A 126,500-nucleotide genomic window follows, 5' to 3' on the forward strand; every position below is an offset into this window, starting at 1 on the left:
TTTTCTAATATCTAATATCTAATTTTCTAATATCTAATATCTTGAGACAAATGAAAACAAAAGCACTAACTACCAAAACTTGTGAGATGCAGCAGAAGCAATAATAAGAGTAGACAGTAAATGTCTATATTAAAAAGATTCAAATCAACAACTGAACCTCATACCTGAAAGAACTAGAAGAGAAGAACTAAACCCATAGGTACTAGAAGGAAAGAAACAATAAAAATGCGAGTAGAAAAATAAAATAGAGGATAGAAAAACAGGAGGGACAATTAAGTAAACAGAGAGGAAATTAATGAAACTAAGAGTTGTTTCTCCAAAAAGGTCAACACGTTGACAAATCATTAGGTAGGCTGACTAAAAGGAGAGAAGACTCAAATAACTACATTAGAAATGAAATATATGGAGGTTCCTCAGAATGTTAAAAATAGAACTCTGGAAAACAGTATGGAGTTTCCTCAAGATGTTAAAAAGAGAGCTACCCTATGACCCAGCAATTGCACTACTGGGTATTTACCTCAAAGATACAGATGTAGTGAAAAGAAGGGGCACATGAACCCCAATGTTCATAGCAGCAATGTCCACAATAGCCAAACTGTGGAAGGAGCTGAGATGTCCTTCAAGGGATGAATGGATAAAGATGTGGATCATATATACAATGGAATATTACTCAGCACCAAAGGATGAGTACCTACCATTTGCGTTGACATGGATGGAACTGGAGGGGATTATGCTAAGTGAAATAAGCAGAGAAAGACAATTACCATATGGTTTCACTCATATGTTGAATATAAAAAATAGCACAGAGGACCACAGGGGAAGGGAGGGAAAATTGGGTGGGAAGAAATCAGAGAGGGAGACAAACCATGAGAGACTCTTGACTCTGGGGAACCCACTGAGGGTTACAGAGGAGAGGGGCATAGGGGGATGGGGTAACTGGTAATGAGTATTAAGGAGGGCATGTGATGTGATGAGCACTGGGTGTTATACGCAACTAATGAATCATTGAACACTGCATCAAAAACAAATGGCTAATGAACATAATTAAAATAACTTAATAGTATATGATAAAAATTTTCGATATTTATAGTACATTCTTATAAGTAGTTATAAAAATAGGGACATTCTTTTTTTTTAAGATTTTATTTATTTATTTGGCAGACAGAGATCACAAGTAGGCAGAGAGGCAGGCAGAGAGAGAGAGGAGAAAGCAGGCTCCCTTGCTAAGCAGAGAGCCCAGTGCGGGGCTTGATCCCAGGACTCTGGGATCATGACCTGAGCCGAAGGCAGAGGTTTTAACCCACTGAGCCACACAGGCACCCCAGAATAGGGACACTCTTATAGTAAAACTTGCTAATTGTTTATCTGAAATACAAAAATTAAAATACAGATTTGAAGGGATACATGCACCCTGATTTTATAGCAGCATTATCAACAATAGCCAAACTATGGAGAAACCTAAGTGTGCATTGACTGACAAATGGATAAAGAAGATATGGTGTGTATGTATATATGTGTATATACATATATAGGTATATATGATGAGCACTGGGTGTTGTATGAAAGTAATGAACCATCGAATTCTACTCCAGAAACCAATATTGCACTGCATATTAAATAGCTAAAATATAAATTAAAAAATAATTTAAAAAATAAATAAAAATTTTAAAAGAGAAATGAAAGAAGTAATATTACCAAGTTTATAGGAGAGTACTATGAACAATTTGTGCCAGCAAACTGGATAGCCTAGATGAAATGGACAAATCGCTAGAAACACAACCTTATAATACTGAATCATGAAGAAATAGAAAATCTAAATATACTTAAAACGAGAAAGGAGATTGAATCAGCATCCCAGTACCTTCCAACAAAGAAAAGCTTGGGATCAAACAGCCTCACTGGTAAATTCTTCCAAATGATTTTAGATCTTAATTCTTTCATGGTACCATAGGCATGTATGTAAGATATGAATTTCCCACTAAAAACATCCTTAACTGCATCCCATACATTTTGATAGGCTTTGTTTTTATTCTCCTTCAGTTCAAAATACTTTCTAATTTCTCATAATTTTCTTGAATCCTAGAGTATTTAGAAATGTGTTGATTAAAATATTTTTGGATCCCAAATTTCCTTAGTTATTGATTTCTGATTTATTTCCATTGTAGGCAGAGAACATACTTAGCATGATTTCATTTTTTAAAAAATTTATTAAGATGCTTTATGGTCTAGCATATTACTTAGCCTGGAGAGACTAATAGGGCATGCTGCCTTAAAAAGAGTGTGTATTCTTCTCTTGGTAGAGTGCTCAATAAATATCAGCTTAGTCAAATTGTTTGCTAATATTATTTAAGTTTTCTGTATTCCTGCTGATTTTCTGCTGGATTGTTATATCAATTATTGAGAGTATATTGTTTAACTTCCCAACTTCTATGAATGAATTGTCTATGTCTCCGTTCAATTTTGTCAGTTTTTATTTTGTATAACTGTGGGTTCTGTTGTTAGGGGCATACATATTCATAATTGTTATATTTTCTTGAGGAAATTATATAAAAGTATATAAAAATATATAAATACAAATAATTACAGTTTGGCAAAGATTCTGAATGACTATTCCACCAAGGACAATATACAAATGGCCAGCAAGCACTCGAAAAGATAGTCAACATTATTAACCAGCAGGGAAACGCAAATTGAAATCACACTGAGTTACAATTTCATACCCATTAAGGTGACTAGAATTTTAAAAAAGAGATAATAGGGGTGCCTGGGTGGCTCCGTGGGTTAAGCCTCTGCCTTCAGCTCAGGTCATGATATCAAGGTCCTGGGATGGACCCCTGCATCAGGCTCTCTGCTCAGCGGGGAGCCTGCTTCCCCCCTCTCTCTGCCTGCTCCTCTGCCTACTTGTGATCTCTCTCTCTCTCTCTCTCTGGCAAATAAATAAATAAAAACTTTTAAAAAAAGAAAGAGAGATAATAGGTGTTGGTGAAGATATAGAGAAATTGGAATTCTCAGACACTGCTGGTGGGAGTGTAAAATGGTGCAGTTACATGGGTTAACAGGCTAGCGGTTCCTTAAATGATTAAACATAGTGTTCCCATATCACCCAGCAATTCTACTTCTGGGTATGTACCCAAGAGAAATAAAAAACATGTTCACACAAAAACTTGTAAATGGAGGAGTACCTTTGATGGGTGGGGAGGGCCAATCTGTGTAGCTCTCCACTCATACTGTAGGAAGATGGCTCAAAGACTTCTCCTGATGAGGTGGGCACCCCTTACCTCCAGGGCTCTGAAGAACCCACAGTACAGTCCTGGAGGCCTGACATGAACAATATACTCTCACCAGAGTCTCTACAGTGACCTTTAAGATCTGGGTGGACCTGACTTTCAAGACGGAGTTGTCAACATTGAGACACCAGTGCTTGTGGGTTCCCATGCACAGTGGTGTGCCCCCTGCAGTTTTTTCTCTCGGGCCAAGGCTAGAGAAGATGGTGGCCGAACAACATGGAAAGGTGGTAATGACCAAGGTGGACATTAATGACCACACATTATGAGTATGAGATATCAGCTGTTCCCCAATGTGCTGGCCATCAAGGAAGGGACATGGGGCACAAGTTTGTAGGTATCAGGGACCAGTTGGAAAGCCTAAAGAAACCAATCGACTGACAAACAGGAAAGAGTCCTGTTTCCCCTTATCCCCTGGATCCCCATGGTCCCAGGGAAGGACTCTGGTAGAACTCACAGCACTTCTGTGCCTTCCCTTCCCACTTCTTCCCTTTGTCTGACCCCCATGGGCCCATGCTTTGGAGACCGGGCCTCCAGACATAGGGACCTCTAATATTTTCAACCCAGTTGACTGCCCATGGTGGCCACCAGAGGAACAGTACTGCTGCTAGTCTGGGGACTGCCATCTTCCCACCTTTGTCTTTCCTTCTAGGGCTTGCTGCCATTCTCCCAAGATCCCTGGAGAGAGCCCTGGGGCCAGCCATAGTGTTACTGCTCCAGGAGTAACAGCCTGGTTCTCATCTCCCTGGTCCCTTCTGATCTGAACCCAGGTTTCTGGCTCATTTGCTTCTTGTATTTTTCTTTCCTGCTGTTTTTGTTTTGGTTTGGTTTTTTGTTTTTGTTTTGTTTTGGTGAAAAAAATTTAAGAAACCCCCCCCAAAAGTAAGAATAATATATAATTCTCTCATTTATTATAAGTTTATAATAAAACTTTATGTAGGGGCGCCTGGGTGGCTCAGTGGATTAAGCCTCTGCCTTCGACTCAGGTCATGATCCCAGGGTCCTGGGATCAAGCCCGGCATCGGCATCATCGGGCTCTCTGCTCAGCAGGGAGCCTGCTTCGCAGCACCCCCTACCTCTGCCTGCCTCTCTGCCTATTTGTGATCTCTGTCAAAAAAACAAACAAACAAACAAACAAAAAAACCTTTATGTGATTACTACCTCCTGCTGTGAAGAACAGACCCTGGGCTTTACAATAAAATTATCCCATAGCTGCCTCTCACTCCCCCACCCAAAGAGGCTCTTTCCTTTTTTCCTCCTAGGCACAAGGGCAGAGAATAGCTTTGGGCTGGGGGAGCCCTGAAAACCCATGACTCTGGAAGGCTGGGGACACTGTCTTCCCTCACCATCAGCTGGCCCTTTGGTTCTCTGAGCAGGATGCTTAACTGTGAACAAACCAGACCAATCAAACTAGAGTTCGAATTCCCCCGCCAAAAGATAGTTAAACTTGTAAATGGATTTTTACAACAGCATTATCCACAAAATGTGGAAGTAAGTGGAAGTAAGTGTATGTCCATCAACAGGTGGAGAAGCAAAATGTGGCTGTTGTGGGATGAATTTGTCTCCCCAAAATTCATATATTGAAGTCCTAGCACCAAGTACCTCAGAAGGTGATTTGGAGATTGGGTCTTGAAAGAAGTAATTAAGGTTTAGTGAAGTCATGAAGGTGGGCCCTAGTGCAATGACTAGTGTCTTTATAAAAAGCGATTAGGGGGCACCTGAGTGGCTCAGTGGGTTAAGCCTCTGCCTTTGGCTCAGGTCATGGTCTCAGGCTCCTGGGATGGAGCCCTGCATCAGGCTCTCTGCTCAGCGGGGAGCCTGCTTCCCTTCCTCTCGCTCTGCCTGCCTCTCTGCCTACTTGTGATCTCTGTCAAATAAATTTTTAAAAAATCTTAAAAAAAAGAAATAAAAAGAGATTAGGACACAAAAGGACACTGCCCATACAGAAGGAAGACCATGTAAAGACACAGGGAGAAGAAACAACCCTGCTGACACATTCATGTTGGACATTGAGCCTGTACAAATACAAGGAAACACCTTTCTGTTATTGAAGCCACCACCCTGTGGTACTTTGTCACAGCAGTCCTTGCAATCAAATCCAGTGGATCAAACACAAGGAATGAGGTAGTAATTTATACTATAACTGGGATGAACCTTGAAAAACATTCTGCTAAGTGAAAACAAACAAACAAACATAACATAACCCAGTCACAAAAGACCACACATGTTCTATGATCACATTCAGATGAAATTCCAGAATAGGGAAATTCAGAGATGAAAGTAGATTAGTGGTTGCTTATGGCTTCAAGGACTTGGGGGTGAGGGGTGGTCTTTTTTAATTGAGTTGTGCCTATGTGTAAAATTGCTGTTAACATTCCTGAACAAGTTTCCTGTAGGTATATATTTCTAATTCTCTCGCATAGATGCCCAGGAGTGAAATTACTAGATCATAGTATAGATCTGTGTTTAATTTTACAAGAAATGCCAAATTGCTTTATATAGTAGTTGTGCTAGCTTATACTCTCAAAAGTGATACATGACAGTTCCAGTTTCTCCACAGCCTTGTTAACGTTTGACATTGTCTGTCTTTCACATTTTAATCATTTTGGTAGTACGTTGTACTTGCTATTGTGACTGCTTTGTGTTTTTCTTGGTGACTTGAGGGCTCATGATAATACCGTTTTTACAAACAGGTAATCCCCAAATACTTTTAGACCCTGGCTAGAAGTCAGTCAGTTGCTCTTCTTGAGCTGCTGGTTAAGCGCACACCCGAACTACCTCTCTCGTTGGGCAGTCACACTCTGTACAGGACACTGTACACGCACCCTAATTGCCCCAGCACCAGGTACCAACCAGGGACAGCCCCTCTTCCCCAGAGCCTGCTGAAATTATTCAGTCGCAGTCCTAAGCCTGCTTACCTTGCCTCTTTCATTTCTTCCCACAGAAAAAGCAGTAAAAGTGCTTGCCCATTGTTCTCTTCGCTCCCGTGGCCTTGTGTGTGACACTGGCACTTCCCCAGAGCAACCCCATGTGGCATGCTGTGTTCTCCCCTGGGAACTGTGAGTATAATAAATTATAAAATTCTCCACTCTCTTTCTTGATCTGCATTGCCATACCTTACCCAAAGTAATATGGTTTAAATACTCATGATGTGAAATTTTTCCTTTTTCTTTTGGTGTTTTTTTTTTTTGGCCATTTGTCTATCTTTTGTGAAGTGTCTGTTCATATTTTTTGCCCATTTTTTGGTTTTGATTTTCATCCTATCAAGTTGTCTGAGTTCTTTAGATATGCTAAAGAGAACCCCTTTTTGGATGTATGTATTATAAATATTTCGTGTTAGCCCATAACTAAATTTTTCATTTTTGGGAAGTTCAATTGATATATATATATATATATATATATATATATATATATATATATTTTAAGTTAGGGCTTTTGCTTGCTCCAAGGCCATAAGGATATTCTACCATATTTAATTTTAGAAACTTCATAGTTCTTTTATGTCTTTGATTCACCTCAATTTAATTTGGGGGGATGGTGTTAGACATAGGTTGAGGTTAATTTTCCCAAGTTTATCCCATTATTTCAGCACCATTTTTTGAAAGAACTGTCCTTTCTTGCATTGAACCACCTTAGAGTTTTTAAGGACAATTAAATGACTGTATGGATATAGATCTATTTCTTGATCTTCTATTTTGTTCCACTTATCAATTTATCATTATACCAATACCACATTGCCTTGATTTTAGCTTCAGAGTAAATTAGCTTGAGTTCCGGTAGTATAAATCCCCCAGCTTTGTTCTTCTTTTAAAATACCCTGAAGTATTCTAAGTCCTTTGCATGTCCACACGTTTACAATCAACCCAGCAACTTCTGAAGTGCCTGTTGGGATTTTAGTTCACTTCCATTAAACATACAGTTCAATTTGAGGAAGATGGATTTCTAAACTCAGCCATGATTATGGCACATCTTTCCATTTATTTAGGTATTCTCTAGCTTTTCACAGCAAAATTGTGTAATTTTCAGGTGTGTGTTTTGTTAAATTTATTCCTAGTATTTTATGTTCTCTAAAAATGGAACTTTTTTCTTTTAAATTTAATTTTCATTTCTCTGCTGTAATATAAAACTTCAAATTGGAGACATATATCATCCTTGAAACTATAAATCTTTCCCACAAAGAAAACTCCAGGTTCAGATGACTTTAATGTCAACTGGACCCAAGATTTAAGAAAGAAATAATACAACACCAGTATCACTTTCAGAAAATAGAGAAAGAAGGAACATTTCCCATTTCAACTTAATACTGATCTAAAATCTGAGAAAGATATTATGAGGGAAAAAAATCGTAAACCAAGATCAGTAATAAGCATAGACACAGGGGCACCTGGGTGGCTCAGTGGGTTAAAGCCTCTGCCTCTGGCTTGGGTCATGATCCCAGGGTTCTGGGATTGAGACCGGAATCAGGCGCCCTGCTCGGTGGGGAGCCTGCTTCCTCCTTTCTCTGCCTGCCTCTCTGCCTACTTTTTGTGATCTCTGTCTGTCAAATAAATAAATAAAAATTTGTAAGCATACACATAAAAATCTCCAAACCTTCCCCCCACCACAAACCCACAATTAGCGAACGGAATTCAGCAGTATATATAAAGGATAATACATCATGACCAGGTGGGGCCTAACCTAGGAATTCAAGGCTGGTATGACATTCTAAAATTAATCAAAGTAATTCACTATCTTAAGAAGGAAAGAAACCAAAAGATCGTGTCAGTAATTGCTTTTTATGTATTTGACAACACTCGATACGATTCATGATGACTCTCGATAAGCTACGAATGAAACAAAACTCTCCGTTTGAGAAGGGATGTGTACGAAAATGAACATCTAACAGACACCTTGTGATAAAATATTCACTGATTTTTCCCTACGGTCAGAAACAAGGTGCTGCCATTCAACACTGTCCTGTTATGTGTATACGTATAGTATATAGCAAAACAACAGCATTCCCATCACACCCTCACCCCTCCGTATTTCCAGTCTACTCCAAGAGTCAACTACTTCCCATCCTGTTTGTTTTGAAATTCACTTCCGTCTTTCCAAAGTCTATGCTTTTGTTAATTCGTCAGTTTTAGGTATTAGCTGCTACTGAGTGGGAAAGATGAGGGTTTAATGTGTCTGAACAACCCCTCCTCTTTTCTTTCTCTCATGCTGCTCAGTTTCCTGATAGAATCCTTCAGTTGCCTGCCTGGGGCTCTCACTTAAGCTTGTCTTTGGCACACGCGCCCTCTCTTATACCTGCTTCAGGCCTGACAGCCCAGGGACCCAAGGTCCATCCTTTCCTGGAGTAAACCTCCAGCCAGGCTGGAGAAGGGGCTTGGAGCCTGGAATAACAACCGTTCATTCTTTCACTGCAGGCCAGGTTCAAATCCCACTTGGTGTCTGAATTCTGATTTTTGTGTAGCCGTTCTGGTAGTCCATGTTTCCAGCCCTCCCCTTCAGAACGGGGCACCTGTGATCTCTCAAGTGTGAGAATCTGTTTGGGCTCCCCTGTAGCTCAGGCTCAGTTGGATTGATGAGTAGTTATCAGCCTCTCCCCAAAACTGTGTTGCTCCTGTGTCCTCTCTCCTCCTGTGTTCTTGTGAATGTCCATCTTGCTCTTCTCTCCTTACTCTTACTTTAGCGAGTTCCGGGGGGCGGGGGGGGAAGAAAGGGTAACGTCTCCACTCAACCCGTCATGCTCCTCTGCAGAAGAATCACCCCTATCTCCTCAAGGACCTGTGACTACTGTTTTTCCATATACTTTCTTCCTAGCTCACCTTCAAATACATAGTGACATTCATGTATTTGTTCAAGAAATATTAAGTGAAAGTCTACCATGTGTAGGCACTGGGACTTGAATTGTGATCAGGTCACAATCCCTTGCCTATAGGAGGTTCCATTTGGAGGAGGGACAGGCAAGCACGTGACAAAGTCTAAGGGGGCGTAAGTGCCAAGTAGAGCAGGTACATGGGGTCGTGTGCACAGAAGGGTTCCTTCCTAACTTGGGGCATTAGGGAAGGCTGCCCAGAGGGAGAACCCTCAAGAGAGAGTGGGCATTGGTCCAACCAAACACATTTGTGCCCCAACAAGACCATATGGAGGAGAGCCAGAGATAATCACAAAACCCAGGCATCCCACCTCCTCTCCACAACCCTCATCCCTACTCTTGGGGACTCTGCAGGGCTATCTCCTCATCCTTGATACTCCCTCTGAGTGTGAGGAAGGCAGGAATCACCAAAGACACAAATGGTCTTCTACCTACTCTAGGAAATGTGGGTGACGAAACGTGCGGGGGCTTTATTATGTGGTCAAGGGCCAGTCTGCGATTCGGTTTCCGTTCTTTCCCCCAAATTTCTAAAGTCATCTGATCTGAATTCTTTGCTTCTCTCTCAAACTGTAACCCAGGCCTGTACCTCACCCATTCGTCTGTCAGAAGAGCAGGACGGACAGAATATCCTATTCATGGCCCAGTTTTCTCCAAAGGAGTGAAACTTTTAGGAAGAAACAGAACAGATTTAATCTTGTATATTTATTGAGTAAACCAATCCTGGGTAGAGAAAAAAGAACACTAGGTTTGGGGACAGAAGTTGGGAGGTGAGAGAAGTCCCTCCTCTCCCCTCCCCTTCCCCCACAGGGGCTGGGTCACTTATAAAACTCATGCTCCTGCTCATCCTTCTTGATGACGGTCTTGTATGCTTTCTCGAAGTCCTTTGCCAGAACAATGTAGCGGTTCTCACGGACTGCCAACATTCCACTCTGTTGAGGGATGACAGTTAAAATCTATTCCCCAGCCCTAGTGATGGTGGGGGAAGAGACCAGGCCCCAAGCCCCAGGGAGACAACATGGGGCACGAGGATGGCGGCAGAGTGGTCTCAAAAAGGAAGGGTCTCCATATACCCCTGCCTCCAAAAGAGAAACCCTCACTCACCTCCTGACAGATGGAGTTGATATCAGCTCCCGAAATCTTATCTGGTCGGGCCACATCTGTGGCAGGTGAGTTAAGGAACCATTCCCTGCACAAGAGGGTAGGAGCCTAGAACCAGAAGTCATCCTCCAGCTGTCTTTGTCACCACCCCCATTGTTGGACCCTGGTGTCCCACCCTGCACAAGGTGGGTCGCGGTGAAGGCAGAGGTGGTGATGAAGATCCAGTCCCTGCTCCCAACCGGGACCCTCCCCTCCCTTCTAGAGCAGGATACAGTCTTCCAAGTCAACCTCCTCAGAGAGATTCATCTTGCTGGTGATAGTGGAGAAAATCAATCTCTTCTGGCGGCGGTCAGGGAGTGGAAATTCGATTTTACGGTCAAGGCGTCCTGGCCGCAGCAGGGCAGGATCCAGAGTGTCTGCTCTGTTTGTGGCCATGATCACCTGGCATTGGGGACAGGCCAGCTCAGACCTCGGTGCCCCCCCACACCCTCCTTCCTGTCATGATACCTGCCCCCATACATGCCAACCTCCACCTTTCCCTAATTCCCATACCACACCTCCCCCTGTCCACCCTGAACCCCAAACCTTGACGTTAACGTTCTGGTCAAATCCATCCATTTGATTCAGCAACTCCAGCAGGATTCTCTGAACCTCCCTGTCAGCTAGAGAGCACAACACAGTCAGTCCTAGACATCCCGTACAAGCCTGCCCAAGACCCCAGGCCCTGCTGAGGCATCACTCACCCCCCGTCTGGGCGTCAAATCTCTTGGTGGCAATGGCATCGATCTCATCGATGAAGATGATGGCAGGTGCGTTCTCCTTGGCCAGGCGGAACACGTCCCGGACCATACGGGGGCCCTCGCCCAGGTACTTCTGTACAAACTCTGAGCCCACGACCCGGATAAATGCAGCTGATGGCGGGATGACAAGGGTTAGATGAGGAAGGGCCTCCCACGGGGCCATGCTGCTTTACTGAAACTGAGAATCCCCTGAAGACACCTCTTTCTTTGACACCCACTCCAAGTAACCCAGCCATTCTCTCATTCCCTGGGGCTGCATCCCAGATCCTGCTGGGAGAACCAGCCATCTGCCAGCTCCCCACAGCAACCCAGCAGCCCAAATCACGAATCCTACCACAGATGTGTTGTTTTTGGCACAACATGTAAATACCAGGACATCATCTCAAAAAAAAAAAAAAAAAAAAAGCAGCTGTGCTTCAAAAGCCCATATGGAGGAAAACAGAGACATCTGGGGAATCTAAGACAGAAAAAACAAACCCCTGGATCTCCACATGTTGAAAAAATCAGTAAGAGACAAAAGAGATCTGTGGGGCACCTGGATGGCTCGGTTGTTAGGCATCTGCTCACATTATACTTCGGCTCACGTCATGATCCCAGGCTCATGGGATTGGGCCCCACATCAGGCTCCCTAATTGGGGAAGCCTGCATCTCCCTCTCTCACTCCCCCTGCTTGTGTTCCCTCTCCTGTGTCTCTCTCTCTGTCAAATAAATAGAATCATTACAAAAAAAAAAAAAAAAAGGAGATGCTGTCCATACACTACGGTATAATACCACCTCACTGAGAGCTTGGAGTTCCGTGGAAAAGGACCCACTTTTGAATATCATGCAAGAATCCGGGACCCCAAGCACATATTCTGATTAACCAGCAAGTGGCAATGTGGTTGAAGACAGGCTTGTTCTGGGCCTCTCCTTTTGAACGTATTTGTTAACGACTAGATGTGGCTCTGCGAGGCATGGATCAACCCCCACAACCCTCCTTTCAGCCACCGCAGGGAAGGGAGTCACACTGTCCACGATGCAGCCCTGTGGTCTTCTGTCCTAACCTGGAGCCGTGCACTTGGCTGGCCCGGCCTGCCATGCCCTAACATCCAGCATCCACACGTGGCTCAAGGTGTCCCTCCTCTGCGATACCTTCATTACGTGCGGGCTTGCTCACTGGCCAACCTCAGGGTATCTAAACACATCCCAGGGTCTGCTTCCGCCACACATTTCTGTGGCTGCTCTGCAGGTGTCCATGCTGTTAACTGTGAAATCCCAACTTCTGAGCTCCCCGTATCTGACTTGGATCTTGGTCTGTCTGCCTTCCCCACACTCAGTTGCTGCAGTGCCCCGTCCCCCTGCCTCCCCTTTCTCATCCTCCCAATCTCTTGTACTGTGTTTCAGTGAAAATCTCCAGGTCACTGAATTATAGCGCGTCCCACATTCACTCCGTCTTCCCCTGAGCCAGTCCTGTGAAGGTCACCATTACCCATCCGCCCATGACCCAAGGGAGGAAATGGAAGTTGCTCCTCACCCCTCCCACTTGCCAACCCCTTCTAGTCAGTCAGTAAATCCGGTCACTTCTGCCCCTTGATTCTACCTTCTCTCTCCAACCACCTCCAAGGCCTTTGCCCAAGGCTACAACAGTCCTCCTGATCACTCCAAAGTCTTCTGATTGGCTATCAGATTTCTCCTCCCTCCAGTTCACTACCAGCTGCCAGGATCATCTTTCAAAAAGCTAATCTGATCATACCACTTCTCTAATGGGGTGGCCACTGGCTACATGTGGCTGCTAGGGAAACGGAAATGTGGCTGGTCCAAAATGAGATAGGCTGTCACTGTGAAATACTCATTGGACTTCCAGAGACTTAGCATAAACAAGTGTAAAATATCTTCATAGATGTCCACATAAAGAAAACAGGGTACATACATACAGTGGAATATTATCTGGCCTTAAAAAGGAATTCTGTTTGACACCTGCTTCAGCATGGATGAGCCCTGAAGACGAGGTTAAATGAAAAAGCCCGTCACGAAAAAACAAACATTGTACAAATCATCAACTTCTATGAGATACTCATATATGACAGCCCAATTTATCGCCGCTGAATGCAGAATAGAGGTTATCAGGTTTGGGGGCGAAGGAGTCTGGAGAAAAACGGAGTTAGCGTCTAATGGATACAAGTTTCAGTCTGGGATGACGAACAAGTTCTGGAAATGGGACAGTGGCAGAGGTTGTGCAGCACTGTGAATGTTTTTAATACCACTGAACTATATACTTAAAAACTGGTCAGGGGCACCTGGGTGGCTCAGTTGGTTAAGCAACTGCCTTCAGCTCAGGTCATGATCCTGGAGTCCCACAATCGAGTCCCACATCAGGCTACCTGCTGGGCTGGGAGTCTGCTTCTCCCTCTGATCTCTCCCCTCTCATGGTCTCTCTCTCAAATGAATAAATAAAACCTTTTAAAAAAATGGCTAAAATGGTAATTTTTGTTACATATATTTTATTAAAGAAAGTAATAGGGGGTGCCTGGGTGGCTCAGTGGGTTAAAGCCTCTGCCTTCGGCTCGGGTCATGATCCCAGGGTCCTGGGATTGAGCCCCACATTGGGCTCTCTGCTCAGTGGGGACCCTGCTTCTTCCTCTCTCTCTGCCTGCCTCTCTGCCTACTTGTGACCTCTGTCTGCCAAATAAATAAATTAAATCTTTAAGGGACGCCTGGGTGGCTCAGTTGGTTAAGCGGCTGCCTTCGGCTCAGGTCATGATCCCAGCGTCCTGGGATGGAGTCCCACATCGGGCTCCTTGCTCCGCAGGGAGCCTGCTTCTCCCTGACTCTGCCTTCCACTCTGTCTGCCTGTGCTTGCTCTCGCTCGCTCTCTCTCTGACAAATAAATAAATAAAATCTAAAAAAAAAAAAAAAACATAAAAAAAAAAAAAAAAAGAAAGTAAAAGGAAAAAATCTCAAATTTTCTATCTGCTACCTGTTCAAATAATGATATTTAGAGGATACTTGTTATATAAGATTTAATAGGTTCACCTATTTCTTCTAACTTATTTTTTTAAATGGGTACTTAAAATTTTTAAATTCTAGATGCGGCTTGTGCTGTATTTCTATTGAACCCTGCCTGTCTAAAGCCACCGCGCTCTCAGGACAATGTGCAAAATCTGAGATTCACGCTGAGACTATATTTACAACCTTTCTGAGTTCCCCAGTCTCACCGCTGGGGTCCTGCCCAGCACAGCCCTCCTTCAGCCAGGCCCCCAACATTGGCTGACCAAGTACCACAGTGAGATTACTGAGCAGGCGCTGGAAAAATGGGAAAGAACCAATGCCCTTGTGGAGTTCAGTCATGGTCTACTCACGATTCACTAAATCAAAGTTCTTTCCCACCCCGGGCCTTTGCACATACTACTCTGGGATCCTCCCTCCCAGCTGCATGCCCAACAAATCGCTCATGCCTCGCTTCCTCTGGGAAGCCCCACCTGAGAGGCACAGGCAGAATGGACCGACTCGCCCTCCTGTAAGGGCAATCCCATTTCTCTCCCTGCTTCTCCAGGGCATCTGCTGCTTGGCAGACTGCTCCCACTCAACCTCCCCTGTAACTGTGAGCCCCCTGTTCACTCCTTTCGACTATAGGGCCTCCCTATTATTCCTGGGACACTAAGCATGTTCCAGCCTCCCCCAGACATCCTCAGGACTCACTCCTGCACGTATTTTAGGTCTTTATGTAAATGTTGCTTCATAAACGTCTTCCGAGACCACCCCCCAGTTCTGCCATGCAAAGTGGCAGCCATACTATTCTCTATCCCCTGGTCCTGCTTCCTCTCATCGCACATTCGGTACCATGTGATCTCTAATCTGTTCACCTGTTTATCTGTTCAAGTACATCCCCAACTAAGATATCACCTCCACAAAGAAAGAAAACTTCGTTCTGTTCACTGCCACCTCTCCAGCACCTAAAACACGGCTTGGCACACATCAGGTATTCAATAAATAGTAACTGAATTCTAAGTGTTTCTTTTCCTTTTTCCCCAGTCACACTGGGAGATTCTCCACCACAGGGGACACATCTGAGCTCAGCTCCAGGCCTGGGAGAGCAGAAGTCCCAGGAACCTCTAAGCAAATGAACGTTCGTGACAATGGCTGACATTTCTTGTCCACTCTCTACGTGTCAGGTATGGTTCTAGCTTTATATTGATTTAATCCTCTGAGTAATCAGAAACAGAAAACAGGAGTCAGAGAGAGACTAACTTACTGAGTAGTGACATCATACACGAGCTTACATAAATGGTTGTAGGGGAGGCAGACCTCAAACCCACTCAGCCTGGCCCAGAAAACCCACTGCTTAACCACTGCCTCCTACTGCCCCCCAGCTCGCATGTTAGGATTTTAAGATGTGCTGAGCTTATCCTCAGCCTTTACAAACAGTAATATAGCGACCTTCAGACATTTTTGTCTGGAACCTATGATAAGAAATACATAAGAATAACATGTATAAGAAAAAGAGGGTGGCTCAGTGGGTTAAGCCTCTGCCTTCAGCTCAGGTCATGATCTCAGGGTGCTGGGATCAAGCCCATATCGGGCTCTCTGCTCAGCGGGGAGCCTGCTTCCCTTCCTCTCTGCCTGCTTGTGATCTCTGTCAAATAAATAAATAAAATCTTAAAAAAAAAAAAAAAAGAAAAAAATAGATACATAAACAACCACAAGCGTGTGTGTATGCAACAGGTTTCTACAAAGTCATATGAGCTCCTACTATGTGGGATGGACTCTGATGTTTCCGATTTCATTTTCTTAAATGCTGGTTGCAACCCATGAATTTGAACTCACGGTTACTGGTGGGTGACAACCCACTGAGAGGCAAGTCTTCTGTGAGACGAGGGAACTGAAGCACAAGGCAGTGAAGCCACCTCCCCAAGACGGCACAGCCAGTAAGAGTCACCCTGGGGCTTTGACCCCACAGCCCCCGTTCTTAATCACCACACCTCGTCATTTCCTGGGGAACATGAGAAAGCAGGGGGCAAGGTCCCGAGCCCAGAAGGCCAGAGCTCCAGGGAGTGGCTCACCTGTTGTGTGATGAGCCACGGCCTTTGCCAACATGGTCTTCCCACAGCCGGGTGGGCCGTACATGAGGACACCTCGGGGAGGGTCGATGCCGATCTGAAACGCGGAGGTAAGGGAGAATGAGACAGGGAGTCCAACCGCCAACTCGAGGCCCAGGGCGGGGGGCCCCTCCCAGCCCCTCACCTGCTTATAGAGCTCAAAGTGTGTAAGCGGGAGCTCCACGGCCTCCCGCACCTCCTGCTTCTGGATGTCCATGCCCCCGATGTCTGCATACATCACGTCTGGCTTCTGGTCTGGTGGAAGAGCAGAGCGGGGGCTCCCAGCCTGGCCTCAAGGTCCCCTCAGGCCCACCGGCCCCAGGCTCCCACTCCCACCTGAGGTGAGCATCATGATGCTGCTGTCGGCCTCGGGTGGCAGCACGTCTACCAGGGCATTGCTGTGTTTGTGGAGGGCCACCGAGGCGTTTGGCTTGAGCAGCTCCCGGTCAATAGTGCTCAGGATGCGCACATAGTAGTTGGAGCCTTTGGGAGATTGGGGGGGGGGGGTCAGAAGTGCCAGAACCTCAGAACCATCTCCTCCCCCAAACCCTGCAGTCGTAGTAGCTGCCAGGCCACCAGTATATTTCACTCAGACCCAGAATGACCCTCCTGGCCTCTAGTCTTGCATTCCCCTGGCCATCCCCACGTTCATGATGACAGTTTCCTTGTCCATTTCCAGCTCCAACAGTCTCGCGAGCTCCAGTCCTAGCTGAACAGCAGCCTCCTGGACTGCGTCCCCTCACATGTCCCCAGGGTCTTCCTCACTCACTGCGTTCCAATATGGTCTCAGTATCTTCTCTCAAACTGTGCTGCTCCTCCTGGGTCCCTGTCTCAGCGAGGCCCGTGGTCCCTAGTCACCAGCCAAAGTCCCAAGCCTCATTCTGGACCTTTCTCCCCTGCCCTCCACAACCCATCAGTCCCTACGCAACTCCCCTCAGCCTCCTGAATATCTCCAACCAACCTCCTCTGCTTCCTCACAGAAGCCCCCTGATTCAGCCTTCTGCTCCCACCTAAGTCTCCACACCAGACTCCTCCCTGCTTGCCCAGGCCCCATCGACCTGCTCTTATGGCAGTGATACACACCTCTGTCCAGCATCAGTCTCTCTCCTGACCTTCAGACCTGGCTGTCTAGCAGCCTCACAGACCCCTCCCTGTGAAGTCCAAAACTGCCCACACTGCCTCCCTCCAAACCTACTCTTCTGCCCATGTCAGCATCTCAGGGACAGCCCCATTGTCCCCCTAAGTCGTACAGGTCCAAGTCATAAGCCTCATTTCAGGTTATCTCCCTCCATTCACCACCTCACCTCCAGCCCAACAGTCCAATTCCAGGCCCAGTTATATACCTTTCCCCACCCTTCCAGAACATGCTTGGTCCACAGGAGTAGAGGCCAAAGCAGGAAATGACAGATAACACACAGAAATAACACCCATCATGAGGGCAGGGCCTGAGCCCGTGTTAACAACAGCAACTACCACATACTGAGTCTGACTGGGGCCCAATCCCTTCACACTTCACCCATGGTTTCAAATTGCAGGTCCCAATTCAGTAACTGTCACATGAAATCAATTTAGAGGATCACATCCCGAACACGGCTTAAGACAAAACCAGACTAGAATGGAACAGGAAACATCAGAGTATGTGACACACAGTAAGGCTAAATATCATTTGATGAGACTTCCAGTGTGTATACGTATGCCACTGACCCTTGAACACTGCAGGGGTTAGCAGCGCAGAACCCCCCAAGCAATTGAAAATCCATACATAACTTGACTCCCTCAAAACTCAACTACTAATAGCCGTTGACCAGAAGCCTTACCAATACCATACACAGTCAATTAACACGTGTTTTGTATGTTTTACCTATTACGTACTATATCCTTATGGTAAAATAAGGCAGAAAAAATGTTACTGAGTGATTCGTAAGAATCAGTAGTGTACAGTACTGTACAGTATTTATCCAAAAATCCGTGTATAAGACCCACACAGTTCAAACCTGTGTTGTTCAAAGGTCAGCTGTACACGTGGGTATATACATATACACGAACACACACAAAACATACACACACATAGAGAGAGAATGTGAAATATACGTCTACTCTTATATCAAAGTTAGAAAAACATCATTACGTCGCTTTGCCTTGTTCGCTCTTCTAAGACTCCAGCACACTTCCTGGTCCGTGACCAGAAAGAGTTAACCGACAATGAACGAACAGATGAGCAAATGAGGTGCCCCCACCCACCCACCCTCCTGTGCACCTGTGGTGGAGCCCACAATGGCTGTGTTCTGATCCACAGCCTCCAGAAACTGTCCGATGACCAGTGGGATGCTCTGGATCCGCTTCACCTCCTCCTGGGCATGGAGGAATTCCTTCTTCAAATTCTTCTGCTCATCCTTGATGTACTCCTCCTGCACCTCGAGGAACTCCAGCTCTTGCTGTAGCTTCTGTGAGTGGAGAGGGGTAAGGCAGACGGCTGGCTCTGGCCCAGCTGAGCCAGGCGGGAGTGGAAGGTGTCGGGAAGTATGGGGTGCTGGGCTCTGTGCAGGGTCCAAACTGGGGGTGACGGTACCTTGTAGCGGCTGTACAGGTCCTCCAGGTCCTCAGGCTCAGGCCCCAGGAAGGAAAGGCCAGTCTGGGGCCGTGACACAGACAGTGCTGGGATCTCATCCTAGAACAAGGGAGAAAACTCAGGCTGGAAGAGCATCCCCTCGTGAAAGGATCTAGAGCATCCTCCCCCTCCGCCATGAACCACTTGAGGCTCCTGACATCATTCAGCCCCTCTAAATAGACCCTACAAGCCTCTCAGCCCCCTAAATGGGCTCCTGATGTTACCCATCCCCAGGGTCACCAGACTCCCAACGAGGGCCTAAAGGTCACATCAACTCCTTACCGGACTCCAAGGCCTCTTAACCCCTCAACAAGATCCTACTATCATACGGCTATCTCACTAGAGGCTGTTAAAGTCACCTTCGAACATTCCAACAATACCCAGTTTTCCCCAAAACATCCCTCATGTCACAAAACCCAAACTCACATGAGGTTCTTATGTCATCCAGTTCCCTAGGTCGGCCGCAAACATCACGCGGCCAGACCACTGATATTACGCAGCCCCCCAACACCAGCCAAGTCCCGAACGTCAGTCAGCTCTCCCGCCCACAGTAAGACATCATTCGGCCCACGGCCAAGGCCCTATCACTCACACCCCGACATATCCGCAGCCCCGCCGGGCCACCGATGTCACTAAGCACTCCTGGCTAGGCCCCGAAATCATTCCGTGCCAAAGAATCCGGAACGTCACTCATTCCTGCAGCCGCGCGTTCTGAGCCTTACTGCCCTCCTAACATCATTCAGCCACCGAGCCAGGCCTCGGGGCGGCACAGAGCTCTCCACCGCGGCCTCCAAAGCCAGCCAGACTTGGGCCGGAATTCCCGCAGCCACTCAGCACCCCGCTCAGGTCGGCCTCGCCCTCTCCCCGCGAGCCTGGCCCCACCGGACCTGTGCTTTCTCCACCAAGATGCCTATTTCCTCCATAGTGACCAAGCCGGCCTCTGTGTGGCCCAGCCAGATCTAGTCACTGCTTCCGCCGACGCTACCGGAAGACTAGGGCCTCAGTCGGTTCTGGGAAACGTAGTTTAAAATGTCGCTAGAACAGGCTGGGTTGGGCCGCAAAGGATGGAGGGAAGGGAAGCCTTCGTCCTCGACTCCGCCCCCAAGACTCGCCTACGCGCCCTCCTTACCCGGGCTTGGGATAGTGCGCTTGCGCAGTAGTGCGTGGAGGCAGGGCGTCCAGAGGCGTCTGCGCGGGTTTTTTCTCGCCAGCAGGAGGCTCTGCCTCGTTGCTATTTCAATTGAGGAACTCGCAGATCCGTCTCCGAGAGCTTCGTGGCCAAGTGCTGGTGGCTCTCCAGCCCCATTTACTGGCGGGGCTGGAGATGCTCTGGGCGAGGTTCCCCAGAGGGGTTCCTTTAGGAGATATAAATGAGGGCTGCGTCCGAGGATTGCCCGCCGCGTGGGGGCAGGAAGCACCGGGCGCCACCCTGGGGGTTGATGTGCTGTGGGCCAGGGGCTAATGCTGGAGAGAGAATTCTTGAGACGTTTTTGGTGGAAGAAGGTGCTTTATTATAGTAGGGGGACAGGACCCGTGAGCAGGAAAAGCTGCACTTGTGTTTGTGGGGAGTGGCGATTAAATACCTTCTAGTGACGATTAAATACCTTCTAGTTTGGGGTGGGGGCGGGCTAGAGTAAGTCTCTAAGGAATTTGGAAGTAAAGATTTCAGGACCTTGAGGGGCTAGCTGCTGCTAAGATAACATTATTTACTAATATCTAGTAAAACATCAGTCTTGAGGCTCTTCAGATGTGTATCAGTGGGCCCTATGCTCAGAAGGTCATTGTAAATACATCTTGGGGAGTGGTTATAGCGATCAGAAAATGTGACACTAACAGGAGCAAAACTATGGTGGTAAAGCAATAGAGAGCTTGAGAGGAATTCCACCCCAGGAATTCAAGACTCAGCAGTGTGGCCTTAGGTTTCTTTTTCTCCTCCCATCAAGGGTGAGAAGCCCCGAGCCTATGTTACAGATTAGCAGTGAATCAGGTAGAAACACCGTCAGGGCTGGAGAAAATGAGGCAGCCGTGCCAGGCGTTGGGTTGAGAGGGAGACCTGCAGACCTATCCACCCCAGGCCCTGCCTAAGTCATAGGTACCTCAACTCACTGAATCTTGACAGCATCTTCCCTTTGACAGAGAAGGGAGTAGGCTCAGAGCTTTGAAGCTACTTGTCTGTCACAACACTCAGATCGTGGAGCCCCGGATCTGTCTGTCCCCACAGCCCAGGCAGGCCCCTGGCCCCGGGGGATACACGGCTCAGTGTTTGATAAGTAAACATTTTATTGAAGTATAAATACAGAGAAGTCTACACATCATTAGTGTGCCATTCAATGGCTTTACACAAAGTGAACACACCAGTATACCCAATACCCAGATCAAGATACCAAACATTAGGTGCCCCCAGGTCCCCCCCACAGGCTCTTTTCCTGCCACGCCATCGCCTCTGAAAGTTTTTCCTTTTCTGACCTCTGGCCGCCTGGATTACTTTTGTCCGTTTCCATTCATGCGGCACGTACTGTGTATTTGGCTTCTTTTTTTACCTAAGTCACGTTTGTGACGTCCAAATTGCACAGAGGAATAGTTCCTTCATTTTCATTTATGTCTGCTTTCTATTTTGTGATTATGCCTCAAACTGAGTATTTTCCTGCTTGGGGTTATTCACATGCTGTGAGCATTCTCATCCATTTCTTCCATAGACATTTGGGTATATCCAAAGGAGTAGAATTGCTGGTCAAAAGGTGGTTGTGTGTTTGGTTTTAGTGGAAGACACTGTCAGACTCTACTAACTTGCACTCCCACCACTTGTGCACACACTTGATACTCTCTTTCAATTTTTTTTCCATTCTGGTGGGTGTGCTGAGGGTTGTCACACTAGACACCGTTTGTGCACTTTTCGCTGGCACTTTCCAAACTCAGAATCCTTACAACACCCTCAGAGGTGGATTTGCTATTCCTCATTTTACAGATGAGGCAAGAGGCTCAGACAGGGGAAAGTCACAGAGAGAATTAGTGGCACCTGCTCGGTGCCAGCCCTGTGCTAGGGGGACCCAGAAATCAATCAGATCTGGCCCCTGTCTTCTTTCTTTCAAGTCCCAGGACTTTTATTTCCATTTAAAAAAATGGAAACAACGATGACAGCTAATCTTCTGTTCTTTCTCTGCATTGACAACCCTTAGTTTTGTCTTCCATATTTCCGTCTCCTCCAAAAGATATCCCAATTTCTGCTTGAGTCTTAGAATCTATCTTCAAACAAGCACTCATCATCTCCGTCCTTGCCTCTTGTTCCCTCGCTTCCCAGTTTCCAGACTTCAGACTCAAATCTATGTGAGAGCCTTGCTTTTACTCCCCCAAGTCCTGTCAAACCGTCACCAAGCTCTCTCTGCCATCTTTGGCAATGATAAGTCAATGAATCCCTTTGGAGTTTTATGGATAATAATTATAAGTAACTATTTCCTGAACACAGACTAGGTACCTGGCTCTTCGCTAAAACATTTTATTGTATTATCTCATTCAATCCTCACAACCTTATGAAGAAGGTAGTAAAAGTGACCAACATTTATACAGACTCTTTACTTTTACTACCTGCTTCATAAGGTTGTGAGGATTGAATGAGATAATACAATAAAGTGTTTTATACACATCATCTGATTTAATGTCCTATTAAAGTGGGATTTGAAATGGAAACTGTTGTCTTACTTCCTACTTCCTCATTTCTGATACAAGATACCAGACTCAGGGAGGTGAAGTCACTTGGCCAAGGTCACACAGCATGGAAATAGTAGAGCTGGTATTCAAATCAGAACCTGGGCTCTTAACCTGACATGATAGTTATTGTTTGGATTTGCAGATGATCTTCAACAAGCAAGGTAGTCATTTTAGGGAGTAAAGCTAGACCCACCTTTACCTTATTTTAACATTATGACCCTTCCTCCCATCTTCCAGTGAAGAACTACCCATCTAGATCATTTAACAGATGGGTAAACTAGAACAAGGATCAGGCCAACTTACTAAAATTTCTTCCTCCTGGGTCAAGTTCAGGGCTTTCTTTCTCTAAGCTACACTGCCTTCTGACACAGGCCCTGGGCAGCTCTTGTGTTTAGTGAGGGCATTCCCAGATCTGGGTCTTCAGAGCCCTGTGTGAGGCTGGGTGCATACGGGAGCTAGCAGACAAGTAAGTAAAGACAGCAGGGCTGGCAGAGAACTTCCTCATTTATAGAGGTCAGCTGAACTCCAGCCATGACAGCTGTGCCAAAATGTGGGCCCACGGTTGCCAGATCTGATGTTTTAAGAAAGTCAAGAAGAGAGATTTTCAAGTGAAATCTTCTAATTTTAAAATCTTGACAATAGGAACGCCTGGGTGGCTCCGTTGGTTGGACGACTGCTTTCGGCTCAGGTCATGATCCTGGAGTCCCGGGATCGAGTCCCGCATCGGGCTCCCAGCTCCACCGGGAGTCTGCTTCTCCCTCTGACCTTCTCCTCGCTCATGCTCTCTCTCACTGCCTCTCTTTCAAATAAATAAATAAAATCTTAAAAAAAAAATCTTGACAATAACTTCAAACACTTAAAAACACCATGCCACAGGGTGCCTGAGTGGCTTGGTCAGGTAAGCGGCCAGCTCTTGATCTCAGCTCAGGTCTTGATCTCACGGTTGTGAGTTCAAGCCCCATGTTGGGCTCCATGCTGGTTCTGGAGCCTACTTAAAACAAAAACAACCACGCACCATGCCGGTCAAAGTGGGCTTCATACAACAGATAGATGACCCCTGGTCTAGGTTCATCCTGTCCCCAGCATTGCCATCAAAGGCCCAGGAATGAAAGGTTTTATTTAGTCCCAGGGTGGAAGTGGAGGGAGAGTCTGAAACATTGAGAAGGCAGCAAGAATAGGAGGTAAAGGATGAATAAGGATGAAACTCAGGGAAAAGCAAGTGTAAATCTCTAGCAATAGCTGATTTGTTAAATAAACTGACCATCTTTTGTTATGGACTCGGTTTTTAAAAGTGGTGTAGAATATTTAACGGTATACCATGTGGTCACAAAATATGTAATACCTAAAAGAAAAAAGAGATGACACACCAATAAGTATAAACCCCTTAAAAATCTTTCTATTTGGGGACACCGTGGTCGCTCAATTGTTAAGTGTCTGCCTTCGGCTCAGGTTATGATCCCAGGGTCCTGAGATCGAAACCCACGTCGGGCTCCCTGCTCAGTGGGAAGCCTGCTTCTCCTTCCCCCACTCCCCCCTGCTTGTGTTCCCTCTCTCACTGCCTCTCTCTCCCTGTCAATTAAGTAAAATCTTTTTTAAAAAGTACATACCTTAATTTAAAAATACTTTATCGCCGAAAAATGTTAATTATCATCTGAGCTTTCCATTAGTCATAGCCCTTTTTGCTGGTGGAGGGTCTTGCCTTGATGTTGAGGGCTGCTGACTGATCAGGGTGGTGATTGCTAAAGGTTGGGGTAGCATGGCAATTTTAAAATAAGACAGCATTGGGACACCTGGGTGGCTCAGTTGGTTAGGCCACTGCCTTCAGCTTGGGTCATAATCCCAGGGTCCTGAGATCGAGTACCAAATCGGACTCCTTGCTCAGCGGGGAGCCTGCTTCTCTCTCTGCTTCTGCCTGCCACTCTGCCTGTTTGTGTGCACGCGTGCTCTCTCTCTCTCTGACAAATAAATAAATAAAATGGTTTTTATAAATAAATAAATAAATAAATAAATAAATAAATAAATAAATAGGATAGAATAAAACAGCATGGAAGTTTGCTGCATCAATTGACTCTTTTAGAAACAGTTTCTCTGTAGCATGTGAGGCTGTTTGATAACATTCACACGCAGTAGAACTTTCAAAACTGAAGTCAGTCCTCTCAAATTCTGCTGCTGTTTTATCAACTACGTTCAGGTAACATCCTAAATCCTGTCATTTCAACAATCTGCACACCATCTTCACCAAGAATAGGTTCCATCACAAGACACCATTTTCTTTGCTCATTTCCAAGAATCAGCTCCTCGTCTGTAAAACTTTGATCATGAGATCACAGTAATCCAGTCCTATTCTCAGGATCCACTTCTAATTGCAGTTCTCTTGCTGTTTCCAGAACATCTGCGGTGACTTCCCCCACTGCAGTCTTGGATTTCTCAAACTCATCCATAAAGATTGGAATCAACTTCTTGCAAACTCCTGTTCATGTTGCTATTTTTACTTCTCCCCAGGAATCACAGATGTTCCTGATGGCATCTAGAATGATGAATCCTTTCCAGAAAGTTTTCAGCTTGCAGAGCTAACCTTATGAAATGTTTTTCTTAAATAACAAGACTTGAAAGAAAAATGACTCCTGATCCATGAGCTGCAGAATGGATGTGGTGTCAGCAAGTACGAAAACAACATAAATCCCACTGTCCGTCTCCTTCAGAGCTCTTGGGAGACCAGATGCATAGTCTGTAAGCAGTGGTATTTGGAAAGGAATCTTCTTCTTCTTCTTCTTCTTCTTCTTCTTCTTCTTCTTCTTCTTCTTCTTCTTCTTCTTCTTCTTTTGGCTGAGCAGCAGGTCTCAGCAGTGGGTTTAAACCATTCTGCAGACCGTGCTGTAAACAGATGTGCGGCCATCCGGGCTTGGCTGTTCCAGGTACAGAGCACAGGCAGAGTAAGATGGGGCATAACTCGTCCCGGCCTTGGGATCTTCAGAATGAACGGTCCGGGAGCACGGGCTTCCACCGAAGTCACCAGCTGCATTCCCCCTACTGGGCGAGTCAGCCTGTCCTTGGAAGCTTGAAAGCCAGGCATTGACTTCACCTTCCTCCAATAAAAGGCTGTCTTTGTCTATATTGAGAATTCGTTTGTGATAGCCACCTTTGTTAATGGTTTTTGCTAGATCAGGGTAATTGGCGGTGGCTTCTATACCAACCCCTGCTGGTTCACCTTGCACTTCTTCGTCATGGAGATGGCTTCTTTCCTTGAACTTCAGGAGCCAGCCTCTGCTGGCGTCAAACTTCTCTTCTGCAGCTGCCCTACCTCTCTCAGCCTTCATGGAACTGAAGAGTCCTGAGGCTTAGCTCTGGATTAGGCTTTGACTTAAGGGAATGTTGTGGCTCATCTGATCCTTGAGCCGAATCCCTAAGACTTCCTCCATATCAGCAATAAAGCTGTTTTGCTTTCTTAGAATTCTTCTGTTCACTGGAGTAGCGCTTTTAATTTCCCTCAAGAGCTTTTTCTTTGCATTTACAACTTGGCTAACTGTTTGGCTCAAGAGACTGAGCTTTTGGGTTATGTTGGTTTTCGACATGCCTTCCTTACTAAGCTTAATTATTTCTAGCTTGGCATTTAAAGTGAGAGATGCAGGACTCTTCACTTGAACCCCTAGAGGCCATCGTAGGATGCGTCACTGTTCTGTGTGGGCAGGGTTGGTGGTAACCCCAAACAATTTTATTTATTTTTATTATTTTTTAAATATTTTATGTATATATTTGACACAGAGATAGTGTAAGTAGGCAGAGCAGGAGGCAGAAGGAGAGGGAGAAGCAGGCCCTCTGCTGAGCAGGGAGCCCAACGCAGGGCTTGACCCCAGGATCCTCGAATCATGACCTGAGCCAAAGGCAGCTGCTTAACCAACTGAGCTACGCAGGTGCCCCGAAACAATTTTAAGAGTAACGTCAAAGGTCACTGATCAGAGATCACCATAACAGATATAATAATGAAAAATTTTTAGGGGCGCCTGGGTGGCTCAGTGGGTTAAGCCTCTGCCTTCAGCTCAGGTCATGGTCCCAGGGTTTGGGGATCGAGCCCCACGTTGGGCTCTCTGCTCAGCAAGGAGCCTGCTTCCCCCTCTCTCTCTCTGCCTGCCTCTCTGCCTACTTGTGATCTCTCTCTGTGTCAAATGAATAAATAAAATCTTTTAAAAAAAGAAAAAAATTTAAATATTGTAAGGATTACCCAAATATGACACAGAGACATGAAATGAGCAAGTGTTTTGGGAAAACAGTGGTGGTAGATTTATTCAGTGCAGGGTTGCCCCAAACCTTCAGCCTGTAAAATCACAGTATTTGCAAAGCACAATAAAGCAAATGCAATAAAACAGGGTATGCCCTTGCCCATTTCATTTTTTCTAGCTATTTAAAATAGTATCTCAGGATGCCTGGGAGGCTCAGTCAGTTAAGCGTCTGCCTTCGGCTCAGGTCATGATCTCAGGGTTCTGGGTTTGAGTCCCACATCCAGCTCTCTGCTCAACTTGGGAGCCTGCTTCTCCCTCTCCCTCTGCTGCTCCACCTGCTTGTGCTCTCTCTCTCTCTGTCAAATAAATAAATAAAATCTTTTAAAAAGAATAAAAATAAAACAGTATCTATAAAAACAGGTGTAATTGAGGGGGTGCCTGGGTGGCTCAGTGGGTTAAAGCCTCTGCCTTCAGCTCAGGTCATGATCCCAGGGTCCTGGGATTGAGCCCCACATCAGGCTCTCTGCTCAGCGGGGAGCCTGCTTCTCCTTCTCTGCCTGCCTCTCTGACTACTTGTGATCTCTCTCTGTCAAATAAATAAAATAAAATAAACAGATATAATTGATATATAATAAATTGCATGTATTTAAAGTATACAACTTACTAAGTTCGGGTACACGTACACACACACGGAACCATCTTTAGAATCAAGATGATGAAACAATCTATTACCTTCAAAAGTTCTTTCAGGTCCTTTTCTCTACTCTTCTTGTCTCCATTCTGGAGAACTCTAATTTTTTGACATTTTTTAGAATTTTATGTAAATGGAATCAGACAGCACATACTCTTTCATTCCATATAAATATCCTGAGAGTTATGCATGTCACTGTGTGTGTCACAGTTCGTTCCTTTGCACTGCTGAGTACCCACGGTATTGAGTATCAGCCTTTGGCTATTATAAGTGCCGTTGCTATGAATGTACAAGCTGGACATGTCCTTTTATTTCTCTTGGATAAACACCGAGGAGTGGAGTGACTGGGTCCTAGGGTAGGTGTATGTTTAACATTAAAAAAACAAAACCAAAAAACCACCACACCGATCCCCAGCATGGTTTTACCGTTTCACATCCCTGTCAGTGATACGGGAGTTCCAACTACTCCATAGTCTCACCAAATGCTCCTGGACTTTGAAATCGATCTCTCCATTTCAGACATTCTGATAGGTATGATTTTAGCTTGAATTTACCTAATGACTAATCATGTTGACCCTTTTATCACATGCTTATTTACCACCCACATATTTTCTTGGGTGGGGTGTCTGTTTAAATCTTTTGCCCATTTTTCATTGTGTTGCTTTCTCATTATTGAGTTTCAACAGTTATTTATTTATCCTGGTGTCTCAATATGCTTGGGCCACCATAACAAAATATTGAGCAGCCCAAGCAAAAGGAATCTATTGCTCACAGTTCTGAAGGCTGGGAAGTTCAAGATCAAGGTGCTGGCTGTTTGGGGTCTTGATGAGGGTTCTCTTCCTAGCTGATAGATGGTTGCCTTTTCACTGTGTCCTTACATAATGGAGAAAGAGAGACATCTTTTCCTCTTGTAATAAGGATAATGTGTCTATAGGATCAGGACCCCATGCTTTAGGAGCTCATGAAACCTCTACCACCTTCTCACAGGCTCTATTTCACTGATACAGTAACAGTGGGAGTTAGGGTACCAACCTATGAATTTTGAGGAAACACATTCAGTCCATAAAACTTATACTAGTCCTCAATCATATATGTTATTTAGAAATGCCTTTTTAATATGTGGCTTGCCTTTCCATTCTCTTAATGGCTGGTGTCTTTTAAGAGGAGAAATTCTTAATTTTAAGTCAGAGTTATCAATTTTTAAAGAAATGGATCATTCTGTCAGTGTTATTATCTAAAAAATCTTTGAATAATGGAAATTCACATTTTATTTTAAAAAGTTTTATAATTTCATATTTTACATTTAGATCTATAATTCATTTTGAAGTTTGGGGGGTTTTGTTTGTTTTCTGGGTTTTTATTTTGTGTGTGTATGGTACAAAGTATTGATCAAAGTTTATCTTAAAAAAAAAAGAAAAAGTTTTTTTTTTTTTTTTGCCTATGGATACCCAGTTTTTCCAGCACCATTTTTGAAAACACTATCTTTCCCCCTGAATTGTCTTGCAGCTTTGTCAAAACTCAATTTACTATACATGTATGGACCTATTTCTTTTTCTTGCTTACTTGCATTGGCCAAAACTGAGTACAATACTGACTAGAAGGTGGTGAAAGCAAATATTATTTTTTTTCTTCCAGTCTTTCTTTAAAAGATTTTATTTATTTATTTGATATAGAGAGAGAGAGAGATCAGAAGTAGGCAGAGAGGCAGGCGGGGGGCAGGGAGCAGGCTCCCAACTGAGCAGGGAGGCCATGCGGGGCTCAATCCCAGGACCCTGAGATCATGACCTGCACTGAAGACAGAGGCTTAATCCACTGAGCCACCCAGGAGCCCCTGTTTGTTTGTTTGTTTGTTTGTTTTAAGATTTTATTTATTTATTTATTTGAGAGAGAGAAAGCATGAGCAGAGGAGGGGCAGAGGGAGAAGCAGACTCCCCACAAGCAGGGAACCCGATGTGGGGTTCAATCCTGGGACTCCAGGATCATGATCTGAGCAGAAGGCAGAAGCTTAACTGACTGAGCCACCCAGACGCCCCAAGTATTCAGACTTTTAATGTTATCTTTCTAAATGCGCTTTGGCAAGTTCAAGAAGTTTCTATGATTCTTTCTATTCCTTGGTTCCTGAGTTTTGTTTTGTTTGTTACTCTGACTGGATGTTCAATTTTGTTGAAATTTTTTTAATTTTTAATTAACATATAATATATTATTAGCCCCAGGGTTATGGGTCTGTAAATCGTCAGGCTTATACACTTCACAGCACTCACCATAGCACATACCCTCCCCAACGTCCATAACCCAACCACCCTCTCCCTAACCCCCCTCCACCCAGAAACTCTCAGTTTGTTTTGTGAGATTAAGAGTCTCTTATGGTTTGTCTCCCTCCCGATCCCATCTTGTTTCATTTTTTCCTTCCCTGCCACCAAGTCCCCCCCAATTGCCTCTCAAATTCTTCGTATCAGAAAGATCATATGATAATTGTCTTTCTCTGATTGACTTATTTCACTCCGCACAATACCCTCTAGTTCCATCCATGTCATTGCAAAAGGCAAGATTTCATTTCTTTTGATGGCTGCATAGTATTCCATTATATATATACCACATGTTCTTTATCCATTCATCTGTTGACGGACATCCAGTTTATCTCCATAGTCTGGCTATTTGTTGAATTTTTTTTTTTTTTATCTATTGAGATGATAGTGCAGTGTCCATCTTTAGTTCGTTAATATGATGACTTTCATTGATTGCTTTTTAAAAATTTATTTGTTTGTTTGTTTGTTTAAAAGAGAGAGATTGATCCAGGGAAGGGAAGGGCAGAGGGAGAAGTAGAAGCAGGCTCCCCACTGAGAAGGGAGCCCAATCTGGGGCTGGATCCCGGGACCCTAAGATCATGACCCAAGCTGAAGGCAGTTGCTTAACCAACTGAGCCACTCAGGCACCCCTCATTGATTACTTTTTGAATGTTTAATGAATCTTGTATTCCCAGAATAAGCCCTACTTGGCCTTTTTATATATAATCACTTTAATGTGTTGATGGATTCAATTTACTAACACTTTTGTTGAGGATTATTGTGTATGTTCATGGGGGATATTGATTTATAGTAAATGTCTTTGGTCTCTGGTATCAAGATAATGTTAGTATCATAAAATTAGTTGGGAAAAAAAATAAAATTAGTTGGAATGTGTTCCTTCCTCTTCTGTTTTCTGGGGGAGTTTTTTAGAATTCATGTTACTTCTTTAAATATTTAATAAATTTTTCCAGTAAAATCATTGGCCTAGAGATTTATGTTTCAACAGATATTTAACTATAAAATCAATTTTTTAATAGTTGTAGGACTTCCCAGTTAATTTTTTTCATCTTTGGTGAATTTGCAGTAGGTGACCCTACTGAATTATATTTAAAGTGAGTTTCTTAGGGTAACTGGGTGGCTCAGTCAGTTAAGCCTCTACCTTCAGCTCAGGTTATAATCTCAGGGTCCTGGGATGGAGCCCTACATTGGGCTCCCTGCACAGCAGGGAGTCTGCTTCTTCTTCTCCCTCTGCCCCTTCCTCCTACTCATGCTTTCTCTCTCAAATAAATAAATAAAATCTTTTTAAAAATAGAGTTCCTTCTCTCTGTCAAATAAATAAATAAAATCTTTTAAAAAGGGGTCCCTGGGTGGCTCAGTGGGTTAAGCCTCTGCCTTCGGCTCAAGTCATGGTCTCAGAGTCCTGGGATCGAGCCCCACTTTGAGCTCTCTCCTCGGCGGGGAGCCTGCTTCCTCCTGTCTGCCTGCCTCTCTGCCTACTTGTGCTCTCTCCCTCTCTGTGTGTCAAATAAATAAATAAATAATTTTTTTAAAAGAGAAAAAAAATAAAAATAGAGTTCCTTTTAGATAGCATGTGGTTTAAATCTAATCTGACAATCTCTGTCTTTTATTTGTATACTTAGATCATTTATGTTAATATAATTACTGATAAATTATATTTAGGCCTATAATTTTATTGTTTTGCTTGTTCTCTTCGTGTTTTTTTCTCTTTCCCCTTTCTGCCTTCTTTAGGATTTGAGATTTTTTTCATTTAATTTTTCCATTGGTTCCCTACTTTGTTCCCAAATACTTTCTATTTATATGTGATCCCTCCCCAGTTCTCTGGCCAGAAAGAGAGTATTTCTCAGAATTTTTCTGTCTGTATCTGCTGCCCAGGTCTGATATTTGGGTCACCCACTGGTTAAAGTAGGGAGGTACCGGAGGAGAAAAATACCCACAGAAACCTCATCACCATATCAGTCATTTTTCAAATTTTGACTTCATTGAATTTTTTGAAATTTTTCATTGAATTCATTGAAAATTAAAATTTTTTAAGTTTTACCTACCTACTCTCAATTACTTTTTAGTGTCCTCAGGTTGTTGCTTTATGTATTCTGGCAAGAGCTTTTAGTTGTAATCAGTGAGAGATTACATATAGTAGGCTTAATCAACCTTAATGGGAAACATAAGTACACATGCACAAAAGCCTTTTGATAAGAGTGACATTGTTTTGAGTTTTTGCAAATCTTGTTAATGTCCAGCTGAATAGAAAACAACTAGATTCTGATATCAGTTTCTACATTCAATGTATTGTAATATGTTGTTCTGATGGAAGTACATGAAGAAAATCTGGCCTCACACATAGAAATAATTTTGATTTAGAAGTGTATTTAATAATCTTTTCAGATAAATGTGTATCTTCTTTAATACTACACCAAAACTACAATGGTTTTTCCTAAAAATTCATTGCAGTGTAGAGCCTGAAACTCGATCAACAAACTTTAAAATCCATCAGTCCATCTTGAACGTGGAATGGATTTTTGACCTATTCATACTTTTATAACAACATGCATCAGGCATTTGGAAAATATTGGCTTACTGAGTTATTCAGCTTTCCATATGTTGACATAATATCCATACTGATTTCACCAGAAAAACTGTGTTTGGAACACTATTAAGCTCAGATATGGTTTTTTTCCCTTGAAAGACTCAGATTTTATCATTTGTAACAAATTCATCAGTTATTTTCCTTAAAGGGACAGGCTCTGTTCATGTTTTAGAAAATATCAGCCAGATACACAAATCTGTATAGCTATAGGGTTTTTTTTTTCTGTTAAAAAATTTTATATGAAAAAAGCTACTAGTACGGTTCATAATTCAAATGATCAAATACTTTTTTTGAGACAATTCATCATATATCAATGTGTAGCTTTAAACATATACCTTGCATTGTGTTACAGAGAATATTAAGATGACTTGTACTCAAGGATAGAGATTTAATTAAATTAATAATTTTTACTGTTTCATCAAGGACATTGTTTTGGGGTTTTTTTTTTTGAAAGATTTTATTTATTTACTTGAGAGAGAGAGAGTGAAAGAGGGCAAGCAGGAGAGGGGGAAGGTCAGAGGGTGAAGCTGATCCCCCACTGAGTAGAGAGCCCAATGCAGGATTTGATCCTGGGGCTCCAGGATCATGACCTGAGCTGAAGGCAGTCACTCAACCAACTGAGCCACCCAGGTGCCCCTATCAAGGATATTGTTAGGTGAAACCGGTTTTTGTTGTTTTGGGTTTTTTTGTTTCTTTCGTTTTGTGTGTTTTTTTTTTTTTTTTTTTTTTTTGCTGTGAATGAGTGGTTGTGGAGAATACAACAACTTCTAAACATTTGGTGTCACCGCCTCGATTTGAGACAAGGGCCAGCAATTTTATCCACCATTGTTTTTGCACCATCAGTGCAAATTTCAACACAATGAAAATTCTGAATAACATCTTAGTTATATTATGAAAATAATTTTGACCTCAGGGACTCTCTAAAAAGCTCAGGGACATGAAGGAATCTGAGAGCTACTCTACTAGGGTTAAGGATTAAGGAAGTGTACAGGGTTCTCCTATGAAAATAAAAATAATGGCACTTAGACCAGCCAGGAAACTATAGCCAAAGAGACATGAATAACAGTAGGAATTAGTTGGATTAGGGAAGGAGAAGGGCACTCCAGACTAAAAGAAGAAGCAGGACAAGTGAGTATATGTGTGGGAGACATGTAGGCTGAGACCAAGAGTGAGGTTGAGATAGAGCTGGAGTCATATTACGGGAAGTATGGAATGTCATCTTCTAAGGAGTTTAAAATTGACCCTAAGGGTAAAGGACAACCACTAAAGGGTCTTAAGCAGGAGAATGACTTGACAGAATTTTGTGTTTGTTAGGATGATCACTCCTACTGCAGTGACGGTATGGACTCGAAGGCAATAAGACCTTTGAGCAAAAAAATCCCAGAAAGCTGTTGCATTAATCCAGGTGAGAGATAGCTACCTGAATCCATCAATAAAATGACAGTGGACTTGGAAATAAATAGATTAATTGGAGAGATATAAAGGAAGTATACGTAATAAGATTAAGTGACTAAATAGAAATGAGAATGAAAGGAACAGAGAAGAACCAAGTATAACACTCCTAGCTTGGGCTGCTGGGTGATGGCATATTCCCTGAGAAGACGTGGGAGAGGGGCGGATTTAGAAGGAGGGTCATGATGTTGAGTAAAGGTGCCTGTGAGACATCCCAATGGAAATATCCTATAGTCAGATGGGTATATGGGACTGTCCGATTCCAGTTATAAGACATTCTTGAAAAAGACAAAACTACAGGAATGTAGAACAGATAGATTGGTGGTTGCCAGGGCCTAGGGGGAGAGGAAAGGTGTGACAGAAAAGATAGCACTAGGGAGGGTTTCAGATGATGGAACAATTCTGCATCCTGATTGTGGTAGTGGTAACGTAAATCCACACATCAACTGTACTGTGTGTTGATTTAAAACATAAAATAGGTGGGGCGCCTGGGTGGCTCAGTGGGTTAAAGCCTCTGCCTTCAGCTCAGGTCATGATCCCAGGGTCCTGGGATCGAACCCCGCATCGGGCTGTCTGCTCCGTGGAGAGCCTGCTTCCTCCTCTCTCTCTCTCTGCCTGCCTCTCTGCCTGCTTGTGATCTCTGTCTGTCAAATAAATAAATAAAATCTTTAAAAAAAAACATAAAATAGGCAAATGACTCTCTGGCTTGCAGAAGTAGTGCCAATGGCGGCATCATTTTCTGAGATTCAGAACAAGAAAGGAGCTGAGGTAGGTGGTGGGAGACAATGAGATTTGGGATATACTGAGATTGAAGTGACTTTGAGACATTCAGTAGGTATCAAGTAGGTAGTGAGACACACTGTCTGGAACTCAAAAGAAGAGCTGTATCTGTTCTTAAAATTTCCAAATTCCTCACTTGGTATAAAATCATGATTTTCAGGGTGGCTGGGTGGCTCAGTCAGTTAAGTGTCTGCCTTTGGCTCAGGTCATGATCTCAGGGTCCTGGGATCAAGCCCCACATCAGGCTCCCAGAGGGAGCCTGCTTCTCCCCCTCCCTCTGCTTGCTGCTCCTCCTGCTTGTTCTCTCTCTCTCTCTCTGCCAAATAAATAAAATTAAAAAAAAAATAATCATGCTTTTCTTCTGAACTTCTACATGAGCTATCAAGAGTCACTATTTCATGTTCCCTATCACTGGTGTTTACATTGGCCTGACACGGGCCAACTTAATCCTTTCATCTCAACCATAACATGATGGTAAATAATTAATTTTGGTAATTTCTGCTTGTGTGCTTGGGGTGGCAGGATGTCTTGTTTACAATATAACAAAGGCAGGGGCATCTGGGTGGCTCAGTTAGTTGGACATCTGCCTTCAGCTCAGCAAATGATCCTGGAATCCTGGAATCCTGGAATCAAGCTCCACATTGGGATCCCCACTCAGCAGGGAGTTTGCTTCTCCCTCTGCTCCTCACCCTGCTCCTCTCTATCTCAAATAAATAAATAAAACTTTTTTTTATAAAGCAATATAACAAAGACAGAAGGTCACTTAGAACCAACATGGGGCATGAGTCACCATGGGTCAGTGGTATCTGAAGCCAGGAAAGGGTTTGAGAAGGCTTAGAAAGACTGTAGAATGTCAGAAGAGGCTTGAAAATGAGAAGTGACAGAGGATAAGGAGTTTGAAAGTTGCAGGGGGAGGTGTTGGTGGGAGACCAGGGGTGTGTGTGGGTGGGTGCTTTCTTGTGTGTGCGGTGTGTGGTGTGGACGTCAGTATGTGATGCCAGAAAAGCCAATGGAAGGAGAACATTAAAAAAGAAGTGCTTATTCTCTGAGACCAGGAAATGTTCTCAGGTCTTAATTACAAGGAGGTTATTGGCAGCCTTGGTTGGCTTCAACTCAGACCAGTGGTGGGGTAGAAGCTAGACTACAGTGGGGGAAGGATATAGAAAGAAAGTGGAAGACAGGAACTGTACTGAGAAGAACAGTATTCTGATGGGGATGCCCCTATCTTCAGTCTCTGTCACTTTGTGTTGGGGCCACGAGCCAACACCAGTTAGAGACAAGAGAATCGGAAACTATCTTTATTTGATGAGAATATATTCAATAATCAATGGAAAAGCAACTACAAATAAGAGAATTTAGTTAAGTAGCATGACATAAAATGAATATACAGAAATCAACAGCCTTCAACTGTTTCCAGTTAGAAGAAAAAACAGAAAGGCAGACCTTGTTCCTAAGAGCAAAAAGAATAACAATAGAATATCTAGGCATACGCTTGACACAAAATCTGCAAAATGGTTAAGAAGAAAACTATAAATACTCCTGAAAGACACAAAAGTAAACATGAACAAATGGAAGGGCAACATTTTTGGGCAGAAGACTCCCAGAATAAAGGCATCAATTCTTTCAAAGTTAATTTACAAATGTAGTACAATCTTCCCCCAAAGTGCCATCAAGCTTTTATCAGGAACTAGAAAAAGGTTGATGACAAAACTTATTTGAAAGAATAAACAGACAAGGACAGTCAGGAAAACTCTGAGATAGACCGTGGTAGGAGGGCAGGATTGGCCCTACCAGATAGGAAAACATATGATAAAACCCCTATAATTACAACAATGTGGTATCAGCACATGTGTGGATACGCCAAAAGAGCAGGATAGAAAATCCAGGAAGCGATCCAAATGCGTATAGAAATTTAGTACATGTCTCAAACCTCTGGAGAAAAGGATTTTTTGAATAAGTGGTACTAGAGTAAGTGGGTAACTATGTGGGAAAAGTTCAAATGAGATCTGTTCCTCACAACACACATCAGGATAAATTTTTAGTGAGATCTAAATTTTTTAAAGTGAAAACTGTACAATTACTAAGAGAAACATGATGAATTCCTTTATAAACTTGAAGCAGGCAAAATGGTGCTAACACTGATTCAAAATGTAGAAGTAGCACAAGAAAAGCTTGACACATCTGGATGAGGAGAACAAAAGCAAAAGAAATGTAGATAAAATTAAATTTCCTTACTTTTTTTTTTTTAAAGATTGTATTTATTTATTTGACAGAGGGAGAGACAGTGAGAGAGGGAACAAGCAGGGGGAGTAGGAGAGGGAGAAGCAGGCTTCCTGCCAAGCAGGGAGCCTGATGCAGGGCTCGCTCCCAAGAACGTGAGATCATGACCTGAGCCAAAGGCAGATGCTTAATGACTGAGCCACGCAGGCGCCCCAAAATTTCCTTACAACTTGCAGCCCACTGGCAGATATTGAGACAGGAAGAATATGGCAATCCTCAAGGAGTTCACAACTGCCTTAATGTTGATGCTTTGTTAGGAAAAGAAGCAACCTTAGACTGGTAATAGCCAGACCTCCAAGTTCCTCTAAGTCTTCTTTAACAGATGAAAATCCTTTGGGAAGCTTCCTTATTTCTAACCCACCCCCAACTTAAAAGTATAAATCAATCGCTCCTCACAAGCCCAGCTCAGGTCTTCCTACTCATGGGTCCTGTCCCTGTGCTTTAATTTAAAAAATAATAAAATAAAAATAAGTTTTTTAAAAACCCAAAACAAAAAACAACCTTCTTGCACTTGAAGACATCTCAAGAATTCTTCCTTGACTGTTGCTTCTAGGCCCCTCACATCATTTTGGCACCCAACATGGGGTCTGAGTCCAGACGTGGAAACTTGGTATAAATCTGGTGAGTACTTGCGCTTCTCTTCTTTTACTTTCATTTCAAGGGCTTTTCAAAGAGTTCGGTCTTATTAAAATACTTTGATGTTGTGGGGTGCCTGGGTGGCTCAGTGGGTTGGGCCACTGCCTTCGACTCAGGTCAAGATCTCAGGGTCCTGGGACTAAGTCCTGCATCAGGCTCTCTGCTCAGCGGGAAGCCTGCTTCCCTCTCTCTCTCTCTCTCTGCCTCTCTGACTCTGATCTCTCTTTTTTTTTTTTTTTTAAGATTTTATTTATTTATTTGTCAGGCATAGAGGGAGAGCGAGCGAGTGAGCACAGGCAGACAGAGAGGCAGGCAGAGGCAGAGGGAGAAGCAGGCTCCCCGCCAAGCAAGGAGCCCGATGTGGGACTCGATCCCAGGATGCTGGGATCATGACCCGAGCCGAAGGCAGCCGCTTAACCAACTGAGCCACCCAGGCGTCCCTCTCTCTCTGTCAAATAAATAAATAAAATCTTTAAAAAAAATACTTTGATGTTGGTTGTTCAGGCTACAATCCTCCAGCCCATAGCTACTCAATGGGGAAGAGAAAGCCTGCCTTCGGCTGGAAGTTAGTACTCTGGCTCTAATGGTAAAAAGATCCAGAAATTTGATGCCCTCTCTTTATTCCTATTCTTATACAAAGTTGTCTGTCTTGGGCATGGGACAGCCGCCTAAGTCATTAAGATAGTTGCCAACTTTAAGACTCCTGCGTGAGGTTTCCTCCTCATTGGCTTAATGTGATCCCCTCCATATCTCAGATCGAGCTGCTTCTGGCCAGGTAGACCTCTGCTTGGAGCTAGCCAACACTACCCAACTGAATTAAAACCTCAACCTGGACGGTTTCCTAGGGAAGTCAGGTGTAGGGATTACATGTGTTGGCTTGTCACTTAGATCATGATGAATTTCTATCTTTACTGTTTTCCATCTACTAGTTAGTAATGTCCTCTACTAACTACTTAAATTACAAAATTGGGTGATTTCCCCTTATAAAACTTTTCTAGTGTTTTCCATGGATTAAAAATGAAAGGTTCTTCACAGCCTTCAAGGCATGGCACAGTACTTTTGTTCATTCACTGGCATTCATTTGTAGCCTAGGATGCCATGGGGAAGTCAGGATGGGAGGGGACACTGGCATCCCTCCTACAGGGCAGTGCATGGTGGTAATCATAGTGATTCCATTTGAGGGCTGCCTCCATGGGATGCTGCGTGGAATTGGGGGGGTGGTTCTTAGTAATGCATCTTCTCTACTTTTCTAGGAGCATGAGATCTTCTTCAGTTCCCAAGGACTCTCCCTTGGGATGCCTTTTAATCCACTGAAAACAATTCAGACTGTAAGATTTCAGGGGGACGGGGATTGAAACCAGGACTTGACCTAAGGGCCTCTGGCAAAATATTTGGCCACTAACCAGGCTAATAGACCCCCTCCCACCATATTGCATGATGATTATCCAAGTAGGTCTCCTCCTAATAGATGCAGGTTGCTGGAGGAAACACAGGCCATTCCTGACAAAGGGAGACATTAATTCTTACTTTTCCTCTTCGCAGTTGGTCCCCCTCTTGTAGGGGGATTCTCCCTCATTCATTTCCCATTTCCCTCATTAAGACAGTTGGAGCTTTCTAGAAGAAAGTCACACATAATGCAGCCAGGAGCAGGTGGGGGAGGTTGTAGGATGCCAGCTTAGTCTTGCTTTAGCTAGCCTTCTGCTCCCTCAACAATCTGATACCTTTAAAATCATAAAACTAAAATGGGTAAAAATTTATGAAACTAACTTCAAAAAGCTGCTTTCAAACTGAACAAGAATTAGTAAATGGGGCTAAATGAACCTAGGAAGATGATTATAACTTTTGTGACTCTTGTTTGAAACATTGCTGGTTTTCTAACGTTTGCTCTTCCAGATTAAGGAAACTTTCTCTTAAGATATCTCTGACTTACAGAAATAAGATAAAATAGTCTTTTGTGAACAAATTGAAGCCTTTAATTTTTCTCTCTACCTGAACCCTTGGAAATTCAAAAGGTCTCTGTAGGTATTCTTTCTTCTATGGCAATCACAGTTATTTGCATGAGTTCAATAAGAATCTGTTCTTCTCTTGACAGGACAACATTGGAAACATTGGTTATTTTACCAAGGCTTCGACTGGAATGACTTATTTGAGAAAGACATGCATAGAGTCAGATATGACCAAACAGCTTTAAGGAACTAAAGTTGACTTTATGAAACATGGAGCCATAAAGCCCCTTGGAAATGTTGGCCTGACATCTTGCTTACAGAGTTCCCAGTAGCTGTACCAGGTGAGTAAGAAATGTCATTTCTGGAAGGTGCAGGAAACTCAGGATATTTTGGGGACCTCGAGAAGAGGAACTCACATAAATCTGCATGTATTGAAGGCATGTCTGATGGCAAATATTTGGCTTGGCTTCTTACCTTGGGGTTACTAAAAGTTCAATCTAGAGATTCCTTATAAAAGTTGTGACAAGCAGATTTTGAAAGATCTATATGATCGATCGCTATTCTTGCTGAGCTTATGTAAATGATTACATCGTTTGTTAAAATTGAAATTGTTTTTCAAATAAATTAGTGTTGGCTTGGCTATCTTTGATAAAAAATGAGGGCGATTATAGAGAAAATACGTTTCAATAACACATCTTTGTAGGTATTAGATTTTAGGCATTGAGACCCAAGAAAATTGGTTTCTTTTCCTGGTAGCATGTCTCAAAATGAGAATTGTCCGTGAAACCGACAAGATTAAGTCCCACTGAGTTACTATTTAGAAAACCTTTCCTCACTGTAGACTTATCAATAGATGGAGACTATAATAGTCTGTTAAATTATTCACTTGAGCCTGAGTTAATTAATAAATCTCTAAACAAATACACAGACCATATTGATGTGGAGAACAAAGGCAGAAGGAAATGTAGATAAAATGAAATTTCCTTATACCCTGCAGCTCATTGACTAATACTTGAGGCAGAGTGTAATGTTCCTCCAGGAAACTCCCAGCTGCCTTAAGATTAATGCTTTGAAAAAAAAAAAAAAAAGATTAATGCTTTGCTAGAAGGAAAAACAACCTTAGCTCCACAATAACCGGGTCTACAGGATCCTCTGAGTCTTCTTTATTGTATGGAAGTCTTTTTGAAAACTCCCCTTTGTCTTTACCTCCCCTAACTCCAAAGTATATAATCAGCCATTCTTTACAACCCTAATGCAGCCCTTTTATGCCCATGGGTCCTGTCCCCTTGCTATAATAAAACTACCTTTTTGCACCAAAGAGTCTCAAGGATTCTTTCTTGGCCATCAGCTCTGGACCCCAACATTTCCACATCAGTATCCTCCCTGAACCTGACCTGATAGTCATTAGCAACCCACCCCATATAAGCCGAGGAGACATGGTTTATTTAAAGGATTGGAAGTCTCACACAGCAGGGGATTTAACTACAAAATAGAAGGGCCCCTACTGGGTTATCATGTATTCCCGTGACCATAAAATTTGAAGGACGTTCCTCCTGGACTCCTATTGTTATGGTTTTGGAATGTTAGTGAGGTTGGGAGCCAATGACCAAGAAAGAATTCTTGACATTTCTTTAGTGTAAAAAGGTGATTTTTACACTAAACACACTAAACACTAAACACTAAACACAATGAGCTGTTGCCTGTTGCTACCTGCTGCCCCCAGGATTGTGAGGGGCAACTGATTATATACTTCGGGATGTATAAGTAAAGGTAAGAGAAGGACCCTGAAGGTCTTGCTATTGTCAAACCCAGGTTGGTTTTCCCTCTACCAAGGCATTAATATTAACACAGTTGGGAGCTTCCTGGAGGAACATTACACACTGCCTGCCTCTAGTGTTTGTCAACGAGCTGCAGGTTATAAGGAAATTTAATTTTATCTGCATTTCCTTCTGCCTTTGTTCCCCATATCATTATCAAGAATTAAGCCTGGACCTTCCCCACAGGAACCCACTGTGCCAGCTAACAACACACCTTCTCACTCCTGCGGCAGACCTAAACTTCTCTTCAAACCACAGTGAAAGCTGTACCTCTTTTTCATTCTCTTTTCCCCTGATTTCTACTGACAATTCCTTCTTACAATGGACACAGCATTATGCTGAACTTCAAACTCAAACAGCTTGCTCGAGATGTGGAATTCTGCCAATATAAAGCACATTGGGTCTGCCTTGGTGGGTCTCCCCACTTCAGGGCACAAACTGGCATTGCTTCTATAACTATGTCTTAGGTATGATCCCTGACCCATACTGCTATATTTCGTGATAGGGTTAGAACAACACACGGCCATGAATAGCACACTACAGTTATGACGGCTGCCATCAAAAATATGCTCGCAAATCATTGTTCTTCTGGCCGCCATTTAGTTTGCTACTGACTGGACAAGGAGGCCCAGAGTTAGATGGCTGGTTCCTAATGGGGCCCAATGGCTGTGCAGCTCTACCGTGTGGCCATGGCTTCCCCCAAGCTGGATAGCCTGCTGTACTCTGGATATTGCTTGGATGCACAGATGCATTTTTAAAACCATTACCGACCCAGCCAACCTTCCACATTTAAAACAACCATGGATATGTTCTGTGTTTCATGGGTATGACCACCTAGCTTCCATCTTTACTCCCTCTTTAGGACTGAGGGCTATCGCTCGGTACATGGAAGGTCTTACTAAGTTCACAGAGCTGTAAATCTTGAAATAGCATTTCCTTATTACATACTGAAGTAACACAATTGTGTAAGACAGTTTTATAAAATAGAATGGTATGCGCAAGGTAGATCCTATGCTGTCATAAAATCAACACTGTGTACGCATTCTGGATTACCACAGAACTATTTTTGGGCTTCTAATTGACATGAACACTCAAATTGGTCCTTGAGACAGGCAGTGTATGACAATCTTCAAGGAGTTCACAACTGTGTTAATGTTGATGCTTTGCTAGAGACAAAAAGGAGCCTTAGCTTCCCACAATGGAAAGACCTCTGGGATGCTGTAAATCTTCTTCTTTTTTTTTTTTTTTAAGATCTTTATTTATTTATTTGACAGACAGAGATCACAAGGAGGCAAGAGACAGGCGGGGGGTGGGGGGCAGCAGGCTCCCTGCTGAGCAGAGAGCCCAATGTGGGGCTCTATCCAAGGACCCTGAGATCATGACCTGAGCCTAAGGCAGAGGCTTAACCTACTGAGCCACCAGGCACCCCTGTAAGTAAATCTTCTTTAACATATGACAATTCTTTTGGAAACTTCCTTTATTTCTACCCTCCCACTTAAACGTATATAATCAGTCACTCCTCACAATCCTAGTGCAGCTCTTCCTTCCTACGGGGCCTGTTCCCTTGCTTTAATAAAAGTAACTTTTGCCCTGAAAACATCTTAAGAATCTTTCTTGACTGTTCGTCCTGGCCCACATCACATCAATAGGGATCCAGGCTCTTTGAGAAATGGCTGATTCTGGATCTGGTCAGGAAATGTACAAAGATGAGCCTGGAACATCTTGTCATGCCATGATGGTGAAGGAGCAATGGGTTGAAACACCAAATATGTAAAATCTATGCATTCATAGTATCAAACACATACACACCATGTTTGTTTATCTTCAGAGAGAACCATCTAAATCTGAAAATGGAAGCATTTAAGTTGCTTTTTCTGTATTAACTGCAACTTAGGGTACCCAAAGAATTAATGTGGGAATGTTTCTCTGCATAGTACAGAAGTATACAGATGTTCCTCTGATAGTAGCTAATTAATGAAGAAAAGACAATAAATTAGAAATTCATGTTTTTGCAAAGCCCCTAGTGAAATAATGGCTGTAGGCAGTTTGCCAGAATTAGCAAATAAATTGCATGTGGCATACAAAGTTATAAAAGATTGTATGGAACATACTTACACTGAAAATTAATTTATCTGAAATTCCGATGTAACTGGATGATCAGTAATTAGATAATGATTAGTTAATGATCAACAATGGATATTAACATCACTGAGCTAGATGAAGAAAAATCATTTAATAAAGCTATACATTAGGGCGCCTGGGTGGCTCAGTTGCTAAGCGTCTGCCTTCGGCTCAGGTCATGATCCCAGGATCCTGGGATCGAGCCCCACGTTGGGTTTCCTGCTTGGTGGGAAGCCTGCTTCTCTCTCTCCCACTCCCCCTGCTTCTGTTCCTTCTCTCACTGTGTCTCTCTCTATCAAATAAATAAAATCATTTTTTTAAAAAGCTATACATCCATTTGTGTTGAAGCTAAAAATTGAAGAAAATGTCTTTAAGACAATAATGTGTACTTACTAAAATCCTATGCAAGCATCATACCTTAATAACAAAATGTTGAAAGCTTTTGTTTTGTGTTCAGGTGTAAGACCAGAATGCCCCCCAACATGTCTTTTATTCCATGTATTGGGAAGCCCAAAGAAAAGACATAGAGATGAGAAAGAAAGGAGTTAAACTCATTCTCTTTAAATAATGTGGTTATGTATGTAAATAATCCAAAAGGACCTACAAATAAATTACTAGAATAAGAAGTGGTGACCTCTGGTTCCAGACAAGATGGTAGAAACTCATTTCTCCATACTCATCTCTAAGTACAACAAAACAGTTATGGCATGGTCTGATGTGGTGCTCGATGTAGATGGAGGAAATACTTAAAACAATTGTATTTTTTTAAGTGAGGAAAGTAAATGGATGTACAGAGAAGCAAAGCTTCAGCACTTCAAAGTGGTAAAATATTGATGTTAGATTGACATATGTTGCATATTCGTATTGTAATACCTAGATCAAATGGTAAGACAATTGTCCAAAAGAATACACTCAAAAGGAATAGAAATCAAAATAGAACTCTAAAAAATGCTCATGTAACCCACAGAAATGTAAAAACAAAAAGATAGAGGAATGAGAAGCAGAAGGAACAAATGGAAAATGACTAATAAAATGTCAAACTTGAGACCAAGCATCAATAATCAGTTTAGAGGTAAATTATCAATTACACATAATCAAAAACAGAGATTGGTGGAGGGAATTTAAAAAACATAATTCAACTATAAACTATTTCCAAAACTCACTTGAAATGCAACAATATTGGCAGAATAAAGGTAAAAGGATGGGAAAAGACATGTTATGAAAATATTAACTTTAGGAAGCCAAAAAGGGGTGCCTGTGTGGCTCACTGGTTTAAAGCCTCTACCTTCAGCTCAGGACATGATCTCAGGGTCCTGGGATTGAGCCCCACATTGGGCTCTCTGATCAACAGGGAGCCTGCTTCCCTCTCTCTCTCTGCCTGCCTCTGCCTACTTGTGATCTCTCTCTCTCTGTGTCAAATAAATAAATAAAATCTTAAAAAAAAGAAGCCAAAAGTTACTACATTAATATCAAATTAAGTAGACTTCAGAGCAAAGAAAAATTACTAAGAACAAGGCAGGACATTACATGATGATAAAAGCCTTTTTCTATCAGAGAGACATTGCAATCCTAAATCCATATTCATCAAACAATAGGATTCAAAATACACAAAACAAAAACTAATAGAACAGAAAGGCCAGGGTCACCTGGGTGGCTCAGTCAGTTAAACGTCCAACTATTAATTTCCACTCAGGTCATGATCTCAGGGTTGTGAACGTGAACCCCACATGGGGGCTCTGAGCTCAGTGAGGAGTCTGCCCGAAATTCTTGCTCTCTCTTTCTCCCCCACTTGGAGTGCTCTAAATAAATAAATAAATAAATAAACAAAATCATTAAAAGAAAAGAACTGAAAGGCAAAATAAACAAATCTGCAATCATAGGGAATTCAAAACCTTACTCTTGTTAATTCATAGAACTACTATAAAGAATATAAGCAAATATACAGAAGAACTGAATAACACCACAATCAATGGGATCTGATTGCCACTTGTAGACCACCCCACCCAACATAGCAGTATGCACATTCTTTCCAAGAACCCATGGAACATTTACCAAAAGGAAATATAGATTGGGTAATAATGCAAAGTATTTGCATTATTGGGTAATAGTACAAAACAAGGACAAAATGAAAAGAATTGATTATACAAGAGTATGTTCTCTGACTGTAATAGAATCAGCTAGAAATCAACAACAGAGAAAGAAGAGAAAAGCCTCCAGCCACATGGATATTAAACAACTTACTTCTAAATAACCCATGGTCAAATAGGAAGTCTCAAGAAAAAAATTTTTTTCTTGAACATATCAACTCATGGGATGCAGCTAAAGCAGTGCTGGAGAGCATATTTATAGCACTAAAATGCTTACCTCAGAAAAATAGGAAAGTTGTGGTACCTGGGTGGCTCAGTGGGGTAAGCCTCTGCCTTCAGCTCAGGTCATGATTTCAGGATCCTAGATCCAGCTGGTATTCTTGTTCCCTGCTCAGTGGAGAGTCTGCTTCTTCCTCTCTCTCTCTGCCCCTCCCCCTGCTTGTGCATGCACGCTCACGCTCTCTCTCTCTCTCTCTGTGTCAAATGAATAAATAAAATATTTTTTTTAGGGACACCTGGGTGGCTCAGTGGGTTAAAGCCTCTGCCTTTGGCTCAGGTCATGATCCCGGGGTCCTGGGATTGAGCCCCGCATCGGGCTCTCTGCTCGGCGGGGAGCCTGCTTCCCTCCCTTCCCTTTTTTAAAAAAAAGATATATTTTTTAAGATTTTATTTGATCATTTGACAGACAGAGATCAAAAGTAGGCAGAGAGGCAGGCAGAGAGAGAGGAAGGGAAGCAGGCTCCCCACTGAGCAGAGAGACCTACATGGGGCTCAATCCCAGGACCCTGGGATCATGACCTGAGCCGAAGGCAGAGGCTTTAACCCACTGAGCACCCAGGCGCCCTAAAATATTTTTTTTAAGATTTTATTTATTTATTTGACAGACAGAGACCACAAGTAGGCAGAGAGGCAGGCAGAGAGAGAGAGGATAAAGCAGGCTCCCTGCAGAGCAGAGAGCCTGATGCGGGGCTCCATCCCAGGACCCCTGGGATCACAACCTGAGCCGAAGGCAGAGGCCCTAACCCACTGAGCCACCCAGGCGCCCCAGCCCTAAAATATTTTTTTAAAAAAGGAAAAATAAGAATGTCTCAGACCAATAATCTAAACTCCTACCCAAAAAACCAAAGACCAAAATAAACACAAATCAATCAGAAGGAGAGAAACAATAAAGAATAGAAATTAATAAAATTGAGAAGAGGATCATAAGAAAGTCAATGAAACAAAAATCTGGTTACTTGAGAAGATCAATAAAATTAATAAACATCTAGCAAGGTTGACAAACATAACAGAGAAACCCCAAACTACTAATATCAAGAATGAAAGATGATATATATCAACACAAACCCTACAACCATTAAAAGGATGCAAGAGTAATACGAACAATTCTACAGTCACAAATTTCATAGTTTACACGAAATGGATCAATTCTGCAGAAACCACAAAACTGGTAACCAATGAATGATTTGTATCCAGAATATACAAAAACCTCACACAACCAAAAGAAAAACTGGCAAGCGACTTGAATAAGCACATGACTGAAATCACAAATCATAACAAGATATCCAAATGGCCAATAAATCTATCAAAAAGCACTCAGCCTCCTTGATAATCTAGGAAATGCAAAATAAAACCACAACTAGACACCACATCGCTTCTAGCATGGCTAACACGACTTTGTTACAGACTCTCACAAGACCAAGTATTGCAGTGGAGCCAGCACCATAGTCATGACCATGGGAATTGAAATTGCAGCACATTTGGGAACATCTACTAAAGCCAAGCCCAGTGATCTAACCATTCTACCCTTAGAAACCCCACAGCATACCCCAACAGAAATGATGTGCACATGAGCACCGAAAGATAGGATCTATCAGCCCAAGCGGGAAACAGTCCGAATGTCCATCAACAGTAGAATGGGTAAGTATTGGGGGATCTTATATGAGTTCCATATGGCAGTGAAAATGAGCTATGGTTTTGTGCTCAAGGTTAGCACCCAGTGGAGGAAGTGAGTCACAAAGAAACACATATGGTTCTATTTAGGTAAAAAAATTTTTAAAAGATTTTATTTATTTATTTGACAGACAGAGATCACAAGCAAGCAGAGAGGCAGGCAGAGAAAGAGGAAGGGAAGAAGGCTCCCTGCTGAGCAGAGAGCCTAATGCGGGACTCGATCCCAAGACCCTGAGATCATAACCTGAGCCAAAGGCAGAGGTGTTAACCCACTGAGCCACCCAGGTGCCCCTAAAATTTTATTTTTTTAAAGTATCTTATTTATCTGGCAGAGAGAGAGAGTGCGCGCACTAGCAGGGGGGGAGAACAGATAGAGGGAGAATCAGACTCCCCGCTAATCAAGGAGCCGATGTGGGGCTCGAGCCCAGGACCCCGGGATCATGACCTGAGCCAAAGACAGACACCTAACTGACTGGGCCACCCAGGCATCCCTCTATTTAGGTAAGATTTTAAAGCAAACTAAATAATCGGTTATGTTAGAAGCCAAAATAGTGGCTCTCTGGGGGAAGGAAGGAATGGGTGGTAATTAGGGAAAACCATGAAAAGAGTCTCTGGGATGCTAGGAATGTTCTCTTTCTTGACCTGGGTGAAGGTATGAGGTTGTATTCATTCTGAGATAATTCAATGAATTGTATACATTTATTATTCGTGCACTGTAGTGTATAGCTGGAGGTTTCCATGATTTTTCCTGCTTAACCCACCACTCTTGGCCCACAAGTACAGGACTCCTGCTGCATGAGTGACCTTGGGAGCAATGATTTGTTGACATTAGCTGGGCCTCCAGGGCAGAAGTGACCCTTCTGCCTGGACACCTAGAGCTATAAATTGTGCCCTGTATCCCCTCTGGCTCCAGGCTGGACTGGCCCCCCAAGAATGGAATCCAGGAGGGGAGGCAAACACACTTAGCCCAGCCTCCTAGAATATGTAAAGACATGATTACACAGAAATGCAGCTGACTTCAAACTGCACTTAGGCAAATGAATGTTTAAGTAGGTAAACAAATGTTTAACTTTAGACCCCATTATTTGCCCTATAAATATAGCCCTAATGGGGATGGTCAGTTGGAAGTCTCACATGAGGGGAGGTTGATCTGCCCAAGCTTCTCCATCAGGATGCCAACCTGGCATCCTGATGGAGGTTGGATGTTTTAAGTCCCTGCGTTGATGAAACTATCTTATTCTCCTTCAATGCTTACAATAGCCCCCACCTATACACAGATTTCCCTTCTTTCTGTTTCTGTTAGATTTTTTACAATATCAATAAAGTGTTTGGTGTGCCTGGGTAGCTCAGTGAGTTAAGCCTCTGCCTTCGGCTCAGGTCATGATCTCACGGTCCTGGGATCGAGCCCCGCATTGGGCTCTCTGCTCAGCAGAGAGCCTGCTTCCCTGCTCTCTCTCTCTCTCTCTCTCTCTCTGCCTGTGTCTCTGCTAATTGTGATCTCTGTCTGTCAAATAAATAAACAAAGTCTTTAAAAAAATAAAATAAAAATAAATAAAGTGTTCCTCTCAGAAATTGAGAGTTCAGCCATGGACCTTTTGTTTAGAATGTGAACTTATTTTTTTTTTAAGATTTATTTATTTATTTATTTATTTATTTGACAGACAGAGATCACAAGCAGGCAGACAGACAGGCAGAGAGAGAGAGGAGGAAGCAGGCTCCCTGCTGAGCAGAGAGCCTGACTCAGGGCTCCATCTCAGGACCCTGGGATCATGACCTGAGCCGAAGGCAGAGGCTTTAACCCACTGAGCCACCCAGGAGCCCCTAGAATATGAACTTATTAATACACCTACTTTATTTCATTGAGACATTATGAACCATTCCCATGAGTCACATTAGAATGGTTGTCTACAAGGGGGCAGTAGGAATGGAAAACGGGTGTAAAAGAAAATAACTATGTGGGTAGATGAGCGATGGACGGATAGGCAGTGAGGTAGCTGGATGAAATGGGGCCTGGGCTAACCGCAGCTCTAGAGCTTTGTCCTTGTCCAACATAGACACAAATTACAGGTGGTCATTTGAATTAAAATTTAAATTGATTAAAATTAAATTAATGGGAGCGCCTGGTTGACTCAGTCGGTTAAGTATCTGACTCTTGATCTCAGCTCAGGTCTTGATCTCAGGGTGGTAACGTCAAGCCCCATGTTGGGCAGGGAGCCTACTTAAAAAAAATTCAGTCCCGCCTGGTGTCAGTCACATTTCAAGAGCTCAGTAGCCATATGTAGTTCTTGCCTACCGTACGGGACGGGGTCAGATATGGCACATTTTCATCATCACAGAAAGTTCTATTAGACAGCATGGGTAGACACGGGTAAGATCTCCTAGAGAGAAGAGGTAGTTGAGAAAGAGAATCTAGAACCACCCATGTCAAAAGAGTCATTGTAAGGAAAAAAACAAGTAACAAGATCAGCAAGAAAGTGGTATCATGGAAACAGAGGCATTCGAAATTTTTTTTATTTTTAATTTTTATTTCTTTCTTTATTTGACACACAGAGAGAGATCACAAGTAGGCAGAGAGGCAGGCAGAAAGAGAGGGGGAAGCAGGCTCCCCGCTGAGCAGAGAGCCCGATGCGGGGCTCCATCCCAGGACCCTGAGATCATGACCTGAGCCAAAGGCAGAGACTTAACCCACTGAGCCACCCAGGTTTTCCTAGAAATTTTTTTTTTAAAGATTTTATTTATTTATTTATTTGTCAGAGAGCACAAACATGGGGAATGGCTAGCAGAGAGAGAAGCAGACTCCCCACTGAGCAGGGAGCCAGATGCCAGACTCCATCCCAGGACCCTGGGATCGTGACCTGAGCTGAAGGCAGATGCTTGACCGACTGAGCCGCCCAGGCGCCCCACTAAAGATTTTATTTTTAAGTCCCCTAATGTGGGACTTGAACCCACAAGCCCGAGGTCAAGAGTCACATTCTCCATCAACTGAGCCAGCCAGGTCCCAGGCCTTAGACGTTGTCCAGGAAAAATGTGTCAAATGTAATAGAAGGAGCAGGAACCAAGTGGCAAATAAGAGGGCTCAACAAGAACAGTTTTGGTGAGAACGGAGGTCGGACCGTGGCAGGTGGAAGAGAGATTGGTGGGGAGGCAGGGAGCTGTGGATGCAGTAAGAGTCTGAATTTCAAGAGTGGAGAAAAGCGGGGCGGGGAGGGGGGATCTCCATTAAGCAAGGGAGCAAGCAGTCAGTGTCGATTAGCCTTACGTTGGGTTCTTGGGAAATAAAGTGAGGTCTGGACTCCAGACACAGAGTCAGCAAGCAAAGTATCAAGGAGGGGGCTCCGAGAAGGAAGAAAAGCACAGGCGGTGCCCAAGTGGCAGGTGCAGGGCATGGAGATAATCCTGCCAGGAGCGTGGGCTTTCGTTCACAGGGACAGGGAAGCATGGAAGGGTATTGAGCAGAGGAGGAATGAGATCAAGGGAGATCAGTGGAAGTTTATGGGAGATGGAAGAATTCCTGCGGGGGCAGGAATCCTGTGGGACCCAGGTTTGAAGGAATGATGTTAGAAATTGCCAGCAAATCTGCATTGATCAGGGCACCTGGGTGGGTCAGTTGGTTAAGGGGCTGCCTTCAGCTCAGGTCAGGATCCCCAGGTCCCGGAATCAAGGCCCGGCTTCGGGCTCCCTGCTCACCAAGGAGCCTGCCTCTCCCTCTCCTACTGCCTGCCTCTCCCCTGCTTTTGTTCTCTCTTTCTAATATACACATAAAATCTTTTTTTTTTTTAATCTGCATTTAGCTACAGAGAGTAACTTCTCTCCTGCAGCGCCCTTGGTTTGTAAAGCCCAGACAAGTCTGAGGGTCCCAGGGCTCTCCAGCTGAGTAACGAGTGCAGAGCTGCCCCCTGCCAATCCCGCTGCAGGGAGAGGCCAGAAGGCTCAGGTTCAAAAAGACCCCTGTTTGGGCTCTGAGTGAGGATTCGAGGGGTGGGATGGATGTGTCTTTCTGACCATAAAGAAGTGTCCATGCATGTTCTCTCCTGTAGGATTTCCAAGAATAGATAAGGGTGTCCTGAGAGTTGATATGATAGAGTAAGACACAGCTTGTGTCAACACACACACACACACACACACACACACTTGGGCCCTGAAAGGAGTAAGAAGAAGGTCCCACGCAGTGTCAAATCCAAAATATGAATCCAAAATATGAGATTTCCCACAACCACCCCATATCTAGGGCCTCTGACTGCAGAGGACAACAGTGGATTTTGTGGAGGCAAAGACTTTTCTCTGGGGTCAGCCAAGGGGACACCTCACGGCTTAGAAGAGATTGAAGGGGCACGATCACCCCTGAGGTTCACCCTAATTCTCTGCCCCCTCACCCCTCATTTCTCTGTCTCAGACCACAGTGGGGTATCCAGTTTAGAAAATTTTGCCACGTTTGCCATAGCTGCTTCCTTCCTAGGACTCCCAGGCACGGCTCCCCACAAAGCTCCTACTCCTGTAAGCCGCCCCTCACCCCACACCTGCTTCTTGACATCCCTGGCTTTCATCCAGCCTCCTGTTTGCTCACTTCATTTTCCTGGTTGACTTTGGGTCCCATTCAACTCTCAGGCTTTATCTCTCCCTCTGGGAACCTGACCTGAGTGGGGGATGCCAGAGCCCCTACCCACCTTGGCCACCCACAGGCCTGGGTGATAAGAGAGGGAGCGCTGGGGGCAGCAGCTGCTGGGGTGTTGTCCGAGAGGGCGCCCAGGCCTTGCAGCTGCTGGGGAAACTCCCCAACAAACAATGAGTCCTAACACTGGGTACGAGGAGACCGGGGCATGGGTCAGGCCAGCACCTCTGCAGGAAGATCCCAGAGCCCACACCACCTCGAGGCAGTCTTGACCTCGGCTCCCCATGTGACACTTAAGCTCCCAATCCCACTAGATTCGGGGGTGATGGGAGGCCCAGAGTTCCCCAAACCCTGTTCATCCAGTCCCTTCTTTTCTTTTCTTCTTTTTTTTTTTTTTTTTGCATCTTCTTTTCTTTTCTTTCTTTTTTGATTTTTATTTATTTATTTGAGAGAAGAGAGAAAGTGAGCATGAGCAGGGAGAAGGGCAGAAGGAGAGGGAGACGCAGACTCCCCGTTGAGCAGGGAGCCCTGGGGCTTGATCCCAGGACCCTGAGATCATGACCTGAGCTGAAGTCAGGCGCTTAAATGACAACTCCCCAGGTGCCCCCAGCCAGTCCCTTCTTGGGTCAAAAAGACCTCCCAGAAAACAAATAATCTTCCAGGAAGTAGAACCCAGTGTCTGCGTGGAACCAGGAAACAGAGGCCTCCATCCTTCTTCACACTCTGCTCCAGCCCCGAGTTCCTGCCCTGCTCTCCACAGGGGCACAACCAGAAGGTCCCCACCAGAAGAGCCTGCCTCCCACCTCCAGTCCCCAGTAAGGCTAATCTTGATGTTCACGTTTTTCAGACAAGGTTCCCAGCAGGTCCTGCTGAACTGAGGGTGGACATATTGTGTCCCACTGGCCTAGGTCAGCTGCTCAGATGCTACCCACCCCAGACACTACAGTGGGGCCCGGACACAGGATGTGGATGGCTGGGGAGCAGGAGGAATCAGCTTGTGGGGACTAGGGAGCAGCCAGGACCCGGATATGGGTCTTTTGCTATTGTTCCTGGCAGGAGGCAAAGGAAGACATCCAACCATCGAACCAGCAAGCAAGACCAAATACCACACTCCGCCCCTACCCCACACCCCACCCGCCGGGTACCCAGGCTCCCAGCACCCGCTCCCCAGCTGTTCCCCTCAGGGACACCACCCTTCCAGTTCTGAAGTTTCTAGCAGGCTCCCAGGCCACAGCCACCAGCTGTTCTCACACCCCTCTAAGGACCCAGGTGTCCAGGCTTGTCCTCCACCCTTCCCAGGCATTCAAGGTCCCCATTCCACCTGCCCTGGGATGACCAGCCTCCTCCAGGAAGTTGGCACCATCTTCTTGGCAGGTGGCCCGGGGTGTGGCCTGAGGAGCCACGAAACTCCACTATATAGCCCAGCCCAGGGGCTAGCCCTACACCTCCAGGGACCTGCAGGTGAGAGAGGCCCGGGTCCCCTATAGAAGTGGGACATGAGGTCCCCTGCTCTAGCCCCTTGTTCTAGGTTTCCCCACTCCAAACCCACTGGACCCACTGGACACCTAACTCCCCATCCTTGCCTTGTCCTGCCCTCCCTGCCCCTCACCAGACCCACTGGACATGTAAATCCCCTATACACACGCACACTGGCCCTTGGATCCAGCCCACCCCCCTTTGTGCCCAGGTGGCCCCCGTCCTCTCTGGAACAGTGCCCAGCCAGAGGGACAGACTAACCTTCCTTGACCCCTTCTCTTTCCCCACGGCAGATATGGGTTCCCTGTGGAGCTGGTGGACACTCTGGACGGGAACAACCCTCCTGTGTGGTAAGTCAGGCTGAGACCCCATCCTCGTCTTTGCTCTCGTCTGGGGGACTCTGCCTGCTGCGGTCAGCACCCTCTGTCCATATGTCCTCCACAACCCCAGCTCCCAGTACCACCCCGGGCTAGCTGAGATGGGAGTGAGTCCCCTTAGGGTCTGCAGAGAAGTGTGGTGGGACCCTCCCATTCTTTCTCTGTCCTAGAAGGAAGCAGATAAAATCCACGGTCCCCCAATTTAAGTCTTCAAGAAGTACTTACTTCTTGATTTTCTGTAACTTTCTCGATTTTCTGTAACTCAGCTGAAGTTCTGACTCTGAGTCTCCTGCTGAGATGATGGAAAATTTCACTCAAGTTATTCTTGGGGGGCTTGGTGCCCGATTCCCCAGGCTTATGCCCTGGACTGCAATCTCAGGTGAAGCCAGGGTACTAAGGAAGGTTGGGGCCTCAGAGCCTTCTAGTCGTCAATCAGCATCTGCTTCGTCCCTTTTGAAACCTTCATTGTTCCTGATGCTCTGGCCCCATAGGACACTGGGACATCCTTCCAGGCTCCCCTAATTCAGTAGACAGTCCTTCTATAACCCCATATTCTCTCCAAGACCCTGTAGATCTCCTCCCCTGCCCTCTCTCTTTCCCCAACTCCCTCTCTCTCCCTCCTTCTCTTCCCGGCCCTGGAGAATCTCTTCCTAGTTGGGGGTGTTGAAAAGCACCCAGTCCTCTCTTTCTGGGAGACATATTGTCCACACCCCCATACCCTCCTTCTTCCTTTAACCCCCTTTACATCCCCATGTTTTTATTAAGACCAAAGTCATAAACCAGCACCTAAATCCAGCCCGTTGGAGCCCCATAGCACTTAAAACAATTTGGGGTTGGAGATTTCACATGGAAATTCAAATAGCCAGTTTCTCCTGAAAAATGGTTAAGATCTGGCATAAAAAAGGGGAGGGGAAGAGCCCACAAATCATCATAATAACAGGCTAACCCTACCCACTTTCCTTGGCATATGAACACTCTAGTTTGCACACCGGCCACCCAGACGGTTTCCCACATTCTTATTACTTGCCTGGACCATCAGGTCCGAAGTGTTCAGGCTTTTGTTTTACTTACTTACTTACCTACCTACTTACTTATTTATTTAGAGAGAGAGAGTGCACAGAGAAGAGGGAGAGGGAGAAGCAGACTCTCCACTAAGCAGGGAGCCCGATGCAGGACTTGCTCCCACAACTCTGAGATCATGACCTGAGCCTCCCAGGTGCTCCCTGTTCAGGCTTTTAGAACACAAAAGCCAGAAGGGCTGGTAGGCGAATAAGAAGAAAGGAAAGCAAGAGGAGAAAAAGCTCGAGTCAGTATTTCAATGTGGTATCTAGGCTCAGTGCAAGGCCTTCCTTCTCTGCTGGAGAGGACTAGGTGAGTAGACCTGCAACTGTGTTCTCTCCCCTTCCACCCCACTCCCAGGGTTGACCCAAGGGACCTCAGTGGACTTCCTTGCGGCCTTCCTGCAGAACTACCTGCCTAACTACCACCGGGCCTCCCTCCAACTCCTCCTCTCCAGTCTGTCGGACCACTCTGCCTCGGTCTCCATTCACTGCCACGCAGATGGCACTGAGCAGAATGTCACAGTGAACCCGGGACAGTCAGTCCTGGTCAGCGTCAGTTCCAAGGCCGAGATGTTCGGCAGTAAGGTCTTCCAACACGCGGTGACCATCCACTCTGACCGCGAGATCTCTGCGCAGGCCATAAACACAAAGCCTAACACAGCAGAGCTGACCCGGCTGTGGCCTGTCCGGGTTTTGGGCACTGAGTACTTTGCAGTCACACCTCCTGGCGTCTCATCCAAGAATGTCAAGGAGTTCGCCGTGGTGGGGGGGGCAGCGGGGGCCTCGGTCACTATGAAGCTAAAGGGGTCCGCGACATTCCAGAACAAGTTCTACCCAGCGGGCAGTATCATAACCTTGACCCTGCAGCCATACCAGGTGGCCCAGGTACAGAGCACATCTGAGCTCTCGGGGTCGAGGATCACAGCCAACAGCCCCGTGGCTGTGTTCTCCGGCCACAGCTGTGCCCAGAAACACACGAACTGCAACCACGTGGTGGAGCAGCTGCTCCCCACGTCCGCCTGGGGCACCCGCTACGTGGTGGCCTCGCTGTCCTCCCAGGCCCGCTACGATCTGGTCTATGTCGTAGCCAGCAAGACCACGAAGCTGAGCTACAATCAGGGGGGCACCACTGGCTCCCGTGGGCTCCAGGAGGGCGATGTGACCGAGTTTGAGACCCGGCAATCGCAGCCACTCTACCTGTCCGCAGATGTGGGCATCCAGGTCCTGCAGTTTGGCACAGGGGCCACAAGGGATGGAATAACCTATGACCCCTACCTGGCCTTGGTCCCAGACGTGGCAGCCTACTGCCCAGCCTATGTGGTGAAGAGCTTGCCAGGCACTGAGGGCGTGGCTCTGGTGGTAACACAGACAAAGGCGGTTAACGAGCTGACCCTGGAAGGGCAGAAGATGGGGGCCAAGCTCTCCTGGACAGCTGTGCCCGGCAGTGAGTTCTCCTATGCCGAGGTGGACCTTGGCCACACTGACGAGATCCACATGATTGAGGCCACTACAAACTTCGGGCTGCTCACCTTTGGGCTGCTCCAGGCCGCAAGCTATGGGACAGCAGGTGCCTGTGGCCGAAGTGAGTGATGGGAATGCCCACCCCCTCCCCCACCACCAGCCCTGTCTAACCCATGACCCCTTGGCTGGCTCTCTCGCCCTCTCCTTTTTCCCACCAACTGCTCCCCTGTGGCTGTCCCCACCTCACCTCCATCCTCTCTGCCATCCTCCCCCTCCCTAAGGCTTCCCAGCTCCTCCCTACCCAGCCCCCTCCAGGAACCACTAAATCTTTAGCAACCAGTGTGATCCAAGGTCCCCAGCAGTCAGAAACAATGCCCGCCAGAGCACGGCAGCAGGGTCCTATGTGGAGGCCCCCACAGTGTCTGACATGTGTCTGGCCTCAGCCCTCTGTCTCTTTTTTGTTTTGTTTTGTTTTTTTAAGATTTTATTTATTTATTTGGCAGAGAAACAGAGATCACAAGTAGGCCGAGAGGCAGGCAGAGAGAGAGCCGGGGAGGGGGCGGAGCAGGCTCCCCGCTGAGCAGAGAGCCCGATGTGGCTAGATCCCAGGACTCTGGGATCCTGACCTGAGCCAAAGGCAGAGGCTTTAACCCACTGAGCCACCCAGGTGCCCCTCTGTCTGTTGTTTTTTTGCAGGGGGAGGGGAGTTAGGGATAGAGTCCTAGGAAAGAGCCAAGGTGCCTAGAGGAAGGGATCTTTGTGGGGAGGAGTGGGCTCAGGTCAGCTGATTCTTAGCAAACAGTTTGAAAGTATTTTGATATTTTATTTGTTTTTTTGAAATATGTTGCTATTTTAGCAACCATACAAGTGGCGAACTACCACTCCCCACATCCTGTAGGAATGTTTATGTCCCAACGTAAGAGGTCTAAAAGTATGATAACTAATAATGGCTGCCATGTGGGGGCGGGGTTTTCTCAATATACAAGAGACCATTCTAGTTGTGTGTGTGTGTTAACATAGTTAGTCTCTAGGACCTGGCCCTGTGTGTAACCTTAGGCTCAGTGCATCTGAGGAACTGCCCTCAGGCTGTGTAATGTGGTGTTTGAGGACACAGATGCTAAAGCCAGACTTCCCAGTTTCAAATCTCACCTCTGCTTGTGTGACCTTGGCCATGTGACCTTGCCTTTGTGGGCCTCAGTTTCCCCATCTATAAAATAGGGATAATAGCCGTATCCCTTCACAGGACTGGAGTGAGGGAGTAATAAGTGTTGTAAAGCTCTTAGGGGGTATCTGGCAAGTTATTAAGAGCAGGCAGAAAGCAAGAGGTTTTATTTATTTTTTTAAAGATTTTATTTATTTGAGAGAGAGAGAGAGAGCATGAGCGGGGGGAGGGGAAGAGGGAGAAGCAGACCCCCTGCTGAGCAGGGAGCTGGATGCGGGACTCCATCCCGGGCTCCAGGATCATGACTTGAGCTAAAGGCAGTCGCTTAACCAACTGAGCTACCCAGGCACCCCAAGCAAGAGGTTTTTGTTGTTGTTGTTGTTGTTGTTTTAAAGATTTTATTTATTTGACAGACAGAGGTTACAAGTAGGCAGAGAGGCAGTCAGAGAGAGGAGGAAGCAGGCTCCCCGCTGAGCAGAGAGCCCGATGTGGGGCTCGATCCCAGGACCCTGGGATCAGGACCTGAGCTGAAGGCAGAGGCTTTAACCCACTGAGCCACCCACGCGACCCCAAGCAAGAGGTTTTTAACCCTGGGAGGCAGGGGAGGAAGAGCTATTTCTTCCTATGTGGACCCCTTGCTTCAAGGGATCCCCTAGACATTAGAGTCCCCAGCACTGGCAAAAAATGCTCCCTCCAACCACGAGCATGCAAGCCACCTACCCTCCAAGAGCTACTTCCGGCTTGAATAGTAGAACAGGAGAAGGGGTAGGGGATTCATTATAGCAGGTAACACTCACCACCTGGGCCAAACCCTACTTATGTTTTAGCTTCGTTAAGTCTGACAATGCCCTCCTCCCAAATATCCCTGTGAAGAATGTACTGTTATCACCCCCTTGTTGCAAACGGGGAAACTGAGGCATAGAAGGCTTAAAATCACTTGTCCAGTGCCACCCAGTGGACCGGCAGAGCCAGGATTCTAACCTAGGCAGCCTGATCCAGGAAGGCAGAGAGTTCCAAGAGTTCCATTTTCTGTCCTTAAAAAAGATACCTTAGCCTTCTGATCCAAGTGGGAATGCACGGGAAGGGGACACGGAGAGAGAAAAACCACAGATCAGCATTTCCACAGTGATCCCTGTCTGGCTTTCTTCACTACCTTCCAGTTCTTCTGGGCTGGGCCATGTCAAACCAGGGAATTAGATACCTGGGGTTGGGTCACGCCTGGGCAGCCATCTCCTCAGGGGGGGGCCTCCAGACCTCAGTTTCCCCACTTCTCCACTAGGTAGTTGTGAGCCCACTGCCCCAGCTCCGCACAGCAGGAGAGCTCCAAGATTTCCACTTGTGAGGATACCCCTGACTCATTCTCTGTTGCCGCCCCCTCCCTCCCCTCTGCAGCCGTGTTATCCCAGAAACCCTCCTGTCAAGACCTGCAGTGCAGTCCCCAGCAGAAATGCCAGGTGGTGGATCAACAGGCCAAGTGTGTGGCGGTCCCCGTGGCCACCTGCCGCGCCCAAGGTGACCCCCATTACACCACCTTTGACGGCAGGCGCTACGACATGATGGGCACGTGCCTTTACTTGATGGCGGAGCTGTGCGGCAACGACCAGACCCTGCCTGCTTTCAGCGTGGAAGCCAAGAACGAGCATCGCGGCAGCCGCCGGGTATCCTATGTGGGCTTGGTCAATGTGCGTGCCTACAGCCACACAGTCTCTCTGGCCCGAGGGGAAGTTGGCTTCGCTCGGGTAAGTGTCCACAGGGTTCGGACTTAATATCTATGAGTCTCTAGTCGGAAGGAGGAGGCAAAGCCTGGGGGTCGGGCCCCAAACCCAAGCCCTTGGCTGTGAAGTGAGGCGTACAAAGGAGGGGCGTGGCCACGGGAGTGGGGACTGGGGAGGGGGAATTGGAAAATCAGTGGCAGAGCCTGCCATCTCTTTCGTCCAGCAGCTCCACTTTTAGAAATTTCAGGGATACTCAGAGATATGGTTAGGGGAAGAAAAGCTTATGCCAACGTGGTTTGTGATAGCAAAAGGAGGGGAAAAAAAAAAAGGAAACAAACTGTCCAACAATGGGGAATGTCTTCAGTGACCAAACGCTAAATTTAGGGAACATTTCCTATGTGCTAGACTTGTTTCTTAGTGCTTTCCATGTATTAATGCATGGAATGCTCACAGCAGTCTACAGGGGGAGACGTTATTATTATTAACACTTTCAGGTGAGGAGACTGAGGTCCAGAGAGATGAGCGACTTACCAAGGGCTCTGAGCCAGTAAGAGATGTAGCTGGGAACACAGGCAGGCTGACTCCTGAGTCACTATTCTTAACCTCTTTGCCATCCTGCCTCATATCATATATTTACACTCTTTTGTTTATTTTGGATATCAAATGTACACATAATAAAACCCATAAATCTTAAGGTCATGGAGTTTTGACAAATATGCAATTAAGATAAGAATGTACTCGTTATTCCAGAACATTCTCTCATGCCCCTTCCCAGACGATCCCAGCCTGCTTCTAGAGGCAACCATAGTTCTAATTTTTTTCCCCCATGGATTAGTGTTGCCTGTTTAAGAACTTCATGTTAATGGAATCACACAGTGGAAGAAGCCATTTGCGGGAAGATTCTTTTGCTCTCCACAGTCCTTGTGCATTTCTTCCATGTTGCTGCAATTCTTTTTTCTTTTTTTTTTTTTTTAAGAGGTAAAGCATCAGCAGAGCTCAAAACAAACAGGGCATGTCCTGGAAAAAGGTCTGGCTGTCACTCCTGTCTTCACCGGCTTTCTCTCTCTTCCCGACCCCTCCCCCACTCCCCAGTTTTCCTGATTTCTTCAGGTTCCACCTAGGGTTTCTTTATGCCAATACAAGCAAGGGAAACCTACGTTCTTCCCTCTCCCCTTTCTTAGCAAAGAGTACTATACTATCTGCTCTGTTCGGCACTTTGCTTTTTACTCTGTATGGTAGCTTCTGGAGCCGTTTCCATATCAACATAAAGGGAGCCTCTGCTTGCTTTCTTGTTGTTCTTTAAATCTGTGTGGCTCTGCTTTGCATGGATGCCCCGTGATTCAGTGAGCTCGATCTCCCATGGATGGATGCTTTGTTCACAATGGCAGATATGATAGCACAGCACTGAGCATTCTTGTACCCCCTGGCCATGCGGGGGTGCGGGTGGGTCTGTGAGATTCATAAGCAAGTGGATTAAAGTAAGTGTTCTAGAAATCTAGAGGGACTGAGCACCAGTTCAGAGGGACTTCAAATCCCCCAAAATTACGTGCAGAATTTTGCCCCTGCTGTGAGAGAGCCGGGTATGGTTACTTTTGTCAGATCCTTACAGAGGTCAGTGACTTGACAGGGGTTTAGAGCTCTTGAGAGAATCATGATAGGCTGTCCCCAAGGACTCCTGGAGTCACCCAGCCAGGACCAGGCCGAGAGGGAATGCCGGGTGAATGTTTATCTAACACATCAGCACTTTTGCTCACTCACTGAGAACTTGCAATTCTACCAGGCACCTTTCTAGGCATTGGAGGTGAAGCCACAAGCAGAGCAGACAAAAATCCCTGTCTTTGTGGGGCTGCCGGTCTCTGGAGTGAGGCAGAGGATAAACATGAGACATTTGCAAATGATATGTTAGAAACTTAGAAGCTACAGGAAAGCAAAATAGACCAGGGAGAGGGCATAGGGAGTAGGGACGGGTTTGCCACATAGAATAGAGTGGTCAGGAGTGGCCTCACTGCCATGGTGACAACCAAGCAAAGCCTTTGTAAGAGGACAGAGGTCAGGGAATGAGCCACGGGTGCATCCAGGGGAAGAACATTTCAGGGCACAGGGAGGTGAGGGCAAAGTGGCAGCAACAGGAAGAAGGAATCCCAGGGTAGCCGGGGCAGGGGGAGGCGAGTGCGGAGGGTTTGAGGGGTGAGGACCAGACCACGCAGGATCTGACAGCTCATCCTCCCCACCCCCACCCCCTGCAGATTGACAACCAGCGCTCGCGCCTGCCCATCTCCCTGGCCGAGGGCCGCCTGCGCGTGTACCAGAGTGGGACCCGGGCCATAGTGGAGCTGAACTTCGGGCTGGTGGTCACCTATGACTGGGACTGCCAGCTGGCCCTGAGCCTGCCCGAGCGCTTCCAAAACCAGGTGTGTGGACTGTGTGGCAACTACAACAACAATCCCGATGATGACTTCCTCACCTACGACTCAGAGATGGCAGCTGACCCCGTGGAGTTTGCCAATAGCTGGAAGCTGGATGACGAGGACTACCTGTGCGAAGACGGCTGCCAGAACAACTGTCCCTCCTGCACCCCAGGCCAGGCCCAGCACTATGAGGGCAACCCTCTCTGCGGCATGCTGACCCAGGCCAATGGCCCCTTTGCAGCCTGCCACAGTGCCCTGCCCCCCCGGCCCTTCCTGGAGGAGTGCGTGTACGACCTGTGCGTGGTCAACGGGGACCGGGCCAGCCTGTGCCGCAGCCTCAGCGCCTATGCCCAGGCCTGCCAGGAGCTTGGCATCTCTGTCGGGAACTGGAGGCCGCTGGCCCACTGTCGTGAGTGATGCCCTTGGCATGTGGTGTGGGAGGCAGGGGACTCCTCGCATCTGCCCCACATCTGAGCTCTTCTTGGGGTTCAGCCTGAAGCTGGACCGTGCAGGAGACACAGGGAGGGCCGAGATAGTGAGACTGTACCCACAGTGAGCCTAAGGTTGGGTCAGATACACCCTAGACAGTGACCACGAGGGTGGTCCCTGCTGGGCTCCTTCAGCATAGGCAGAAGGGACAGGGACAGGAGGAGGGAAGTCTAGGGGCTATGGGCAACCAGGAGAACTTTTCGACTCAGCCTGGGGGTCGAGGAGGGTTTCCTAGAGAAAGGGATGCCCAATATGAAACCTGTAAGAGGAACTGAAACAAGACAGAAAAGCGGGGGAGCGGGACGTGGGTTCCAGGCTGGGAGAGGAGCATAGGTAAAAGCTGGCACGAGAGGTAGTCCTCCAAGTCCCAAAGCAGAAATGGGAGCATCCCCTGGTTCACAGCCCTTCCATGACTCCTCGAAGCCCTCTGGATGAAGTCCAAGCTCCTTAGTCAGGTGTCCGTCCACTTAATCATTCATTCATTCATTTATTCATTCATTCTACCAGCATTCCCCGAGCCCCTATCGGGCCCCATCCCTCTGCTGATGATGGACACCGTGGGGGTCCAGCACACACCTGTCCCTGCCCTTGAGAGGCTCCCCAAAAAATTTTTAGGAGACAGAAATTCCAGTGCACAGGGAGGAGGAGGTGTCCAGGTTCAGGCCTAGGGCTTGAGATGGGGATTCCAGAGGGGGAGTAGGTCTGGGGGAGATGCTTGGCTTAGTCACTCCTCTGTCCTCACTTCCCAGTAAACACCCACCCTCCCGAGTTCCCCCAATGCCTGGTGCGAAGGAGGAACTGGTGAGTCCTTTCATCCACTCTGCATTTCTGAAATAAGCATCTCCATGGGCCAGACACTGTCCGTTGGTGCTGGCAGTTCAGTGGGGGATTGAGGCTGACCAGACCCCCACCCTCACAGAATTTATACCCTAGCGGGGGAGAAAGACAGTGAACAGCAAACCATGAAATATCTTTAAAGAGCAAAAGAAATGAAGTTCATGGATAACAGCAAGCAGGAGTCTCCTGAAGAGGGTGCTCGGGCATGGTCTTTCTGGGGAAGTGACAAGGGAGTTGAGAGCAGGATGACACTGGAGTCAGCTAAGTAGTAATGATACTATGGGCTGTTTCTGCATGGATGAACTCATTGACTCCTCAGAACTCTGTGAGGTCAGTACTATTATTATCTCATGTTACTGATGAGGAAACCGAGGCACAGGGTGATTGGAGTCATTTGCTCACAATCACACAGCAAAAAAGGGAGACTGGTGTTTAAACCCAGGCTATCTGGGCTCCAGTAGCTTTCTTTTAACCATATGCTGCACTGCCTTCTGAGGAACAACCAGTGCAGACCCTGGGAACAGCCAGTGCAAAGGCCCTGAGGTGGGAGCGTGAGGACCCATGAGGAAGCCTGTGTGGCTAGGACAAAGTGAACCAAAGGGAGAGTAAGAGGAGATGAAGAGAGACACGATGGGTGCAGATGATGGGGAGCTTGGTGGGCCACCAAGAGGACTCAGCTTTTCCCCTGAGATGGCACGACAAGAGGGCTCTGAGCAAGAGAGGGACATCACTGGTGCTCACAGGGCCCCTCTGGCTGCACGTGAGGAAAAGCCTGTGAGGGTCAAATGGGAGATATGGGGGAGAGACCAGGCAGAAGGCTGCTTTGGGGGCACGTGATGGGGGGGACGATGACGTGAGAAGGGGGCAGATGCTGGATAGATTTTGACTGTGAGCTCACAGGATTTACTGACAGGTTGTCGGTGAAAATGAAGGAGGAAAGGAGTCAACAATTGTCTCTGAGATTTGGGGCCCCAGCACCTGGAGGGATGGAAGCGCTGGGCAGAGCTCCAGGGCGAAGTAGGGTGTGGGGAGGGAAGTCCTGTTGAGCGCTGGCCTGACCCCCCCTCCCCGTCTCTCTCCTCCCTGTCTCTCCTGCAGCCCTGTCCTGCCCTGCCAACAGCCGCTATGAGCAGTGCGCCCCTGCCTGCCTCCCCACCTGCAACTCCCAGGCGGTGCCGTCCAACTGCTCCGGGCGCCCGTGCGCTGAGGGTTGCGTGTGCCTCCCAGGCTTCGTGGCCAGCGGTGGTGCCTGCGTGGAGGCCTCGTCGTGCGGCTGCACCTTCGAGGGCCGCCCGCTCGCTCCGGGCCAGCAGGTGTGGGCGGACGATCAGTGCCAGCGGCAGTGCACTTGCAATGGCGCCACCCAGCAGGTGAGCTGCAAAGACACTCAGGGCTGCCCCACGGGCGAGCACTGCGACATCCAGAACGGCCTCCTGGGTTGCTACCCCGACAGCTTCGGGAGCTGCCAGGCATCCGGGGACCCGCACTACGTGAGCTTCGACGGCCGGCGCTTTGACTTCATGGGCACCTGCACCTACCTGCTGGTCGGCTCGTGCGGCCAGGCCGCCGCGCTGCCCACCTTCCGGGTGCTGGTGGAAAACGAGCACCGGGGCAGCCAGACCGTGAGCTACACGCGCGCCGTCCGTGTGGAGGCCCGTGGTGTGAAAGTGACCGTGCGCCGGGAGTCCCCTGGCCAAGTGCTGGTGAGTGAACGGGGGGGCGGGTGGAGGAGCAGGAAATCTCCCTTAGAGAGGAGGCGCTCTGAACCCCGGGTGGGTTAGAAGACCTTGTGGTCAATGCTTAAGCCCCGGGCCCCCAAGCGGGGTGGTGCTGCATCTCCTTGGCTGTGTGACTGTCTCTCCAGGCTTTCGTTTTGTCTTTTGGGTGCACCACCCAGCAGAAGTCAAGAACCACTGATTTTTCTCTGTTTAAAAAAAAAAAAAAAAAAAAAGATTAAAATCGAGAGGTGGGGTTGTAAGATTCACAGCTCTAGTAAGTGATCACTGAGATGTTTGGGACAGAGGCCCATGTCCTGGGGAGGAAGAGGATGGATTGGAAATGAAAAATAAAGGAAATTTCCATGGCCAAGCACCACAGCTAAACCCTTTACAAGCCTTAGGTCAGAATCTTCAGAATGACCCTGGAGTAAAGGAAATTTTGCCCATAAATCTGAGTGTCTAGCATAGAGAAACTTCTAGATAAACAGAGGGCATAATGATTCATTTTTAAATTCCCACCTCTCTGAGATGACATTTAAACTGAGTCTGGAATAGCCATCGCCAATACATACTAAGTTACTTCTACGTGTTAAATGCTTGACATAGAGTAACTCAATCTCTAAAACTCTGTGAAATAGCTGATCTTGTTAGGTGAGAAACTGAGGTATGCAATGGCCAAATTATCTATTCATGGTCACACAGCTAGTGAGTGATAGAGCTACGACTTGAAGCCAGCTCATTTGGCTCCTGAGCCCATACTTTCTTAACCACTACACCCTGCTGCCTCTTCTGCGTAGAGAGATGGAATAGGCAGAGACAGAAGTGGATGGAAGAGTATTCCAAGCAGAAGGAATAGCGAGTGCAAAGGCCCTGAGGCAGGAACAAACAAGAGGGGCAGAGGAACAGCCTGGGGGCCCCAGGGGCTGGAATGGAGGGAGGGGATGATGGAGGGGTTGACTGTGACAGAGGTCTTGATTTCACCCCAAATCTGAAAGACAAGGGAGAGACTACCAGGCAAAGAGGGGTGGTTCCTAGGTGCAGGGAGCAGCAGGTGCAAAAGGTGGACTGAACTGAGCTTGAACACTATAGAAGAGCATGGAACCAGTGCAGCTATACTTGAGAATGAGGCTGGGGGGATGGGATAGAGAGGATGGTAGGAGAGGAGGTCAGAAAAGTGGGGACAAGCAGGGCCTGGTGGGGGGAGGGGTTCTATTTTAAGCTGAGACACAAAGGATGATGGGGAGTCAACCAGGCAAAGAATAGGGATGTGGAGAAGGGTATCACTGTCTAGCAGAAGGCACAGTGAAGGCTCTGAGACCAGGCTGAGCTCGCTGGGTCCAGGAGAAGGTAAGAATACCCGGAGGGAGTTGTGGGGGTGGGGATGGACAGTATTGGAGAATGAAGTTGGAGAGCAGTGAGGCTCAGATCACCTAGGGCCACCAGAAGGGGTTTGGCTCAAAGCTAACACCCAACAACTGAAGTAGCATTAGCCAACTAAAGAGTGCTGTGTAGGGTCCTAGGAGGAGGGCATGGCACGTGCAAAGGCCATGAGGTGGGAGCGCACTTGGTGTGCTGCATGCTCAGGGAGACAACAAGGAGACTGAGTGAGTGATGTGGCAGGTGCTGCAGGCACCAAGGTGGACAGAGCCAAAGTGAAGCGAGTCCTCATAGGGAAGGGGCCTGGCTTTGCGCCGTGTCCTGAAGGATGAAGGGGAAGCAGCCAGGAGGGAAGTGTTGAGTGATATTCTTGGCAAAATGAAAAGGCCATAGAGGTGGACGAAACTGAGAGAAGTAGAAGAATAACAAGAAAGCCAGTGTGGCTGGAACAGACTGGGTGAGGCAGGGGGAGTGGGAGGTGGTAAGGTCAGGGAGGTAATGGGGAGACAGATCCTGTAGGTCATGAGTTAAGGATTTGGGTTTAAGCTGATAGCTGGAGGTTGGAGGCAGGTAGCTGGTGTGTCAGACAGGAGAAGAGCAAGTGCAAAGGTCCTGAGGTGGAGCCAAGCATCATGTGCTCAAGAGAACAACAAGGGGTTCAGAATAGTTGGAGCCAAGTGAGTAAAGGGCGGGACACCCAGCTGTGCATACCCTGACCCCTTGGACCTCCTTCATCTCTGTCCAGGTGGATGGCATCCTTCATCACCTGCCTTTCCAGGCAGCAGACGGGCAGGTGCAGGTCTTCCGCCAGGGCCAAGATGCCGTTGTGCGCACAGACTTTGGCCTGACTGTCACCTACGACTGGAACCACCGAGTGATTGCCAAGGTGCCCAGCAGCTATGCTGGGGCCCTGTGTGGGCTCTGCGGGAACTTCAATGGGGACCCCAATGATGACCTGGCTCTGCGGGGTGGAGGCCAAGCTGCCAATGCCCTGGCCTTTGGAAACAGCTGGCAGGAGGAGACGAGGCCAGGGTGCGGAGCAACTGAGCCAGGGAACTGTCCAAACCTGGACTCCCTGGTGGCCCAGCAGCTGCAGAGCAAGAAGGAATGTGGGATCCTTGCGGACCCCAAGGGGCCATTCCGTGAGTGCCACAGCAAGCTGGACCCGCAGGGTGCTCTGCGTGACTGCGTCTATGACCGCTGCCTGCTGCCAGGCCAGTCTGGGCCATTATGTGAGGCACTGGCCACCTACACTGCTGCATGCCAGGCTGCCGGGGCCACTGTGCACCCCTGGAGGAGTGAGACGTTTTGCCGTGAGTACCGGGACTGACAACAGGGGGGCTCGGCCTCATGAATATTCATTAACATATAAATAGCATTAATTCATGTAATTCTTAGAAAAGTGTTTCTGAGGTAGAGACTGTGGTTGTACCCATTTAACAGGTGAGGAAACAGAGGCTTAGGAAGATTCAGTTACATGCCTGGGAAGTCACAGATGCAGGAAATATTTGTAAGATGACCAGAAATATCTGGTGGCCCCAGGTCTAATTCCTCTGTGGCAGCTGTCATTCAGAGATGAGTAGCATTGCTGCCTCTAGAAGAAGACTCGTCCCTTTCCAGTGTTTTTGGTCCCCAGCTGGCCAACTCCACTCATTTACAGCACCTGCCTGCGTGGTATGCATCACTGTCCATTGAAATACACATGATAAATACATACATGTCACACCATTACTTCTTCTCCTTCAGCTTATATTCATTCATCCATTCAACAAATATTTATTGAACACCTACTATATCCCAGGCACTGAGGATATAATGGGGAAGAAAACAGGAAAAAAATTTGTTTCCTCTCCTGAACTGACTTTCTAGTGGTTTATAGTTCCAGCAGCATCTAACCTAACTTAATATACTGACAGATGTGAAAGTCTCTTTTCTCATCATGGCACCAGTTAGTTCTTGCTGTGTAACAAACATCCCCAAAGCGAAAAGTGGATTAAAACAACATACAGTTATTATTTCTCATGATTCTGCGGGCTGCTTGGCTCATCTCCTAGTCTAGGCCAGCGGGGTTTTTCTCTGCAGGCTTGCTGGTGGTTCTGTGAGGGCTGGAGGGTCCAGAATGGCTTGACCTTACACATCTGCTGGTTGTCAGGCTGGTTGCTTTGGGCATCTTCACCGGGACTCCTTGTCCCTGCTGACTTGGTCTTATCTTCCAGCTGACTGGCACAGACTTCTTCGTATAGTGGTCTCAAGGTTCCAAAGAGCGGTGTGCATGGGCAGACCCCAGTAGGCAAGCACACTTAGGGCCTTTGCTTGGCATCCCATTTGCTATCATCCCATGAGCCAAAGCCAGGACCACGGCCACGCCCGGAAGAAGGGGTGGCCGTCATCAGTCTGTCCCAATCCCCACCATACTTCTTCACCACAAATATAAGATCCCTGTGAACAGCATTTCATTATCTTCAGAAATTCCCAAGACCATCAGACTCTAAGTGTTAAAAAAAAAAAAAAAAACGGTTGGAGTGACTTCTCATTGCAAGTATCATTAGTACACAACTGATAAAAAATATTCAACATGAAGAGTAGAATATCCTGGAAAAGCATCTCTTAGTGAGACGGATGAAACTTCCCCCCCAAAGAGTTCACATCTGCTGCTGAGTGAGACCAGGTTCAACCTCAATTCTGGTTTTGATTTTCTTTATTTTATTTTTTTTTGTAAAGATTTTATTTATTTATTTGACAGACAGAGATCACAAGCAGGCAGAAAGGCAGGCAAAGAGAGAGGAGGAAGCGGGCTCCCTGCTGAGCAGAGTGCCCGATGCCATAAAACTTAACTCCTCCTGTCCTCCGAGAAGCTGGCTCCATCAGACCCTCCTTCTTTCTTGTCAAGAGTGACGTTGGTCCCGATCCCTTATCAGGGAGGACTCATCCTCCCCATACTTCACAGCATGGTCCCCATACTTCACAGCAGTATTCGAAAGTGTCCCTTTGTGTCCCCAGATGTTTCCATGCCCCTGGGGGGCATACTGTGTTGATTCGGGATGGTAGGGAGTGCACAGTTGTCCTCCATAAAGTGGGAGATGCACGCTCCCCAAAGGAACAATGGGAAGGGAGATGCATCTCGGTCTGAGGCAGGTCCTCAGCCCGGTCATCTTAAGAAAGGTTTCTATTGCTATGGGTAACACTCGGGCGGCACACTTTCCATGGCGCAGCTCCCATTCTGAGGGCTTCTAAGGCTTCTTCTCATTGCCTCCTGACCGCCACCCTAGATGGTGGGATCTTTCCTATCCATAGTTTACAAAGTGAGCAGCTGAAACCAGAGAGATAAGAAATCATCCGCCTGAGGTCACACAGCAGGGGGGCGTGACCTGCATTCAGGCAGGTTGGCTCCTCAACTTGTACCATTAATTGCTTCATTCTGTAGCCTTTGTGGAAACTGAGGATCTCTTATTTCATTAAGACCACTCTTGGGGCACCTGGGTGGCTCAGCAGTTGGACCTCTGCCTTCAGCTCAGGTCATGATCCCAGGGTCCTGGGATCGAGCCCCGCATCGGGCTCTCTGCTCAGCAGGGAGCCTGCTCCCCCCCCCACTTCTGTCTGCCTGCCTCTCTGCCTACTTGTGATCTCTCTCTGTCAAATAAATAAATAAAATCTAAAACAAAAAAACAAAAACAAAACAAAACAAAAAAAGACCACTCTTGTGCTTATACCACGTGGGGCGGTTTTAGAAGACTGGGTCGTGAGGACGCAGACATCCGGCAGGGGGCACCTAGGGTGGGCCTTACCCCGTGCACCCATACCCAGCTCTGATGACTGTGCGTGTTGTGCCGTTCTCAGTTCCTTTGGTTTTTGTTTTGGTTTTTTTTTTTAATTTTGCTGAAATATTTTATTTTTTAAAGATTTTATTTATTTATTATTTACTTATTTGAGAGAGAACACAAAAGAGAGCACAAGTCGTGGGGAGGGGCAGAGGGAAAATGGGATCCTGGGATCATGGCCTGAGCCAAAGGCAGATGCTTAACCCACTGAGCCACCCAGGCGCCCCAATTTTGCTGAAATATTTTCAAGCAAATTCTAGACATATGAGTTTTCCCATAAATACTTTAGTAAACATCTCCAACAGAGAAAACTTTTTTTTTAAGATTTTATTTATTTATTTGACAGACAGAGATCACAAGTAGGCAGAGAGGCAGGCAGAGAGAGAGGGGGAAGCAGGCTTGGCGCTGAGTAGAGGGTCTGATGTGGGGCTGGATCCCAGGACCCTGAGAGCATGACCTGAGCCAAAGGCAGAGGCTTAACCCACTGAGCCACCCAAGCACCCCCAGACAGAGCTTTTAAGAAACATGACCAAAGTGCTGTTCTTACCAGTAACAAAAATAACACTGACATCATTTAAACCCAACCTAGGTTCAAATTTCCCCAATTCCCCAAAAGTGAATTTTTTCCCCTAGTTTGTTAGAATCCAAATCCAGACCAGATCCACACAAGGCACTGAGTTGATTTTTCTTGAATATCTTTCATCCTGCAATAGCCCCTTTCCTCACCTCCCCTTACACATTATTATGAAAATGTTCAAATGTATAGAAAAATGGAAGGGATTTTACAATGAATACCCATATACTTACTGTCTAGATTCTTCAGTCTACACTTTGCTATGTTTACTTTATCTCATATCTGCCCCCCTATCCATTTTGTTCGGGCCAGTTATTTGTTGGGAAAAAAATCAAGTCATTGGTCCTGCAGAATTTCCTACTCCCTGGATTTGCCTAGTTGCTTTTTTAAAGTATTATTTAACTTGTTCTTCTGTCCCCAGGTTCTCTTTTAAGCTGGCTATAAGATCTAGAACAGTGCTCAAACTTTGGTGATGATGGCAATGTGCTGTCCCTGTGCTGTCCTGTATGGTCACCACCGGTGATATATTGAGCACTTGCCATGGGGCTAGTCTGACCAAGGAACTAAATCTTCTATTTTATTGAGTTTTAATTAACTTGGCTTTAAATGGCCACACATGGCTATCATCTCAGCACACATAGAGGCTTTACTGGGCTCAGTCTCAGGTGTCTTGTTTCGTTTTGTTTCGAGGAAACCACCTGTCTTATAATCTGGAGTGACTGGCGCTTGGAGAGGAACAGGAATTATTTTTTTTCCTCTTCTCCACAACATGGGCCAAAGACTTCAATTTACTACAGAATCACTCCTCCTACTACTACATTACTATAGAATGAAGAGGCTAAAATTTCTGTGTTCACAAATGCACTGCATAGATCACAAACATGCATATACTGTATATGCTCTTACATGTTTAAGACATGACATTAAGGACATTATAGATAACCATAAACTACAGTCAGGTTGGAACAGAATCTTCGCTGGCAGGCCCAGATGAATTGTGATATAATCTGGGCCCCGGGCCCCACTGAACAGAGGGGCTCCTTGCAGCAGGACGGCGTACGTGTGAGTGTGTGGGCAAGGGTGTGGCTGTGTGTGTGTCACCGGGAGCCCAGATTCTTGATGCTCACGTGCTCACCGCTGCTCTCCCTGCAGCTCTGAGCTGTCCGCCCCACAGCCATTATGAGACCTGTTCCCGTGGCTGCCCGCTGTCCTGTGGGGACCTCCCGGTGCCTGGGGGCTGTGGCTACGACTGCTACGAGGGCTGTGTGTGTGACGAGGGCTTTGCACTCAGTGGTGAGTCCTGTGTGCCCCTGCCCTCCTGCGGCTGCACACACCAAGGAGTCTACCACCCGCCAGGCCAGACCTTCTACCCCGGACCTGGGTGTGATTCCCTTTGCCAATGCCAGGAGGGCGGCCTGGTGTCCTGTGAGCCCTCTGCCTGTGGCCCGCAGGAGGCCTGCCAGCCATCCGGTGGCTTCCTGGGCTGCGTGGTCGTGGGCTCTGCCACCTGCCAAGCTGAGGGAGACCCCCATTACACCACCTTCGACGGCCGCCGCTTCGACTTCATGGGTACCTGTGTGTACGTGCTGTCTCAGACCCACCAGACCCGGCCCGGGCTGCAGCAGTTCACCGTCCTGCAGGAGAACGTGGCCTGGGGCAATGGGAGAGTCAGTGTGACCAGGGTGATCACCGTCCAGGTGGCGAACTTCACCCTGCGGCTGGAGCAGAATCAGTGGAAGGTCACGGTGAGAGCAGCAGCGGAGCATGCAGGGGAGAGGGCCTGGGATAGAGGGTGCTCTGTGGGTGGGACACACGCAGCACTCAGCCCCGGGGCGGGGGCTCCGAGCTCCAAGTGGATGTGGGAGGCACGAGATCCCTGAGGTGGGGAGGTGCCGGTCAAAACCCCAAGGGGGGAGCTGAGGAGTCAGGAGGCCTTGGGGACCTGAGACCTGCCCCCGCGTGGCTTAGTTTCCCCATCTGTCTGCTCCTCAGTCTCTCCTCTCCCTGCTCCTGCCTCTCGCCTCTAAACATCTCTTTCCACCCCTCCTCCCTTTCTCTGCACCTTCCCTGCACCTGGTCCTTGCCCCAGCTGCCCCCTCGTCTTCCGGCCAGCAACAGGATGCAGTCAGAGGCTGGGCAAGGTCGGGGATGGGAAAAGTTGGAGGCCAGAGGATGATCTGTGAGTGACCCCATCACCCCTCACCAGCCGTAACAACAGTAACAGCAGCTACGGTTGTTCTCACACGGCGGACCCCTGATCTTGTTGGCCGCTGAACACTTCACATCCGCAGTGTCACTGCATCCTTGCAGCTGGAAGTACCAGGATTTGCTTTATTCTGTTGGGGGGGGGGGGTCCCATCCCTGGCCCAGAGTGCTCCAGTTAGGGCACGACTTGAACCCAGGATGACATGCCAGGAGACAGTGCACCTGACCCTGGGTACACCATGGTGCTTTTCTGAGAAGGATTTGGTCTCTTACGGAAAGTGGAGGGGTCTTCGCAGGGATCCCATGGCCGTTGTACTCGTGCAGGACTGATGGTGAGGCTGCCAACGAAGACTGACTTTTCAGGGCCCGCTGTGCCCTGGGCATGCGTTAGTGAGATGCTCGCAGACGCTCCTCGGGCAGCACCTTACACAGAGTTCGCTCTGAACAAGGAGTGGTCGGTGTTCTTGTCATTCGCATCTCACTGAAGTTGCCAGCTTCTCCATGAGGTGGGAACGTCAATATCCCTCACTTTACAGATGAGGAAACTGAGACACAGAGGTCCCTGCTTGGGAAGTCTGGCAGGTGACTGTGTTTTAAGGAGCTTTAGCGAGGAGTGTGTTCTCCTGCCTTCTCCTCTGATGCTCATCGGGTCAGCATTCAGGAAGGACGAGCGAGTGTGTTAATCAGGGGTCGATCTCCAAGGCTTCACTGGGTGCCCAGCAGCCTTCAACTTGAAACCACTGGCTCTTGGCTCAGGGGTTTGAAGTTCATTTCCCATCAGCCTAACATTCCACTTAAAGTGAAAAACTTTATGCTTAATGTGAAAAACCTTAGCACCCACTTACTTGTGAAAAGACAGACTTCCCAATCAGAGCTCACAATCCTAGTAGATGCTCCCAGAACACCCATTCCGTTCCAGACACACTTCTCACCACTTCCCAAATGTCAGTTTAAATAATCCTGACAGTAACCGGAAGGACCCCACTCCGCAGGTGAGAAAACAAACACAGAGAGGCATCTTACGGGCAGAGTTGCAGGAAGGGGAAGGGGCTGGAACCCAGACAGGTGGCTCTGGAGTCCATTGCCGCGTTATTGATCCGCAGGGGGTAATGGAAGGGTAGCTGGGAAGCTTCTTACTCCTTGGAGACCTGTGTCAGCATCCTGGGGCTGCTGGCACAAGTTACCACAAGTGTGGTGGCTTAAAACCAGAGAAATTTGTGTTCTCACCATTGTGGAGGCCAGAAGTCCAAGCTCAAGGTGTTGGCAAGAGCTACCCTCCCTCCGAAGGCTCTGGGGGAGGCTCCTTCCTCGCCTCTTTCAGCTTCTGGTGTTTTCCAGGTGCTCCTTGGCTCACAGCCACAACACTCCCATCCCAGGCTTTGTCTTTTTTTTTTTTTTTTTTTTTAAATTTTAGAGAGAGAGAGTGTGCACGAACAGGAGGGGCAGAGGGAGAGGGAGAGAGAATCTTTTTTTTTTTTTTAACATTTTATTTATTTTGACAGACAGAAATCACAGGGAGGCAGAGAGGCAGAGAGAGAGGAAAGGAAACAGGCTCCCTACTGAGCAGAGAGCCCGAAGCGGGGGTCGATCCCTGGACCCCGGGATCATAACCTGAGCCGAAGGCAGAGGCTTTAACCCACTGAGCCACCCAGGTGCCCCGGGAGAGAGAATCTTAAGCAGACTCCACGCTGAGTGCAGAGCAGGACACAGGGCTCCATTTCATGACCGGGGCTGAGACCAAGAATCAGTGGCTCAGCCGACTGTGCTGTCCAGGCGTGCCCCCCAGCTTTGTCTTCACGTAGCCTCTTTTCTTCTTTCTGTCTCCTTTTCTGGCTCTCATTATTCTATAAGGAAACTCATCACTGGGCATAGGGCCTACCTGAATCCAGGATGATCTTGAGAACATGACCCTAAGAAGATCTACAAACACTCTTATTCCAAATAAAATCATATTTTGGGGTTCTAGGTGGACATATCCTTTGGGAACCACCATTCGACCCACTATAAGACCCAGGGATTATGCCCATTTTACAAATACAGAAACTAAGGCCTAGAGAGGGGAGGTCACATGGATCTCCACGTCAGGCAGGGACTCGAATTAGGGTCTGCCCTCTCAAAGTGCACCCTCTGATGCATGGAAACTGCTGCCTCCCAGGTGAATGGTGTGGACATGAGGCTGCCCGTGGTGCTGGACCAGGGTCGGGTCCGCGCCTCCCAGCATGGCTCGGACGTTGTGATCAGCACTGACTTCGGCCTGCGTGTGGCTTATGACCTCGTGTACAACGTTCGGGTCACTGTCCCAGGCAACTACTACAAGCAGCTGCGCGGCCTGTGCGGGAACTACAACGGCGACGGCAAGGATGACTTCCAGAAGCCGGATGGCTCACAGGCAGGCAACTCAAATGAGTTTGGTAACTCCTGGGAGGAGCCGGTGCCAGGCTCCCCCTGCCTGCCGCCGCCCACCTGCAAGCCCGGCGAGGATTGCTCCCCGAACCCCCAGTGCCCACCCGAGCTGGCGGAGAAGTACAAGCAGGAGAAGTTCTGTGGGCTTCTCACCAGCCCCACCGGGCCTCTGGCCGCCTGCCACAAGCTGGTTGATCCCCAGGGTCCCTTAGAAAATTGTGTCTTTGATCTTTGCCTGGGTGGTGGGAACGAGAGCATTCTCTGCAACAACATCCACGCCTATGTGAGTGCTTGCCAGGCGGCCGGAGGCAACATTGATCCCTGGAGGACCGAAACATTCTGTCGTGAGTAAGGGGCAGAGAAGGGGGGTGGGGGGGATGGAGGGGCAGCGGGAGGGGACACTGAGGCACAGAATGGACAGACACGGGGCCCTGCACCCCCTCCCACAGAGCCCCTGGGAGGGGGCTCTGATGAGAACTCCCTCTTTGCAGCGATGAAGTGCCCCCCCAACAGCCACTATGAGGTCTGCGCGGACACCTGTTCCCTGGGATGCTCAGCACTCAGCGCCCCCCCACACTGCCCGGAGACATGTGCTGAGGGCTGCCAGTGTGACCCCGGCTTCCTCAGCAACGGCCAGGCCTGCGTGCCCATCCAGCAATGTGGCTGCTACCACAATGGTGTCTACTATGAGGTAGGACCCCAGTGATGGCGGGCAGAGCCCGGGCCTCGTGTGGGACCCCGTTCCACTGCCCATCACCCCACAGCCTGTCCACTGGCTTCCTGAACGTCTCTCCCACCCAGTCCTTCCTCTCCCCATAGCCCCACTGTGGTCCCATTGGTCATCTCACACCTGCTGCCCCTGTCCCCTCACTCTGGCTCCCTTGGGCCATCTTCCCCCATGGCCCAGGAAGACCCTTCTCAATATGGCCGTGGGCCTTGCTGCTTCAAACCCTCTCCTGCCCCCGCCCCCGGTCTAGGCTGTCTCTGTGACACAGCAGGTAACCCCCCTGCTTCCCTCTCCCACCCTCTCACCCACTTAACTCCTCTTTCTTTGATTTGACTGTGTGTTTGTCTGAAGTCTGTCTCGCTCAAAAGACCACGAGCTCTGTGAGGGCAGGCACCCTCTCTGCTCTTCCCCTCATACAAATGAAAGTGGTAACAAAAGCAAACAGGTAGACGCTGCTTACCACGCCCCAGTTAATGGCATTTGGTGCTACGTGCAGTCTCGGTGTGTTACACAGAGAGACGAACTTTTTGTTATGAAAATTTTCTTTTTTTTTAAATTAATTAATTTATTTATTTATCTGTCAGAGAGAGAGAGAGAGAACACAAGCAGGCAGAGTGGCAGGTAGAGGCAGAGAGAGAAACAGGCTCCCCGATAAACAAGGAGCTGATGCGGGACTCGATCCCAGGACCCTGGGATCAGGACCTGAGCTGAAGGCAGCGGCTTAACCCACTGAGCCACCCAGGTGTCCCAGTGATGAAAATTTTCAAACATGCAAAAGTTAAGAGAACAGTGTGATAAATCTCCATGGACCCTTCATGCAGCTTTAGTGATAACCACATTTTCCCCATCTTGTTTCCTCTCCAACTTGGATGATTTCTTAAAAAACTCCCTTTTTCAGGGTGCCTGGGTGGCTCAGTGGGTTAAGCGTCTGCCTTCAGCTCAGGTCATGATCTCAGGGTCCTGGGATCCAGCCTCGCATCAGGCTCTCTGCTCAGCGGGGAGCCTCCTTCCCCCTCTCTCTCTGCCTGCCTCTCTGCCTACTTGTGATGTGTTAAATAAATAAATAAAATCTTTTTTTAAAAAGTTCCCTTTTCTTTTCCCCTATACTTCATATGTATTATTAACTAAGTCATACTTCCATAGGCAGGTGCTATTATTATCAGCAGCTTCTAGATGAGGAAATTAAGTGATCAAGAGGTTAAGCAATTTTTTTAAGATTTTATTCATTTGAGAGAGAGCATGTGAGTACATGAACAGAGGCAGAGGGAGCAGGAGAAGCAGGCTCCCTGCTGGGCAGGGAGCTCAGCATGGGACCAATCCCACGATCCTGGGATCATGACCTGAGCTGAAGGCAGACGCTTAACCAACTGAACCACCCAGGCGCCCCGAGGTTAAGTAATTTGCACAGGGTGATACAGTTTGGAAATAGCAGAAACAGGCTTCAGACCCAGGCAGTTGCTCCAGAGCCTTTGCTCTTTTTTAAAAAATTTAAATTCAATTAATAGACATAATGTATTATCGGTTTCAGGGGTAGAGGTCAGGGATTCATCAGTCTTGTATAATACCCAGTGCTCATTATAGAGCCTTTGCTCTTAATTGGTACATTCCAAGCTCCTCACACACAGCAGACATTGAGAGGCCATTGTGGAATCATGGATGAGTGAATGAATGAAAGAATGAGTGAATTGGACCCCAAGGCCATGCAGTGCCTCAGGGTCACAGACATCCCTTTCGTGTTCTCTGAACCCTCTGGGCCCGGAACACCGGACATGCCGGTGTCAGCTCCTGCCCTGACAGCTCCTGCCCTGACAGCTGCTGCCCTCTGTCCCCACAGCCGAACCAGATGATGCTGATTGACAACTGCCAGCAGCAGTGTGTGTGCCACGCTGGGCAAGGTGTGGTGTGCCAGGCCCACAGCTGCAAGCCAGGACAGGTGTGCGAGCCCTCAGGAGGCGTCCTGAGCTGCATCACCAAAGGTGCTGGGCTGCGTCGGGCCCTGGGTGGCTGGAAATGGAGGACAGAGACCCCAGAGCAGAGGGTGGTTGAAACCCTTATTTTTACCGTGGGAGGCACAGAGGACCAAGGATCGAGGTCTCCACCTGGGGACCTCTGGGCTGGGATTTCTAGGGCCTGGGACAGAGGGCCCCCAGGATGGAAGGTAGGGACTCATATGGTAGAATTCAGGCTGTGTGAATATATTCCCCAGGGCTATGTTTCCTAGGTCAGGTGTCTGAGACCCTCTGCATAAGGCAAGGACAGGCAAACTTTTTCCCTAAGGGGCCAGATGGTAAATATTTAAACCTGCAAGGCCTTAGGGCCTCAGTCATAACTACCCAACTCTGCCATCATGGCGTGAAATCAGCCATAGACTATATAAGCGAGGAGGTGAGGATCTCGTGAAACTGATATTTATGAAAACAGGCAGCCAGCTATGAAAAGTCACTAGATTAGGCTCAGGGCTCCTAACACCATCTCCCCTTCAAGGTAGGGGTCTCGGGCAGGGACCCCACCAAGGCTGGGGTCTTCGATACAGGGCACTCCTCAAAAGGAGGATCAGGACTTACAGGGACACAGTCTCAGACAATGCGACACCACCCCCAACACCCGATTAAGTTTAAGTCTCAGCGCTGCCCCCCAGGACTGGTTTCTTAGGGTGAAGCACAGAGCATAATTTCTTACTCCCAAAGACAAGAGAATGGGACCTCCAGAATGGACTGAGACTCTCAGTGATGCTGGGCAGGCTAACAGGAACCCCAGGGATGGGGGTATAGCAGTCAGAGTTGGATCCAGAGATGGAAATCACAGAGTAGCTTCAATGCAGAGTTTAATCAACAGAATTTACCTGTAATCAAGTACCAGAGGGTAAGAAGAATATGAATGAACACAAGAAGAGCAGATGTTGGGAGCAGCCCCCTGCTACCATCCCCAGGTTAAAGCAGGGCACCCAGGGAAGGGAGGGAGACCAGGATGTCATTGGAAGTTGCAGCCAGAGCCCACTGGCTTAGAGGTTGTGCAGGCTGGAACTGGCAGGTGGGAAGATTCTGCTGGGTTGCCCGCAAAACTAGCAAAACTCCACGGAAGCTGCTGGTCAGAGCCTAAGTGATTCTCCAGGAGCCACGGACCTGGCTGCATGCGTTCCCGACCACCAGCAACCCCCCCCCCCCCACCGCAGGCAAGGGGAGCCAGAAGCCGCGCCCCCGCCACGACCCTCCAGTGCTCTCTCCCGCCAAAGCCCCATACTGTTTGTTGGTGAATTTGGAGCTGAGAGGCGATAAACTGAACACGGGCACAGGGGCAGAGAGGAGGCAGTTTTAAGGTTGGGCACAGGGGTTCAAAAACTAGGGTCACAGATACAGTGGCCCTAGGGACAGAGTTTTAGACAAAGAGACCCTCAGAGCTGGGGCTTTAGAAGTGAGATCCCCAAAGCCAAGGCCTCAGAGGTAGCCAGCTCAAGGAGGCAGAGTCTTACACAGAGGGATCCCCAGGCCCTGAGGAGATACAGGGACCCCCAGGGCAGGGTCTCAAATGTTAGGTCCTCTGAGGGTTTAAATTCTCACCAGGAAGTTCCTCTAGTACCTTGGTTTAGCACAGAAACCTCCAGGACAGAGTCTCAGAGGGAGCGGCCCCCAGAAGGCTAGGAGCTCAGGCACATGAAGAAATGGGGGCCGGGGTGGGGGCAGTTCTGGAACACAGAAGGCCCTGGGGCTGTGGATGCCCTTCATGGATGCCTGCAGGGCTGGTATCACAGCTAACGGGACCCACTGGGGCTGGGTTCCAACGTAAGGGCCCTACAGTGTGGGTCTTGGCTGCAAGGTCCCCAGGATCCGGTCTCAGACAGCAAACTGCCGGGTGTGGGTCTCAGCTGGGAGGCCCCTGATATCCCTCCTCACCCGCAGTAGCCCTCGGCACCATACAGTAGCCCCAGCACGAACTGGGGCAGATGCTGGGGAGTGAGCGGCCTTACTCCAGACAGACCCAGAATGCCCTCTCTCCTTGTCTCCAGACCCATGCCACGGTGTGACATGTCGGCCACAGGAGACCTGCCAGGAGAAGGATGGCCAGGCCGTGTGCGTGCCCAACTATGAGGCCACATGCTGGCTATGGGGTGACCCACACTACCACTCCTTCGATGGCTGGAACTTCGACTTCCAAGGTACCTGCGACTACGTGCTGGCCGCAGCCGGCCCCCAGGGGGGCAGCTCCCAGGGCCTAACCCCTTTCACCGTCACCACCAAGAATGAGAACCGGGGCAACCCGGCCGTGTCCTATGTGAGGCTCGTCACCGTGTCTGCCCTTGGCTTCAACATCTCCATCCACAAAGGGGAAATCGGCAAAGTCCGGGTAAGTCAGGCAGCGCAGCCTGCCAGGCTCGGTTAGGAGCTGAAGGCTCTCTCTGCCCCGAGGGTGGAAACAAAACAGCAACAGCAGTTACAGCAATTATCACCTCTCTGTTGGGAATTAAGTGGCCCTAGCCCTTTGCTAAGGGCTTTGATGTGGGATGGCAGCGTTTGCCTTTGGAGAGACCTGGGTTTAAATTCAGACTGTCCTTGTGAGCTGCGTGACGTTGGGCGAGTAACTTTTCTTGGTGGGCCTCCATTTCCTCATCTGGGACATGGGATCCGGCTGAGAGCCTGTGAATGTTTGTGAGGGAATAAATGAGAGGCCCAGAGCCTCGAACATGGAGAGAAATTCAGGGAGATGGGGAGAGGGACAAGGGCCAGGAGGAGACAGACCACCCTTCCTGCTCATGGTAAAGGGGTTGCAGATGAATGGCAGTCCACAGCGGGAGAGGGAGAGGTGTGGGACAGGGTAGGGACCTGATAAATAATGTTGAGTGTCTTGAAGAGATGTCCAGACACAGAGAGATGCACAGGGAATGAGGAGAGAGAGAGAGTCACTGAATGAGAGAGATGCAGAGAAAGACCCAGAAAGAGAGAGAGAGAGAGAAAGATACAGAGTGAGAAAGAGAAACCCTGAGAGAGAAAGAGCCAGAAAGAGAAATAAGTCTAGATGTAGAGACAGGGAGAGACAACAGAGAGACAGAGAGAGAGAGAGACAGAGAGAGAGGAGAGGAAGGGAGGGAGATTGAGAGCGAGTGACAGACCCAGGAAAAACAGCAGAGGGAGGCTTCATTCTCCAGGGTCTGGACTCCAGCAATGTCCACAGTGCTTGTCAGATGACCTACAGCCATCAGTCAGTCATGAGGGAGGCCTTGGCAGCTGCCAGCAGCAGCGGGATGAGGGAGGGAGGCAGGGGCCAGAGCTGGAGCCTCCACACCTCGAGTGAGCTCTGTTTGCCTCCTTTCCCCCTCCTCCCCAGGTGAACGGTGTGCTGACAGCACTGCCCGTGTCTGTGGCAGGCGGCCGGATCTCGGTGACCCAGGGCGCATCAAAAGCGCTGCTGGTCACCGACTTCGGGCTTCAGGTCAGCTACGACTGGAATTGGCGAGTGGAGGTGACGCTGCCTAGCAGCTACCATGACGAGGTATTTGGGCTCTGCGGGAACATGGACCGCGACAGCAGCAATGACCGAGTCTTCCCCAATGGCACCCTGGCTCCCTCGATACCCGTCTGGGGCGGCAGCTGGCGCGTTCCAGGCTGGGACCCGCTGTGCTGGGATGAATGTCAGGGGAACTGTCCAACATGCCCCGAGGACCGAGTGGAGGAGTACAAGGGCCCTGGCTTCTGTGGACCCCTGGCCCCTGGCACGGGAGGCCCATTTGCCGCCTGCCATGACCACGTGGCGCCCGACAGCTTCTTCAAGGGCTGCGTTCTGGATGTCTGCCTAGGCGGGGGGGCCCACGACATCCTTTGCCAGGCGCTGGCTGCCTACGCTGCCGCCTGCCAGGCTGCTGGGATTGCCATTAAGGACTGGAGGGAGCAGGCTGGCTGTGGTGAGTGTTCGGGAGCAGAGCCGGAAACTGGGGGTAGGGGAGGGGTCCTGTCTCTGCCAGACTGGATGGGTCTCGCTTTCTGGGTCGTTTTGTTTGTCTCTCACTCTCCCTGTCTGTTTTTGTCTCTTGGTTTCTTGATGCTTATCTCTATGTCTCCCTTTGATTGTCTCTCTGCCTCTCCATTTCTCATTCTCTCTCTCCTTGTCTCTGTTTGGGTCTTTCCCTGTGTCCCTATCACTGTCTGTGTCTCTTACTGTTCCCCTCAGTCCCTCTGTCTGTCCCTCTCTGTCTGCCTCTGTCTCCTCCCAGTCCTCTAACTCCATCCCGTGATGCCATTCCCTCCTTTTGTCTCCCTCCCACTCTTCGGTCTACCCACAGAGATCTCCTGTCCTGAGAACAGCCACTACGAGCTCTGTGGTCCTGCCTGCCCAGACAGCTGCCCATCCCCTAACCCTGCCACGACGCCAAAGCCATGTGATGGCCCCTGTGCTGAGGGCTGCCAGTGCGACTTGGGCTTCGTGTGGAGTGCTGACCACTGCGTTCCCCTGGATGGTGGCTGTGGCTGCTGGGCCAATGGCACCTACCACGAAGCTGGCAGCGAGTTTTGGGCTGACGCCACCTGCTCCCAGATGTGCCGCTGTGGGCCTGGGGGTGGCTCACTGGTCTGCAAGCCTGCCAAGTGTGGGCTAGGGGAACAGTGTGCCCTGCTGCCCTCGGGCCAGCATGGCTGCCAGCCTGTCAGCACAGCGGAGTGTCAGGCCTGGGGTGACCCCCATTACGTCACCCTGGATGGGCACCGATTCGACTTCCAAGGCAACTGTGAGTACCTGCTGAGCGCACCCTGCAAGGCACTGCCCACAGGAGCAGAGAACTTCACTGTCACTGTGGTCAACGAGCACCGGGGCAGCCAGGCGGTCAGCTACACTCGCAGTGTCACCCTGCACATCTACAAACACAGCCTTACCCTCAGTGCCCAGTGGCCCCGGCAGCTGCAGGTGAGGGGCCTGGAGCCAGGCCGGAGCACATGCCAGCCCTGGGGTTGTCTGGGACAGTCAGGAATTTGCCATTCTCCCGACTACCTTGCATAGGTTAGCAAGGAATGATGCAGGGGTTGGAGTATAGGCCTTGGGGCAGGGCGTCTCGGAGCAGTGGCTTCCCCACTGGATAACTCCTTTAGTTTGGCCTTAGTTTATCCCGCTATAAAATGGGTGTAAGGAAAGTACCTGCTTCAGAGCGTTGTGTGAAGAAGCAGCAACCTCCTGTCTGCAGAGGCCTGTTATTACTACTACTGCTGTCATCATTATTATTACAAAGGGTAGATCCGGGGCTCAGGTTTCCACCCTATATCCCCAACCCCGTGCGTAGTGGAGCCAAAATTCAAACCCGTACCTGCACCGTTCATTCCTCCCATCCTTACCCCGTGTCCGCAGGTGGACGGCAAGCTCGTAGCGCTGCCCTACCAGCTGGACTCGCGCCTGAGCGCCTATGTGAGCGGCGCCGACGTGGTGGTGACCACGGCCGCCGGGCTCTCTCTGGCTTTCGACGGGAACAGCTTCGTGCGGCTGCGCGTGCCGGCGCCGTACGCGGGCGCCCTCTGTGGCCTGTGCGGGAACTACAACCAGGACCCCGCCGATGACCTGAAGGCTGTGGATGGGAAGCCAGATGGCTGGCAGGTGGGAGGCGAGGCTGGCTGCGGGGAGTGCGTGCCCGGGCCATGCCCGCCGCCGTGCACAACAGAGCAGCAGGAAGCCTTCGGCGGCCCGGACGCCTGTGGCGTGATCTCCGCCGCCGACGGCCCACTGGCGCCCTGCCACGCCCTTGTGCCCCCGGAGAAGTACTTCCAGGCCTGCTTGCTGGACGCCTGCCAGGCCCAGGGCCATCCGGGAGGCCTCTGCCCGGCTGTGGCGGCCTATGTGGCAGTCTGCCAGGCCGCGGGGGCCCAGATCGGCGAGTGGAGGCGGCCGGACTTCTGTCGTGAGTACTGATGCATGCCTAGTCTACATAGTGGGGGTCTTCCTACCTCCCCTTTCCAGGCCTCTAAGATAAGAGCCTTCTCCTCCACCATGGAGTTAGGCATCCCCTTGCCTCCCCTGAGCCAGATAGCTCCTGTCCGAAAAACGATCTTGGCATTCACACACTGCAATGTACCAGGTCATACTGCAATGGGAGAGACTCAGATATACCTGGTCAGAAACCTCGGGTCCAGGATCCTCTCAGGGATTCAGGTGCTGATATCCTAGTCAGACAGACTGGGGTGGCTGGGCCTGCGGAAGCTACTCAGCAAGATACAGCTGATCAGGTAGAGGCTGTCCGGTACCCCTGGTGAGAGAGCCCTGTAGTTGGTCCCATGCACCTACGCTGTTTCAAACCCTGAAAGACACAAGGTCAGACAGAATTGGTCTGATAACCTCAGACGGGGACTCTCCTGCTTAGAGGCACTTGCGCAGAGACTCCCGGGTAGAATCATGACCCTGACATAGCCCCAAGTAGATAGACATATACAGGTTCTTGGTGGGATCATCCGGGGCAGTTCCCCTCAGACACATTGCCTTGGTCAAATGTATCCTGTTAGCTTCATGCAATCAGACACCTATGGTCAAAGTCACGCTGACACAACCTTGTCGGAGAGACTCCGTCAGAGGCCCCTGGTCAGACATCCACAAGCCAGGTAGACCCAGGTGGATTCCCACCAGACACACAAGATACATTTGGCCCCACACTCCACTCAGTCTCACCTGGGCAGGTCTTCCCTCTCTGCGCCTCCCCTGTGCCCCTCCCTTGCTGCTTCCTGGCTCATTCCCTCTTGCTCCCCACAGCCCTCCAGTGCCCTGCCAACAGCCACTACAAGCTCTGCGGCGACTCCTGCCCCGTGAGCTGCCCGAGCCTCTCCGCGCCCGAGGGCTGCGTGCAGAGCTGCCGTGAGGGCTGCGTCTGTGATGCCGGCTTCGTGCTCAGCGGTGACACCTGCGTGCCTGTGGGCCAGTGTGGATGCCTCCACGAGGGCCACTACTACCCGCTGGGCGAGTCCTTCTACCCAGGCCCTGAGTGTGAGCGGCGCTGTGAGTGTGGGCCAGGTGGCCAAGTCACTTGCCAGGAGGGCCCGGCCTGCAGGCCCTACGAGGAGTGCCGGGTAGAGGACGGTGTCCAGGCCTGCTACCCTACAGGTTGTGGCCGCTGCGTGGTCAATGGGGGCCTCCACTACATTACCCTTGATGGCCGTGTCTATGACCTACATGGCTCCTGCTCCTACATCTTGGCCAAAGTCTGCCACCCACAGCCTGAGGATGAGGACTTTAGCATTGTGCTCGAGAAGGATGCGACTGGCAATGTCCAACAGCTGGTGGTGACTGTGGCTGGCCAGGTTGTGAGACTGGCTCGGGGGCCAAAGGTAAGTGGATATGGCCTTACCCTGGGAATCTGAGCAGGACAGGGCCCACCCTGAGGGTTCTGAGGGGGCTATGACCCCGCCCCAAGGCAAGTGAGGGGGACAGAGATCTGAGGGTCTGAAGGGGCATGGTCCCACCCCAAAGGGCCTGCGAGGGACATGGCTCCACCCCAGAAGTCTGAGGGGACCACTCTACCCGTGGTTCTGTGAGTCCCTGACCTCCCTGACCTTTCCACCTAGGTCACCGTGGACGAAGAAGCTGTGGCCCTGCCTGTGGCTGTGGGTCACGTGCGGGTGACCGCCGAGGGCCGGAACGTGATTTTGCAGACGACCAAAGCACTGCGGCTTCTCTTTGATGGCAATGCCCATGTCCTCATATCCATCCCCAGCCCCTTCCGTGGCCGGGTCTGTGGCCTCTGCGGGAACTTCAACAGCAACTGGACCGATGACCTCGTCTTGCCCAACGGTGCCGAGGCCCCCAGCGTGGATGCCTTTGGAGCCGGGTGGCGGGCACCCAGCTCCTCCCACGGCTGTGGCGAGGGCTGTGGGCCCAGCGGCTGCCCCGTGTGCTTGGCCGAGGAGACGGCACCATATGAGAGCAACCAGGCCTGCGGTCAGATCCGGGACCCCAAGGGCCCTTTCGCGGCCTGCCATGCAATACTGAACCCCTCTGAGTACTTCCGCCAGTGCGTGTACGACCTGTGTCTCCACAAAGGCAACACCACCTTCCTCTGCCACAGCCTGGAGGCCTACACGGCGGAATGCCAGGCAGTCGGTGGGACCGTGAAGACGTGGAGAACAAGCAGCTTCTGCCGTGAGTGTCTGGGGGGCCCCTCCGAGGACTCCAGACCAGGCTCAGGGATAACCCCCTGACCACCTCCTGTCCTATGTCTCAAGAGCAGTCCCTCCCTCCAGAAGGCTCCCCCCAGCTTCTCCCGCAGCACACCTGCTGGCCTCCCTCCTTCCCCCTGAAGCCCTTCTCAGACTTCAGAGACCCCCAGTCCTGAAATCGCAGACACAGTTCTTCCCCAGGGTTCATCCTCAGCCCTTTCTGTGGGGACCCTGGAGGGCTGGTCAGGCAGGTCCGCAGCTCACATGATAAAGCCTGAGTCTATGGCTCACCTGGAGCTCCGGGATGGGACCATATCCCCTATGATCCCCAGCCCAGGACGGTACCTAGTGAGGAGTATGTTTCCTTCAGACTACCAGGGTAGGGCCATGTCTCACTTATCCTTCTCAGGACAGCACCCATGTCCAGAGTCATTACCCACCTCTTTAGCCCTCGATTTGTCCTCAGTGCTGACAGTGGACACTGTCCGTCTTCAGCACCGACCAATCTCCTGACTGCCAGTCTTAGGGGTCTAGCAGCTTCCTGGACACTTTCCCCTCGGTGTCTTTAGGGTCTCTCACACCTGCTGTGTTCTCATATGACATCAGCATTTTACCCCAAACCTGATCCTCCCTTTCCCTGACCCCAGTCTGCATCTCCTGGCAGCCTTGCCATCGGCCAGTTGCTCAGCCAGAGCCCAGGGCCTCACCCTAGAGGCTTGCCCTGCGTCTTTGCAACTCCCTGTGTTTACCCCATCCTAGTCCTGGACCCCTCTGCCTCTGCTTCCCCAGTGCAGCCCTGACCATGCTATTGGACTATTGGTCCCACTGACATGAACTCCACAGGACAGGGCCCGAGGCTATCTTGGCAGCTGGCATCCCCAGCACTGCCAACCGAGATCCTGGTTTGCGGGGAGGCCACAGTCAGTGTGGGGGTTGGGGCATGGGGCCTCGCCCGCCCCCAAGCCTGACCCACCCTGCCTTTTCCCTGTACAGCACTGCAGTGCCCTGCCCATAGTCACTACTCCACCTGCATGCGCTCCTGCCAGGGCTCCTGCGCAGCTCTGTCCGGCTTCACGGGCTGTACCAGCCGCTGCTTTGAGGGCTGCGAGTGTGACGACCGCTTCCTGCTCTCACATGGCACCTGCGTCCCCGTACAGAACTGTGGCTGTGCCCACAATGGCCACTACTTGCCGGTGAGGGTGGGCTGGCGGCTGGCGGCGGGCAGGGAGGGTGGAAGGGCTCAAGGGAGACTCGGGGCCTCTGTGCCGACCCCCTCAAGGTTGGGGACAGAGGAGCCACCTCCATTTCCCAGCTCGGTGACTCAGTGCCGGTAAAGTCCCGGTATGAGTTTCCTGAGGCTGCTGAGACAAACGACCTTAAACTCGGTGGCTTCAGGAACCAGAGAAATCTGTTCTCCCAGAGTTTTGAAGCCCAGCATTGGAAATCAGGGTCACTGGGGCAAAATCAAGGTGTGGGCAGGATGGCACCCTTCAGAGGCTCTGGAGGAGAATGGCTTCCTCCCCAGCTCCAGGTTTTGATGGCTGAGGCATTCCTCAACTGTGGCCACCTCCAATTTTTTCTTCTGTATCACATTTCCCTTCCTCCTGTGTGTGTGTGTCATAAAATCTCCACGTGCCTCCCTCTTCTAAGGATACATTCGATTGCATTTAAGTCCCACCCAGATAATCCAGGACAGCCTCCCCATCTCCAAATCCTTAATTCATCACATCCACAAACACTCTTTTTCCATATAAAACAGGTTCCAGGAATCGGGGCCTGACATATTGGGGGGCCCATTATTCGGCCTCCTCCAGTCCCCTCTCTGAGCCTCATTTTCTTCATGGGGTTAATCGTCATCCTGGCACCAGAGGTGTTTGACAATCAGGTGCCATTGTGCCTGAAGGGTACCCGCTAGGGCCCGGGCCTCACCTTCTGCCTTCATCATATAGTAAAAATACTGACAATTTACAACAGCACAGATGGTGGGCAAGTTGGCAATCATCTCCTGATGGAAGTTGAAAGTGAATTAGATTTACTTTTGTGCTTGATGTTTTCTGCGCTCTTGTGATGTCCCAAGTTTGTTATAGGTGTCACTTTATTTTGTGATCATAACACTCTTATGAGATGGGCACTATTGCGACAAGGAGAAGTCAGCCCAGGACCGTCTCTTAGCGAGTAGTGAGGCTGGGATTTACACCCCAGCAGTCCGGACCCACCCTCTGAACAACTAGGCATTCTACTTCCTCATCATATTTATCAAATAAAGGAAAGATGAATGACCACATCCCATCCTCATTTATCCCCACCATTTTATTAATGGCAGAAAGGTAGACTAGAAGGCCGGAAAGTACAAGACTTCTGGGGGAGGAAATGCCAAACTGCTCCTTCCTCTGGGTGTCACCACCTACAGGAAGCCCTCCCTGATCCCCTAGGCTGGTTTAGGTATTACTACAGTGCTTCCCCTTTCCCAACTCTGACCAGTCTGCCTGTGCTAGAAGGTTTCTTAGATTTATGAGTCTAATATTCACCAGAGAAGTCTGGGCTGGAGATACAGATGAGCGAGCCACCCATATAGAGATGGTATTTAGCTCTTTTGTTCTATTCATTCATTTCCTTTAATATTTTCAGACTTCTTTTTTATTTTTTAACATTTAACATATATTATTTGTTTCCAAGGTACAGGTCTTTGATTGACCGGTCTTCCATAATACCCAGTGCTCTTACAACACATACCCTCCCCAGTGTCCATCATCCAAGTACCCCATCTTCCCAGCCTCCAGCAACCTCACCTCCAGCAGCCCTCAGTTTTTTCCTAAGATTAAGAGTCTCTTATGGTTTGTCTCCCTCTCTGGTTTTGTGTTGTTTCATTTTTTCCTCTCTTCCCCTATGATCTTCTGCCTTGTTTCTTAAATTCCACATATCAGTGAGATCATATGATAATCGTCTTTCTCTGGTTGACTTATTTCACTTAGCATAATATTCTCTAGCTTCATCCATGCCATTACAAATGGCAAGATTTCATTTTTGATGGCTGTGTAGTATTCCATTCTGTGTGTGTGTGTGTGTGTGTGTGTGTGTTTGTGTACACACACACCACATCTTCTTTATCCATCCATCTGTTGATGAACATCTAGGCTCTTTCCATAGTTTGACTATTGTGGACATTGCCGCTATATACATTGAGGAGCATATGTCCCTTGGGATCACTATATTTGTATCTTTAGGGTAAATACCCAGTAGTGTGATTGCTGGGTCTTAGGGTAGCTCTATTTTCATACATTTTGAGGAATCTCCATACTGTTTTCCAGAGTGGCTGCACTGGCTTGCATTCCCACCAACAGTGTAGGAGGGTTCCCCTTTCTCCACATCCCAACATCTGTCGTTTCCTGACTTGTTGATCTTAGCCATTCTGACTGGTGTGAGGTAATATCTCATTGTGATTTTGATTTGTATTTCCCTGATGTTGAGTGCTGTTGAGCACTTTTTCATGCGTCTGTTGGCCATCTGGATGTCTTCTTTGCAGAAATGTCTGTTCATGTGTTCTGCCCATTTCTTGATTGGATTATTTTTCTTTGGATGTTGAGCTTAATAAGTTCTTTGTAGATTTTGGATACTAGCCCTTTATCTGATATGTCATTTGCAAATATCTTGTTTCGTTGACTGTTTCCTTTGCTCTGCACAAGCTTTTTATCTTTAAGTCCCAATAGTTCATTTTTGCCTATGTTTCCCTTGGCTTTGGAGACATGTCTACAAGAATTTGCTGCGGCTGAGGTTGAAGAGGTTGCTGCCTGTGTTCTTCTCTAGGATTTGGATGGATTCCTGTCTCACACTGAGGTCTTTCATCCATTTTGAGTCCATTTTTGTGTGTGTGTAAGGAAATGGTCCAGTTTCATTCTTCTACATGATGCTGCACAATTTTCCCAACATTGTTTTTTGAAGAGACTGTCATTTTTCCACTGGACATTCTTTCCTGCTTTGTTGAAGATTAGTTCACCACAGAGCTGAGGGTTCATTTCTGGGTTCTCTATTCAGACTTCTTTTTTTTAAATAATTCAAACTTAAGGAAATTTGCAAGAATCATATGAAGAACTCCTGTATACCTTTCCTTTAGGTTCTTGTTGACCTTTTGGCATGCTTGCTTTTTTTTTAAGATTTTATTTATTTATTTGAGAGAGAGAGAGAGGGAGAGAGAAAATGAGCGAAAGGGAGGGGTGGAGGAAGGGGAGAAGCAGAGTCCCCGCTGAGCAGGGAGCCCGATGCGGGGCTTAATCCCAGGACCTGAGATCATGACCTGAGTCAAAGGCAGACCCTGAACTGACTGAGCAGCCCCCACCCCGGTATCCCCTTATGCTTGGTCTATCATCCTTTCGTATAAGGGTATATGAACGTGTTTTCTGAACTATTTTAGAGTGATGCTGACATAGTGCTCCTTTACCCCCTAGTACTTTGGCTTGGCTTTCCTAAGAACAAGGAAATTCATTTACATGATTATGATGTGATTAATTTCAAAATCAGGAAGTGAACACTGACTCAATACTATATAAAGACTCCGTCTGAGTTTTACCGGTGTTCCCAGTGATATCCTCTACAACAATTGCCCGCCCCTCCTGGGCCAGAGTCTAAATGAGGATCAGACACTGCTTTTAGTTTTGTTGAGATTTGATGAGATCACCAGGTAGTGAACCCAGAGAGAGAAGGAAAAGGTTTAAGGGCTGTGCACTGAGCAAAGTAACAGTTACGGATTGGGGAGATGATCTGGGAGGTGAGGACGAACTTGAAAACGCAGGAAAAAGAGAGGAGCCAGTCAGGTAGGAGAAAAAAAGTTATTTGCTGGAGTTGGGTTCCCAGGGCCCTGTGTTCTGGGCTGTGGGTGTCAGGACTCCAGGCTCTCTGTCTTACCTGCTATGATTTGGCTTTTACTGGTTTACACCTTACCCCAAAACATAGTGACTTAGGGGTGCCTGGGTGGCTCAGTGGGTTAAAGCCTCTGCCTCCGGCTCAGGTCATGATCTCAGCATTCTGGGATCGAGCCCCGCATCAGGCTCTCTGATCGGCGGGGAGCCTGCTTCCTCCTCTCTCTCTGCCTACCTCTCTGCCTACTTGTGATCTCTGTCTGTCAAGTAAATAAATAAAATCTTTAAAAAAAAATAGTGGCCTAAAACAACTACTTGCTGAGTTCATGATTCTGGGAGTCCGCTGTTCAGGCTGGACTCAGCTGGGTGCTTCCTCCGCTGTTCTGGAGCTCATCATACATCTCTAGCCCTGCGGTGGGTCCGCTGAGGGCTGGCTGGCATACAGTGGTAGCAGCTGGGATTGGTGTCTCTCTTCCCTGGGGTCTGATCCTCCAGCAGACTAGTCCATGCTTGTTCTTATGGCCAGGGTCCCAAGAAAGAGAGAGAGAAGGGAGGAAGGAAGGGAAAGAGAGAATGAGAGAAAGCTGTGAGGTCTCATGAGGTCCAACCTTGAACCTGGCGCGGCATTACTTCTGTTGCCTTATAACAACCAAAGTGTAACGCTAAAGTGAACCCAGATTCCTGGGGGAAGGGGAAGTAAACTCCATGGCTCAGTGGAAGTTGCTGCCAAGTCACCCTGTATGGTTGCAGAGAATCTGGGAGATTGCGGCCATGGGCGCCATCCGCTGCACCCCGGCCACCTGGCCCCTCTCTCTATGCACAGGTGAACTCCTCACTGCTGAGCTCAGACTGCCACCAGCGCTGTTCCTGCTCCCCAAGCACCGGCCTGACTTGCAAGGCATCCAGCTGCGAGCCAGACCGTGTCTGTGAGGTCCAGGCTGGGGCCCGGAACTGCTGGGCCTCCCAGGGTCTCTGTTCCCTCTCTCTGGATAACAGCCTCACCACCTTCGATGGGTCCCGCAGAGCTTTCCGCTCCCAGGGCATCTACGAGCTGTCTTCCCCCTGCCCAGGGCTACCAGACACCATCCCCTGGTTCCGCGTGGTGGCTGTGGTCCAGGCCTGCCAAGGCAAAGTTGAATCTGTGAACCAGGTTCACATCTTCTTCAAGGATGGGCTGGTGACTCTGAGCTCAGAGCACGGAGTGTGGGTAAGCCTGGGCACAAGGGCACGTCTCCCCTGGGCTTTTGTCCTTCCTGCTGCTATGCGCCTACAATCCTGGCTGCCCGTCTGCCTTGTGTTTTCTTTATCCAGATCTCTGTAGTTCAGTCTCTGGATTGGTATTTGTCTCAGTATTTCGAACTTAGTCTGTTCTGGCTGAGTTCTTGAGGAGCGAAAACACACTCAAGTCAATCACTCGTTTTGATCATAGCATTAATCGAAACTCTATTGGTTGTAAACAGCAGAAATCCAAATCAGGTTGCCTTGAGCAAAAAGGAATTTCTTGGCCCCTAGAACTAGAAAATCCAGGGGTAGAGCCTCAGGCATGGCTGCATCCAGATGCCCTAGTGGTATTATCCGGATTTGTACCTCTATCTTTTGGACTTGCTGTTCACCAAATCAGTTTCATTCTTTGTGGTTCCCCACAAGGATAGGTACTATTATCTCCATTGTACACAGAGGATAAACTAGGTCCCAAGAAGCCCCAAGCATTCAGATTGCCTGGGAGAGATCCAGGCTTTGAACCCACCAGCACCGGGCTCTGTTCCCCACCACGTTGGTGGGAACAAGGTCCTAGGGGTAACAAGGGGCCATGATCATGTCCAAGTGCAGTGTTCAATAGGAATTTCTCCTGGACTCTGATGACGCTGGCCACTGATCCTTCCCTCACCTGTCCCTCAGCTTGCTCTTCGGGCCCCACTCAGCCTATCATTGTCTGCCTCCACGAGTCTGTTCCAGCCCTGGTGCCCCCTCTCTTCTGCCTCTTGACTTCCTCTCACGTACATTTATGTTTGCCAAACCCCATGGTTCTTGCCACCCTCGTTCCAGATTTCTCAGAGAGAATCTGGCCAAACTGAGGTCTGATGCTGACTTACATTCCAATTATTCATGGCCCATGCGGGAGAGCCCCAGACCCAAACATGGACGTCAAGCTACACTAAAGTTCCCAGATGAGCATGTCCCTAGTTCTGTGACCTTTTACTGATTGCAGAGACATCCACTGGGGTCTTCTAGGTTCAGTGGAGAGAGACAGCCGATGCTCCACACACACACACCCCTCGGTGGATGGTCTGCAAACTCCCACCAGCGCTTGGAGATGGGCCAAGACTCAGCCTTGCTGGAAGCAGGGAGGTTTGCATTCTCTCCTTCCAATAATCTGGGCCAGTCATTCCTTTTCTCAAGCCATCTTCTTGATCCATAATTCAGGTTAACAGTCCCCTACTCTTGACCTCCCCCTTGCCCTTCTACGGAGAGAAACAGTTCTCTACAGAGCAGACAGATGTTCGAGAAATGGGAATCAGATCAGGTGGAAAACTCTACGGTGGCTTCCTAGAGCAGCATTCCAAACTCAAGCCACCTCCTTTCATTGGCCTACATACAAGGTTTTCTGTGATCTGACTCCTGCTGGCCTCCAACCCTGTTTCCGGTAACTCCATCCCTTGTTAGCTATGCTAATGATTGGCCAGGCCAACCTTTCAGTAAACCAGGCTTGTTCCCGCTTCGGACCTTCACATGTGCTGTTCCTACTGCTGCAAAGCTCTTCACCCAGGCAGGCTGAGTTGACACCTTCTCGTCCTCCAGATCTCAGTTCCAGCGGTGCTTCTCCAGAAAGGCCTTTCCTGACCACGTACCAAAGTTCCTCCTCTCTATCCCGGTCTCCATACTATCAGGGCCTTTGATTTCCTTCAAAACACTTCTCGCTTTCTGTAGTCATCCATTATTTGTTCGTGTTTCTTGCCTTTCTTCATCACTAGAATATAATCCTTAGGTGGGCAGTGGTCCCATCCATCTTGGTCATCACTTTGTCCCCAGTACCCAGAATGGGGCCTGGCCACCCAAGAGGATTCCCAGGAGAAGGTTGTTTTTGTGAATACAATCAGCCCTGTTGCGTCTACAGCAGACCATGCACTGAGTGACAGATGATACAGACCTAGTTCTTATACTTCCAAAGCTTAAAGCCTGGTGAAACTCTGCATCCACCCCTCCAACTATCCTTCGCTGCATCTCTCTCTTTCTCTCCCTTCTTCCAGCCATCTATTCTTCTACCTGTTTCCTTTTCCCCCTTTCTCCCTCCCTCTCTTTTCCCTCCCTCCATTCCTTCTTTCCCTCTCTCCACCCACCTATCATCATTCACCTACAGTCCTTACACCCATCCATCCCCTCATCTACCCATCCATCATCCATCCATCCATCCACCTACCAGTCCATCCATCATCCATCCATCCACGCATCCATGCGTCCACCCATCCATCATCCATCCACCCACCAGTGTGTACACCCACCCATCCACTCATCCAACCAACCACCATCCACCCACCAATCCATCCATCCATCCATCCATCTATCCAGGCAATATCTACCTATCTTTCCAATCACCTGACAGGGGAACAGACAGAAATCATTTATTTAAAAAGAACTTTAATTCAAAGAAGTTTCTCTAAGGAGTCTAGCTCTAGAAGAATTAACTCATCAATGAAAAGTTATTTAAAGGAAAAATCTCATACAATTACCAAGGTTACTGAGTCCACAGCTTACGACAGAGAAACTGTAATTTTCTCACATGATTGTGATATTTTCTAGATCATTACTTGTCTTCAGACATCAGCATTAAGAAAATAAAGCATGAAGTTGCTTTTGTTAGGGAACCAGTAACTTACAGGACACATACAAGTGTTGTTTTGTTTGGTTTTGTTTTGTTTGAAAAAGAGAACCAGAAAGGATGATGCTGGGGTTGGATTGTGTGTTTATCTGTCTGGTACAAAGTGCTCCTCACCACCCCAGCTGCCCTTGAGATGTTTTTTGCATCCTTACTTATCCATTGACCCATCTCTCTGTCAACTGTCTGTCCTTTTAACCATCTGTCCAAATCTCCAGCTAGCTTATGTATGGCATCTGTCCATACCATGCCTCTATCCATGTCTTTGTCTCCTTTGGCACCTGTGTCTCTGCTTTTGCTCCTTGAACTTGTTTTCCTGCTTGGAGGCTCCTTCCTGGTAACCCTCCAGTTCTTTTGTGGCTCTAGTCTCACCTGTGTTTCCCCTACCACCACCAGGTGAATGGCATCCATGTGGCCCTCCCAGCTGAGTTATCAGCATCTGTGTCCATACATAAGAATCCCGATGGCTCCGTGAGCGTTAACCAGAAGGCAGGGGTCCAGGTATGGCTTGACCTCAAAGGGAAGCTGGCTGTGATGGTCAGTGAAACCCATGCTGGGAAGCTGTGTGGGGTCTGTGGAAACTTTGACGGGGACCAGACCAATGACGAGAATGACTCCGGAAAATGACAACGGACATCTGGAGAACGCAGGACTTCTCCCCATGGTGAGGGGTATAGCATAGAAGCCAGGCTACTTGGGGCAGGGGCACCTGGGTCCTCATGGGAAGTGGGCAGTCGGGGTAAGTGCTCAGTCTGCAAGAGGAAATGCTAAGAGTCTGTCTCTTACAGTGACAGCTGGTCAGTCATCTACTGGGAATGAGGACTTCAGGACCTGAGCCTCCTGGAGACTGAATAATTGGGGGGTGCACAGTGTCCATGTGTGCCCCTACACTGTTGTACCCCTTTGATGAGTCTCCAAGGCCAACTGCAAGAGCACTGAATAAATATCTCAGGCTAAGCTGCATGCCAGTGTGTCTGTCTCATGCCTCCTCCTCCCCGACTTTCCTTCTTGCACAGCAGCTGCCAGATGCCTGCACAATAAATTTGGGGGGTGAAAAGATGGTTGGATAGATGGATGGAGGGAGGGAGGGATGGATGGATGATGGGTGGGTAGAAGGGAGGAGAAAGGGAAGGAGGAAGGAGACATGGAAGGGCAGATGGGGCGTGGAGAAATGGGAAGATAGGGACATGGATAATTAAAAGAGTAGATGAGAAGATGAACAATTGGATAGAGGGAAGGAGTCGAAAGTAGAAAGAAGGATGAATAGATTCCAGCTTTATCATTTATAGTCCAACAAGTGAATTTCTCTGCCACTCAGTTTCCTCGTATGTCTTAGTCTGTGCAGCTGCTAAAACAAAATACCACAGAATGGATGCCTTATAAAGAGCAAACACTTATTTCTCACCTTTCCAGAGACTGGGAAGTCCAAGGTCAAGGCACCAGGAGACTCAGTGTCTGGTGAGAGCCCGCTCCCTGTTCATAGTTGGCTCTCTCCTCATGTATCCTCACAGGGAAGAGGGGCAAAGGAGCCCTTTGGGGCCTCTTTTATAAAGGCACTAATCTCATCCATGAGAGCTCCACCCTCACGACCCAATCACCTCTCAAATGCCCCACCTCCAAATACCTTCACATTGGGGATTATGTTCCAACATAAGAATTCTGAAGGGATTCAGTCACTCAACACCACCTCTATTTTAGAGAGAGTTGTGGGCAGAGGAAGGGGCAGAGAGAGAGGGAGAGGGAGAGACTCTCAAGCAGACTCCCCACTGAGCACCGAGCATGATGAGGGCTCCCACATCTCAAGACCCTGAGACCATGACCTGAGCCAAAACCAAGGGTCAGATGCTTAACCAACTGAGCCACCCAGATGCCCCAACAGCATCATATTTAAAGCAGAGTTCATGAAAGTACCCACCTCATGGAGTTGGAGTGGGGATTTAATTTGTCAATCCTATCCACAAGTCAAAATTTGAAATCCTGGGGCACGTGGCTCAGTGGGTTAAGCCTCTGCCTTCACTCAGGTCATGATCTCAGGGTCCTGGAATCAAGTCCCACATCGGGCTCTCTGCTCTGCAGGGAGCCTACTTCTTCCTCTCTCTCTCTCTCTCTCTCTCTGCTTGCCTCTCTATCCACTTGTGATATCTCTCTGTCAAATACATAAAATCTTAAAAAAAAAAATTTGAAACCCTCTTCTTTTCCAGCCCCGTCCCCCAGCCTTCCCACAGTGGCCTTCCTCACCTCAGTGAATAGCACTGCCTCCACTCAGCCATAGCAGTCAGAAAACAGGGATCATTCTTGATTACTCCCTTCCTGCCCCCCACCTCAGTTCATCAACATACCCTGTTGGGTTGTATCAAAGCATATCCACTTTCTTAAGCCCACCAGTGCAAGCATCACCCTCATTCATGCTGACAATGCCAACAGACCCCTATCTGCTCTTCCCCTTTTGCAATCCATTCTCACCACTACTCTATGACTCTTGTTAACATGTAAGAGGGACCATTAGCTATATATTTCTCTTATAATAAAATCAAATTCTTCACCTTTTCCTATAAGGCCCCTGTCCACCTCTTCTGACTCATCTCCAGTTGCTGCCTTGCCAATTATGATTTGGAAACCTGCTCTTTCAATGTACTGAACATGCCAAATTTTCCCATTTCACTTCTGTGCACTTGACACATGACTAGCTGCTGCTTATCCCTCAAATGTCAGCTTATATGTTACTACCTTAGAGAGGCCTTCCACAGCCACCTCACTTAAAGTGGATTCCCTCTGTTACCCTCTGTCCCAGATGCTTGCCTGCTTGCTTCTTTCCTTCCTAGCATTTACTACACTTCAAAATTACATTTATTTGAATTTCTGCCCAATTAGAAGTAACTCAAAGGTAGAGACTACATCTGTCTCATTCACCACTTTAAAGGTTTTATTTATTTATATGACAGACAGAGATCACAAGAAGGGAGAGAAGCAGGCAGAGAGAGAGGAGGAAGCAGGCTCCCTGCCGAGCAGAGAGCCTGGTGCGGGGCTCGATCCCAAGACCCTGGGATCGTGACCTGAGCCAAAGGCAGAGGCTTTAACCCACTCAGCCACCCAGGGGCCCCACAGTCACCACTTTATTCCCAGAAACTAGCACATAGTAGATGCTCGGTACATATTTATTGAATGAGTAAATGACCAATGATTAACCTGGAGCAAAGATTGCATAGTAAATCCTTTACATAGTAAAGGATTATATCCACAGTATGAAAAGTGCTCCTTCAAATCAATAAGAAAAAGATAACAGTCCAATTAGGAAAAAAAAATGAGGATATACACAGGCAATTAACAGAAAAAGAAATGTACATATGTTGAATGATTCAATATGTCAGGTTATTCATATATAATATTTCTAAGCTTCACAACAAACCTGCAACAACAACAAAAAAGACAATCCAGATGTCTATTAGTAGGGGACTGGTTGATCTAACATGATGGACAACTCTGCAGATGAAGGTAAAATAAGGTATATTTGTATACACTGCACAGTATTGATCTCCAGGATATGAAGTGAAGAAAGCAAGGTGGGAACAGGGTACATAGTGAGAGAGACCTAAGAGAAGGGTCACAAGGGGGCTTTAAGAGTACTGGTAATGCCCTCTTTGTGGGCTTGGGTGGCAGTGATATGGGTTCCCCCCTTTGTGATAACTCGTAAAACTGCACAGTTGCATGCACGTTTCTGTAAGCATGTAGTATTTCAAAAAGTTTTAAAATGAATAAAATCATAATCTCTGAAAATTCCTGGCCAGTGTGTGTGTGTGTGTGAGAGAGAGAGAGAGAGAGATTGAGAGAGAACAACCAAGTGAAGCACTTACTCTGGGCCAGGCCTTGTTCTAGGTACTGGGTGATACAGCAATGAATGGGACAGACCAGTTCATTCTCCTGGAGGTTTTTAGTAATTTCTCATAGTAGCACTTGTTTTGCTTTGTGGAATGAATATGAGGATAAATATTAATATTATAAAATTACAAGTCACAAATTCCCAATACTTATGCAGAATCCACTCACTCCTCCCTCTTTGCCCTGCCTGTACCCTGATCTTGTCCTTCCTTGTCTGCTACCTGATCCACCACAGCAGTCTCCCCCTTGGTCTTCCTGCTTTCAGGGCAACTCCCACACTGTTTCCCACCTGCAGACAGAGTGCTCCCATGTCAGATCACAACCCTTCTCTGTTCAAGAACCTTCCATAGCTTCAGATCACTCAGAGTAAAAGCCAAAGTCCTCCCCATGGCACACAAGGCCCCACACAACTTTCCCTGCTCTCGTCTCCTTCCACTCTGAGGACTAACTCTGCCCCAACCACACCCTTCACTGCTTCTCCAACCCTCCATACCCTCCCTGCCCCAGGCCCTTTGCACAAACAATCCTCGCTACCTAAAACTCTCTTTCCCCAGACAGGAGCATATCTCACTCCTCACCTCTTTTAGCTCTTTGCTTAAGTCACCTGATGCATTCCTTGACCACCAGTGAAGGAATGTCACCCCTCCTCTAACAGTCCTCTCTTCTTTCCCTGCTGTTATTTCTCCAAAGCACCTTTATTGCCTTCCAATATCTTGGTTTCTGTTTCTAATATATCTTGGTATCTGTTTCTCCCACTAGAAGATGAACTCCAGAAGGGTGGGGATTTGGATGTGTTCATTGCTATATTCTCAGTGCATAGGGCACCTGGTGCATAAATGCTTATAATATTAAGCCCAGAGTCTTCCCTGTTCTTAGCGGGGGAATGGGTCAGGGAAAGTTTTCCAGTATAGAGGGGCCTTAGGTAGTTAATTATAAATAGAGAAGAGATGAAATGCCTGGGTGGCTCAGGTCATAATCCCAGGGCTCTGGGACTGACCCCACATCGGGCTCCCTGCTCAGTCTGGAGCTTGCTTCTTCCGTTTCCTGTGGCGCTCCCCCTGCTTGCAAGTAAATACATAAAATCTTAAAAAATAAATAAATAAATAAAAGGAAGGAAGGAAGGAAGGAAGAAAAAGAAAAAAGGAAGGGAGGAAAGAAAGGAGGAAGGGAAGGAAGGAGGAAGGAAGAGAGAAAGAGGGAAGGAAGTAAGGAAGAAAGATAAAGAAGGAAAAGAAATAGAGAAGACAAGCAGAGGGCACAAGGCGTGCAAAGGCCTGCTGATGAGCCCGGATTACCTGGAGACTCACAATCGCGAAGAGGACGCGGGAAGCGCGATCACCGTAGCGACCGCAACGCAAGCAGCGTAAGCTGCGCGTAAAGACAGCGCCAAAACGGCGGAGGGGGGCGGTGCCGTCCGAGGTGCACGAAGCCCCGCCCACAGCGCGCACACAGTGCCGCGGAAGCAGCCGGGGCTCCGAGGGGCGGGGTTGCGAAGATGCGTCACGCGCCGTACGCTGCCGCGCGTGCGCTCCTTTCCACGTGCGAAAGCTCCAGACTCGTGTAGTCTGGGTCGCTCCAGAGTCCTGAGCCGGGGAGCTGAGCTCTCGCCATGAAGCCAGGTGCAGGCCGGGGTTGGGGTCCAGGGTCAGGGGTCAGGGGCTGGGGCCGGCGGGAATCGAAGCGCCCGACCGGCGTCGGAGGGGCGGGGCCTTGGCTTAGGGGCAGGGGCTCCGGTGTCTTGTGGGGTCGGGGTCCTGGTTCCGGTCTCCTGTGGCTAGGCGGTATTGGTTCCGCCTTGTGATGGTAGCCGAGCTTGGGGTTCGGGTTTCTGGTCTGGAGGTGTGTGACTGGCTTTGGAGGTTACAGTCGTGAGTCGAGCATATTGGGCTTGAAATGGGGGGGGTTCCTGAACTAGGATTCATCTCACAGAGGCCGTCATTAGGGGTCTTAGTTGTTGGGCTGGGGGTGGCAGTCGGGAGTGCTGACCCAGAGTCTGGATTCAGGCATCTGGGGGCTTGGATCTCAGGCCGTGGGATTTGGGGTTAATGTCTTGGTTCACAGGTGGAGAGTCTCGATTTGGGGTCCAGGAGAACTCCCGTTTGCTTTCTGTGTCCCCGCCGCAACGACCATCCATCCCCTTAGGTCCCGGGCCAGCTTCTCAGAGAGGGCCCAAGTGAATGAAGACTCCTGCTTTGACAGTGTGTAGCTTTCTCTGTCCCACTTTCCCGCTCTCTACTCTCCCGAGAGGCGAGTCTCTGAGGTTTGAGTGATCGTGATTCTCAACTCGGGTGAGATGAACCTTCACAAGCCCAAGATAGGCTTAGCTTGGGGTGGGGGGTGAGGGGGAAATAGTCACAGGACATGAGTGATTTTATTCATTTGATTTTCCCCGAGGTTCTCATGAACCCACCCCACCTCCCTGGTGGAAGATTGATGATAGTCCAGGCTTTGACAGTAGGAAGGTCTTAGTTCATAAATTTCAGTGCTAGCTTTGTTTTTTAAGATACTGTGTGACCTTGGGCAAGTGGCATTACCTCTCTGAATCTCAGTTTTCTTATCAGTAAAATGGTTTCCGGTTATAATTTTAGCAAGATTGTATTAAGAAAAAATAGCATATCGTGGTAATCTTTCTGCAATATTTAAGTGTACAAATCAACAGGTTGTACACAGTAGCCTTACACGATGCCATATGTCAGATCTTAATAAAGCTGGGGGGAAAGTAGCACAAGGCTTGACACATAGTGCTGTTTCTAATTGTTAGCTTTATCGTTCTTCTTTTTTTTTTTAAGATTTTTTATTTATTTTGACAGAGAGAGATCACAAGGCAGGTGGGGGTGGGGGGGAAGCAGGCTCCCCGCTGAGCAGGGAGCCCGAGATTCCGGGCTGGATCCCAGGACTCTGGGATCATGACCTGAGCGAAGGCAGAGACTTTAACCCACTGAGCCACCCAGGTGCCCCTTTATTGTTCTTCTTAAGAGTAGCAAAATTAGGGTCTTTCTCCGTGGCGTCTTAGGTCTTTCTAAGTCAGGCTGTGCCCCTCCCCGCAACTTGCTCCACTAGAGTTTGAGGAAATCTTCCCACTGACCCAGAAGGTCTGTTTCCTAGTGCAGATCTTTGTTATCCCTTAATCTTTTCCCTCAGTGTGTGGAGATATGGGGTCATCTGGTGGGCGGGGCAGCTGGGTTTGTGGATCCTTGTATCCCCTGTGAAACTCCCTTTCTTTTCAGAATTTGGAGATCAGATAGAATGGTGTGGGGGGGTGGTGCTGGACTGTGTAGCTCCCGTCAGACACTGGCATGCAGGCAGGCACCCTATAATCTGATTCCCCCCAGGAATGGAGGAGACACCTTCCTCCTAACCCTTCCCTCATTGTGTTAGGCTATGAAGTTGCAGAAGTTGTTAAGAGTCAGCTCTTCATGGGGGCGCCTGGGTGGCTCAGTGGGTTAAGCCTCTGCCTTCAGCTCAGGGCATGATCTCAGGGTCCTGGGATCGAGCCCTGCATTGGGCTCTCTGCTTAGAGGGGAGCCTGCTCCCCCCACCCCCAACCTCTGCCTGCCTCTCTGCCTACTTGTGATCTCTGTGAAATAAATAAAATTTAAAAAAAAAAAGAAAAAGGAATCAGCTCTTTACAAAGGATTGAGTCTGGGTGAGAGAAGAAGCCTTGGGGAGATTTTGAGCAGGGATGTGATGGCAGTCTGACGGACGCATTTAGAAGGATCCTTCTGGCTTGTGCGTGTGTGAAGGACGTCAGGGGAGCAGAAGTGGAAGCGAGCACATCAGTGGGAAGCTTGTTGCTGTGATCTGGGAGGTGACAGCCTTGGACCAGGATGGTAGTAGTGGATCCGCCTGATACATTGTCCCAGTTTGGAAATGTATTTTGAAGATAGAGCCAGCAGCTTGTATGTGGGTATAAGAGAAGGGTCAAGGAGCCCTCGGGGCTTGGGCATGTGTAACCCGAAGGATGGAGTGTCCGTTTTCTGAGCTGGCAGATTGTGGGCGGAGAGTAGGGTTTAAACCAGGGAACCTCCTCCTAAAACTCCTGGAAAAGCATGTGCGAATGTATAGTTTCCCTGAGGAGTGGGTGCTTTTAGTACATTTTTGTAAGCTCCCCAGGACCTGAAACAAATTAAGATACGTTTTGAGTATCTGGGCCTGAGAGTTGGCACCCGTGCCCCCATGCCCCCTGCCGTGGCCGCACTTCTCGGGTCTCTGTTCCACAGGCCTGGATTGAGAGTCTCTTAGGCCCAGTGGAGTCTCCCCTAAGAGGGAGGGGAGGGGGACTCTCCCTCCCTTCATTTGAACACTCCTATGCAAACTGTGTGCCAGGCGCTGTGTTGAGGGAAGTGCTTTGTGCATATTAAGTCATTTATTCTTTGCAGCTCCATGTGGTGGGTGCTGTGTTATCACCGTATCTCGGTCTTACAGATGAAGTTTTGCAGGATTCCCATGAACCATCCCTACACTCTAGGGTTGGGAGTGGCATCTCCATTGCCCTGTATGGGACACGTGAACTATCAAGGGGAGGGGACCAGGGTTCTCGTCACCATGCCATCACCTGCTTCCTGAACAGAGAGGATGCTTCTCCCCCTGAGGCAGAACGCAGGGGTGTAGGAGTCATCGGCACACAGCTCACTGAATGTTTATTGAGCCACTTAGTGCCAAGCGTCGTGCATGGTTCTGGGGATGCAAAACAACTAAAACATCCCGATTCCTTGGGGCCTTGATTCTGGTGCAGGAGTCAGGCAGTAATAAAGAGTGCCATGTGTGATGACTGATAGGAAAAACAAGAAAGCTGGGTAAAGGTAGGCAGCCCAAAGGCCCTTCTGGAAGGAACGTTTCATCAGAGATCTGAGCGCAGTGAGCAAGTGGATGAGCCTAGCAAATGTCTCCAGGACCCAGGCAGTGGGAACAGCAGGAATAAAAAGGTTTTGGGATGCCTGGGTGGCTCAGTGGGGTAAGCCACTGCCTTCGGCTCAGGACATGATCCCAGGATCCTGGGATCGAGTCCCACATCCGGCTCCTTCCTCAGCAGGGAGCCTGCTTCTCTCTCTGCCTCTGCCTGCCACTCTGCTTGCTCATGCTCTCCCTCTCTCTCTCTCTGACAAATAAATAAATAAAATCTTTTAAAAATAATAATAATTAATTAAAATTAAATAAATAAGTGAATAAAAATAAAAGTTTAGAAGCTGGAGAGGGAGTTTGAGGAGGAAGAGCACAAAGAACCCGGCATAGAAAGAGAGAGGTCACAAAAGTCAACGGGAGCCAGAGTTGGGTGGTGGTGGTTTCTCTTTGGGCTGCACATTTAAAATCACCTGAGGAGGGGGCGCCTGGGTGGCTCAGTGGGTTAAGCCTCTGCCTTCGGCTCAGGTCATGGTCCCGGGGTCCTGGGATCGAGCCCTGCATCGGGTTCTCTGCTCAGTGGGGAGCCTTCTTCCCCTTCTCTCCCTCTGCCTGCCTCTCTGCCTACTTGTGATCTCCATCAAATAAATAAATAAAATCTTTTAAAAATAAAAAAATAAAAAATAAAATCACCTGGGGAACTTTAAAAAGCCTTGTGCTCAGGCCCCTACACCAGACACCTAAACAGGATCTGTCCATTCCAGAGTTTAGCCAAAGGTGAGAGTCACTGATTTCGGTCTTTGGAAGCCAGAGAAAGGAATTTTGGATGCATTTTCAACATGACAGAAAACCACTGAAGGGATTTAGGCAGGGGGATGAAGAGATCCGATTTCGTGCTTTGGGAAAGGTCAATCCCTAGCTGCTGTGTGGACAGGAGACTCTAGAGAACATTAGGGAGTAAAGGTAGGCCAACTCTTCAGGAGTACCCAGACTTAACTTTTAACACTTAAATTAGTAATACCGATAAAAAGTTTTTTATTTTCATCTTTTAAAAAAAAAAGGTTTTTTTTAAAGATTTTATTTATTTGAGAGAGAGAGCACAGGAGTTGGGGGTGGGGTACTGAGAGCAGAGGGAGAAGCAGACTCCCCGTCCTAGCCTTCAAAGCAAGAAGCCTGATGCAGGGCTCTCAGGATCCCAGGACCCTGAGATCATGACCTGAGTTGAAAACAGCCACTTAACCTAACCCACTGAGCCACCCCGGCATTCCTATGTTTTCATTTTTAATGGCATTATGATACATGAAGCTTTCCTAGTGTGTGAACATAGTAATGCATCTTTACAAAAACTCTGGCAAGTTTACTATTGAATAGTTGACATCAAGTGAAATCATCTTAAAGCATCACCAACATTTACACTATTATCTTACAACTCATGGGATTTGCCGAACGTACGGCTGAGCTTGGGACCCTGGCACAGAAAAGTCAACTGTTGAATCTGTTAGCACCAGAATTCCATCTGCTTCCGCCATTGTTATGGGCTTGGTGAAGTGGACGGGTTTGCTCTGACCTGAGCTGATGAAAATCAGGTCTCCCTGAATCTTTTCCCTTCAACTTTCAGTCCTGTTGACAAGCCCTAAATTGTTTATACATTGTCACTCACCCATAAAGGACAATTCAATTTTTTTTTCTTGTTTTTTTTCTCCCTGAGGTGGGAGAGACTTCTGCAGGTTTGTGAGCAGGGAGATCAGATAGCAGGAAAGACATCATGCCCTCCAGACCCAAGTTCAGGGGGTGGGAGGGAGTGGAAATGTTGCCAGGGTCTGGGGGCCCCTGCTGCCACAATGAGCTGCTCCACGCTAACACTGAAAATAGAGTGGATTCTGCAGATTTGCTATCTGACCCACAAAAGCAGAACTTTGACAGTAACCTCCCTGTACCTAGGTGTACCACCCCTACCCGAATCCCCACTATTTTGAGTTTTACATTATCATCCTCTTGCCTGGGGATGGCGGGGTGGGGGGCGTGGCTTGTGGGTTACAGCCTGACATTATTTCATTTTAGTTGTTGCTGAACTTTATAAGAGATACTGTATTGGATGTGGTTTTCTTCAACTTGCTTTTTCACTTAACTTATGACTCTTTAAGATTTATTTACCTATTGCGTGTAACTGTAGATCCTTGTGATTGTTGACGATGAATATTCCCCAGTTTTATCTGCCGGTGGAACCTCTGGGTTGGCCCCTGAATTTTCTGCTGTTGGCGGTATCAGGGACCCCTCCCGGTGGAATCGTGAGACGTAACTTCTCCAGCCTCATCGTGCTCTGATTCCTCTTTCTTTGCCATTACAGGTTTCAGCCCCCGTGGGGGTGGCTTTGGTGGCCGAGGGGGCTTCGGTGACCGTGGTGGTCGTGGTGGAGGCCGAGGAGGCTTTGGCGGGGGCAGAGGTCGGGGTGGCGGCTTTAGGGGCCGAGGCCGAGGAGGAGGAGGAGGAGGACGAGGTGGTAAGTGACACAGGCTTTGCCTGGGCTCGGGGTGCGGGGAGGGAAGAGGTCATGGGATCTCCCTCTCTCACGGCCTCCCTGCCTTGCACGTGAAGGTTTCCAGTCTGGTGGCAACCGGGGTCGCGGTCGGGGAGGAAAAAGAGGAAATCAGTCAGGGAAGAATGTGATGGTGGAGCCTCATCGGCATGAAGGTGAGTGAGGTGGGCCGGGAGCTGCCGAAGGTGGGGTGTGGTGGGGTGCGGCCCAGGGTCTTCACCTTGTACTGTTTTCCTCGCTTAGGTGTCTTCATTTGTCGAGGAAAGGAAGATGCCCTTGTCACCAAGAATCTGGTTCCTGGAGAATCAGTATATGGAGAGAAGAGAGTCTCTATTGCGGTGAGAGCAGAGCCCCTGCTGACAGGGTGGCCAGCGGTCTATTCTCCCTGCCCCCACCAGGGGGATCATCTTAATCCAGAAGTCAGATCCCCACTTCTGTGGGTCCTGGGTCCTCAGTGTGGCCCAGAAGACCCTGCACATTCCAGCTCCCCCTGTCTCCCCTCTGACCATACGGACCTCCTCTCTCCTCCCTCTGCCTGGAGTACGGCTCTCCCAGCTGTGTGCGTGTGGCTGGTTCCCTTTCTCACAAGGCCACCTTACACCACCTGATCTGTCAGAAGCAGCCGTCACTGCCCACCCGCCACCCTGTTATCTCATGTCATTTTCTTAATGGCCAGGCACACTCTTGCTCTGGGCTTTCTGCTGCCTTTCCTGCTGCCTCGAATGCACTTCCCCAGATAACTTGCTTGGCCCGCAGCTCCTTTGGGTCTACTGCAAGTGCCTCCTTCTGGGCTCTTCGCTGGTCACCCTGTCTCATCTTCCGTTGTCCCTCAGCCCATTCCCCCTACTTCATTTCCTCTTTCCTGACTTGACCTTTGCCCTAGCAGCTGTCCCTGGCTACTGTCCCATATGTGTTAGTTCAGTGTATACTTACTCCTTGAGGGCAGGAGTCTTGGTCTCATTCAGTGTTCCTCCGTAGTGCCTGGCACAGGGTCTGGCCCACAGTCTGTGCTGGCACAGCGAAAGTTTGGCAAATGAATGCACAGGTCTTGCTGTTAACGGATGTGATCTCTCGTCTCTCTGTTTATGGTCTGTCCCTGCCTCCTTCTACCTGAGTTGATAACCTCCATGAGAGGGCAGGCCCTGCGGCTGTCACGGTCACTGATGTGTACCTGTGTTTATTTCTTGAACAATGAACAAGCGCTCAGAGCCCTGGGGCGAAGGGCAGTGGGGTCTAGCAGAAAAGCCTGGCACTGTCTTCCATCCCCACCTCTCCCGGCCTAGGAAGGAGATGACAAAATCGAGTACCGTGCCTGGAACCCCTTCCGCTCCAAGCTGGCAGCAGCAATCCTGGGCGGCGTGGACCAGATCCATATCAAGCCCGGGGCCAAGGTGCTCTACCTTGGGGCTGCATCAGGCACCACTGTCTCCCACGTCTCTGACATTGTAGGCCCGGTGAGTGGATGGGGGGAGAAGGAGGGGTGAGTAAGGGCAAGTGGTGAGGTGGAAGGGAGGGAGAGGTGTGGCTTGGGGCTAGGCCCTTCCTGGAGAGCACCTGTGGGAGAAAGAGCAGCTCCAAGCATCCGGTCTCCAAAGCCTCATTTAGTCTCACTCATGAGTTCTTCATCTAGAGGGAAGGGACATGGGTGCGGAGTAAGTGCAGTTAGAGGGGCTCAGGGTGGAGACGGTTGGAATTGTTTGCCCTCTTTCAAAACGTTTGCCCCCAAGTCTGGTCTTCTGGTTTCTCTTAAAAGAACAGGTGTCAGTTTCTGGGCCTGCATTTCTGTGTCACTGTGCAGGCTCCCTGGTTAGAGGACCCCAGCGCAGCTCACTTCAGGATCCCCCCACTCCTCCGCATGACTGTAGGCTGTGTCATTTAGTGGTTAAAAACCCCAGGCTCTGATGTGGGCATTTAACAGTGAGATGGCCTTTGGCAAGTTATGGAAACCCTCTGAGCCTCAGTTTACCCTCTGGAATATCTTGAAGCTAAAGGAGTGAATTCCTGTGAAGTACTTAGAGCAGTTCCTGGCCCATTGTAAGCTGTTAGGACTTCATTGCTGTGCCCTGGCTTCCTCGTTTGAGGCCTGTATTGGGGGACTGGGCTCTCAGATCAAGTCAAGAGGGATCGAATAACCCTTGGCAACAACAGTTGTCAAACGGCAGGATTTTGATTCGGGCATTTGAAGGGACGCTACATGCAGTGTTCATGTCCAAAAGTAGGTGTCCCATCTAAGAACTGGGATCAGTGTTTTTTTTGTTTGTTTGTTTGATTTTAAAGATTTTATTTATTTATTTATTTGACACAGAGGGAGACAGCGAGAGAGGGAACACAGCATGGGAAGTGGGAGAGGGAGAAGCAGGCTTCCCGCTGAGCAGGGAGCCTGATGGCAGGCCTCTGTCCTAGGACCCTGGGATCATAACCTGAGCTGAGGGCAGATGCTTAACAACTGAGCCACCCAGGTGCCCCTGGAACCAGTCTTTTTATTATTTGATTTATTTTAGGACGGTCTAGTCTATGCAGTCGAGTTCTCACACCGCTCTGGCCGTGACCTCATTAACTTGGCCAAGAAGAGGACCAACATTATTCCTGTTATCGAGGACGCTCGGCACCCACACAAGTACCGCATGCTCATCGGTGAGGGCTCTGGGGGTTGGCTCAGCTTGTGTAGGCCAGGCCACACCAGGGTGTCTGGAAGAGGTGGCCAGAGCCCTGATTGGAATGGAATCAGAGTGGATGAGCAGACCTTCTGAGTCTGTTGGAATGAAGAGGGTGAGGGGAGCTGGGTGGGGTTGTGGAGCTCGGGTATCGGGCACCCTCATACGTCCCGCCTCCCTCTAAAATATGGTACTTGATATGCTTCCCTGGCTTACGTATAACAGCCTTCCTCAGAGGTCTTCCTACTCATCACCTGGGGCGATCATAACCCAGAAAGGATAAACTGAGTGTGGTCTGGCCTAGAGGGACCCATTGTGACTATTACTGTGTTTAAAGAAAAAATTGGAAGCATAATGTAAAACTGGAATTCCTTGTAAACCACCCTCAGAGGTAACCAATACAAGCAATTTTTTGTCTGCTTTCCCCAGTTTAAAAAAATCAGTTTTCATTATACTATGTTTTTGATTGTTTTATTCAGTCACATTGGCTTAAAAATAATACTTTGCATTCCTCTAGTTTTGAGTTGTTTTTCCCCCCCATGCATTCATACTATACCCTTTGTTCTGCAATGTATGTCACTTTTGACAGTCCCGCAGACACTTTTGCCAATAAGTGCTCACCTTTACTTGCCTTTTTGATGACGTGTCTGTCTCCCCTCCCCCCAGCCCCAGACCTGGGAGTGTCTCGAGGGCAGGGTCCGGGTCTGACTTGTCTCTGTGTCCCCCACACCTGGCCCAGGGCTGGCCACAGAGGAGGTGGCAATCATGGTTTACAAGAGGAGTGAGTGGATTGTGTGATTGGGTTTTGGACCCATCCTGGGAGCACAATGGAGGGAGGGGGATTGGTGGTGTGAAGGGAGACTGGAAGCAGGGAGGACTCTGGCAGGAACCTGCTGGTGATGGGGCCTCATGGGAGGAGCTGGGAAGGTGGGGTGGATCCAGCTTGTAACTGTCACTTCTTCCTAGCGATGGTGGATGTGATCTTTGCCGACGTGGCCCAGCCAGACCAGACCCGGATCGTAGCCCTGAATGCTCACACTTTCCTTCGTAACGGAGGACACTTCGTGATTTCTATTAAGGTGCGGGGCTTGGAGGAGTTTAAGATGGGGTGGTAGTATCTTCTTTGTAACTGCCAAGCAGCTACTCAAAAACAGGGGGCCTTCCATCCTACTAATCCAGACAGTCTATTCCCAGACTCTATCCCTGCCCGCCCTCCAAATAGCACATGATGGAAAATGTCTATAAAACTCAAAGGCTTTCAGTTTAAATAGGCAAAGAATGGTCAAGTGCATGATCGTGGAGTTGACCATTTGATTTTGAATTCCAGCTTGCACTGACTCTGAGCAAGTTACCTAACCTATGTGCCTGCCTGTTTCTTTACGTGTCAAGTAGAGGGATTAGTCATATCTCTTTTAGTGTTGATATAAGGATTAAATTTATCAATATATATGTAGTGTTTAGAATAGAGCCTGGTATAAAATTTTATTTATGTATTTATTTTTAATATTTATTTGAGGCAGAGAGCACAAGCAGGAGAGGGAGAGGGAGAAGCAGGCTCCCTTGCTGAGCAGGGAGCCCTATGCCAGGCTCTATCCCAAGACCCTGCAATCATAGCCTGAGCTGAAGGCAGACACTTAACCAACTGAGCCACCTAGGCGCCCCTAAAATAAACTTAAGATGAATGCTAGATGCAATTTGAAAAATGTTTTATTTTGAAGTAGGGATTTTTCAGCCAGATTCACCATTCGTTAGCCTTTTGTTACATTTGTTTTAGTATTCTCAACATTATTACTTACTATTGTTAAAGTAAAGGAAGTAAGAGGTGAAAAAGGAAAAAAAAACCTGGATATAAAATTAAAACACTGGCTTTAAGATAAATAGGTCTCTGTGTGAAGTCCAAATCAAATTGGAAAACTTCTCTAACGAAGTCTTTCCCTACATTTCCAAAACCTGAGTTTCACGGAGTTTCCAATGAAAACAAATACTGCTGGTTTAAAGAGCACCCAAAAAAAGGGAAAAGAGCCCAAACTTAAATTCCGTCTTCTGTAGGCCAACTGCATTGACTCCACGGCCTCTGCTGAGGCTGTGTTTGCCTCTGAAGTGAAGAAGATGCAGCAGGAGAACATGAAGCCCCAGGAGCAGCTGACCTTAGAGCCCTATGAGAGAGACCACGCCGTGGTGGTGGGTGTGTACAGGTGAGCAGGGGCAGGCAGCCCACGCAGACCGAGCCCTGCAGGTCAGCCGTTGGTAGGAGTGTCCCAGATGGTGACAAGCTCTGAATCGCCTCTCTCCTTCCTCTCACAGGCCACCTCCCAAGGTGAAGAACTGAACCCCTGGCCATCTGGATTGTCAAGAGATTATGTTGCTACTGTTTCACGTGTGTTTTTCTATTAAAAGACTCATCCAGGCGCACCTGGGTGGCTCAGTCGCTTAAGTGTGGACCTCTTGATCTCAGCGCAGGTCTTGATACCGCAGTCGTGAGTTCAAGCGCAGCCTTCTTTAAAAATTCAGCCGTCACCGCTGTGGGCTGAACAGCGACCGCCATTCCACAGTGCGCGTGCGCCGTTCGTCAACTGGCGCGGTAGTAGGGGTGGGCAACTTCATCCGGTCGCTCGTGCGCATGCCCCTTTCTTGGGTGGCTTTTGCGCAGTCGTAACCCGGATTCTGACGCCTGGGCGGGGTTGATAGCATACTGTGCATGTCTGCCGGTAAGCTCCGCTGCGCGCAGGCGCGGAGTGTTACCCTTGGTCACGTGGGGGAAGGGAGGGGGTGGGGGCGGAGCCCGGGGTGGGGGGGCCGGTTTGTTGTGGTCGCCATTTTGCTGGTTGCATTACTGGGTAATCGGGGCCCTGGCTCGCCGTGTCCGCCGGATACCTTCAGCCAGTGGGCAGGTCTGAGCTCGGGCTTCCCGAGCAGCTTGAGTCCCCTTGCCCGCGCCCTCAGGTAACAACGCGGTTACAGGTGGGGCGGCACGAGCTTGCGGGAAGGGGGCAGTACAAACCCGCCCTGCCCGCGTCGCCGCCAGACTTAGCACGAGGCCGAGGGAGGAGAGCAGGGGGCGGCGGGCAGGTGCAGTGCAGGCCGTGCCTGACTATTCATAGTCGGGTTCTTGGAAGGGGCCGAGCCCGAGGGAGCAGTTTTGGGAGGGCGACTGGGAGGGGGTAGCGGGGCCCCGCTCCCGCCCTTTGTTTGGGCTCCGCTCCTCCGGCTGCATCGTCGTCGCCTAGCAACAGCCGTTCTGAACTGCGATTGGTTGCGCTCTTGGCAGCAGAGACCAATGGCACGGTTGTTGCCATGGCAGGTGCGGACTGCCAAGCTCAGTCCGGCCCCGCCCGCCGGGGCTCCGCCGACCGGGGCGGGCCTCCAGGGTGGGGGGCGGGACGCCTGGGTCCCCAGGGGCGGGTGGCTGTGCGGGGCGGGGCCGGCGGGGCGAGGGTTAACCCGCCCCTCCCCCGTCCACCTGCTTTCCCCCTTCCCCCGCGTGCCCCGGGCTGACCCTCGTTCCCTCTCCTCCCCGCCCCCGGCGGCGGCGGCTGCTGTTGTCACCCACCGGGCCGCCTGTCCCGCTTGCCCTCCCCGCCGCGGGGCTTGCCGGGCCGGCCGGGCCGGGACAGGCGGCCGTCTCCTCTCTGCAGCCACCGCCGCCATGCTGGCCGCTCGCCCACCCCACTGGGGGCCCCACCGCGCCCCAGCCCCCCGTGGGCCCCGCGCCAGCCCTGACCCGGGTAGGGGGTGGGTGCTGGGAGAGACAGTCCTGCTGTGGGAGGGCCCCAGGGAAGAGGTTGTTTCGGGTGAGGGGCGGGGGAGCGCCAAGAGAGAGGAGGGATCCTGGAGTGGCCAGGCTTGGCATAGGAGAAAGGGATTGACATGGGAGAAGGCCTGTGGGGAGAGGATTTTGGTGTGGCAGGTACTCTGGGAGGGGAGAACTCTATGTGATATTTGGGGGATTTGGTTCTGGGGGCCTTCTAGGAATGGGCACAATTGTGGATTGACTCTGATGTAGAGAAGAGTAACTGGAGAAAGGGCCCTGGTAGGAATATTGGATGGGGGAGTAGGGGAAGATCCAGTGTAGGGGAGAGAAGGGCAAGTGAAGAGACGCCTCCTCCTTGCTCCCATCAGGAAAAGTGAGCCTTGATTGGGAAGGGGACCATGGACCATATGGGGAAGATCCCTGATGTGGCACAGAGAAAGTACCTTGCGGGGGGGGGGGGGGGGGGGGTGTTGCTGATGTGGGAGAAAATGGTATAGAGATGAGGTCTTGGCATGTTATGGGGAGGTTCCCCTGGGAAGGGGGTGCCCTGATGCATGAGAATGTCATAGGAGTAGGATTCTTTTATATAGGGACTATCCTATATAACAGGATAACCTTGGTGTGGTCCCCAGGACCCTGATGTGGTTTTAGGGGCCTGCAGAGGACTCTGCTATGGGTTTGGAGGGGACCCAGAGTTCTCTGGGGGAGATCTTTGGGGGATCCTAGAGTTCTCTGGATTTAGGGATCTACTGGGAAGGGTAGATCTTGAAGTGCAGGGATCTTGTGTGAGGGGGCACTGGGGAGGGCCACAAGCAAAAATGGGAACCAAAGAGTGAACCCTACTCCCTATACTGTCTGTGGTTTCTTTTTCTTCTTTTCCTCCCCCCGATTATTGGTGTCTTTCTGTCCTTTCCTGTCATGCCCTATATCCCTGCCTGGCTTTCAATCATCCCTGTTCATATGGTCCCCTCTTTGCGCCACCAATTTCATTTATTTGGTAATCATTTGTTGAGGGGCTCCGCTGTCCCCCCCCCCCGCCACCCCACCCTCTCTCCCCTTTCTACATTGCCACCTGTTGTCCTTTCTCTCCTCTCCCTCTGTGTTGCCTTCTTTATGATGTCCACCTCTTTCCCGCCTGGCCCTGTCCCACACATCCCCTTGTTCCATGTTGTTCCCCTGCCTCCCGCCTGCTCTCAGGTCTCAGCGGCGGTGGCAGCCGAGGTGCAGGATGCGAGAAGGCGCCCCCCGGCCGGGCTCCCGCTCCAGGCCTCGCTCCCCTGCGGCCCTCTGAGCCCACCATGGCCGTTCCACCAGGCCATGGTCCCTTCTCTGGCTTCCCGGGGCCCCAGGAGCACACGCAGGTATGCGTTCAGCTGGCTCCTCACCTGCCTGGGGTAGGGGGAGGCTGGGGATAGAAGGGTCTTGGGGGTGAAAGATATTTTGGTTGCCCAGATTAGCTTCCCCAGGGGCAGGAAGGGCCCATCTGGAGTGGAAGAGAATAGAGGAGTTGCTGGCCGAGTCTGTTTGGAGAGCCAGGGTTCAAATCCTGACATGGTGGTTAAATGCCTCAGGTTCTCCCTGCTTTAGTTTTCTGTTCTGTAAAGCAGAACCAAGAATGATACCTACCTCACAGGGTTGCTGTGAGGTTAAACAATAATGAAATGCATGTAAAATGCAGAGAACGAAGCTTGGCACCTAGGAAACACTCAATGAATGTTGACAAAGGAAAAAAAAGGTCCAGAGTAAAAGACAGGCTGGCAGGGTGAAAGGCAGTGAAGTCTGAGCCAAAAGGATCTTGGAGCCAGCAGCATCTAAGGGTATAGAGTCAATATTCCAGGGTGGACACTATCAAGGCTCTGAACTGTAGAGCATGAAGCTCGATGGAGTGGGAGGTCCAGGCTGCTGGATCCCAAAACGCTGGGCAGAAACATGCCGAGTTGGGGGTGAGGGATGGGGCGATCCCACAGGATGAGGGTAAAGCCTGATAGCAGCCCTCAAGATGGGACACCCAGAATGGATGGTCTCAGGTGAAGGACTGGGAAGGACAGCCCACATTTTTATCTGATCTCTCCCACAGAGGTTCAGAAAGGAGTAAAGGTGTGGGATGAAAGGTCAAGGGTAAACAGTTGATCATTCATTCACTCAGCAAATCTCTGATGACCACCCACTATGTGCCAGGCCCTGCTCTAGGCACTGCAGATACAGCAAGAACAAGACAGTCTCTGCCCTTGGGGAATTTATATCTTGGTGGTTGTCACACAGGAACCAAGTAAATCCGTGTGTGGTAACAATAACCCAGCCACCCAGAGGGTTCTCCCATGGTCCGAGGTAAAGGTCTATCCTCAGTGCCCACCCCCCAACCCGGCCTACAGGTATTGCCTGATGTGCGGCTCTTGCCACGGAGGCTGCCCCTGGCCTTCCGGGACGCGACCTCAGCTCCGCTGCGCAAACTCTCCGTGGACCTCATCAAGACCTACAAGCACATCAATGAGGTGGGTGGGGGGCTGGGGAGCAGGGGACCTGGCTGGGGGCTGAAGGGTCCTGGCTGCCAGCACAGGTCACTCAGCTGTCTTTATCTTCTGGCTGGCTGGCTGGCTGGGCAGGTATACTATGCGAAGAAGAAGCGGCGGGCCCAGCAGGCACCACCTCAGGACTCGAGCACCAAGAAGGAGAAGAAGGTCCTGAATCATGGTTATGATGACGACAACCACGACTACATTGTGCGCAGCGGCGAGCGCTGGCTGGAGCGCTACGAGATTGACTCACTCATCGGCAAAGGCTCCTTTGGCCAGGTGTGGGAGGCCCCCCCAACTCTGGCCCTGGGATCGGGGCACCCACTGATGTTGACCCACAAAAGAGTGGTGCCCTGCTCTGTCCCACATCCCTTTCCCCCCATTTCCTCACTTTGTGACATGCCCCGCCCCGGCAGGTGGTGAAAGCCTATGATCATCAGACCCAGGAGCTGGTGGCCATCAAGATCATCAAGAACAAAAAGGCCTTCCTGAACCAGGCCCAGATTGAGCTGCGGCTGCTGGAGCTGATGAACCAGCACGACACGGAGATGAAGTACTACATAGGTGAGGCCTGGGGCAGTGGTACTCCCAGTACGGAATGGGGCTGGTGTCTTTAGGGCAAGGGCTGGTCTGCAATTCCCTGATATCAGTGATTCTCCTGCCGCCTTCTTGACTTTTGTCCTATGCCCATGATGGTGCCAGTCGGAGTTTATTGGGTGTTCACCGCTGCAAGCCTATTGCAAGCACTTTACATGAATTAACTGGTTTCAGTCTGACCACGGCCCTGGGGGGAAGGGGCATCTTGGCCCGCAGCTTGGAGAAGAGGACAGGCATGTAGATGCTATCATTTGCATAAGGTCACGATGTTTGTACTCGGGGGCTGTAATCTCACCAGGCAATGGGCTCCAGCACCTGTCCTCTTAATATCTATGTCAGTCTTTTTCCTCTTTCCAGTACTCATTGCTCTTAGAAAAAGCAAGTGCATTGAAAGAGTGTGTTTCCTTAAATACACATCCTTACCCTAAATGGAAAGCCAGTGTCCGCTGCACAAAAATAAACAGAACTGAGACTAAAACAATGTTAGAAAATTAAGTGAGGAAATGGGAAATGTAGAAGGGCATTAAAGACCCATCGGCACCAAAAGGAAACTTTCTCTTTGGTTTATCAGAAAGTTTGACAAGATGGGTCGCCTGGGTGGCTCAGTGGGTTAAGCCTCTGCTTTCAGCTCAGGTCATGATCTCAGGGTCCTGGGATCGAGGCCCACATCGGGCTCTCTGCTCGGTAGGGAGCCTGCTTCCCCCTCTCTCTCTGCCTCTCTGCCTACTTGTGATCACTCTGTGTGTCAAATAAATAAAATCTTAAAAAAAAAGAAAGAAAGAAAGTTTGACAAGAGACTTGAAGAGAATGAACTTGCCTTTATCACGGAAATCATTCTCTTGATGTGACTAGCCGCCGCTTCCCGTGGGCACCCCACAGTTTGGCCAGAGCTGCAGAAGCAGAATCCCCGATCAGCTCCCAGCCTCTCTTATTACTATGTGCCCCGGGCCGCCTCTGGCCCTCTCTGAGCCTCAGCTCCTCCGTCGGCCCCTCTCCACCCCCTTGCCCGCAGTGCACCTGAAACGGCACTTCATGTTCCGGAACCACCTGTGCCTGGTGTTCGAGCTGCTTTCCTACAACCTGTACGACCTCCTGCGCAACACGCACTTCCGCGGCGTCTCACTGAACCTGACACGGAAGCTGGCGCAGCAGCTCTGCACAGCGCTGCTCTTCCTGGCCACGCCTGAGCTCAGCATCATTCACTGCGACCTCAAGCCTGAGAACATCCTGCTCTGCAACCCCAAGCGCAGCGCCATCAAGATCGTGGACTTTGGCAGCTCCTGCCAGCTTGGCCAGCGGGTGCGGCACGGGGCGGTGCGGGACGGCGTGGGGGCGGGGCTCCCGGTGTGGGTTTGGGTGTGGTCCGGGCGGGGGCGGGGCCAGGGCCAGCTGGTGACTGGCGTCCGAGGGGCGGGGCGGGGGTTGTACGGTGCTGCCCCACGTGGCCGGTGCTTGAAGGGTAGTATTGGGTGTTGGCGGCACAGAGTCGTTAAGGCCAGTGAATGGGGTAGGTAAAGGAGAGGGCCACAGGGTATAGTACCCAGTAGGAAAGAAAGAAAGAAGCCTGAGGAGATAGGGCTAGCTTTGGGCCCTCGGAGGGGGCAGGGTGGAGTCGGCTTGGTAAGCAAGGAGTGGCACTTGGCTAAGTTTGCTGACCCTGTGCTTTTAATGTTGTGGAGGAAGTGGAGGGTGGGTGCTTTAGTTTTGCAGCTTCGTGTGAACAGGCATTTGAGAGGCTTGAAAAGGGTCTGGATTGGGTGGGTGGCAAGGGCCTTGGGCTCACACACTGCTGACCTTCAATAACCAAGAGAGGTCCATGGTCAGGCCTCGGGATGGAGATCTGGGTCAGACTGGGCCACCAGAGACTTCTGAGGCTGATGAATAAAATGATGGTAGTGGCTCCTGGAAGGTGGGTGCTGATAACCTCAAGGTTTGGAACCCCCATCCTCCGTTTTCATGGAAAGAATCTCATCTTAGTCTTGGGTATGTCAGCAGCACTGCTCGAGGAGGCTGGGACCTCTGACTGGCCCTCTTCCCTGCTTCACCCCCAGATCTATCAGTACATCCAGAGCCGCTTCTACCGGTCGCCTGAGGTGCTCCTGGGTACACCCTACGATCTGGCCATTGACATGTGGTCCCTGGGCTGCATCCTGGTGGAGATGCACACCGGAGAGCCCCTCTTCAGTGGCTCCAATGAGGTGTGCTCCTGGGGAGGGGGTTGTGCTGGAGGGGGCAGAGGCCCGGCTGGGCTGGCCTACTAACCCTGACTGCCCACCTGCTCACAGGTGGACCAGATGAACCGGATAGTGGAGGTGCTGGGCATCCCACCAGCCCCCATGCTGGACCAGGCACCCAAGGCTCGCAAGTACTTTGAACGGCTGCCTGGGGGTGGCTGGACCCTACGAAGGACAAAGGAACTCAGGAAGGTGCGGCCCCTGCCCCATGCCGCTCCTCCCACCCTGGTGGCCCCTCACTCTCTCACACTTGGGGCTTCCTTTTTCCCTGCTTCCTCTCCCTTGTGTCTTTCCCTTCCTTCCTCTCCCCCTTGTCTGTCCTTTCCTTCGTCCCAGCCCAACCCATGTCTCCTACCCACCCTACAACTCTTCTTAGCTTCTTTCCTTCCACTTTCTCTCTTGTGCCTCTGTTTCCCCGTGTGTGTCTCCCTGCCCCTCCTGCCCACTGACGGCCACTCTCTTGCCCCCCCTCCCACCCCCTCCCTGCCAGGATTACCAGGGCCCCGGGACACGGCGGCTGCAGGAGGTGCTGGGCGTGCAGACGGGCGGGCCCGGGGGCCGGCGGGCGGGGGAGCCGGGCCACAGCCCCGCCGACTACCTCCGCTTCCAGGACCTGGTGCTGCGCATGCTGGAGTATGAGCCCGCCGCCCGTATCAGCCCACTGGGGGCTCTGCAGCACGGCTTCTTCCGCCGCACGGCTGATGAGGCCACCAACACGGGCCCGGCAGGCAGCAGTGCCTCCACCTCGCCCGCACCCCTTGACACCTGTCCCTCCTCCAGCACCGCCAGCTCCATCTCCAGCTCTGGTGGGTGCCCGGTGCCAGTGGGGCCAAACGGGAGGGAGGGAGGGTGGGCAGCTCTGGTTTGGCCTGAACTGGGAGACTTTGGCCCCCTGGGCCTTCACCTAGAGCTGTGAAGCTGCGCCACCCTGAACTCAAGAATGGGTGGGGCAAAGAGAGCTCTGACCTGGTCTCTGAAATTGAGCTTGGGCTCACACCTCTAAAACTGCTTCTGGGACTCTGATACCCAGAACTGAGCTCTGACTGTAATCTGAAAATTGGGCCCCATCCTTCAGATAGGCTCCCAAGGCCTGGGCCTGGGTCACGAACCAGACTCAACCAGCGAAAGATTCTACCACCACCTCTCCTCACTTAAGGTTTCTCCTCATTTTCTCCCCTGGCACTTCCAGGAGGCTCCAGTGGCTCCTCCAGTGACAACCGGACCTACCGATACAGCAACCGATATTGTGGGGGCCCTGGGCCCCCCATCACTGACTGTGAGATGAACAGCCCCCAGGTACTGGGGGCCTTGGGGACTTGGAAGTTAGTAGTGGGGTATCTGGGACTTTAAGACCTGGGTCTGCATCACCCACTGTTCCTTTGCTCCTTTAGGTCCCACCCTCCCAGCCGCTGCGCCCCTGGGCAGGAGGTGATGTGCTCCACAAGACACATCAGGCCCCTGCCTCCGCCTCGTCACTGCCAGGGGCCGGGGCCCAGTTATCCCCACAACCCCGATGCCTTGGCCGTCCCCCGTCACCAACCTCACCACCACCCCCGGAGCTGATGGATGTGAGCCTGGTGGGCGGCCCTCCAGACTGCTCCCCACCTCACCCAGCGCCTGCCCCCCAGCACCCGGCTGCCTCAGCCCTCCGGACTCGGATGACAGGAGGTCGTCCACCCCTCCCACCCCCTGATAACCCTGCCACTCTGGGGCCTCGCTTGGGCCTCCGTGGTGTACCCCAGAGCACGGCAGCCAGCTCATGACCCAGCCCCCTCCCTGGGGCCCCTCCTGAAGCCATACCCCCCATCTGGGGGCCCTGGGCTCCCATCCTCATCTCTCCCCTTGACTGGAATTGCTGCTACCCAGCTGGGGTGGGTGAGGCCTGCACTGATTGGGGCCTGGGGCAGGGGGTCAAGGAGAGGGGTCTAGGCGCACCCTCCCCATAAGGACTGGACCCTTAGCCCCCTCTCCCGCCCCTTGTTTTCTATTTATTGTACCAAAGACAGTGGTGGTCCGGTGTCGGGGGGAGACCCCCTTCACCCTCGGGCCCTAGGAGGGGGTGGGGGCAGGTAGGGGGAGATGGCCTTGCTCCTCCTTGCTGTACCCCCCAGTAAAGAGCTTTCTCACATGCCTGCCTGAGCGTTTGCAGGGCCTCGGCTCCCTCACCTGGCCCTCAGAGGCGTGGTGGGGAATGGTGTTTGGGGAGGGGGTACCAGAAGAGCTTTGTCATGTGGGATGCGTCCCTGGGGAAGTTATGGCTGTTGGCGCAGACATGGTGCTGCAGAAGGTCCGGGGCTACGGAATCCTAGACAGAGATCCTGGATGGGATCCTAGCCCACGTTTGTCTTTTCCATGGTAAACAGAGACCCTGAAAGAGTAAAGGCCCAGTTCTGGCCTGTCTCTGGAAAATATCAGGATCTGCCCTAATAAGCCAGGGCTTCCACAGAGTCTGCAGGGGCGTGGCTCTTTATGCCAGGCAGGCATCTAGCAGGTGCTGAATGCATGTAGCAGGCCTTACTGGTGCCATCCGGGGGATGGCAGGCAGGCAGTGGGTACAGACTTTATCCCCAACGTCTGGTCTCACCCTGTGGAGCCATGACGGAGAAAAGCATTTTGAGATTCTCGGGCAGAAAGATATACCCGGGGTTCCAGGTAAGTGGGTCTCTTTCCATAGCAATCTGGAAACTTTTGTCTCCCAACTGGCCAAACAAGAGCCTCCTGATTCGAAGGTACCTACCATCTCCCGCCACTGGGGCGCGGTGCTTCCTGGGAAATGGAGTTCTACGTAGCAGTCCCTTTTCCCGTTTTTCGTCAGAGGACTACAAAGACCAGGATTCTTTTCGCTCACGCGTTAGGGACGGGCTCCCGGGAGGCCAATAGGCATTCAGAGACAGATGGGTGTGCCCGGATGCTTTGAGGCGGGCTATGGGGGAGAAGAAGGCCGTGATTGGGTAGCGTCGGCAAGGCTGTGCGCGAGTGTTGAGCTCTTTGAGGCGTGCGGCTGGTGGGCGAAGGTGCTGCTTCGCGAGACCGTGCAGGTTAGGTGTCTGTGGTCACAGAGCAAGAGGTAGGCGCTGAGGCCCAAAGCGGCCCTAACGCGCGGAGCATCACTAGCCGTGGTGTCCGTCTCAGCTCGCAGGAAGCCCCGGTTGGTAGGAGAGCCAGGCGATGACGCGAGGAGAGCGGATGTTCTGGAAAGGGGGCAGAGTGTGACGTGGAGGGAACCCAGGCGAGGCACCGGTGGGGAAGCATTCTGGGAGGAGCAGGAGCTGTCGGCGCTGAGACCTGGAGACAGGATGTTTGCGGTGGCCGTGGTGCGGTGGTTTGCGCACAGGCAGCGATGAGAAGCAGCCTGTTGTGTGAATGTGAACTGCGGGACATGTAGTGTAGGAGATCTAATGGGAAGTTCTGTGTGAATTCGATCGCGGAAGATATTGTTGGCCATTTAGGGAGCTTAGGCTTTGTTCTAAGGGCATTGAGGAGCCACGGGAGGATTTGTAGAAGGGAAGGGGCATGGCCCATTTACTGCCATCGAGGAATAGATTGATGGGAAAGAGACTAGGGTCTGGGAGCCCAGGGTGGTGGTTGTGGCAACATCCTGGGCAAAAGGTGTTGGGAATGAACCAGGGCGGGAGTCTTGGTTGGGACAGAAGAAAGGGTATGTGTAGGAGAGATGTCTAGAAGGCTGAGCTGACAGGATATATGGCTTACAGGCTGTGTGGAAAGGGGAGGTAGAGAGGGGCAGGGAAAAAGTTATCTCCAGCAGGTCGAAGAGAGCCTGGCGTATGGTAGATGCTTAATTTAAAAAAAAATTTTTTTTGAATGAGCACAGGAGGCAGATGCTATTATGATCTCCCTTTTGTAAACAAAGATACTGAGGGCAGATAAAGTTAAGTAAATTACCCATAATCACAATAGCTAGCAAATGGAAGGCCCAGGATTGTGTGTGTGTGTGAGAGAGAGAGAGAGAGGGAGAGAAAGAGAACCATTAACTTAGCAAGATGCGGGATGAACTTTGAGACATCAGCAGGGTCCAGATCATGTAGGTCCCTTAAGGAATTTAGGATAAGCATGGAAATGTATGTCCCACATTTCAGTTTCAAGCCCAGAACCTCTCCCTGACTGCCCACATGATATCTCTTCTCTCAAGATATCTGTAGTCATCTGGAGATCTGTCTTGACCAAACCGAACTCCGGTCTTTTCCGCAAAACCTGTTGTCCCACAGTAAGTGCCGCCTCCGTTGTCTTATACTAATGTCTGGTCCATCAGCAAAGTATACTCAGAACCTGACCATTTCTTCCCACCTCCACTCTTGTCACCCTGGTCCTGTCCACTCTTATGGCCTGCCTACACCATCACAACAGCCTCCTCAGTGGTCTTCGTGCTCCCCACAGTCTGTTTCTCATATGCAGCCAGCGGGACACTGAATACCTATATCAGGGTGCATTTTTCTCCTGTCCAGTACCCTCTTGTGGCTCTGTCTCACACAGGAATTGCCAGTGTTCTTTCCGTGGCCTTTGCAAGGCCCTGCATGATCCATCCCTGTTACCTCTCTACCTGTTCCTTTTACCCTGCTCACTCTGCTCCAGCCACCCTCGCCTCAGGGCCTTTGCACTTATTCCCTTTACCTGGAACACTCTTCTTCAGATAGTAGAGACTCACGTTCATCTCCTTTAGGTCTTTACTCAGATATCATCTTCTCTCTGAGAACTTCCCTGGCCACCGTTCTAGAATTATATAACTGACATTTGTATATGTGCTGCCCAAGCGAGCACTATAACTGACATTTGTATATTAACTTCTCTTTAACTCTTCCTTAGGATTAATCACATCACTATTTAACTCACTATATATTTATCGTGATCATTGTCTCTGTTCTCTGTACCCACAGCAGACCATAAGCTTCATGAGGACAGGGGCTTTTGTCTACTTCCTGCTTTATCTTTAGCATCTAAAAGTGCTTCTGGCATGTAGTCTGGGCTCAGTAACTGTTTACTGAAAGGATGGTTCAGTGGGTGCTTTCAAGACACAGATCCTAATCCAACGTGCTAGGGACTCTGTCCATCCCTTTTCCACAGGACTTTAGAGGACTGCCTTAAAGTTTTCTGATGTCTTAGACATTCGACAAGTATTTCTTCTTGCCTTGCTCCATGCTCAGCATCGGGAACACAGCAGAGAACAAAACAGTTTCCCTGTCCCAGGAGAGGTCAGTCTCAGGGGTGGGGGTTCACATCCTCAGCTAATCCCACAGATAGGAAATTACAAAGAAAGTTAGAGAGTGCCATAGGAGCACTTGGCCAGAAATCTAATCTGGACCCTAGGAAGTGGGGTTCAAGTGATGAAGGTGTAGGCACTAAGGTCTCCATTAAGGTGTAAAAGTGTGAGGATGCCTGGGTGGCGCAGTTAAGTGTCCAACTCTTGGTTTTGGCTTAGGTCATGGTCTCAGGGTCCTGAGATCAAGCCCCACCCACATTGTACTCTCTGCACAGCATTGGGTCTGCTTGTTCCTCCCCCTCTGCTCCTCTACCCCGTTCTCATAAATAAAGTCTTCTAAAAAATAAAGAGGTGAGAGAGAGAGAGTGTGTGTGTGTGTGGGTGGGTGGGTGGGTGCACGTGCGGGTGTGTTGGTTGGAACCTAGAGGCTGAGGGGGAGCAAGAGGCCAGGTCATGTAGCCCCCGTAAGGAATTTGGGTCCTTACCCCATGTATAGTGGGAAGTCACAGAAGGGTTTTAAGGCGTGAGAGGAGATGCAGTCAGTCTTGTATATCAGCAATCCCTCTGGCTGTCGTGCGGGTGAACTGACAAGGGGTTGAGTATTGAAGTAGTGAGACCAGTGACAAGGCGGCTGTCCTGCGATTTAAAAGGCTGCCACTGCAGAAGGCCACACATTCTTTGCTATTTTCTCCCATCAGGAGGTGGAGCGTCTTCCTCGTCGTTCATGTAGACTGGCCTGTAATTTGTTTTGACTAGTAGAATGCCATGGAAGTGATGTTGTGCTGGGTAGGTCCTTAAGAGGCCGGCAGCTTCTGCTTTCCCTCCCTTGGGGCCCTGGGCTGCTGTACAGAGAAGTCCAGCTACTCCGCTGGAGGGAGACATGGAGACAGACGTGGATAGAGAGAGGTCCAGCCAGCCCCTAGCGGCTCCGCTGTGTTGGCTGACGGGTCAGACACGAGTGATGCCATCTCGGATATTTTCACCCAGCTCCCAGCTGACACCCTGTAGAATAGAGCTTCACCTTGCCCTCTCCGCTTTGCTCAAGGTACAGAATCACAAGCGAATAAATGGTTGTTGCTATTTTAAGCTGCTATGATTTGGGATGATTTGTTACTCAGCCAGAGCTCCCTGAAACAAGCTCTCTGAGATCCTTTCATTTTACATTTTACAGATTCACTCATCTCAGCCCCACGGTTGCCCTGTGTGGGACTTTGGTTATTCCTGTCACACATAGGAGGAAGCGAGAGCACAGAGAAGCTAACAGGGTTCTAGCAAGCTACCCGGCTCAGAGTAAATACTGAGTGTGCGACTGCGTTTATGCCTCAGCTTGAAAATGCCTGTAATCGGTAAAAAAGGGGCAGTGAGATGAATACGAGTGGCACTAACCCGCTTCTTAGTGCTTCCAAGGCTCCGTGTCATTGTCACAGGATGGGGATTCTAATAATATTCGTCTCAGGGTCTGCCAGAGCAGGTGCCTAACACGACGCTAATTCCTGAGCAGCACACAGCCAGGGTTCTCATGGACAGTGGCCTGTCTTGGGGGTTCTGACGGAGAGACAGGCAGGTCCTTGGTGATGTAGCCGAAGTGCTGGGTCAGGCCTCACCCAGCGTGAGCAGAGTGAATGACTTTTGGACTTTCCCATTAGGGAAACCAGTAAGTCTCATTTACGCCAAGTTACATTGGGTTTTCTATTGTGTGGAACCAACATCCTAACTGATTCTGGGTGTTTATTTATCTGTCTGTTGACTCATCAGATGTTGATGCATTTACTTGCATCCAAACACTGTTTTAGGGGCCAGTATTAGAATAGTAAACAAGATCTTGGAAAGCCCTGTCCTTGGTGGAACTTCCGTTCTCATGGGACAGGTGGATGCTAAGGAAATCAGTGTTGATGATAAGAGCTTGGAAGGTTGGTGGTGTGGGAGGGGTGGAGGAGAGGAGGGGTAGAGAGTGACAAGCTCTGTGATGAAATGTTAATGCAGGAGAAACCTCCCCAAAAGGGAGGAAGCCAGCTGTGCATGTTTGCTAAGGAGATTCCAGGGAAAACAAGAGGCTTCAAGGCACACGGGGTGTGTTGGAAGAGCAGGAAGGAGTGAACAGGACCAGAGTGAACCAGTGGGAGGGAAGGGGATGAGGGCCCAGGGCATGCGGGCTTGATGAGCAGACTTGAACTCGATTTGCAGCGAGGTGGGCAGGCAGGCAGAGCATTTTGGGCTCAAACACGATGTGATCTAACATCATAGGATTTCTCTGACCACCCTGTGGGCACCAGGATGGAAGCAGGGCTCCACTGTGAAGGCTGCTGCACTAGCCCAGCCAAGAGATGGTGGTGGCCTGGCCAGAGGTGTTGTCGAATTTCAGATATTATTTGAAGGAAGAGTGGGCAGGATTGGGGTTATACAGGTGTGGGGTGAGGAAGAGGAGTCAACAACTCTAAGGTTTTTAGCATATGCAGAGAGAGGAGGGAATGCCCAGAACTGTGTGAGGAAGGCCCAGAGAGGCTGTGGGTCTGATCAGCGTCCCCATGGCCTTGCCGAGCATGTGGGATATACAAGTCTAGCATTCGGGGGCTGGATCTGGGCTAGAGATACAAACGTGGGGGAGTCACTGCCATCTTCGTGGCATCGAGAATGAGGTTACTAAGGGAGAGTGGAGGTGGAGATGGGGTCTAGGAGCCAGAGCAGGGGTTCACGGGGAGTTGCTGCAGGAATCTGGGTGAGAGACCCCAGTGGCCTGCACCAGGGCAGGAGCAGGAGTGAGCAGTGCACTGGAGGCGTTTTGAAGACGGAGCCCGTGGTGGATTGGTCATGGGGATGATGGAAAGAAATGGACTGGAGGCTCATGAGAGCAGGGTAGAGTCAGAACATAGGGCAGGGACTCTGCTGTCTTCCTTTCCTTGGGCCCTGTGGTCCCTGCAGTCCCTCTGTCCCCATTCCAAATTCTGCAGACAAGAAGTGGATTGGGGTCCGGCGTCCAACGCTGGTCCACCTGCTGGAGCTGGAGCATTGCCACAGTGATGTCTGTGTGCCGGGAGGGGCCGTGGACTGCGCGGTCACCTGCAGTATTCCCAGTTGACTGTTTCTGGCAGTTGGCGTCTGGAGGGCAGGTGTGTGGGCAGAGGGAATGATTTGGCCCATTTGGTAGGTTGGGGGGACAGACCATCTGTGTAGCCTGAGATGTGTCCTGCATTGGGTGAATGGGGCAGGGGAGACCAGGAAGAGGGGATCTGGCAGGCTCTGGGCTCAGAAGGGACAGGGTCGGGTTGAGAGAAATGATGGGGGCCCAGTGCAGCTTCTGGCACTGCCAGCGTTCCCAGAGTAGTCAGGAAGGCACTCATCATACCACAGCAGCCTCGGGAGGCCGGGGGTGGCGGGAGCCCGGGGGTGGCGGGAGCCCGAAGAAGCACATGACCCAATCCGAGGTACCAGGAGGGACTTCGCCGAGCCGAGATACATGAGGCAAGATATGCCAAGCCAGACGAAGGCAGCTAGGGGCTCCGCTGTGGCAACTTAGCGCTAAGTCAGCAGAACGTAGACTTTAAAATTGTTTTTATTTAGTAACTTTGGATTTACAGAAGAATTGCAGAGATAGTACAGAGAGCGACTTCCCATGTGCCCAGCTTCCCCTCATGCTAACTAACTCCTTACAGGACTGCAAACGTACCTTCATCAAAACTAAGAGGTGAATGTTGGTTAGTGCTGTATTAACAGAACTCCGGACTTTATCATATCCCA

General features: G+C 49.1%; 4 protein-coding genes across 10 annotated transcripts; 3 read left to right on the forward strand and 1 right to left on the reverse strand.

The window, feature by feature from the left end:
* Nucleotides 1–9,825: 9,825 nt before the first annotated feature.
* PSMC4 (proteasome 26S subunit, ATPase 4) lies at nucleotides 9,826–19,739 on the reverse strand. Its single transcript, XM_032325216.1, has 11 exons — nucleotides 19,613–19,739; nucleotides 18,687–18,785; nucleotides 18,375–18,561; nucleotides 16,454–16,600; nucleotides 16,263–16,372; nucleotides 16,082–16,175; nucleotides 10,986–11,153; nucleotides 10,828–10,904; nucleotides 10,515–10,683; nucleotides 10,246–10,301; nucleotides 9,826–10,073 (listed from the first exon to the last, which is right to left on the reverse strand). Exons 1-11 carry the CDS (start codon nucleotides 19,646–19,648, stop codon nucleotides 9,960–9,962), a joined length of 1,257 nt encoding a protein of 418 aa, XP_032181107.1. The 5' UTR covers nucleotides 19,649–19,739; the 3' UTR covers nucleotides 9,826–9,959.
* A 33,599-nt stretch (nucleotides 19,740–53,338) lies between these two features.
* On the forward strand, nucleotides 53,339–95,513 carry FCGBP (Fc fragment of IgG binding protein). Of its 2 annotated transcripts, XM_032323862.1 has the most exons (21): nucleotides 53,339–53,367; nucleotides 53,676–53,732; nucleotides 55,179–56,402; nucleotides 58,836–59,182; nucleotides 61,405–61,975; nucleotides 63,991–64,595; nucleotides 66,733–67,300; nucleotides 71,532–72,124; nucleotides 74,740–75,331; nucleotides 75,479–75,678; nucleotides 77,549–77,690; nucleotides 79,718–80,055; nucleotides 81,034–81,607; nucleotides 81,986–82,602; nucleotides 83,038–83,581; nucleotides 84,424–84,995; nucleotides 85,233–85,806; nucleotides 86,817–87,016; nucleotides 91,500–91,883; nucleotides 94,947–95,214; nucleotides 95,339–95,513. In XM_032323862.1, the coding sequence occupies exons 2-20, from the start codon at nucleotides 53,678–53,680 to the stop codon at nucleotides 95,175–95,177; spliced, it is 8,931 nt and encodes a 2,976-aa protein (XP_032179753.1). In that variant the 5' UTR covers nucleotides 53,339–53,367; nucleotides 53,676–53,677; the 3' UTR covers nucleotides 95,178–95,214; nucleotides 95,339–95,513. The 2 variants fall into 2 exon arrangements, with proteins under 2 accessions (XP_032179753.1, XP_032179754.1); XM_032323863.1 differs by lacking the exon at nucleotides 91,500–91,883.
* Nucleotides 95,514–99,912: 4,399 nt separating this feature from the next.
* Nucleotides 99,913–110,889, forward strand: FBL (fibrillarin). 2 transcript variants are annotated; one of them, XM_032323964.1, is made up of 9 exons: nucleotides 99,913–100,045; nucleotides 105,613–105,765; nucleotides 105,861–105,956; nucleotides 106,045–106,139; nucleotides 107,085–107,255; nucleotides 108,303–108,435; nucleotides 109,422–109,534; nucleotides 110,505–110,650; nucleotides 110,760–110,889. In XM_032323964.1, the coding sequence occupies exons 1-9, from the start codon at nucleotides 100,036–100,038 to the stop codon at nucleotides 110,782–110,784; spliced, it is 942 nt and encodes a 313-aa protein (XP_032179855.1). In that variant the 5' UTR covers nucleotides 99,913–100,035; the 3' UTR covers nucleotides 110,785–110,889. The 2 variants fall into 2 exon arrangements, with proteins under 2 accessions (XP_032179855.1, XP_032179853.1); XM_032323962.1 differs by having other exon boundaries at nucleotides 99,914–100,045; nucleotides 105,855–105,956.
* Nucleotides 110,890–111,223: 334 nt separating this feature from the next.
* DYRK1B (dual specificity tyrosine phosphorylation regulated kinase 1B) lies at nucleotides 111,224–121,352 on the forward strand. 5 transcript variants are annotated; one of them, XM_032323958.1, is made up of 12 exons: nucleotides 111,405–112,180; nucleotides 113,404–113,567; nucleotides 114,579–114,698; nucleotides 114,810–114,998; nucleotides 115,136–115,283; nucleotides 116,329–116,615; nucleotides 117,368–117,514; nucleotides 117,602–117,742; nucleotides 118,041–118,076; nucleotides 118,161–118,356; nucleotides 118,740–118,846; nucleotides 118,942–121,352. In XM_032323958.1, exons 1-12 carry the CDS (start codon nucleotides 111,733–111,735, stop codon nucleotides 119,311–119,313), a joined length of 2,355 nt encoding a protein of 784 aa, XP_032179849.1. In that variant the 5' UTR covers nucleotides 111,405–111,732; the 3' UTR covers nucleotides 119,314–121,352. The 5 variants fall into 5 exon arrangements, with proteins under 5 accessions (XP_032179852.1, XP_032179849.1, XP_032179848.1 ...); XM_032323961.1 differs by lacking the exon at nucleotides 111,405–112,180 and adding an exon at nucleotides 111,224–111,398 and having other exon boundaries at nucleotides 118,041–118,356; XM_032323957.1 differs by having other exon boundaries at nucleotides 118,041–118,356.
* Nucleotides 121,353–126,500: the final 5,148 nt, after the last annotated feature.

Source organism: Mustela erminea, chromosome 19 (assembly GCF_009829155.1).
Source record: "Mustela erminea isolate mMusErm1 chromosome 19, mMusErm1.Pri, whole genome shotgun sequence".
NCBI classification, from domain to species: Eukaryota; Metazoa; Chordata; class Mammalia; order Carnivora; family Mustelidae; genus Mustela; species Mustela erminea.

Excerpts from the sequence above, each read along its gene's own strand:
- PSMC4 (XM_032325216.1), bottom strand. The coding sequence starts at position 19,648 with ATGGAGGAAATAGGCATCTTGGTGGAGAAAGCACAG. Across the intron at positions 16,176-16,262 it reads ACTTTGAGCTCTATAAGCAG|ATCGGCATCGACCCTCCCCG; the intron begins GTGAGGGGCTGG and ends TCCGCGTTTCAG. Across the intron at positions 10,684-10,827 it reads ACCAGAACGTTAACGTCAAG|GTGATCATGGCCACAAACAG; the intron begins GTTTGGGGTTCA and ends CCCCAATGCCAG.
- FCGBP (XM_032323862.1), top strand. The coding sequence starts at position 53,678 with ATGGGTTCCCTGTGGAGCTGGTGGACACTCTGGACGGGAACAACCCTC. Across the intron at positions 64,596-66,732 it reads AGTCCCCTGGCCAAGTGCTG|GTGGATGGCATCCTTCATCA; the intron begins GTGAGTGAACGG and ends ATCTCTGTCCAG. Across the intron at positions 85,807-86,816 it reads GAGAACAAGCAGCTTCTGCC|CACTGCAGTGCCCTGCCCAT; the intron begins GTGAGTGTCTGG and ends TTCCCTGTACAG.
- FBL (XM_032323962.1), top strand. Across the intron at positions 105,766-105,854 it reads AGGAGGAGGAGGACGAGGTG|GTGAAGGTTTCCAGTCTGGT; the intron begins GTAAGTGACACA and ends CCTGCCTTGCAC. Across the intron at positions 110,651-110,759 it reads GTGGTGGTGGGTGTGTACAG|GCCACCTCCCAAGGTGAAGA; the intron begins GTGAGCAGGGGC and ends TTCCTCTCACAG.
- DYRK1B (XM_032323957.1), top strand. The coding sequence starts at position 111,733 with ATGGCACGGTTGTTGCCATGGCAGGTGCGGACTGCCAAGCTCAGTCCG. Across the intron at positions 114,699-114,809 it reads CCTACAAGCACATCAATGAG|GTATACTATGCGAAGAAGAA; the intron begins GTGGGTGGGGGG and ends CTGGCTGGGCAG. Across the intron at positions 116,616-117,367 it reads CCTGCCAGCTTGGCCAGCGG|ATCTATCAGTACATCCAGAG; the intron begins GTGCGGCACGGG and ends CTTCACCCCCAG.